The 138,537-nt window shown below is 43.6% G+C and overlaps 1 protein-coding gene across 3 annotated transcripts; it reads left to right on the top strand.

The window, feature by feature from the left end:
- Positions 1-56,073: 56,073 nt before the first annotated feature.
- LOC142733366 (gamma-tubulin complex component 5-like) lies at positions 56,074-94,543 on the top strand. 3 transcript variants are annotated; one of them, XM_075849532.1, is made up of 11 exons: positions 56,081-56,297; positions 59,138-59,191; positions 59,264-59,372; positions 64,819-64,893; positions 65,115-65,247; positions 68,722-68,865; positions 74,935-75,113; positions 75,321-75,446; positions 77,337-77,425; positions 93,450-93,550; positions 94,258-94,543. In XM_075849532.1, exons 1-11 carry the CDS (start codon positions 56,164-56,166, stop codon positions 94,302-94,304), a joined length of 1,191 nt encoding a protein of 396 aa, XP_075705647.1. In that variant the 5' UTR covers positions 56,081-56,163; the 3' UTR covers positions 94,305-94,543. The 3 variants fall into 3 exon arrangements, with proteins under 3 accessions (XP_075705648.1, XP_075705647.1, XP_075705649.1); XM_075849533.1 differs by lacking the exons at positions 93,450-93,550; positions 94,258-94,543 and adding an exon at positions 80,254-80,777 and having other exon boundaries at positions 56,074-56,297; XM_075849534.1 differs by lacking the exon at positions 68,722-68,865 and having other exon boundaries at positions 56,082-56,297.
- The last annotated feature ends 43,994 nt before the right edge of the window (positions 94,544-138,537 follow it).

The following is a 138,537-nucleotide window of genomic DNA, read 5'->3' as shown; positions in this document are numbered from 1 at the left end:
GGTGAAAGATAGGAAAGTGCCTGATGGCCCAGAAAGTACGACGCTCTCGAACGCAATTGGTGTCCATATCTACCTAAATGTGATTCTCCATGATCCGACTGGGGCGTAGCGCGCCACATTCCTCTTCATCCTACGGAGGCGCGTTCTTCTGGTACCAATATTAGTACACTATTCCTCTTCTTCCTACAACAAATTACCCATTCTTTGCCCACAATGTGAGAAAGAATTAGGGGCACAACGCCAATTCGAACTGAAACACATTCGCCGACACAACTTGCGACAAACTTCTATATATTCTGGACTATCAGGCTGAGAAAAATGTATTTAACAACATGTATATAAGCCTTCAGGACATTCACACATGCTGTTAAAAGAAAAAAATCCGGCCTCCTCCTACCCCTTCAGCCGGCCATTCCATCTCCAGAATTGGTGCATTTTTTAGAAGTGTTATCACACCAAAAATTTCTATCATGTAGGTGAAAGATAGGAAAGTGCCTGATGGCCCAGAAAGTACGACGCTCTCGAACGCAATTGGTGTCCATATCTACCTAAATGTGATTCTCCATGATCCGACTGGGGCGTAGCGCGCCACATTCCTCTTCATCCTACGGAGGCGCGTTCTTCTGGTACCAATATTAGTACACTATTCCTCTTCTTCCTACAACAAATTACCCATTCTTTGCCCACAATGTGAGAAAGAATTAGGGGCACAACGCCAATTCGAACTGAAACACATTCGCCGACACAACTTGCGACAAACTTCTATATATTCTGGACTATCAGGCTGAGAAAAATGTATTTAACAACATGTATATAAGCCTTCAGGACATTCACACATGCTGTTAAAAGAAAAAAATCCGGCCTCCTCCTACCCCTTCAGCCGGCCATTCCATCTCCAGAATTGGTGCATTTTTTAGAAGTGTTATCACACCAAAAATTTCTATCATGTAGGTGAAAGATAGGAAAGTGCCTGATGGCCCAGAAAGTACGACGCTCTCGAACGCAATTGGTGTCCATATCTACCTAAATGTGATTCTCCATGATCCGACTGGGGCGTAGCGCGCCACATTCCTCTTCATCCTACGGAGGCGCGTTCTTCTGGTACCAATATTAGTACACTATTCCTCTTCTTCCTACAACAAATTACCCATTCTTTGCCCCCAATGTGAGAAAGAATTAGGGGCACAACGCCAATTCGAACTGAAACACATTCGCCGACTCAACTTGCGACAAACTTCTATATATTCTGGACTATCAGGCTGAGAAAAATGTATTTAACAACATGTATATAAGCCTTCAGGACATTCACACATGCTGTTAAAAGAAAAAAATCCGGCCTCCTCCTACCCCTTCAGCCGGCCATTCCATCTCCAGAATTGGTGCATTTTTTAGAAGTGTTATCACACCAAAAATTCCTATCATGTAGGTGAAAGATAGGAAAGTGCCTGATGGCCCAGAAAGTACGACGCTCTCGAACGCAATTGGTGTCCATATCTACCTAAATGTGATTCTCCATGATCCGACTGGGGCGTAGCGCGCCACATTCCTCTTCATCCTACGGAGGCGCGTTCTTCTGGTACCAATATTAGTACACTATTCCTCTTCTTCCTACAACAAATTACCCATTCTTTGCCCACAATGTGGGAAAGAATTAGGGGCACAACGCCAATTCGAACTGAAACACATTCGCCGACTCAACTTGTGACAAACTTCTATAAATTCTGGACTATCAGGCTGAGAAAAATGTATTTAACAACATGTATATAAGCCTTCAGGACATTCACACATGCTGTTAAAAGAAAAAAATCCGGCCTCCTCCTACCCCTTCAGCCGGCCATTCCATCTCCAGAATTGGTGCATTTTTTAGAAGTGTTATCACACCAAAAATTTCTATCATGTAGGTGAAAGATAGGAAAGTGCCTGATGGCCCAGAAAGTACGACGCTCTCGAACGCAATTGGTGTCCATATCTACCTAAATGTGATTCTCCATGATCCGACTGGGGCGTAGCGCGCCACATTCCTCTTCATCCTACGGAGGCGCGTTCTTCTGGTACCAATATTAGTACACTATTCCTCTTCTTCCTACAACAAATTACCCATTCTTTGCCCACAATGTGAGAAAGAATTAGGGGCACAACGCCAATTCGAACTGAAACACATTCGCCGACTCAACTTGCGACAAACTTCTATATATTCTGGACTATCAGGCTGAGAAAAATGTATTTAACAACATGTATATAAGCCTTCAGGACATTCACACATGCTGTTAAAAGAAAAAAATCCGGCCTCCTCCTACCCCTTCAGCCGGCCATTCCATCTCCAGAATTGGTGCATTTTTTAGAAGTGTTATCACACCAAAAATTTCTATCATGTAGGTGAAAGATAGGAAAGTGCCTGATGGCCCAGAAAGTACGACGCTCTCGAACGCAATTGGTGTCCATATCTACCTAAATGTGATTCTCCATGATCCGACTGGGGCGTAGCGCGCCACATTCCTCTTCATCCTACGGAGGCGCGTTCTTCTGGTACCAATATTAGTACACTATTCCTCTTCTTCCTACAACAAATTACCCATTCTTTGCCCACAATGTGAGAAAGAATTAGGGGCACAACGCCAATTCGAACTGAAACACATTCGCCGACTCAACTTGCGACAAACTTCTATATATTCTGGACTATCAGGCTGAGAAAAATGTATTTAACAACATGTATATAAGCCTTCAGGACATTCACACATGCTGTTAAAAGAAAAAAATCCGGCCTCCTCCTACCCCTTCAGCCGGCCATTCCATCTCCAGAATTGGTGCATTTTTTAGAAGTGTTATCACACCAAAAATTCCTATCATGTAGGTGAAAGATAGGAAAGTGCCTGATGGCCCAGAAAGTACGACGCTCTCGAACGCAATTGGTGTCCATATCTACCTAAATGTGATTCTCCATGATCCGACTGGGGCGTAGCGCGCCACATTCCTCTTCATCCTACGGAGGCGCGTTCTTCTGGTACCAATATTAGTACACTATTCCTCTTCTTCCTACAACAAATTACCCATTCTTTGCCCACAATGTGGGAAAGAATTAGGGGCACAACGCCAATTCGAACTGAAACACATTCGCCGACTCAACTTGTGACAAACTTCTATAAATTCTGGACTATCAGGCTGAGAAAAATGTATTTAACAACATGTATATAAGCCTTCAGGACATTCACACATGCTGTTAAAAGAAAAAAATCCGGCCTCCTCCTACCCCTTCAGCCGGCCATTCCATCTCCAGAATTGGTGCATTTTTTAGAAGTGTTATCACACCAAAAATTTCTATCATGTAGGTGAAAGATAGGAAAGTGCCTGATGGCCCAGAAAGTACGACGCTCTCGAACGCAATTGGTGTCCATATCTACCTAAATGTGATTCTCCATGATCCGACTGGGGCGTAGCGCGCCACATTCCTCTTGATCCTACGGAGGCGCGTTCTTCTGGTACCAATATTAGTACACTATTCCTCTTCTCCCTACAACAAATTACCAATTCTTTGCCCACAATGTGGGAAAGAATTAGGGGCACAACGCCAATTCGAACTGAAACACATTCGCCGACTCAACTTGTGACAAACTTCTATAAATTCTGGACTATCAGGCTGAGAAAAATGTATTTAACAACATGTATATAAGCCTTCAGGACATTCACACATGCTGTTAAAAGAAAAAAATCCGGCCTCCTCCTACCCCTTCAGCCGGCCATTCCATCTCCAGAATTGGTGCATTTTTTAGAAGTGTTATCACACCAAAAATTCCTATCATGTAGGTGAAAGATAGGAAAGTGCCTGATGGCCCAGAAAGTACGACGCTCTCGAACGCAATTGGTGTCCATATCTACCTAAATGTGATTCTCCATGATCCGACTGGGGCGTAGCGCGCCACATTCCTCTTCATCCTACGGAGGCGCGTTCTTCTGGTACCAATATTAGTACACTATTCCTCTTCTTCCTACAACAAATTACCCATTCTTTGCCCACAATGTGGGAAAGAATTAGGGGCACAACGCCAATTCGAACTGAAACACATTCGCCGACTCAACTTGTGACAAACTTCTATAAATTCTGGACTATCAGGCTGAGAAAAATGTATTTAACAACATGTATATAAGCCTTCAGGACATTCACACATGCTGTTAAAAGAAAAAAATCCGGCCTCCTCCTACCCCTTCAGCCGGCCATTCCATCTCCAGAATTGGTGCATTTTTTAGAAGTGTTATCACACCAAAAATTTCTATCATGTAGGTGAAAGATAGGAAAGTGCCTGATGGCCCAGAAAGTACGACGCTCTCGAACGCAATTGGTGTCCATATCTACCTAAATGTGATTCTCCATGATCCGACTGGGGCGTAGCGCGCCACATTCCTCTTCATCCTACGGAGGCGCGTTCTTCTGGTACCAATATTAGTACACTATTCCTCTTCTTCCTACAACAAATTACCCATTCTTTGCCCACAATGTGAGAAAGAATTAGGGGCACAACGCCAATTCGAACTGAAACACATTCGCCGACACAACTTGCGACAAACTTCTATATATTCTGGACTATCAGGCTGAGAAAAATGTATTTAACAACATGTATATAAGCCTTCAGGACATTCACACATGCTGTTAAAAGAAAAAAATCCGGCCTCCTCCTACCCCTTCAGCCGGCCATTCCATCTCCAGAATTGGTGCATTTTTTAGAAGTGTTATCACACCAAAAATTTCTATCATGTAGGTGAAAGATAGGAAAGTGCCTGATGGCCCAGAAAGTACGACGCTCTCGAACGCAATTGGTGTCCATATCTACCTAAATGTGATTCTCCATGATCCGACTGGGGCGTAGCGCGCCACATTCCTCTTCATCCTACGGAGGCGCGTTCTTCTGGTACCAATATTAGTACACTATTCCTCTTCTTCCTACAACAAATTACCCATTCTTTGCCCACAATGTGAGAAAGAATTAGGGGCACAACGCCAATTCGAACTGAAACACATTCGCCGACACAACTTGCGACAAACTTCTATATATTCTGGACTATCAGGCTGAGAAAAATGTATTTAACAACATGTATATAAGCCTTCAGGACATTCACACATGCTGTTAAAAGAAAAAAATCCGGCCTCCTCCTACCCCTTCAGCCGGCCATTCCATCTCCAGAATTGGTGCATTTTTTAGAAGTGTTATCACACCAAAAATTTCTATCATGTAGGTGAAAGATAGGAAAGTGCCTGATGGCCCAGAAAGTACGACGCTCTCGAACGCAATTGGTGTCCATATCTACCTAAATGTGATTCTCCATGATTCGACTGGGGCGTAGCGCGCCACATTCCTCTTCATCCTACGGAGGCGCGTTCTTCTGGTACCAATATTAGTACACTATTCCTCTTCTTCCTACAACAAATTACCCATTCTTTGCCCCCAATGTGAGAAAGAATTAGGGGCACAACGCCAATTCGAACTGAAACACATTCGCCGACTCAACTTGCGACAAACTTCTATATATTCTGGACTATCAGGCTGAGAAAAATGTATTTAACAACATGTATATAAGCCTTCAGGACATTCACACATGCTGTTAAAAGAAAAAAATCCGGCCTCCTCCTACCCCTTCAGCCGGCCATTCCATCTCCAGAATTGGTGCATTTTTTAGAAGTGTTATCACACCAAAAATTCCTATCATGTAGGTGAAAGATAGGAAAGTGCCTGATGGCCCAGAAAGTACGACGCTCTCGAACGCAATTGGTGTCCATATCTACCTAAATGTGATTCTCCATGATCCGACTGGGGCGTAGCGCGCCACATTCCTCTTCATCCTACGGAGGCGCGTTCTTCTGGTACCAATATTAGTACACTATTCCTCTTCTTCCTACAACAAATTACCCATTCTTTGCCCACAATGTGGGAAAGAATTAGGGGCACAACGCCAATTCGAACTGAAACACATTCGCCGACTCAACTTGTGACAAACTTCTATAAATTCTGGACTATCAGGCTGAGAAAAATGTATTTAACAACATGTATATAAGCCTTCAGGACATTCACACATGCTGTTAAAAGAAAAAAATCCGGCCTCCTCCTACCCCTTCAGCCGGCCATTCCATCTCCAGAATTGGTGCATTTTTTAGAAGTGTTATCACACCAAAAATTTCTATCATGTAGGTGAAAGATAGGAAAGTGCCTGATGGCCCAGAAAGTACGACGCTCTCGAACGCAATTGGTGTCCATATCTACCTAAATGTGATTCTCCATGATCCGACTGGGGCGTAGCGCGCCACATTCCTCTTCATCCTACGGAGGCGCGTTCTTCTGGTACCAATATTAGTACACTATTCCTCTTCTTCCTACAACAAATTACCCATTCTTTGCCCACAATGTGAGAAAGAATTAGGGGCACAACGCCAATTCGAACTGAAACACATTCGCCGACTCAACTTGCGACAAACTTCTATATATTCTGGACTATCAGGCTGAGAAAAATGTATTTAACAACATGTATATAAGCCTTCAGGACATTCACACATGCTGTTAAAAGAAAAAAATCCGGCCTCCTCCTACCCCTTCAGCCGGCCATTCCATCTCCAGAATTGGTGCATTTTTTAGAAGTGTTATCACACCAAAAATTTCTATCATGTAGGTGAAAGATAGGAAAGTGCCTGATGGCCCAGAAAGTACGACGCTCTCGAACGCAATTGGTGTCCATATCTACCTAAATGTGATTCTCCATGATCCGACTGGGGCGTAGCGCGCCACATTCCTCTTCATCCTACGGAGGCGCGTTCTTCTGGTACCAATATTAGTACACTATTCCTCTTCTTCCTACAACAAATTACCCATTCTTTGCCCACAATGTGAGAAAGAATTAGGGGCACAACGCCAATTCGAACTGAAACACATTCGCCGACTCAACTTGCGACAAACTTCTATATATTCTGGACTATCAGGCTGAGAAAAATGTATTTAACAACATGTATATAAGCCTTCAGGACATTCACACATGCTGTTAAAAGAAAAAAATCCGGCCTCCTCCTACCCCTTCAGCCGGCCATTCCATCTCCAGAATTGGTGCATTTTTTAGAAGTGTTATCACACCAAAAATTCCTATCATGTAGGTGAAAGATAGGAAAGTGCCTGATGGCCCAGAAAGTACGACGCTCTCGAACGCAATTGGTGTCCATATCTACCTAAATGTGATTCTCCATGATCCGACTGGGGCGTAGCGCGCCACATTCCTCTTCATCCTACGGAGGCGCGTTCTTCTGGTACCAATATTAGTACACTATTCCTCTTCTTCCTACAACAAATTACCCATTCTTTGCCCACAATGTGGGAAAGAATTAGGGGCACAACGCCAATTCGAACTGAAACACATTCGCCGACTCAACTTGTGACAAACTTCTATAAATTCTGGACTATCAGGCTGAGAAAAATGTATTTAACAACATGTATATAAGCCTTCAGGACATTCACACATGCTGTTAAAAGAAAAAAATCCGGCCTCCTCCTACCCCTTCAGCCGGCCATTCCATCTCCAGAATTGGTGCATTTTTTAGAAATGTTATCACACCAAAAATTCCTATCATGTAGGTGAAAGATAGGAAAGTGCCTGATGGCCCAGAAAGTATGACGCTCTCGAACGCAATTGGTGTCCATATCTACCTAAATGTGATTCTCCATGATCCGACTGGGGCGTAGCGCGCCACATTCCTCTTCATCCTACGGAGGCGCGTTCTTCTGGTACCAATATTAGTACACTATTCCTCTTCTTCCTACAACAAATTACCCATTCTTTGCCCACAATGTGGGAAAGAATTAGGGGCACAACGCCAATTCGAACTGAAACACATTCGCCGACTCAACTTGTGACAAACTTCTATAAATTCTGGACTATCAGGCTGAGAAAAATGTATTTAACAACATGTATATAAGCCTTCAGGACATTCACACATGCTGTTAAAAGAAAAAAATCCGGCCTCCTCCTACCCCTTCAGCCGGCCATTCCATCTCCAGAATTGGTGCATTTTTTAGAAGTGTTATCACACCAAAAATTCCTATCATGTAGGTGAAAGATAGGAAAGTGCCTGATGGCCCAGAAAGTACGACGCTCTCGAACGCAATTGGTGTCCATATCTACCTAAATGTGATTCTCCATGATCCGACTGGGGCGTAGCGCGCCACATTCCTCTTCATCCTACGGAGGCGCGTTCTTCTGGTACCAATATTAGTACACTATTCCTCTTCTTCCTACAACAAATTACCCATTCTTTGCCCACAATGTGGGAAAGAATTAGGGGCACAACGCCAATTCGAACTGAAACACATTCGCCGACTCAACTTGTGACAAACTTCTATAAATTCTGGACTATCAGGCTGAGAAAAATGTATTTAACAACATGTATATAAGCCTTCAGGACATTCACACATGCTGTTAAAAGAAAAAATCCGGCCTCCTCCTACCCCTTCAGCCGGCCATTCCATCTCCAGAATTGGTGCATTTTTTAGAAGTGTTATCACACCAAAAATTTCTATCATGTAGGTGAAAGATAGGAAAGTGCCTGATGGCCCAGAAAGTACGACGCTCTCGAACGCAATTGGTGTCCATATCTACCTAAATGTGATTCTCCATGATCCGACTGGGGCATAGCGCGCCACATTCCTCTTCATCCTACGGAGGCGCGTTCTTCTGGTACCAATATTAGTACACTATTCCTCTTCTTCCTACAACAAATTACCCATTCTTTGCCCACAATGTGGGAAAGAATTAGGGGCACAACGCCAATTCGAACTGAAACACATTCGCCGACTCAACTTGTGACAAACTTCTATAAATTCTGGACTATCAGGCTGAGAAAAATGTATTTAACAACATGTATATAAGCCTTCAGGACATTCACACATGCTGTTAAAAGAAAAAAATCCGGCCTCCTCCTACCCCTTCAGCCGGCCATTCCATCTCCAGAATTGGTGCATTTTTTAGAAGTGTTATCACACCAAAAATTTCTATCATGTAGGTGAAAGATAGGAAAGTGCCTGATGGCCCAGAAAGTACGACGCTCTCGAACGCAATTGGTGTCCATATCTACCTAAATGTGATTCTCCATGATCCGACTGGGGCGTAGCGCGCCACATTCCTCTTCATCCTACGGAGGCGCGTTCTTCTGGTACCAATATTAGTACACTATTCCTCTTCTTCTTACAACAAATTACCCATTCTTTGCCCACAATGTGAGAAAGAATTAGGGGCACAACGCCAATTCGAACTGAAACACATTCGCCGACTCAACTTGCGACAAACTTCTATATATTCTGGACTATCAGGCTGAGAAAAATGTATTTAACAACATGTATATAAGCCTTCAGGACATTCACACATGCTGTTAAAAGAAAAAAATCCGGCCTCCTCCTACCCCTTCAGCCGGCCATTCCATCTCCAGAATTGGTGCATTTTTTAGAAGTGTTATCACAACAAAAATTCCTATCATGTAGGTGAAAGATAGGAAAGTGCCTGATGGCCCAGAAAGTACGACGCTCTCGAACGCAATTGGTGTCCATATCTACCTAAATGTGATTCTCCATGATCCGACTGGGGCGTAGCGCGCCACATTCCTCTTCATCCTACGGAGGCACGTTCTTCTGGTACCAATATTAGTACACTATTCCTCTTCTTCCTACAACAAATTACCCATTCTTTGCCCACAATGTGGGAAAGAATTAGGGGCACAACGCCAATTCGAACTGAAACACATTCGCCGACTCAACTTGTGACAAACTTCTATAAATTCTGGACTATCAGGCTGAGAAAAATGTATTTAACAACATGTATATAAGCCTTCAGGACATTCACACATGCTGTTAAAAGAAAAAAATCCGGCCTCCTCCTACCCCTTCAGCCGGCCATTCCATCTCCAGAATTGGTGCATTTTTTAGAAATGTTATCACACCAAAAATTCCTATCATGTAGGTGAAAGATAGGAAAGTGCCTGATGACCCAGAAAGTATGACGCTCTCGAACGCAATTGGTGTCCATATCTACCTAAATGTGATTCTCCATGATCCGACTGGGGCGTAGCGCGCCACATTCCTCTTCATCCTACGGAGGCGCGTTCTTCTGGTACCAATATTAGTACACTATTCCTCTTCTTCCTACAACAAATTACCCATTCTTTGCCCACAATGTGGGAAAGAATTAGGGGCACAACGCCAATTCGAACTGAAACACATTCGCCGACTCAACTTGTGACAAACTTCTATAAATTCTGGACTATCAGGCTGAGAAAAATGTATTTAACAACATGTATATAAGCCTTCAGGACATTCACACATGCTGTTAAAAGAAAAAAATCCGGCCTCCTCCTACCCCTTCAGCCGGCCATTCCATCTCCAGAATTGGTGCATTTTTTAGAAGTGTTATCACACCAAAAATTCCTATCATGTAGGTGAAAGATAGGAAAGTGCCTGATGGCCCAGAAAGTACGACGCTCTCGAACGCAATTGGTGTCCATATCTACCTAAATGTGATTCTCCATGATCCGACTGGGGCGTAGCGCGCCACATTCCTCTTCATCCTACGGAGGCGCGTTCTTCTGGTACCAATATTAGTACACTATTCCTCTTCTTCCTACAACAAATTACCCATTCTTTGCCCACAATGTGGGAAAGAATTAGGGGCACAACGCCAATTCGAACTGAAACACATTCGCCGACTCAACTTGTGACAAACTTCTATAAATTCTGGACTATCAGGCTGAGAAAAATGTATTTAACAACATGTATATAAGCCTTCAGGACATTCACACATGCTGTTAAAAGAAAAAATCCGGCCTCCTCCTACCCCTTCAGCCGGCCATTCCATCTCCAGAATTGGTGCATTTTTTAGAAGTGTTATCACACCAAAAATTTCTATCATGTAGGTGAAAGATAGGAAAGTGCCTGATGGCCCAGAAAGTACGACGCTCTCGAACGCAATTGGTGTCCATATCTACCTAAATGTGATTCTCCATGATCCGACTGGGGCATAGCGCGCCACATTCCTCTTCATCCTACGGAGGCGCGTTCTTCTGGTACCAATATTAGTACACTATTCCTCTTCTTCCTACAACAAATTACCCATTCTTTGCCCACAATGTGGGAAAGAATTAGGGGCACAACGCCAATTCGAACTGAAACACATTCGCCGACTCAACTTGTGACAAACTTCTATAAATTCTGGACTATCAGGCTGAGAAAAATGTATTTAACAACATGTATATAAGCCTTCAGGACATTCACACATGCTGTTAAAAGAAAAAAATCCGGCCTCCTCCTACCCCTTCAGCCGGCCATTCCATCTCCAGAATTGGTGCATTTTTTAGAAGTGTTATCACACCAAAAATTTCTATCATGTAGGTGAAAGATAGGAAAGTGCCTGATGGCCCAGAAAGTACGACGCTCTCGAACGCAATTGGTGTCCATATCTACCTAAATGTGATTCTCCATGATCCGACTGGGGCGTAGCGCGCCACATTCCTCTTCATCCTACGGAGGCGCGTTCTTCTGGTACCAATATTAGTACACTATTCCTCTTCTTCTTACAACAAATTACCCATTCTTTGCCCACAATGTGAGAAAGAATTAGGGGCACAACGCCAATTCGAACTGAAACACATTCGCCGACTCAACTTGCGACAAACTTCTATATATTCTGGACTATCAGGCTGAGAAAAATGTATTTAACAACATGTATATAAGCCTTCAGGACATTCACACATGCTGTTAAAAGAAAAAAATCCGGCCTCCTCCTACCCCTTCAGCCGGCCATTCCATCTCCAGAATTGGTGCATTTTTTAGAAGTGTTATCACACCAAAAATTCCTATCATGTAGGTGAAAGATAGGAAAGTGCCTGATGGCCCAGAAAGTACGACGCTCTCGAACGCAATTGGTGTCCATATCTACCTAAATGTGATTCTCCATGATCCGACTGGGGCGTAGCGCGCCACATTCCTCTTCATCCTACGGAGGCACGTTCTTCTGGTACCAATATTAGTACACTATTCCTCTTCTTCCTACAACAAATTACCCATTCTTTGCCCACAATGTGGGAAAGAATTAGGGGCACAACGCCAATTCGAACTGAAACACATTCGCCGACTCAACTTGTGACAAACTTCTATAAATTCTGGACTATCAGGCTGAGAAAAATGTATTTAACAACATGTATATAAGCCTTCAGGACATTCACACATGCTGTTAAAAGAAAAAAATCCGGCCTCCTCCTACCCCTTCAGCCGGCCATTCCATCTCCAGAATTGGTGCATTTTTTAGAAGTGTTATCACACCAAAAATTTCTATCATGTAGGTGAAAGATAGGAAAGTGCCTGATGGCCCAGAAAGTACGACGCTCTCGAACGCAATTGGTGTCCATATCTACCTAAATGTGATTCTCCATGATCCGACTGGGGCGTAGCGCGCCACATTCCTCTTTATCCTACGGAGGCGCGTTCTTCTGGTACCAATATTAGTACACTATTCCTCTTCTTCCTACAACAAATTACCCATTCTTTGCCCACAATGTGAGAAAGAATTAGGGGCACAACGCCAATTCGAACTGAAACACATTCGCCGACACAACTTGCGACAAACTTCTATATATTCTGGACTATCAGGCTGAGAAAAATGTATTTAACAACATGTATATAAGCCTTCAGGACATTCACACATGCTGTTAAAAGAAAAAAATCCGGCCTCCTCCTACCCCTTCAGCCGGCCATTCCATCTCCAGAATTGGTGCATTTTTTAGAAGTGTTATCACACCAAAAATTTCTATCATGTAGGTGAAAGATAGGAAAGTGCCTGATGGCCCAGAAAGTACGACGCTCTCGAACGCAATTGGTGTCCATATCTACCTAAATGTGATTCTCCATGATCCAACTGGGGCGTAGCGCGCCACATTCCTCTTCATCCTACGGAGGCGCGTTCTTCTGGTACCAATATTAGTACACTATTCCTCTTCTTCCTACAACAAATTACCCATTCTTTGCCCACAATGTGGGAAAGAATTAGGGGCACAACGCCAATTCGAACTGAAACACATTCGCCGACTCAACTTGTGACAAACTTCTATAAATTCTGGACTATCAGGCTGAGAAAAATGTATTTAACAACATGTATATAAGCCTTCAGGACATTCACACATGCTGTTAAAAGAAAAAAATCCGGCCTCCTCCTACCCCTTCAGCCGGCCATTCCATCTCCAGAATTGGTGCATTTTTTAGAAATGTTATCACACCAAAAATTCCTATCATGTAGGTGAAAGATAGGAAAGTGCCTGATGGCCCAGAAAGTATGACGCTCTCGAACGCAATTGGTGTCCATATCTACCTAAATGTGATTCTCCATGATCCGACTGGGGCGTAGCGCGCCACATTCCTCTTCATCCTACGGAGGCGCGTTCTTCTGGTACCAATATTAGTACACTATTCCTCTTCTTCCTACAACAAATTACCCATTCTTTGCCCACAATGTGGGAAAGAATTAGGGGCACAACGCCAATTCGAACTGAAACACATTCGCCGACTCAACTTGTGACAAACTTCTATAAATTCTGGACTATCAGGCTGAGAAAAATGTATTTAACAACATGTATATAAGCCTTCAGGACATTCACACATGCTGTTAAAAGAAAAAAATCCGGCCTCCTCCTACCCCTTCAGCCGGCCATTCCATCTCCAGAATTGGTGCATTTTTTAGAAGTGTTATCACACCAAAAATTCCTATCATGTAGGTGAAAGATAGGAAAGTGCCTGATGGCCCAGAAAGTACGACGCTCTCGAACGCAATTGGTGTCCATATCTACCTAAATGTGATTCTCCATGATCCGACTGGGGCGTAGCGCGCCACATTCCTCTTCATCCTACGGAGGCGCGTTCTTCTGGTACCAATATTAGTACACTATTCCTCTTCTTCCTACAACAAATTACCCATTCTTTGCCCACAATGTGGGAAAGAATTAGGGGCACAACGCCAATTCGAACTGAAACACATTCGCCGACTCAACTTGTGACAAACTTCTATAAATTCTGGACTATCAGGCTGAGAAAAATGTATTTAACAACATGTATATAAGCCTTCAGGACATTCACACATGCTGTTAAAAGAAAAAAATCCGGCCTCCTCCTACCCCTTCAGCCGGCCATTCCATCTCCAGAATTGGTGCATTTTTTAGAAATGTTATCACACCAAAAATTCCTATCATGTAGGTGAAAGATAGGAAAGTGCCTGATGGCCCAGAAAGTATGACGCTCTCGAACGCAATTGGTGTCCATATCTACCTAAATGTGATTCTCCATGATCCGACTGGGGCGTAGCGCGCCACATTCCTCTTCATCCTACGGAGGCGCGTTCTTCTGGTACCAATATTAGTACACTATTCCTCTTCTTCCTACAACAAATTACCCATTCTTTGCCCACAATGTGGGAAAGAATTAGGGGCACAACGCCAATTCGAACTGAAACACATTCGCCGACTCAACTTGTGACAAACTTCTATAAATTCTGGACTATCAGGCTGAGAAAAATGTATTTAACAACATGTATATAAGCCTTCAGGACATTCACACATGCTGTTAAAAGAAAAAAATCCGGCCTCCTCCTACCCCTTCAGCCGGCCATTCCATCTCCAGAATTGGTGCATTTTTTAGAAGTGTTATCACACCAAAAATTCCTATCATGTAGGTGAAAGATAGGAAAGTGCCTGATGGCCCAGAAAGTACGACGCTCTCGAACGCAATTGGTGTCCATATCTACCTAAATGTGATTCTCCATGATCCGACTGGGGCGTAGCGCGCCACATTCCTCTTCATCCTACGGAGGCGCGTTCTTCTGGTACCAATATTAGTACACTATTCCTCTTCTTCCTACAACAAATTACCCATTCTTTGCCCACAATGTGGGAAAGAATTAGGGGCACAACGCCAATTCGAACTGAAACACATTCGCCGACTCAACTTGTGACAAACTTCTATAAATTCTGGACTATCAGGCTGAGAAAAATGTATTTAACAACATGTATATAAGCCTTCAGGACATTCACACATGCTGTTAAAAGAAAAAAATCCGGCCTCCTCCTACCCCTTCAGCCGGCCATTCCATCTCCAGAATTGGTGCATTTTTTAGAAATGTTATCACACCAAAAATTCCTATCATGTAGGTGAAAGATAGGAAAGTGCCTGATGGCCCAGAAAGTATGACGCTCTCGAACGCAATTGGTGTCCATATCTACCTAAATGTGATTCTCCATGATCCGACTGGGGCGTAGCGCGCCACATTCCTCTTCATCCTACGGAGGCGCGTTCTTCTGGTACCAATATTAGTACACTATTCCTCTTCTTCCTACAACAAATTACCCATTCTTTGCCCACAATGTGGGAAAGAATTAGGGGCACAACGCCAATTCGAACTGAAACACATTCGCCGACTCAACTTGTGACAAACTTCTATAAATTCTGGACTATCAGGCTGAGAAAAATGTATTTAACAACATGTATATAAGCCTTCAGGACATTCACACATGCTGTTAAAAGAAAAAAATCCGGCCTCCTCCTACCCCTTCAGCCGGCCATTCCATCTCCAGAATTGGTGCATTTTTTAGAAATGTTATCACACCAAAAATTCCTATCATGTAGGTGAAAGATAGGAAAGTTCCTGATGGCCCAGAAAGTATGACGCTCTCGAACGCAATTGGTGTCCATATCTACCTAAATGTGATTCTCCATGATCCGACTGGGGCGTAGCGCGCCACATTCCTCTTCATCCTACGGAGGCGCGTTCTTCTGGTACCAATATTAGTACACTATTCCTCTTCTTCCTACAACAAATTACCCATTCTTTGCCCACAATGTGGGAAAGAATTAGGGGCACAACGCCAATTCGAACTGAAACACATTCGCCGACTCAACTTGTGACAAACTTCTATAAATTCTGGACTATCAGGCTGAGAAAAATGTATTTAACAACATGTATATAAGCCTTCAGGACATTCACACATGCTGTTAAAAGAAAAAAATCCGGCCTCCTCCTACCCCTTCAGCCGGCCATTCCATCTCCAGAATTGGTGCATTTTTTAGAAATGTTATCACACCAAAAATTCCTATCATGTAGGTGAAAGATAGGAAAGTGCCTGATGGCCCAGAAAGTATGACGCTCTCGAACGCAATTGGTGTCCATATCTACCTAAATGTGATTCTCCATGATCCGACTGGGGCGTAGCGCGCCACATTCCTCTTCATCCTACGGAGGCGCGTTCTTCTGGTACCAATATTAGTACACTATTCCTCTTCTTCCTACAACAAATTACCCATTCTTTGCCCACAATGTGGGAAAGAATTAGGGGCACAACGCCAATTCGAACTGAAACACATTCGCCGACTCAACTTGTGACAAACTTCTATAAATTCTGGACTATCAGGCTGAGAAAAATGTATTTAACAACATGTATATAAGCCTTCAGGACATTCACACATGCTGTTAAAAGAAAAAAATCCGGCCTCCTCCTACCCCTTCAGCCGGCCATTCCATCTCCAGAATTGGTGCATTTTTTAGAAGTGTTATCACACCAAAAATTCCTATCATGTAGGTGAAAGATAGGAAAGTGCCTGATGGCCCAGAAAGTACGACGCTCTCGAACGCAATTGGTGTCCATATCTACCTAAATGTGATTCTCCATGATCCGACTGGGGCGTAGCGCGCCACATTCCTCTTCATCCTACGGAGGCGCGTTCTTCTGGTACCAATATTAGTACACTATTCCTCTTCTTCCTACAACAAATTACCCATTCTTTGCCCACAATGTGGGAAAGAATTAGGGGCACAACGCCAATTCGAACTGAAACACATTCGCCGACTCAACTTGTGACAAACTTCTATAAATTCTGGACTATCAGGCTGAGAAAAATGTATTTAACAACATGTATATAAGCCTTCAGGACATTCACACATGCTGTTAAAAGAAAAAATCCGGCCTCCTCCTACCCCTTCAGCCGGCCATTCCATCTCCAGAATTGGTGCATTTTTTAGAAGTGTTATCACACCAAAAATTTCTATCATGTAGGTGAAAGATAGGAAAGTGCCTGATGGCCCAGAAAGTACGACGCTCTCGAACGCAATTGGTGTCCATATCTACCTAAATGTGATTCTCCATGATCCGACTGGGGCGTAGCGCGCCACATTCCTCTTCATCCTACGGAGGCGCGTTCTTCTGGTACCAATATTAGTACACTATTCCTCTTCTTCCTACAACAAATTACCCATTCTTTGCCCACAATGTGGGAAAGAATTAGGGGCACAACACCAATTCGAACTGAAACACATTCGCCGACTCAACTTGTGACAAACTTCTATAAATTCTGGACTATCAGGCTGAGAAAAATGTATTTAACAACATGTATATAAGCCTTCAGGACATTCACACATGCTGTTAAAAGAAAAAAATCCGGCCTCCTCCTACCCCTTCAGCCGGCCATTCCATCTCCAGAATTGGTGCATTTTTTAGAAGTGTTATCACACCAAAAATTTCTATCATGTAGGTGAAAGATAGGAAAGTGCCTGATGGCCCAGAAAGTACGACGCTCTCGAACGCAATTGGTGTCCATATCTACCTAAATGTGATTCTCCATGATCCGACTGGGGCGTAGCGCGCCACATTCCTCTTCATCCTACGGAGGCGCGTTCTTCTGGTACCAATATTAGTACACTATTCCTCTTCTTCTTACAACAAATTACCCATTCTTTGCCCACAATGTGAGAAAGAATTAGGGGCACAACGCCAATTCGAACTGAAACACATTCGCCGACTCAACTTGCGACAAACTTCTATATATTCTGGACTATCAGGCTGAGAAAAATTTATTTAACAACATGTATATAAGCCTTCAGGACATTCACACATGCTGTTAAAAGAAAAAAATCCGGCCTCCTCCTACCCCTTCAGCCGGCCATTCCATCTCCAGAATTGGTGCATTTTTTAGAAGTGTTATCACACCAAAAATTCCTATCATGTAGGTGAAAGATAGGAAAGTGCCTGATGGCCCAGAAAGTACGACGCTCTCGAACGCAATTGGTGTCCATATCTACCTAAATGTGATTCTCCATGATCCGACTGGGGCGTAGCGCGCCACATTCCTCTTCATCCTACGGAGGCACGTTCTTCTGGTACCAATATTAGTACACTATTCCTCTTCTTCCTACAACAAATTACCCATTCTTTGCCCACAATGTGGGAAAGAATTAGGGGCACAACGCCAATTCGAACTGAAACACATTCGCCGACTCAACTTGTGACAAACTTCTATAAATTCTGGACTATCAGGCTGAGAAAAATGTATTTAACAACATGTATATAAGCCTTCAGGACATTCACACATGCTGTTAAAAGAAAAAAATCCGGCCTCCTCCTACCCCTTCAGCCGGCCATTCCATCTCCAGAATTGGTGCATTTTTTAGAAGTGTTATCACACCAAAAATTTCTATCATGTAGGTGAAAGATAGGAAAGTGCCTGATGGCCCAGAAAGTACGACGCTCTCGAACGCAATTGGTGTCCATATCTACCTAAATGTGATTCTCCATGATCCGACTGGGGCGTAGCGCGCCACATTCCTCTTCATCCTACGGAGGCGCGTTCTTCTGGTACCAATATTAGTACACTATTCCTCTTCTTCCTACAACAAATTACCCATTCTTTGCCCACAATGTGAGAAAGAATTAGGGGCACAACGCCAATTCGAACTGAAACACATTCGCCGACACAACTTGCGACAAACTTCTATATATTCTGGACTATCAGGCTGAGAAAAATGTATTTAACAACATGTATATAAGCCTTCAGGACATTCACACATGCTGTTAAAAGAAAAAAATCCGGCCTCCTCCTACCCCTTCAGCCGGCCATTCCATCTCCAGAATTGGTGCATTTTTTAGAAGTGTTATCACACCAAAAATTTCTATCATGTAGGTGAAAGATAGGAAAGTGCCTGATGGCCCAGAAAGTACGACGCTCTCGAACGCAATTGGTGTCCATATCTACCTAAATGTGATTCTCCATGATCCGACTGGGGCGTAGCGCGCCACATTCCTCTTCATCCTACGGAGGCGCGTTCTTCTGGTACCAATATTAGTACACTATTCCTCTTCTTCCTACAACAAATTACCCATTCTTTGCCCACAATGTGAGAAAGAATTAGGGGCACAACGCCAATTCGAACTGAAACACATTCGCCGACTCAACTTGCGACAAACTTCTATATATTCTGGACTATCAGGCTGAGAAAAATGTATTTAACAACATGTATATAAGCCTTCAGGACATTCACACATGCTGTTAAAAGAAAAAAATCCGGCCTCCTCCTACCCCTTCAGCCGGCCATTCCATCTCCAGAATTGGTGCATTTTTTAGAAGTGTTATCACACCAAAAATTCCTATCATGTAGGTGAAAGATAGGAAAGTGCCTGATGGCCCAGAAAGTACGACGCTCTCGAACGCAATTGGTGTCCATATCTACCTAAATGTGATTCTCCATGATCCGACTGGGGCGTAGCGCGCCACATTCCTCTTCATCCTACGGAGGCGCGTTCTTCTGGTACCAATATTAGTACACTATTCCTCTTCTTCCTACAACAAATTACCCATTCTTTGCCCACAATGTGGGAAAGAATTAGGGGCACAACGCCAATTCGAACTGAAACACATTCGCCGACTCAACTTGTGACAAACTTCTATAAATTCTGGACTATCAGGCTGAGAAAAATGTATTTAACAACATGTATATAAGCCTTCAGGACATTCACACATGCTGTTAAAAGAAAAAAATCCGGCCTCCTCCTACCCCTTCAGCCGGCCATTCCATCTCCAGAATTGGTGCATTTTTTAGAAATGTTATCACACCAAAAATTCCTATCATGTAGGTGAAAGATAGGAAAGTGCCTGATGGCCCAGAAAGTATGACGCTCTCGAACGCAATTGGTGTCCATATCTACCTAAATGTGATTCTCCATGATCCGACTGGGGCGTAGCGCGCCACATTCCTCTTCATCCTACGGAGGCGCGTTCTTCTGGTACCAATATTAGTACACTATTCCTCTTCTTCCTACAACAAATTACCCATTCTTTGCCCACAATGTGGGAAAGAATTAGGGGCACAACGCCAATTCGAACTGAAACACATTCGCCGACTCAACTTGTGACAAACTTCTATAAATTCTGGACTATCAGGCTGAGAAAAATGTATTTAACAACATGTATATAAGCCTTCAGGACATTCACACATGCTGTTAAAAGAAAAAAATCCGGCCTCCTCCTACCCCTTCAGCCGGCCATTCCATCTCCAGAATTGGTGCATTTTTTAGAAATGTTATCACACCAAAAATTCCTATCATGTAGGTGAAAGATAGGAAAGTTCCTGATGGCCCAGAAAGTATGACGCTCTCGAACGCAATTGGTGTCCATATCTACCTAAATGTGATTCTCCATGATCCGACTGGGGCGTAGCGCGCCACATTCCTCTTCATCCTACGGAGGCGCGTTCTTCTGGTACCAATATTAGTACACTATTCCTCTTCTTCCTACAACAAATTACCCATTCTTTGCCCACAATGTGGGAAAGAATTAGGGGCACAACGCCAATTCGAACTGAAACACATTCGCCGACTCAACTTGTGACAAACTTCTATAAATTCTGGACTATCAGGCTGAGAAAAATGTATTTAACAACATGTATATAAGCCTTCAGGACATTCACACATGCTGTTAAAAGAAAAAAATCCGGCCTCCTCCTACCCCTTCAGCCGGCCATTCCATCTCCAGAATTGGTGCATTTTTTAGAAATGTTATCACACCAAAAATTCCTATCATGTAGGTGAAAGATAGGAAAGTGCCTGATGGCCCAGAAAGTATGACGCTCTCGAACGCAATTGGTGTCCATATCTACCTAAATGTGATTCTCCATGATCCGACTGGGGCGTAGCGCGCCACATTCCTCTTCATCCTACGGAGGCGCGTTCTTCTGGTACCAATATTAGTACACTATTCCTCTTCTTCCTACAACAAATTACCCATTCTTTGCCCACAATGTGGGAAAGAATTAGGGGCACAACGCCAATTCGAACTGAAACACATTCGCCGACTCAACTAGTGACAAACTTCTATAAATTCTGGACTATCAGGCTGAGAAAAATGTATTTAACAACATGTATATAAGCCTTCAGGACATTCACACATGCTGTTAAAAGAAAAAAATCCGGCCTCCTCCTACCCCTTCAGCCGGCCATTCCATCTCCAGAATTGGTGCATTTTTTAGAAGTGTTATCACACCAAAAATTCCTATCATGTAGGTGAAAGATAGGAAAGTGCCTGATGGCCCAGAAAGTACGACGCTCTCGAACGCAATTGGTGTCCATATCTACCTAAATGTGATTCTCCATGATCCGACTGGGGCGTAGCGCGCCACATTCCTCTTCATCCTACGGAGGCGCGTTCTTCTGGTACCAATATTAGTACACTATTCCTCTTCTTCCTACAACAAATTACCCATTCTTTGCCCACAATGTGGGAAAGAATTAGGGGCACAACACCAATTCGAACTGAAACACATTCGCCGACTCAACTTGTGACAAACTTCTATAAATTCTGGACTATCAGGCTGAGAAAAATGTATTTAACAACATGTATATAAGCCTTCAGGACATTCACACATGCTGTTAAAAGAAAAAAATCCGGCCTCCTCCTACCCCTTCAGCCGGCCATTCCATCTCCAGAATTGGTGCATTTTTTAGAAGTGTTATCACACCAAAAATTTCTATCATGTAGGTGAAAGATAGGAAAGTGCCTGATGGCCCAGAAAGTACGACGCTCTCGAACGCAATTGGTGTCCATATCTACCTAAATGTGATTCTCCATGATCCGACTGGGGCGTAGCGCGCCACATTCCTCTTCATCCTACGGAGGCGCGTTCTTCTGGTACCAATATTAGTACACTATTCCTCTTCTTCTTACAACAAATTACCCATTCTTTGCCCACAATGTGAGAAAGAATTAGGGGCACAACGCCAATTCGAACTGAAACACATTCGCCGACTCAACTTGCGACAAACTTCTATATATTCTGGACTATCAGGCTGAGAAAAATTTATTTAACAACATGTATATAAGCCTTCAGGACATTCACACATGCTGTTAAAAGAAAAAAATCCGGCCTCCTCCTACCCCTTCAGCCGGCCATTCCATCTCCAGAATTGGTGCATTTTTTAGAAGTGTTATCACACCAAAAATTCCTATCATGTAGGTGAAAGATAGGAAAGTGCCTGATGGCCCAGAAAGTACGACGCTCTCGAACGCAATTGGTGTCCATATCTACCTAAATGTGATTCTCCATGATCCGACTGGGGCGTAGCGCGCCACATTCCTCTTCATCCTACGGAGGCACGTTCTTCTGGTACCAATATTAGTACACTATTCCTCTTCTTCCTACAACAAATTACCCATTCTTTGCCCACAATGTGGGAAAGAATTAGGGGCACAACGCCAATTCGAACTGAAACACATTCGCCGACTCAACTTGTGACAAACTTCTATAAATTCTGGACTATCAGGCTGAGAAAAATGTATTTAACAACATGTATATAAGCCTTCAGGACATTCACACATGCTGTTAAAAGAAAAAAATCCGGCCTCCTCCTACCCCTTCAGCCGGCCATTCCATCTCCAGAATTGGTGCATTTTTTAGAAGTGTTATCACACCAAAAATTTCTATCATGTAGGTGAAAGATAGGAAAGTGCCTGATGGCCCAGAAAGTACGACGCTCTCGAACGCAATTGGTGTCCATATCTACCTAAATGTGATTCTCCATGATCCGACTGGGGCGTAGCGCGCCACATTCCTCTTCATCCTACGGAGGCGCGTTCTTCTGGTACCAATATTAGTACACTATTCCTCTTCTTCCTACAACAAATTACCCATTCTTTGCCCACAATGTGAGAAAGAATTAGGGGCACAACGCCAATTCGAACTGAAACACATTCGCCGACACAACTTGCGACAAACTTCTATATATTCTGGACTATCAGGCTGAGAAAAATGTATTTAACAACATGTATATAAGCCTTCAGGACATTCACACATGCTGTTAAAAGAAAAAAATCCGGCCTCCTCCTACCCCTTCAGCCGGCCATTCCATCTCCAGAATTGGTGCATTTTTTAGAAGTGTTATCACACCAAAAATTTCTATCATGTAGGTGAAAGATAGGAAAGTGCCTGATGGCCCAGAAAGTACGACGCTCTCGAACGCAATTGGTGTCCATATCTACCTAAATGTGATTCTCCATGATCCGACTGGGGCGTAGCGCGCCACATTCCTCTTCATCCTACGGAGGCGCGTTCTTCTGGTACCAATATTAGTACACTATTCCTCTTCTTCCTACAACAAATTACCCATTCTTTGCCCACAATGTGAGAAAGAATTAGGGGCACAACGCCAATTCGAACTGAAACACATTCGCCGACTCAACTTGCGACAAACTTCTATATATTCTGGACTATCAGGCTGAGAAAAATGTATTTAACAACATGTATATAAGCCTTCAGGACATTCACACATGCTGTTAAAAGAAAAAAATCCGGCCTCCTCCTACCCCTTCAGCCGGCCATTCCATCTCCAGAATTGGTGCATTTTTTAGAAGTGTTATCACACCAAAAATTCCTATCATGTAGGTGAAAGATAGGAAAGTGCCTGATGGCCCAGAAAGTACGACGCTCTCGAACGCAATTGGTGTCCATATCTACCTAAATGTGATTCTCCATGATCCGACTGGGGCGTAGCGCGCCACATTCCTCTTCATCCTACGGAGGCGCGTTCTTCTGGTACCAATATTAGTACACTATTCCTCTTCTTCCTACAACAAATTACCCATTCTTTGCCCACAATGTGGGAAAGAATTAGGGGCACAACGCCAATTCGAACTGAAACACATTCGCCGACTCAACTTGTGACAAACTTCTATAAATTCTGGACTATCAGGCTGAGAAAAATGTATTTAACAACATGTATATAAGCCTTCAGGACATTCACACATGCTGTTAAAAGAAAAAAATCCGGCCTCCTCCTACCCCTTCAGCCGGCCATTCCATCTCCAGAATTGGTGCATTTTTTAGAAATGTTATCACACCAAAAATTCCTATCATGTAGGTGAAAGATAGGAAAGTGCCTGATGGCCCAGAAAGTATGACGCTCTCGAACGCAATTGGTGTCCATATCTACCTAAATGTGATTCTCCATGATCCGACTGGGGCGTAGCGCGCCACATTCCTCTTCATCCTACGGAGGCGCGTTCTTCTGGTACCAATATTAGTACACTATTCCTCTTCTTCCTACAACAAATTACCCATTCTTTGCCCACAATGTGGGAAAGAATTAGGGGCACAACGCCAATTCGAACTGAAACACATTCGCCGACTCAACTTGTGACAAACTTCTATAAATTCTGGACTATCAGGCTGAGAAAAATGTATTTAACAACATGTATATAAGCCTTCAGGACATTCACACATGCTGTTAAAAGAAAAAAATCCGGCCTCCTCCTACCCCTTCAGCCGGCCATTCCATCTCCAGAATTGGTGCATTTTTTAGAAGTGTTATCACACCAAAAATTCCTATCATGTAGGTGAAAGATAGGAAAGTGCCTGATGGCCCAGAAAGTACGACGCTCTCGAACGCAATTGGTGTCCATATCTACCTAAATGTGATTCTCCATGATCCGACTGGGGCGTAGCGCGCCACATTCCTCTTCATCCTACGGAGGCGCGTTCTTCTGGTACCAATATTAGTACACTATTCCTCTTCTTCCTACAACAAATTACCCATTCTTTGCCCACAATGTGGGAAAGAATTAGGGGCACAACGCCAATTCGAACTGAAACACATTCGCCGACTCAACTTGTGACAAACTTCTATAAATTCTGGACTATCAGGCTGAGAAAAATGTATTTAACAACATGTATATAAGCCTTCAGGACATTCACACATGCTGTTAAAAGAAAAAAATCCGGCCTCCTCCTACCCCTTCAGCCGGCCATTCCATCTCCAGAATTGGTGCATTTTTTAGAAATGTTATCACACCAAAAATTCCTATCATGTAGGTGAAAGATAGGAAAGTGCCTGATGGCCCAGAAAGTATGACGCTCTCGAACGCAATTGGTGTCCATATCTACCTAAATGTGATTCTCCATGATCCGACTGGGGCGTAGCGCGCCACATTCCTCTTCATCCTACGGAGGCGCGTTCTTCTGGTACCAATATTAGTACACTATTCCTCTTCTTCCTACAACAAATTACCCATTCTTTGCCCACAATGTGGGAAAGAATTAGGGGCACAACGCCAATTCGAACTGAAACACATTCGCCGACTCAACTTGTGACAAACTTCTATAAATTCTGGACTATCAGGCTGAGAAAAATGTATTTAACAACATGTATATAAGCCTTCAGGACATTCACACATGCTGTTAAAAGAAAAAAATCCGGCCTCCTCCTACCCCTTCAGCCGGCCATTCCATCTCCAGAATTGGTGCATTTTTTAGAAGTGTTATCACACCAAAAATTCCTATCATGTAGGTGAAAGATAGGAAAGTGCCTGATGGCCCAGAAAGTACGACGCTCTCGAACGCAATTGGTGTCCATATCTACCTAAATGTGATTCTCCATGATCCGACTGGGGCGTAGCGCGCCACATTCCTCTTCATCCTACGGAGGCGCGTTCTTCTGGTACCAATATTAGTACACTATTCCTCTTCTTCCTACAACAAATTACCCATTCTTTGCCCACAATGTGGGAAAGAATTAGGGGCACAACGCCAATTCGAACTGAAACACATTCGCCGACTCAACTTGTGACAAACTTCTATAAATTCTGGACTATCAGGCTGAGAAAAATGTATTTAACAACATGTATATAAGCCTTCAGGACATTCACACATGCTGTTAAAAGAAAAAAATCCGGCCTCCTCCTACCCCTTCAGCCGGCCATTCCATCTCCAGAATTGGTGCATTTTTTAGAAATGTTATCACACCAAAAATTCCTATCATGTAGGTGAAAGATAGGAAAGTGCCTGATGGCCCAGAAAGTATGACGCTCTCGAACGCAATTGGTGTCCATATCTACCTAAATGTGATTCTCCATGATCCGACTGGGGCGTAGCGCGCCACATTCCTCTTCATCCTACGGAGGCGCGTTCTTCTGGTACCAATATTAGTACACTATTCCTCTTCTTCCTACAACAAATTACCCATTCTTTGCCCACAATGTGGGAAAGAATTAGGGGCACAACGCCAATTCGAACTGAAACACATTCGCCGACTCAACTTGTGACAAACTTCTATAAATTCTGGACTATCAGGCTGAGAAAAATGTATTTAACAACATGTATATAAGCCTTCAGGACATTCACACATGCTGTTAAAAGAAAAAAATCCGGCCTCCTCCTACCCCTTCAGCCGGCCATTCCATCTCCAGAATTGGTGCATTTTTTAGAAATGTTATCACACCAAAAATTCCTATCATGTAGGTGAAAGATAGGAAAGTGCCTGATGGCCCAGAAAGTATGACGCTCTCGAACGCAATTGGTGTCCATATCTACCTAAATGTGATTCTCCATGATCCGACTGGGGCGTAGCGCGCCACATTCCTCTTCATCCTACGGAGGCGCGTTCTTCTGGTACCAATATTAGTACACTATTCCTCTTCTTCCTACAACAAATTACCCATTCTTTGCCCACAATGTGGGAAAGAATTAGGGGCACAACGCCAATTCGAACTGAAACACATTCGCCGACTCAACTTGTGACAAACTTCTATAAATTCTGGACTATCAGGCTGAGAAAAATGTATTTAACAACATGTATATAAGCCTTCAGGACATTCACACATGCTGTTAAAAGAAAAAAATCCGGCCTCCTCCTACCCCTTCAGCCGGCCATTCCATCTCCAGAATTGGTGCATTTTTTAGAAATGTTATCACACCAAAAATTCCTATCATGTAGGTGAAAGATAGGAAAGTGCCTGATGGCCCAGAAAGTATGACGCTCTCGAACGCAATTGGTGTCCATATCTACCTAAATGTGATTCTCCATGATCCGACTGGGGCGTAGCGCGCCACATTCCTCTTCATCCTACGGAGGCGCGTTCTTCTGGTACCAATATTAGTACACTATTCCTCTTCTTCCTACAACAAATTACCCATTCTTTGCCCACAATGTGGGAAAGAATTAGGGGCACAACGCCAATTCGAACTGAAACACATTCGCCGACTCAACTTGTGACAAACTTCTATAAATTCTGGACTATCAGGCTGAGAAAAATGTATTTAACAACATGTATATAAGCCTTCAGGACATTCACACATGCTGTTAAAAGAAAAAATCCGGCCTCCTCCTACCCCTTCAGCCGGCCATTCCATCTCCAGAATTGGTGCATTTTTTAGAAGTGTTATCACACCAAAAATTTCTATCATGTAGGTGAAAGATAGGAAAGTGCCTGATGGCCCAGAAAGTACGACGCTCTCGAACGCAATTGGTGTCCATATCTACCTAAATGTGATTCTCCATGATCCGACTGGGGCGTAGCGCGCCACATTCCTCTTCATCCTACGGAGGCGCGTTCTTCTGGTACCAATATTAGTACACTATTCCTCTTCTTCTTACAACAAATTACCCATTCTTTGCCCACAATGTGAGAAAGAATTAGGGGCACAACGCCAATTCGAACTGAAACACATTCGCCGACTCAACTTGCGACAAACTTCTATATATTCTGGACTATCAGGCTGAGAAAAATTTATTTAACAACATGTATATAAGCCTTCAGGACATTCACACATGCTGTTAAAAGAAAAAAATCCGGCCTCCTCCTACCCCTTCAGCCGGCCATTCCATCTCCAGAATTGGTGCATTTTTTAGAAGTGTTATCACACCAAAAATTCCTATCATGTAGGTGAAAGATAGGAAAGTGCCTGATGGCCCAGAAAGTACGACGCTCTCGAACGCAATTGGTGTCCATATCTACCTAAATGTGATTCTCCATGATCCGACTGGGGCGTAGCGCGCCACATTCCTCTTCATCCTACGGAGGCACGTTCTTCTGGTACCAATATTAGTACACTATTCCTCTTCTTCCTACAACAAATTACCCATTCTTTGCCCACAATGTGGGAAAGAATTAGGGGCACAACACCAATTCGAACTGAAACACATTCGCCGACTCAACTTGTGACAAACTTCTATAAATTCTGGACTATCAGGCTGAGAAAAATGTATTTAACAACATGTATATAAGCCTTCAGGACATTCACAAATGCTGTTAAAAGAAAAAAATCCGGCCTCCTCCTACCCCTTCAGCCGGCCATTCCATCTCCAGAATTGGTGCATTTTTTAGAAGTGTTATCACACCAAAAATTCCTATCATGTAGGTGAAAGATAGGAAAGTGCCTGATGGCCCAGAAAGTACGACGCTCTCAAACGCAATTGGTGTCCATATCTACCTAAATGTGATTCTCCATGATCCGACTGGGGCGTAGCGCGCCACATTCCTCTTCATCCTACGGAGGCGCGTTCTTCTGGTACCAATATTAGTACACTATTCCTCTTCTTCCTACAACAAATTACCCATTCTTTGCCCACAATGTGGGAAAGAATTAGGGGCACAACGCCAATTCGAACTGAAACACATTCGCCGACTCAACTTGTGACAAACTTCTATAAATTCTGGACTATCAGGCTGAGAAAAATGTATTTAACAACATATATATAAGCCTTCAGGACATTCACACATGCTGTTAAAAGAAAAAAATCCGGCCTCCTCCTACCCCTTCAGCCGGCCATTCCATCTCCAGAATTGGTGCATTTTTTAGAAGTGTTATCACACCAAAAATTTCTATCATGTAGGTGAAAGATAGGAAAGTGCCTGATGGCCCAGAAAGTACGACGCTCTCGAACGCAATTGGTGTCCATATCTACCTAAATGTGATTCTCCATGATCCGACTGGGGCGTAGCGCGCCACATTCCTCTTCATCCTACGGAGGCGCGTTCTTCTGGTACCAATATTAGTACACTATTCCTCTTCTTCCTACAACAAATTACCCATTCTTTGCCCACAATGTGAGAAAGAATTAGGGGCACAACGCCAATTCGAACTGAAACACATTCGCCGACACAACTTGCGACAAACTTCTATATATTCTGGACTATCAGGCTGAGAAAAATGTATTTAACAACATGTATATAAGCCTTCAGGACATTCACACATGCTGTTAAAAGAAAAAAATCCGGCCTCCTCCTACCCCTTCAGCCGGCCATTCCATCTCCAGAATTGGTGCATTTTTTAGAAGTGTTATCACACCAAAAATTTCTATCATGTAGGTGAAAGATAGGAAAGTGCCTGATGGCCCAGAAAGTACGACGCTCTCGAACGCAATTGGTGTCCATATCTACCTAAATGTGATTCTCCATGATCCGACTGGGGCGTAGCGCGCCACATTCCTCTTCATCCTACGGAGGCGCGTTCTTCTGGTACCAATATTAGTACACTATTCCTCTTCTTCCTACAACAAATTACCCATTCTTTGCCCACAATGTGAGAAAGAATTAGGGGCACAACGCCAATTCGAACTGAAACACATTCGCCGACTCAACTTGCGACAAACTTCTATATATTCTGGACTATCAGGCAGAGAAAAATGTATTTAACAACATGTATATAAGCCTTCAGGACATTCACACATGCTGTTAAAAGAAAAAAATCCGGCCTCCTCCTACCCCTTCAGCCGGCCATTCCATCTCCAGAATTGGTGCATTTTTTAGAAGTGTTATCACACCAAAAATTTCTATCATGTAGGTGAAAGATAGGAAAGTGCCTGATGGCCCAGAAAGTACGACGCTCTCGAACGCAATTGGTGTCCATATCTACCTAAATGTGATTCTCCATGATCCGACTGGGGCGTAGCGCGCCACATTCCTCTTCATCCTACGGAGGCGCGTTCTTCTGGTACCAATATTAGTACACTATTCCTCTTCTTCCTACAACAAATTACCCATTCTTTGCCCACAATGTGGGAAAGAATTAGGGGCACAACGCCAATTCGAACTGAAACACATTCGCCGACTCAACTTGTGACAAACTTCTATAAATTCTGGACTATCAGGCTGAGAAAAATGTATTTAACAACATGTATATAAGCCTTCAGGACATTCACACATGCTGTTAAAAGAAAAAAATCCGGCCTCCTCCTACCCCTTCAGCCGGCCATTCCATCTCCAGAATTGGTGCATTTTTTAGAAGTGTTATCACACCAAAAATTCCTATCATGTAGGTGAAAGATAGGAAAGTGCCTGATGGCCCAGAAAGTACGACGCTCTCGAACGCAATTGGTGTCCATATCTACCTAAATGTGATTCTCCATGATCCGACTGGGGCGTAGCGCGCCACATTCCTCTTCATCCTACGGAGGCGCGTTCTTCTGGTACCAATATTAGTACACTATTCCTCTTCTTCCTACAACAAATTACCCATTCTTTGCCCACAATGTGGGAAAGAATTAGGGGCACAACGCCAATTCGAACTGAAACACATTCGCCGACTCAACTTGTGACAAACTTCTATAAATTCTGGACTATCAGGCTGAGAAAAATGTATTTAACAACATGTATATAAGCCTTCAGGACATTCACACATGCTGTTAAAAGAAAAAATCCGGCCTCCTCCTACCCCTTCAGCCGGCCATTCCATCTCCAGAATTGGTGCATTTTTTAGAAGTGTTATCACACCAAAAATTTCTATCATGTAGGTGAAAGATAGGAAAGTGCCTGATGGCCCAGAAAGTACGACGCTCTCGAACGCAATTGGTGTCCATATCTACCTAAATGTGATTCTCCATGATCCGACTGGGGCGTAGCGCGCCACATTCCTCTTCATCCTACGGAGGCGCGTTCTTCTGGTACCAATATTAGTACACTATTCCTCTTCTTCCTACAACAAATTACCCATTCTTTGCCCACAATGTGGGAAAGAATTAGGGGCACAACGCCAATTCGAACTGAAACACATTCGCCGACTCAACTTGTGACAAACTTCTATAAATTCTGGACTATCAGGCTGAGAAAAATGTATTTAACAACATGTATATAAGCCTTCAGGACATTCACACATGCTGTTAAAAGAAAAAATCCGGCCTCCTCCTACCCCTTCAGCCGGCCATTCCATCTCCAGAATTGGTGCATTTTTTAGAAGTGTTATCACACCAAAAATTTCTATCATGTAGGTGAAAGATAGGAAAGTGCCTGATGGCCCAGAAAGTACGACGCTCTCGAACGCAATTGGTGTCCATATCTACCTAAATGTGATTCTCCATGATCCGACTGGGGCGTAGCGCGCCACATTCCTCTTCATCCTACGGAGGCGCGTTCTTCTGGTACCAATATTAGTACACTATTCCTCTTCTTCCTACAACAAATTACCCATTCTTTGCCCACAATGTGGGAAAGAATTAGGGGCACAACGCCAATTCGAACTGAAACACATTCGTCGACTCAACTTGTGACAAACTTCTATAAATTCTGTACTATCAGGCTGAGAAAAATGTATTTAACAACATGTATATAAGCCTTCAGGACATTCACACATGCTGTTAAAAGAAAAAAATCCGGCCTCCTCCTACCCCTTCAGCCGGCCATTCCATCTCCAGAATTGGTGCATTTTTTAGAAGTGTTATCACACCAAAAATTTCTATCATGTAGGTGAAAGATAGGAAAGTGCCTGATGGCCCAGAAAGTACGACGCTCTCGAACGCAATTGGTGTCCATATCTACCTAAATGTGATTCTCCATGATCCGACTGGGGCGTAGCGCGCCACATTCCTCTTCATCCTACGGAGGCGCGTTCTTCTGGTATCAATATTAGTACACTATTCCTCTTCTTCTTACAACAAATTACCCATTATTTGCCCACAATGTGAGAAAGAATTAGGGGCACAACGCCAATTCGAACTGAAACACATTCGCCGACTCAACTTGCGACAAACTTCTATATATTCTGGACTATCAGGCTGAGAAAAATTTATTTAACAACATGTATATAAGCCTTCAGGACATTCACACATGCTGTTAAAAGAAAAAAATCCGGCCTCCTCCTACCCCTTCAGCCGGCCATTCCATCTCCAGAATTGGTGCATTTTTTAGAAGTGTTATCACACCAAAAATTCCTATCATGTAGGTGAAAGATAGGAAAGTGCCTGATGGCCCAGAAAGTACGACGCTCTCGAACGCAATTGGTGTCCATATCTACCTAAATGTGATTCTCCATGATCCGACTGGGGCGTAGCGCGCCACATTCCTCTTCATCCTACGGAGGCACGTTCTTCTGGTACCAATATTAGTACACTATTCCTCTTCTTCCTACAACAAATTACCCATTCTTTGCCCACAATGTGGGAAAGAATTAGGGGCACAACACCAATTCGAACTGAAACACATTCGCCGACTCAACTTGTGACAAACTTCTATAAATTCTGGACTATCAGGCTGAGAAAAATGTATTTAACAACATGTATATAAGCCTTCAGGACATTCACAAATGCTGTTAAAAGAAAAAAATCCGGCCTCCTCCTACCCCTTCAGCCGGCCATTCCATCTCCAGAATTGGTGCATTTTTTAGAAGTGTTATCACACCAAAAATTCCTATCATGTAGGTGAAAGATAGGAAAGTGCCTGATGGCCCAGAAAGTACGACGCTCTCAAACGCAATTGGTGTCCATATCTACCTAAATGTGATTCTCCATGATCCGACTGGGGCGTAGCGCGCCACATTCCTCTTCATCCTACGGAGGCGCGTTCTTCTGGTACCAATATTAGTACACTATTCCTCTTCTTCCTACAACAAATTACCCATTCTTTGCCCACAATGTGGGAAAGAATTAGGGGCACAACGCCAATTCGAACTGAAACACATTCGCCGACTCAACTTGTGACAAACTTCTATAAATTCTGGACTATCAGGCTGAGAAAAATGTATTTAACAACATGTATATAAGCCTTCAGGACATTCACACATGCTGTTAAAAGAAAAAAATCCGGCCTCCTCCTACCCCTTCAGCCGGCCATTCCATCTCCAGAATTGGTGCATTTTTTAGAAGTGTTATCACACCAAAAATTTCTATCATGTAGGTGAAAGATAGGAAAGTGCCTGATGGCCCAGAAAGTACGACGCTCTCGAACGCAATTGGTGTCCATATCTACCTAAATGTGATTCTCCATGATCCGACTGGGGCGTAGCGCGCCACATTCCTCTTCATCCTACGGAGGCGCGTTCTTCTGGTACCAATATTAGTACACTATTCCTCTTCTTCTTACAACAAATTACCCATTATTTGCCCACAATGTGAGAAAGAATTAGGGGCACAACGCCAATTCGAACTGAAACACATTCGCCGACTCAACTTGCGACAAACTTCTATATATTCTGGACTATCAGGCTGAGAAAAATTTATTTAACAACATGTATATAAGCCTTCAGGACATTCACACATGCTGTTAAAAGAAAAAAATCCGGCCTCCTCCTACCCCTTCAGCCGGCCATTCCATCTCCAGAATTGGTGCATTTTTTAGAAGTGTTATCACACCAAAAATTCCTATCATGTAGGTGAAAGATAGGAAAGTGCCTGATGGCCCAGAAAGTACGACGCTCTCGAACGCAATTGGTGTCCATATCTACCTAAATGTGATTCTCCATGATCCGACTGGGGCGTAGCGCGCCACATTCCTCTTCATCCTACGGAGGCACGTTCTTCTGGTACCAATATTAGTACACTATTCCTCTTCTTCCTACAACAAATTACCCATTCTTTGCCCACAATGTGGGAAAGAATTAGGGGCACAACACCAATTCGAACTGAAACACATTCGCCGACTCAACTTGTGACAAACTTCTATAAATTCTGGACTATCAGGCTGAGAAAAATGTATTTAACAACATGTATATAAGCCTTCAGGACATTCACACATGCTGTTAAAAGAAAAAAATCCGGCCTCCTCCTACCCCTTCAGCCGGCCATTCCATCTCCAGAATTGGTGCATTTTTTAGAAGTGTTATCACACCAAAAATTTCTATCATGTAGGTGAAAGATAGGAAAGTGCCTGATGGCCCAGAAAGTACGACGCTCTCGAACGCAATTGGTGTCCATATCTACCTAAATGTGATTCTCCATGATCCGACTGGGGCGTAGCGCGCCACATTCCTCTTCATCCTACGGAGGCGCGTTCTTCTGGTACCAATATTAGTACACTATTCCTCTTCTTCCTACAACAAATTACCCATTCTTTGCCCACAATGTGAGAAAGAATTAGGGGCACAACGCCAATTCGAACTGAAACACATTCGCCGACACAACTTGCGACAAACTTCTATATATTCTGGACTATCAGGCTGAGAAAAATGTATTTAACAACATGTATATAAGCCTTCAGGACATTCACACATGCTGTTAAAAGAAAAAAATCCGGCCTCCTCCTACCCCTTCAGCCGGCCATTCCATCTCCAGAATTGGTGCATTTTTTAGAAGTGTTATCACACCAAAAATTTCTATCATGTAGGTGAAAGATAGGAAAGTGCCTGATGGCCCAGAAAGTACGACGCTCTCGAACGCAATTGGTGTCCATATCTACCTAAATGTGATTCTCCATGATCCGACTGGGGCGTAGCGCGCCACATTCCTCTTCATCCTACGGAGGCGCGTTCTTCTGGTACCAATATTAGTACACTATTCCTCTTCTTCCTACAACAAATTACCCATTCTTTGCCCACAATGTGAGAAAGAATTAGGGGCACAACGCCAATTCGAACTGAAACACATTCGCCGACTCAACTTGCGACAAACTTCTATATATTCTGGACTATCAGGCAGAGAAAAATGTATTTAACAACATGTATATAAGCCTTCAGGACATTCACACATGCTGTTAAAAGAAAAAAATCCGGCCTCCTCCTACCCCTTCAGCCGGCCATTCCATCTCCAGAATTGGTGCATTTTTTAGAAGTGTTATCACACCAAAAATTTCTATCATGTAGGTGAAAGATAGGAAAGTGCCTGATGGCCCAGAAAGTACGACGCTCTCGAACGCAATTGGTGTCCATATCTACCTAAATGTGATTCTCCATGATCCGACTGGGGCGTAGCGCGCCACATTCCTCTTCATCCTACGGAGGCGCGTTCTTCTGGTACCAATATTAGTACACTATTCCTCTTCTTCCTACAACAAATTACCCATTCTTTGCCCACAATGTGAGAAAGAATTAGGGGCACAACGCCAATTCGAACTGAAACACATTCGCCGACTCAACTTGCGACAAACTTCTATATATTCTGGACTATCAGGCAGAGAAAAATGTATTTAACAACATGTATATAAGCCTTCAGGACATTCACACATGCTGTTAAAAGAAAAAAATCCGGCCTCCTCCTACCCCTTCAGCCGGCCATTCCATCTCCAGAATTGGTGCATTTTTTAGAAGTGTTATCACACCAAAAATTTCTATCATGTAGGTGAAAGATAGGAAAGTGCCTGATGGCCCAGAAAGTACGACGCTCTCGAACGCAATTGGTGTCCATATCTACCTAAATGTGATTCTCCATGATCCGACTGGGGCGTAGCGCGCCACATTCCTCTTCATCCTACGGAGGCGCGTTCTTCTGGTACCAATATTAGTACACTATTCCTCTTCTTCCTACAACAAATTACCCATTCTTTGCCCACAATGTGAGAAAGAATTAGGGGCACAACGCCAATTCGAACTGAAACACATTCGCCGACTCAACTTGCGACAAACTTCTATATATTCTGGACTATCAGGCAGAGAAAAATGTATTTAACAACATGTATATAAGCCTTCAGGACATTCACACATGCTGTTAAAAGAAAAAAATCCGGCCTCCTCCTACCCCTTCAGCCGGCCATTCCATCTCCAGAATTGGTGCATTTTTTAGAAGTGTTATCACACCAAAAATTTCTATCATGTAGGTGAAAGATAGGAAAGTGCCTGATGGCCCAGAAAGTACGACGCTCTCGAACGCAATTGGTGTCCATATCTACCTAAATGTGATTCTCCATGATCCGACTGGGGCGTAGCGCGCCACATTCCTCTTCATCCTACGGAGGCGCGTTCTTCTGGTACCAATATTAGTACACTATTCCTCTTCTTCCTACAACAAATTACCCATTCTTTGCCCACAATGTGGGAAAGAATTAGGGGCACAACGCCAATTCGAACTGAAACACATTCGCCGACTCAACTTGTGACAAACTTCTATAAATTCTGGACTATCAGGCTGAGAAAAATGTATTTAACAACATGTATATAAGCCTTCAGGACATTCACACATGCTGTTAAAAGAAAAAAATCCGGCCTCCTCCTACCCCTTCAGCCGGCCATTCCATCTCCAGAATTGGTGCATTTTTTAGAAATGTTATCACACCAAAAATTCCTATCATGTAGGTGAAAGATAGGAAAGTGCCTGATGGCCCAGAAAGTATGACGCTCTCGAACGCAATTGGTGTCCATATCTACCTAAATGTGATTCTCCATGATCCGACTGGGGCGTAGCGCGCCACATTCCTCTTCATCCTACGGAGGCGCGTTCTTCTGGTACCAATATTAGTACACTATTCCTCTTCTTCCTACAACAAATTACCCATTCTTTGCCCACAATGTGGGAAAGAATTAGGGGCACAACGCCAATTCGAACTGAAACACATTCGCCGACTCAACTTGTGACAAACTTCTATAAATTCTGGACTATCAGGCTGAGAAAAATGTATTTAACAACATGTATATAAGCCTTCAGGACATTCACACATGCTGTTAAAAGAAAAAAATCCGGCCTCCTCCTACCCCTTCAGCCGGCCATTCCATCTCCAGAATTGGTGCATTTTTTAGAAGTGTTATCACACCAAAAATTCCTATCATGTAGGTGAAAGATAGGAAAGTGCCTGATGGCCCAGAAAGTACGACGCTCTCGAACGCAATTGGTGTCCATATCTACCTAAATGTGATTCTCCATGATCCGACTGGGGCGTAGCGCGCCACATTCCTCTTCATCCTACGGAGGCGCGTTCTTCTGGTACCAATATTAGTACACTATTCCTCTTCTTCCTACAACAAATTACCCATTCTTTGCCCACAATGTGGGAAAGAATTAGGGGCACAACGCCAATTCGAACTGAAACACATTCGCCGACTCAACTTGTGACAAACTTCTATAAATTCTGGACTATCAGGCTGAGAAAAATGTATTTAACAACATGTATATAAGCCTTCAGGACATTCACACATGCTGTTAAAAGAAAAAATCCGGCCTCCTCCTACCCCTTCAGCCGGCCATTCCATCTCCAGAATTGGTGCATTTTTTAGAAGTGTTATCACACCAAAAATTTCTATCATGTAGGTGAAAGATAGGAAAGTGCCTGATGGCCCAGAAAGTACGACGCTCTCGAACGCAATTGGTGTCCATATCTACCTAAATGTGATTCTCCATGATCCGACTGGGGCGTAGCGCGCCACATTCCTCTTCATCCTACGGAGGCGCGTTCTTCTGGTACCAATATTAGTACACTATTCCTCTTCTTCCTACAACAAATTACCCATTCTTTGCCCACAATGTGGGAAAGAATTAGGGGCACAACGCCAATTCGAACTGAAACACATTCGCCGACTCAACTTGTGACAAACTTCTATAAATTCTGGACTATCAGGCTGAGAAAAATGTATTTAACAACATGTATATAAGCCTTCAGGACATTCACACATGCTGTTAAAAGAAAAAATCCGGCCTCCTCCTACCCCTTCAGCCGGCCATTCCATCTCCAGAATTGGTGCATTTTTTAGAAGTGTTATCACACCAAAAATTTCTATCATGTAGGTGAAAGATAGGAAAGTGCCTGATGGCCCAGAAAGTACGACGCTCTCGAACGCAATTGGTGTCCATATCTACCTAAATGTGATTCTCCATGATCCGACTGGGGCGTAGCGCGCCACATTCCTCTTCATCCTACGGAGGCGCGTTCTTCTGGTACCAATATTAGTACACTATTCCTCTTCTTCCTACAACAAATTACCCATTCTTTGCCCACAATGTGGGAAAGAATTAGGGGCACAACGCCAATTCGAACTGAAACACATTCGTCGACTCAACTTGTGACAAACTTCTATAAATTCTGGACTATCAGGCTGAGAAAAATGTATTTAACAACATGTATATAAGCCTTCAGGACATTCACACATGCTGTTAAAAGAAAAAAATCCGGCCTCCTCCTACCCCTTCAGCCGGCCATTCCATCTCCAGAATTGGTGCATTTTTTAGAAGTGTTATCACACCAAAAATTTCTATCATGTAGGTGAAAGATAGGAAAGTGCCTGATGGCCCAGAAAGTACGACGCTCTCGAACGCAATTGGTGTCCATATCTACCTAAATGTGATTCTCCATGATCCGACTGGGGCGTAGCGCGCCACATTCCTCTTCATCCTACGGAGGCGCGTTCTTCTGGTACCAATATTAGTACACTATTCCTCTTCTTCTTACAACAAATTACCCATTATTTGCCCACAATGTGAGAAAGAATTAGGGGCACAACGCCAATTCGAACTGAAACACATTCGCCGACTCAACTTGCGACAAACTTCTATATATTCTGGACTATCAGGCTGAGAAAAATTTATTTAACAACATGTATATAAGCCTTCAGGACATTCACACATGCTGTTAAAAGAAAAAAATCCGGCCTCCTCCTACCCCTTCAGCCGGCCATTCCATCTCCAGAATTGGTGCATTTTTTAGAAGTGTTATCACACCAAAAATTCCTATCATGTAGGTGAAAGATAGGAAAGTGCCTGATGGCCCAGAAAGTACGACGCTCTCGAACGCAATTGGTGTCCATATCTACCTAAATGTGATTCTCCATGATCCGACTGGGGCGTAGCGCGCCACATTCCTCTTCATCCTACGGAGGCGCGTTCTTCTGGTACCAATATTAGTACACTATTCCTCTTCTTCCTACAACAAATTACCCATTCTTTGCCCACAATGTGGGAAAGAATTAGGGGCACAACGCCAATTCGAACTGAAACACATTCGCCGACTCAACTTGTGACAAACTTCTATAAATTCTGGACTATCAGGCTGAGAAAAATGTATTTAACAACATGTATATAAGCCTTCAGGACATTCACAAATGCTGTTAAAAGAAAAAAATCCGGCCTCCTCCTACCCCTTCAGCCGGCCATTCCATCTCCAGAATTGGTGCATTTTTTAGAAGTGTTATCACACCAAAAATTCCTATCATGTAGGTGAAAGATAGGAAAGTGCCTGATGGCCCAGAAAGTACGACGCTCTCGAACGCAATTGGTGTCCATATCTACCTAAATGTGATTCTCCATGATCCGACTGGGGCGTAGCGCGCCACATTCCTCTTCATCCTACGGAGGCGCGTTCTTCTGGTACCAATATTAGTACACTATTCCTCTTCTTCCTACAACAAATTACCCATTCTTTGCCCACAATGTGGGAAAGAATTAGGGGCACAACGCCAATTCGAACTGAAACACATTCGCCGACTCAACTTGTGACAAACTTCTATAAATTCTGGACTATCAGGCTGAGAAAAATGTATTTAACAACATGTATATAAGCCTTCAGGACATTCACACATGCTGTTAAAAGAAAAAAATCCGGCCTCCTCCTACCCCTTCAGCCGGCCATTCCATCTCCTGAATTGGTGCATTTTTTAGAAGTGTTATCACACCAAAAATTTCTATCATGTAGGTGAAAGATAGGAAAGTGCCTGATGGCCCAGAAAGTACGACGCTCTCGAACGCAATTGGTGTCCATATCTACCTAAATGTGATTCTCCATGATCCGACTGGGACGTAGCGCGCCACATTCCTCTTCATCCTACGGAGGCGCGTTCTTCTGGTACCAATATTAGTACACTATTCCTCTTCTTCCTACAACAAATTACCCATTCTTTGCCCACAATGTGGGAAAGAATTAGGGGCACAACGCCAATTCGAACTGAAACACATTCGCCGACTCAACTTGTGACAAACTTCTATAAATTCTGGACTATCAGGCTGAGAAAAATGTATTTAACAACATGTATATAAGCCTTCAGGACATTCACACATGCTGTTAAAAGAAAAAAATCCGGCCTCCTCCTACCCCTTCAGCCGGCCATTCCATCTCCAGAATTGGTGCATTTTTTAGAAGTGTTATCACACCAAAAATTTCTATCATGTAGGTGAAAGATAGGAAAGTGCCTGATGGCCCAGAAAGTACGACGCTCTCGAACGCAATTGGTGTCCATATCTACCTAAATGTGATTCTCCATGATCCGACTGGGGCGTAGCGCGCCACATTCCTCTTCATCCTACGGAGGCGCGTTCTTCTGGTACCAATATTAGTACACTATTCCTCTTCTTCCTACAACAAATTACCCATTCTTTGCCCACAATGTGAGAAAGAATTAGGGGCACAACGCCAATTCGAACTGAAACACATTCGCCGACTCAACTTGCGACAAACTTCTATATATTCTGGACTATCAGGCTGAGAAAAATTTATTTAACAACATGTATATAAGCCTTCAGGACATTCACACATGCTGTTAAAAGAAAAAAATCCGGCCTCCTCCTACCCCTTCAGCCGGCCATTCCATCTCCAGAATTGGTGCATTTTTTAGAAGTGTTATCACACCAAAAATTCCTATCATGTAGGTGAAAGATAGGAAAGTGCCTGATGGCCCAGAAAGTACGACGCTCTCGAACGCAATTGGTGTCCATATCTACCTAAATGTGATTCTCCATGATCCGACTGGGGCGTAGCGCGCCACATTCCTCTTCATCCTACGGAGGCGCGTTCTTCTGGTACCAATATTAGTACACTATTCCTCTTCTTCCTACAACAAATTACCCATTCTTTGCCCACAATGTGGGAAAGAATTAGGGGCACAACGCCAATTCGAACTGAAACACATTCGCCGACTCAACTTGTGACAAACTTCTATAAATTCTGGACTATCAGGCTGAGAAAAATGTATTTAACAACATGTATATAAGCCTTCAGGACATTCACACATGCTGTTAAAAGAAAAAAATCCGGCCTCCTCCTACCCCTTCAGCCGGCCATTCCATCTCCAGAATTGGTGCATTTTTTAGAAGTGTTATCACACCAAAAATTTCTATCATGTAGGTGAAAGATAGGAAAGTGCCTGATGGCCCAGAAAGTACGACGCTCTCGAACGCAATTGGTGTCCATATCTACCTAAATGTGATTCTCCATGATCCGACTGGGGCGTAGCGCGCCACATTCCTCTTCATCCTACGGAGGCGCGTTCTTCTGGTACCAATATTAGTACACTATTCCTCTTCTTCCTACAACAAATTACCCATTCTTTGCCCACAATGTGAGAAAGAATTAGGGGCACAACGCCAATTCGAACTGAAACACATTCGCCGACTCAACTTGCGACAAACTTCTATATATTCTGGACTATCAGGCTGAGAAAAATGTATTTAACAACATGTATATAAGCCTTCAGGACATTCACACATGCTGTTAAAAGAAAAAAATCCGGCCTCCTCCTACCCCTTCAGCCGGCCATTCCATCTCCAGAATTGGTGCATTTTTTAGAAGTGTTATCACACCAAAAATTCCTATCATGTAGGTGAAAGATAGGAAAGTGCCTGATGGCCCAGAAAGTACGACGCTCTCGAACGCAATTGGTGTCCATATCTACCTAAATGTGATTTTCCATGATCCGACGGGGGCGTAGCGCACCAAGTTCCTCTTCATCCTTTGGAGGAGCGTTCTTCTGGTACCAATATTAGTACACTATTCCTCTTCTTCCTACAACAAATTACCCATTCTTTGGCCACAATGTGAGAAAGAATTAGGGGCACAACGCCAATTCGAACTAAAACACATTCGCCGACTCAACGTGCGACAAACTTCTATATATTCTGGACTATCAGGCTGAGAAAAATGTATTTAACAACATGTATGTAAGCCTTCAGGACATGCACACATGGTGTTAAAAGAAAAAAAAAACGGCCTTCTCCTACGCTTTAAGCCGGCCATTCTATCTCCAGAATTGGTGCATTTTTTTTAGAAGTGTTTATCACACCAAGAATTCCTATCCTGTAGGTAAAAGATAGGATAGAGCCTGATGGCCCAGAATGTCCGTTGCTCCCGATCGCAATTTGTGTCCATATCTACCTAAATGTGATTTTCCATGATCCGACGGGGGCGTAGCGCACCAAGTTCCTCTTCATCCTTTGGAGGCGCGTTCTTCTGGTACCAATATTAGTACACTATTCCTCTTCTTCCTAAAACAAATTACCCATTCTTTGCCCACAATGTGAAAGAATTAGGGGCACAATGCCAATTAGAACTAAAACACATTCGCCGACTCAACGTGCAACAAACTTGTATATATTCTGGACTATCAGGCTGAGAAAAATTAATTTAACAACATGTATTTGTAAGCCTTCAGGACATGCACACATGGTGTTAGTTCACATAGGGAATTTTGGCTGAAAAACCGCACCAAATTGTGGTGCAGTTTTTAGTATGTAAGGTCCACTGCAGAAAACAGCGGTAACAAATAAAAAAAGCCTGCCATTGGCTGCAGCAGTCACATGGGATGAAACGCCATTCCAGCAGGCCGGGCTACAGGATGTCAGAGGGACTCATTTCCCTGACTACAGGTAAGTATAACCTTTTTTTCTGAGTTTTTGCGGCGGAATCACAGCTTTTCCATTGAAAAAAATGGCAAACTCTGCTATTTGTCGCAGGTTTTTGCTCCCCATTAAATTCAATGGGGAAAACCAGCGATTCACTGTCTTAAATTGAAATGCTGCAGAATAAAAAATCGCATCGCAGGTCTATATATTTTTTTATGCACCATGTCTTATCCACTCTTCTGCTACTGTATTGCGCTGCTGATTTTCCTCAATGAAATACGTTGCGCAAAGTCCGCAGTATTTACTCTAGGTGTGGGCCTACCCTTACACTAAAAGAAACATGTAAAAATGGCCTAGATAATGTCTGAATATCCCCCCCTGCTCTACAGAAAGGCAAACAAAACTGGAATGGTCCTTACCTGCTTCCCTGCGGTGAACTTTCCTGCAGAACCCCGCAATTATTACATAACGATCTTATGAAGAAAACGCTGGTCTTGTCTGAGAACTACAAGAACATATCTGATGGGATGAGGACTGCTCTACATCAATGAGCTTGCTGCTTGTCTATAACTAAGACACGTCAAAATGCCTTAGTATTCCATCAGCTGTGATGTCATTAACTGAAGCGAGAAGCTTCAGAATTTATAGAGCACTGAAAGCAGATCATTATGTTTTATCATCTAGAAGAAATTATATTTTCAGGCAACTTTGTTAGACAATAAATACATAGTATGCCGCTTTACAAGTTGGTGATAGAATTCAGAATTTATAGAGCACTGAAAGCAGATCATTGTTTTATTATCTGGAAGAAATTAAATTTTCAGGCAACACTGTTAGACAATAAACACATAGTACGCCGCTTTACATGTTGGCGATAGAATTCAGAATAGCTCCTGTTGTAGGTCAATAAATATAAAGGGCTTATGCTGGAACAACTATGAACCTATTGAGGTTGCAGCATATTTGGACTTTTTTTTGTTTTTGCCTCCCAGCCATAACTTATTTTAAATTAATGTCTACTTTTCTATTTGAGGCCTTGTTTTATTTCTGCAGGACAAGGTGTAGCTTTTTGTAGGCATCACGTCCCCGCTAGAAAACGTTCACTTTCCATTAGTACTGTTAGGCCCTGTTCACACAGAGTTTTTTTTGCAGGCATAAAAAAATTTTTTTGCTCGCGAAAAAAAAACTTCTCCACCTCCCATTCAAATCAATAGGGGGCAAACACTGTGGTAAAAACTGTGTGAACAGGGCCTTAAGCTATAATTTATTGGAATACATGCGTATTATTGTTAGAATATTTTTTGTGCTTTTTTAACCTAATAGTTCATCAGATCTGTACCTATAATATGTTGCCCTTCAGGAGTTTTCTCATGAACAATCATCACTTCCACATGTCTCCTGTTAAAGGGACACTAAATCTTAAAAGGGCACAATCAATTAAATAAATCCATATATAAAATTATCACCTATAGATAAACCTGCAAGACTTCCAGCAAACTGCAATAACAAGCGGTTGAAATTTTGCAGGAAAGAAGGAGCCTATTCCTACCGCCCCCTCCATCCATCCATCCATCTGCAATGGAAATGCTAAGAAAATGAAACTTGTGAACACACTCCCTGTTCACACAGAGTTTTCTGCAGGCAGTGATCTGCCTGCACACTGTTTACCGCGTTTTTTGCTCGTGCCCATTGAACGCCACGGGCAAAAACGCCATTAAATACGCTTTCTCTGCTTCCCATTGATGTAAAAAAAAAACTCTGTGTGAACAGGGCCTAAGCCCTTATTCACACTACAGGGTTTCCCGGCCGGGTGACGGCCGTTCATAAATCGGCTGTCACACGTCTGCATTAGGAACAATAGACCCCTAATGGGGCTATTCACACGACCGATTTTTTTGACGGCCCGGGAAACCTGGCCGTCAAAAAATGGGACATGCCCTATTTTCGTCCGTTTACCCGGCCGCCCGGCTCCCATAGAAGTCTATGGGGCTGGGTAATACACGGCCATCACCCGAATGTGTCCCGAGTGATGGCCATGTATTCCGTCGCTCGCACTCTCTCTCCTCCCCCTTCTCACAGTGCAGAGTGCATGTGAGGAGGAGGAGGGTCTTTTTTTGCTCCCTGTAGGAGTCGGAATCCCCAATCCTACTGTCCATATATGGACACAGCGACGTCACTTACTTCTGAAGCGGAATCCCCGACCCCGTGGCCGGGGATTCCGCTACAGGAGAAGTGAGTGACTACACTGTCCATATATGGACACAGCGACGTCACTCACTTCTGAAGCGGAATCCCCGACCCCGTGGCTGGGGATTCCGCTACAGGAGAAGTGAGCGACTACACTGTCCATATATGGACACAGCGACGTCACTCACTTCTGAAGCGGAATCCCCTACCCCATGGCCGGGGACTCCGCTACAGGAGAAGTGAGTGACTACACTGTCCATATATGGACACAGCGACGTCACTCACTTCTGAAGCGGAATCCCCGACCCTATGGTCGGGGATTCCGATACAGGAGAAGTGAGTAACTACGCTGTCCATATATGGACACAGCGACGTCTCTCACTTCTGAAGCGGAAACCCAGAGCCTCTGGCAGGGAATTCCGCTACAGGAGAAGTGAGTGACTACACTGTCCATATATGGACACAGCGACGTCACTCACTTCTGAAGCGGAATCCCCGACCCTGTGGCAGGGAATTCCGCTACAGGAGAAGTGAGTGACTACACTGTCCATAAATGGACACAGTGACGTCACTCACTTCTGAAGCGGAATCCACAACCCTGTGGTGGGAGATTCCGCTACAGAAGAAGTGAGTGACCACACTGTCCATATATGGACACAGTGACGTCACTCACTTCTGAAGCGGAATCCCTGGGTCGGGGATTCCTCTCCAGGAGAAGTCAGTGACTGCACTGTCCATATATGGACATTCAAGTCAGTGACTTCTCCTGGAAGGGGGGGGAGGATGGGTGAAACAGGGGGCTGTGTGGCATTACCTACAAGGGGCTGTGTGGCATTACCTACAGGGGACTTGGTGGCATTACATACAGGGGGCTGGGTAGCATTACCTGCCGGGGGCTGCGTGGCATTACCTGCTGGGGGCTTGGTGGCATTACCTGCAGAGGGCTGGGTGGATTTACCTACAGGGGGCTGGGTGGCATTACCTGCTGGGGGCTGGGTGACATTACCTGCAGAGGGCTGGGTGGCATTACCTGCAGGGGGCTGGGTGGCATTACCTACAGAGGACTTGGTGACATTACCTGCCGGGGGCTGTGTAGCATTACATACAGGGGGCTGGGTGGCATTACCTGCCGGGGGCTGGGTGGCATTACCTGCAGAGGGCTGGGTGGCATTACCTGCAGGGGGCTGGGTGGCCTTACCTGCAGGGGACAGGGTGGCATTACCTGCAGGGGGCTGCGTGGCATTACCTGCCAGGGGATGGGTGGCATTACCTACAGGGGACTTGGTGGCATTACATACAGGGAGCTGTGTGGCATTACCTACAAGGGGCTGTGTGGCATTACCTACAGGGGACTTGGTGGCATTACATACAGGGAGCTGGGTGGCATTACCTACAGGGGGCTGGGTGGCATTACCTGCCGGGGGCTGCGTGGCATTACCTGCCGGGGGCTTGGTGGCATTACCTGCAGAGAGCTGGGTGGCATTAACTACAGGGGGCTGGGTGGCATTAAATGCCGGGGGCTGGGTGGCATTACCTGCAGGGGGCTGGGTGGCATTAACAACAGGGGGCTGGGTGGCATTACCTGCAGGGGGCTGGGTGGCATTACCTGCCAGGGGCTGCATGGCATTACATACAGGGGCTGGGTGGCATTACCTGCAGGGGGCTGCGTGGCTTTACCTGCCAGGGGCTGGGTGGCATTACCTGCCGAGGGCTTGGGTGGCAATACCTGCAGAGGGCTGGGTGGTATTACCTGCAGAGGGCAGGGTGGCATTACCTGCAGGGGCTGCGTGGCATTACCTGCCGAGGGCTTGGGTGGCAATACCTGCAGAGGGCTGGGTGGTATTACCTGCAGAGGGCAGGGTGGCATTACCTGCAGGGGCTGGGTGGCATTACCTGCAAAGGCTGGGTGGCATTACCTACAGGGGACTTGGTGGCATTACATACAGGGAGCTGGGTGGCATTACCTACAGGGGGCTGGGTGGCATTACCTGCAGGGGGCTGGGTGGCATTACCTACAGGGGGCTGTGTGGCATTACCTACAGGGGACATGGTGGCATTACCTACAGGGGGCTGGGTGGGATTACCTGCAGGGGGCTGGGTGGCATTACCTGCCAAGGGCTGCGTGGCATTACATACAGGGGGCTGGGTGGCATTACCTGCCGGGGGCAGGGTGGCATTACCTGCAGAGGGCTGGGTGGCATTACCTGCAAAGGGCTGGGTGGCATTACCTGCAGGGGGCAGGGTGGCATTACATACAGGGAGCTGGGTGGCATTACCTGCCGGGGGCTGGGTGGCATTACCTGAAGCGGGCTGCGTGGCATTACCTACAAGGGGCTGTGTGGCATTAACTACAGGGGACTTGGTGGCATTACATACAGGGAGCTGGGTGGCATTACCTACAGGGGGCTGGGTGGCATTACCTGCCGGGGCTGCGTGGCATTACCTGCCGGGGGCTTGGTGGCATTACCTGCAGAGGGCTGGGTGGATTTACCTACAGGGGGCTGGGTGACATTACCTGCAGAGGGCTGGGTGGCATTACCTGCAGGGGGCTGGGTGGCATTACCTACAGAGGACTTGGTGACATTACCTGCCGGGGGCTGTGTAGCATTACATACAAGGGGCTGGGTGGCATTACCTTCCGGGGGCTGGGTGGCATTACCTGCAGAGGGCTGGGTGGCATTACCTGCAGGGGGCTGGGTGGCCGTACCTGCAGGGGACAGGGTGGCATTACCTGCAGGGGGTTGCGTGGCATTACCTGCCAGGGGCTGGGTGGCATTACCTACAGGGGACTTGGTGGCATTACATCCAGGGAGCTGCGTGGCATTACCTACAAGGGGCTGTGTGGCATTACATACAGGGGACTTGTGGCATTACATACAGGGAGCTGGGTGGCATTACCTACAGGGGGCTGGGTGGCATTACCTGCCAGGGGCTGCGTGGCATTACCTGCCGGGGGCTTGGTGGCATTACCTGCAGAGGGCTGGGTGGCATTCACTACAGGGGGCTGGGTGGCATTAAATGCCGGGGGCTGGGTGGCATTACCTGCAGGGGGCTGGGTGGCATTACCTACAGGGGACTGGGTGGCATTACCTACAGGGGGCTGGGTGGCATTACCTGCAGGGGGCTGGGTGGCATTACCTGCCAGGGGCTGCGTGGCATTACATACAGGGGCTGGGTGGCATTACCTGCAGGGGGCTGCGTGGCATTACCTGCCAGGGGCTGGGTGGCATTACCTGCCGAGGGCTTGGGTGGCAATACCTGCAGAGGGCTGGGTGGTATTACCTGCAGAGGGCAGAGTGGCATTACCTGCCAGGGACTGGGTGGCATTACCTGCCAGGGACTGGGTGGCATTACCTGCAGAGGGCTGGGTGGCATTACCTGCAGAGGGCTGGGTGGCATTACCTGCAAAGGCTGGGTGGCATTACCTGCAAAGGCTGGGTGGCATTACCTACAAGGGGCTGTGTGGTATTACCTACAGGGGACATGGTGGCATTACATACAGGGAGCTGGGTGGCATTACCTACAGGGGGCTGGGTGGCATTACCTACAGGGGACTTGGTGGCATTACCTACAGGGGGCTGGGTGGCATTACCTGCAGGGGGCTGGGTGGCATTACCTGCCAAGGGCTGCGTGGCATTACATACAGGGGGCTGGGTGGCATTACCTGCCGGGGGCTGGGTGGCATTACCTGCAGAGGGCTGGGTGGCATTACCTGCAGAGGGCTGGGTGGCATTACCTGCCGGGGACAGGGTGGCATTACATACAGGGAGCTGGGTGGCATTACCTGCCAGGGGCTGGGTGGCATTACCTGCAGCGGGCTGGGTGGCATTACCTGCAGGGGGCTTAGTGGCATTACCTGCAGGGGCTGGGTGGCATTACCTGCAGGGGGCTGGGTGGCATTACCTGCAGAGGGCTGGGTGGCATTACATACAGGGAGCTGGGTGGCATTACCTGCCGGGGGCTGGGTGGCATTACCTGCAGAGGGCTGGGTGGCATTACCTGCAGGGGGCTGGGTGGCATTACCTGCAGGGTACTGGGTGGCATTACCTACAGGGGGCTGGGTGGCATTACCTACCCGGGGGGGCTGTGGCATTATCTACAGAGGGCTGTGTGTGGCAACAAATTTAAATGAAATTCATCCGATTTTAAAACAGACAGGGAAAAAAATGGATGCAGAACGGGTCAAAATCGGCCGTTAAAAATGGCAACACGGCCCGGAACGGAATCGGAACGGATGCAAAACGGATGCAAACCGGCCGGGAAAAACGGCCGACACTCGGACCCTGTCGTGTGAATGAGGCCTTAGGGTTCATTCAGACGAGTGTGTATCACGTCCATGTGATGGGCGTTAAAACAACGGCTGTAACACAGACTCATGTATTTCAATAGGGCGTGTGAAGGGTCCGTGAAAAAATAAGACATGTCCTATTTTCCTGCGTGTCAGACATCCCTCCCTAGACTCTAGTCTATGGGGGATCTGTGATAACGCGTCCCTCACAGGTGAACCTCGGACGTGAAAAACTGCACGTTCGTGTGAAGGTCGTTTAAGGCTGAGTCCAGATGCGGCGGTTTTGCGGTGGATTTGCCATGCGGGTTCTGCATCACAAATCCGCAGCAATTTACAGTACAATACAAGTTGATGGGGCAAGCTGCGTATTTTTAAATCCGCAGCATGCTCATTCTGTTGTGCCGAAGCCTCGGATTTTCACTGTGGATTTCAGCCTTTGCATTGCATAGGCTGAAACCAGCAACAAATCTGGTGCTAAATCCGAAACAAAATCTGCATGTAACATATGCAGATTTTCCAAGAATTCATATCAAAATCTGCCGCGTAAATTGTCCGCCAGGTCTGAACGTGCCCTTACGGACTGCAAGTTCCCCAGCCTTCTGGAAGATAAATCTGCCTAGATATAGTGCAATTTGGTAGTGAGGAGGGGCATTTATTTAGTGGGATTTAGTATTCAGCAGATCTCTATTATAGCTCCACATGGGTTGTTACCCAGCTTTCCTGGGATCCTGAAAGGCAAACTTTCTAGCTATGGCACGATTTGTTAGTAAGGAGAGGGATTTATCTAGGTAGATTTAGTATTCAGCAGATCTCTATTATAGCTCCACATGGTTTGTTACCCAGCTTTCCTGGGTTCCTGAAAGGCAAACTTTCTAGCTATGGCACGATTTGTTAGTAAGGAGAGGGATTTATCTAGGTAGATTTAGTATTCAGCAGATCTCTATTATAGCTCCACATAGTTTGTTACCCAGCTTTACTGGGATTCTGAAAGGCAAATCTTCCTAGCTTTGGCACAATTTGGTAGCAAAGAGGGGGATTTATCTAGGTAGGTTTAATATTCAGATGTCTCTATTACACCTTCACATGGTTCGTTACCCAGCTTTCCTGGAATCCTGAAAGGCAAATCTTAATAGAAGCCTGTCAGAAACACTATTTACAGCAATACATTAGTATTAAAGTATACACTGCTAGCGATCCAACGATCACTGGTTCAAGTCCCCTAGAGAAACTAATAAAAAAAGTCAAAATCAGTTACGTTTTTTTTATGTACAAAGAAATATTAAAATATTAAAAATTTTCCAATATTACCCTAAAGCATTGTCAAAAAATAAAATAAACATAATTGGCATAGCCGCGTCCGTAAAAATCTGAACTATTACAATCTAACATTATTTAACAGTGAACGCTGTAAAAAATAAATAAATAAAATGCTAGAACCGCTGTTTTTTGGTCACCTCCTCTCCCACAAAAAATGGAATAAAAAGTAATCTAAAAACTTGCTTGTACACCGAAATGGTACCATTAATAACTAAAGCTCGTCCCACAAAAAATATGCCCTCATATTGCTCAATGGACGGAAAAAGAAATAAGTTATGGCTCTCAGAATTTGGCGACACAAAATACATTTTATTTTTTAGTCAGTTTTTTCTTTGTAAAAGTACTATAACATAAAAAAAGTTATATAAATTGGTATGTTTTTTTTTATTTTCCATCCCACAAATATTTTTTTTCCCGTTTTCTAGTACATTATATGGTACAATAAATGATGCCATGAAAAACGACAACTCGTCCCGCAAAAATGAAGCCCTCATAGGACTATATCGTTGGAAAAATAAAAAAGTTATGGCCAGGGGCGTAACTACGAAAGACTGGGCCCCATAGTAAACTCTTGACCGGGGCCCCCCAACGGCGTGCCATAAGCAGCCCCCCTTATAAATAGTGCCCTCTGTAGAATGTGCCATACAGCCCCCTGTAGACAGTGCTGTATAGCCCCGCCTATGGACAGTGTCACACCCCATTTGTAGATAGCGCCCCCACCTCCCCTTGTCGATAGTGCCATACAGCCCCCCTGCAGATATCGCCATAAAGCCCCCACTGTATATAGCGCTATACAGCTCCCACTGTATATAGTGCCACACAGCCCCCCTCTCTTCTATATAGTGCCACACAGCCCCCCTTTAGTAGATAGTGCCACGCACAGACTCCTGTGGATTGTGCCACACTCAGCCCCCTGTAGATAGAGCCACAGCCCTCCCCCTCTTAAATAGTGCCATACAGTTCCCCCATCTGTATAGTGCCACACAGCTCCCCCTTGTGTATAGTGCTACACAAAAAGAGAAATGTATTACAGAAAGTTCGCTCACCGCGTTTTCAATGCGTTTTCAATGCGTTCATTGATTCAAGTGAATATAGTCCAAATGCTGCCGATGCTTGAAAATATCCTCCAACGAGGTCCTGTTTTGACAGCAGGTATGCAAGGTAATAGAAGTAGACGATGAAGGTATATCCAGCACTCAAAATAAAAGTTAAATGGTATATTCGGTCATAGGTCACAAGGCAATGGCGCATCCGAGAAAGTTGTATCAGCCAGGGAGATGTCACTCAAACATGGAAAGATGGGTTTGGAGGCAGGACTATGTGACTCTTCTGGATAGCGGCAACGCCCCATGGCCCTTAATGAGTAATTAGCATATAGTGTGTGCCGTTTTAAAAGTGGATTTTAAAGATTTTGCTGCATCTGAAAAAAACATACAAGGGAATATTGTCAGGTCATGTATTACTGCATGGTGGAGGTTCAACGGGTTAAAACTACCAGACAAGTTCCCATGAAATATACAATGAATTGAGAACAATTCCATCTGCCCTGCTTATTATAAATATATCCTATATTATTACAGATCCATAACCAAGCTCTGACATATACACCGTGTTCCAAATTATTATGCACATTGGATTTAAGTGTCATAAACATTTAATTATTAGTTTTTCAATTAAACTCATGGATGGTATTGTGTCTTAGGCTGGGTTCACACAACCTATTTTCAGACGTAAACGAGGGGTATTATGCCTCGTTTTACGTCTGAAAATAAGACTACAATAAGTCGGCAAACATCTGCCCATTCATTTGAATGGGTTTGCCGACGTACTGTGCAGACAACAGCTGTCAAACGACGACGCGTAAAAATACAGCCTCGTCAAAAGAAGTGCAGGACACTTCTTTCAGACGTAATTTGAGCCGTTCATCATTGAACTCAATGAAGCACAGCTCAAAATTTACGGCTGTCAGAGAAGCCTCGCAAAATGCGAGGAGGAGCAATTACGTCTGAAACGAGGCAGCTGTTTTCTCCTGAAAACAGTCTGTAATTTCAGACGTAAAAGCCTGCTACCGTGTGCACATACCCTTAGGGCTCTTTGGATCATTGTAATCAATCTCAGACACCTGTGATAATTAGTTTGCCAGGTGTGCCCAATCAAAGGAAAACTACTTAAGAAGGACGTTCCACATTATTAAGCAGGCCACAGGTTTCAAGCAATATGGGAAAGAAAAAGGATCTCTCTGCTGCCGAAAAGCATGAAATAGTGCAATACCTTGGACAAGGTATGAAAACATTGGATGTTTCAAGAAAACTTAAGCGTGATCATCGTACTGTGAAAAGATTTGTGGCTGATTCAGAGCACAGACTGGGTTCGTTCAGATAAAGGCATAATGAGGAAGGTTTCTGCTAGACAAATTAATAGGTTTAGGAGAGCAGCTGATAAAATGCCATTGCAAAGCAGCAAACAGGTATTTGAAGCCGCTGGTGCCTCTGGAGTTCCGCAAACCTCAAGGTGTAGGATCATCCAGAGGTTTACAAGTGTGCATAAAGTTTTTATTCGGCCACCCCTAAACAAGCAGAAACGGTTGCAGTGGGCTCAGAAATACATGAAGACTAATTTTCAAACCCTGTTGTTTACTGATGAGTGCCGTGCAACCCTGGATGGTCCAAATGGATGGAGTAGTGGATGGTTGGTGAATGGCCACCATGTCTCAACAAGGCTGCGACGTCAGCAAGGAGGTGGCGGAGTCATGTTTTGGGCTGGAATCATGGGGAGAGAGCTGGTAGGCCCCTTTAGGGTCCCTGACGGTGTGAAAATGAACATAGAGTTTATGACTGACCACTTTCTTCCGTGGTACAAAAAGAAGAACCGTGCCTTCCGTAGCAAAATTATCTTCATGCATGACAATGCATCATCTCATGCTGCAAAGAATACCTCTGTGTCATTGGCTGCTATGGGCACAAAAGGAGAGAAACTCATGGTGTGGCCCCCATGTTCCACTGACCTCAACCCTATTGAGAACCTTTGGAGCATCGTCAAGCAAAATATCTATGAGGGTGGGAGGCAGTTCACATCAGAACAGAAGCTCTGCAAGGTTTTTCTGACATCCTGCAAAGATATTCAAGCAGAAACTGTCCAAATACTCACAAATTCAATGAATGCAAGAATTGTGAAGGTGATATCAAAGAAGGGGTCCTATGTTAACATGTAACTTGGCCTGCTAAGTTTTTTCGATTGAAAGAGGTTTTGATTTCTGTAAATATGACCTCCTGATGCTGCAAATTCAACAAATTACCATTTTAGTTCTCTTTACAACCTTTAAAATGTTTTGATCTCTGTTGTGCATAATAATTTGAAACAGTGCATTTTGAGTTTTTTAATTCTAAAAAAAATCTGTTATCATTAGGAGATTTGTTCAATAAAATTAGCATTATACTCCAACGGTTGATGGCTTGAAGATTATACTGACTGTCTTTTGCATCGACTATTTAGGAAAATCAGCGAAAAATAACATTTGCATAATAATTTGGAACGCGGTGTATACAGTACCACAACCAAGCTCAGTACATAAATACAGCAGTAGAACCAAGCTCTGACATATATACAGCACCACAACCAAGCTCAGTACATAAATACAGTACTAGAACCAAGCTCAGTACATAAATACTGCACTAGAACAAAGCTCTGACATATATACAGTACCAGAACCAAGCACATATAGCTCCCCCTGTATATAGTGCCCCACATAAAGACCCCCCTGTAGATAGTGCCCCACATAGACGCCCCTGTATATAATTGCCCCCATCCCCACATATAGACTCCCCCTTGTAGATAGAGGCCCACATCCCCACATATAGACCCCCTGTATATAGTGGCCCACATATAGACCACACCTGTATATAGTGGCCGACATATAGACCCCCCTGTATATAGTGGCCCACATCCCCACATATAGACGACCCCCCTGTATATAGAGCCACCACTATAGATAATGCCACTCACAGTTTTATTAGAGAAAAACAAAAAAAACGTTACATACTCACATGATCCCGTTCCCGCACTGTCCAATGGCAATGCAGACCTGCTCTATTCTGAGAAGGTCTGCTGGAGCTGAGCGACGCGTCGTTCAATAACGCTGATTGGCAGGGCAGAATGATTTTCCCCGTCAATCAGCGCCTTAAAAGCACGGAAGCGGCACGATGATGTAATTGCGCTGCTAGCGTCGTTGAAAGGCGCTGATTGACAGGGCAAGTAATTTTGCCCCACCAATCAACGTCATTGCAAGGCGCTGAATGGTCGGGCACAAAACATGCCCGTCCATTCAGCGCTAATGCATGTATTTTCTGTCGCTAGCACCTGGGCCCCCTCCGGTGCTAGCAACGCCTACGGGCATGAGAGGGCCTGTGTCGTCCCGGCCCATACTTGTTGGAGCCTTGGCGGCGCGGGCCTCGTAGTAGCGGTTCCATCCGCTGTAGCAGCCATAACGGCTGCGAGCGGCGCCACTTGGCATATGGGGGGGCGTGTCGGCTGGCGGTACAGACCCCCTCAACCAGCGGGCCCCGTAGCGGCCGATACCGCAGTAGTTGCGCCACTGGTTATGGCTTTTGGAAAGTGGGGAGAAAAAAATTAAAATCTGAAAAATGGCTGTGGTAGGAAGGGGTTAAAAATGTGGCAAGCCTGGATTTCATATGTTTTTTTCGTCAGTGCAGTAATTTACACTTCTATAGACTAAGTTTTGAATTTACATAGGTGCACATTTTAAGTATTTTACACTGATTTTATTGTACTAGTTTAAAGAGGCTGTCACCAGTTTAAAACTGCCCTATCTTCGACCTGATCTAATAGATAACTTATGGTCCGTGTCATACACTTCTCTTTACTACGCCCACTTGGTGAAAAGTAAAAAAAACGCCCACTTGTTCATTAAGAACGAATTTGCATAACACTTAAAATGCTCCTCTTTGTAAAAAATAAACGTTTTTTTTAAAAAAAACAACACAAAAAACGTTACTTATCTACATTAAAGCGCCTATTAGATTAGGTAGAAGACAGGGCAGTTATAAAGTGGTGATTGATAAAATTATTATATTGACTTCTTCCTTCATAGGGGAGCAGGTTGGCGATAAGCTAGAATCGGTCCTGTATATAACTGTTTAACAAACAGCATGGCTGAAAACTTCTGGAGTCTTAAAACTCTAGAGAAGATGAAAAGTTACGTAAAATATACTGTACATAGAGACACGCTTGTTAATATGAAAAGATCAGGACTAGAACTTGTGTATTTACTGTCTGAGGAGCTGGTGTACGAGCTTGGATTACTTCAAACGCATCATACATTGTCTCACCATGGCGACAGTCTGCTTGGTTTAAACACGTTGAGCATATTTAGACCCAATCAAATCTGTCCGTTTACAGTCGCTCCACCCCCTCACGCAAACGTGCCGTTCTCTACAGACGATTGGCTGCTGTCGGCTAACGTACTGAAGATTGGTGATTGGTGTATGGCTGTCCAATCCGTGGTCAGGTGACATTTGCCGGGCTGCCTGCTAATGTACGGGACATGGCGCACTGGACCCGCTATGAAAGAGAGCAGGAGAAGGATGTCAGGAAGCTGATCTCCAGTCTGACCGGCCTGGACGATGAGAGCGGCAATAACTACCAGCTAGCGCTGCAGTACGCCGGGTCCAACTTCAGGTCTGTGCTTATTGGTAGCACACTATCCGCTGCTGTTGTGGAACTACAAGTCCCAGCGTTCACGTCATTAATAATGGGAGGGGAGACGGTGACTTGCTCCTAGTTCTGTATCACCTCCTTCTGTCTGTTAAATGAAGTGTTATTGTTGTAAACAGCTCTACAGCTTTATAATACCATTTGTATTTCAATTCCGAAATATTTTCAAGTTCTCTGTTTGCTGTTCGTAAAGTGGAACGATATTGTTGCTGTGTTGCTCTCTGATGGCCTGAATGGTGTAGTTTTCTACACTATTCATAAAATTGGCCACCCGATGGACCCATGAAGTCAATAAGATCCATTAGGATCCATTCCGCAGTGAATCTATCATTGAAATACCGAACAGAACCTGATAATTCCCACAGCTGAAGGTTTGCTGCAACGCATCAGCAGCACAAATCACCTTCCTAGTCTTGTGTTTTGCTACAATGTATACTTATAGAATATCGCCAAGACTTGATGTATTGGGTCTGTATGCGGTTTCTTCGCATGAATGTATGGCCCCATTCACAAGACCGTACCGTAACCACCCACATTTGCGGGGCCACACTCCCATATAAAGTATGGGAGCACGGTCCGTAAAAACCAAAAAAATACGACATGTCCTATCTTTTGCGGAGCCTTTCTATTGCATGAACGCCTTCCCGTAAATATATGGGAAGGTGTCCGTCAGCCATAGAATTGAATGGGTCAAAATTTACTGCTATGTGCATGGAGCCTAAGACTATGTTCACAAGACGTTTTTGCCTATGTTTGATGTACGTCAGGAAAAATTACCAACGTATACGTTAAACGTGGGCTTTGACGAATGCCTAACAATGGCATCCATTACCATAGAGTATAATGGTATTAGTTAAACGTATACGTCAAGAACTGGGGTCCTGATGTATCCATTATACGGGTATTGTTCTAGTCTATGAGTGATGCATGCCACTATTAGGCTATTATGGTATCCATTTAATATATTGAAAAGCACATGACATATATGTTAAATGTATACCTGTGACATGTCATCCAGTGGCATACGTCACCCATAGGCTCCTATTTTTTAAAAAAAACTTATTTAGTATACATATGTAGTATCAACCCGTGTGCATGGGGCGTACAAAAATAAAGCAAAAAGTTACTTAATAATTATATGCACCCCAAAATGGAGAAAATAAAAACTACAACTTTTCCTGCCAAAAATAAGTCATTCTACAGCTGGGCCAACAGGTAAACCAAAAAGTTATGGCTCTCGGAATGTGGCAATGATAAGGTCCCAAAATAGGCTGGACCTTAAGGGGTTAAGGAAGACCTAGACACAAAGATTTGGCCACAATCAGATGAACGTTTGGATATCGGAAGGTCAGACCCTTTTAATATGTCCATATATTTTGCCAGCTGGACAAACCCAGAGATCTAGGTTGTGCCTAGAAATTTACTTTTTTTGTTTATATGTTAATATTCCTATGGGGCAGATTTCCAATGCATTAATGCCAGCTGTCTGACAAAATTACATTACAAAGAATGGAAGACAAATGCTAGATGTTTCAGGGTCTGCTGACCTTTCCTCAATGCAAACCCCAATTGTATATCCTGGTGATGTTCAGCATCATACAGCTCCTTGGGTTATATGACGCATGGCACACTGTAAAATTAGGTGGGTGAACCCAAGAGTAGGTCTGCAGCATTTCTAGAAATCTGACCGTATTATAGATATTGATGACTAATGTGCCACGATGTCCTCCTGTGATCCTACTCTTTAAGGCCTCATGCACACGACCGTAAAAACTCCCGTTATTACGGGTCGTAATTACGACCCGTAATAACGGGCTCATAGACTTCTATTGGCCACGGGTACCTTCCCGTTTTCTTACGGGAAGGTGCCCGTGCCGTTGAAAAAGATAGAACATGTCCTATTTCAGGCCGTAATAACGGCACGGGCAGCCCATAGAAGTCTATGGAGCTCCCATAATGACGGGTGGCTGCATGTGTGCACCCGTCATTACGGCAGTGTTGCTAGGCGACGTCAGTAAATAGTCACTGTCCAGGGTGCTGAAAGAGTTAACTGATCGGCAGTAACTCTTTCAGCACCCTGGACAGTGAATTCCGATCAGAATATAGAGCAACCTGTAAAAAAAAGACGTTCATACTTACCGAGAACTTCCTGCTTCCTCCAGTCCGGTCTCCCGCCGTTGCCTTGGTGACGCGTCCTTCTCGACATCCGACCCGACATCCCTGGATGACGTTTCAGCCCATGTGACCGCTGCAGCCAATCACAGGCGAATCACATGCTGAAGCGGTCACATGGACTGCCGCGTCATCCAGGGATGTTGGGCTGGATGTCAAGTGAGGGACGCGTCACCAAGGCAACGGCCGGGTAAGTATGAATGTCTTTTACTTTTACCTCGGAAAGGGCTGCCCCTTCTCTCTATCCTGCACTGATGGAGAGAAGGGGCTGCCGATTAGTGCAGTGCAATTTTGCATAGAAAACGTGCCCGTAAATACGGGTGGAATACTGGTGATTCCGGAACCCGTATTTACGCCAGTATTTACGGGTGGGAAAAAATATACGGTCGTGTGCATGAGGCCTTAGGTATAGAAGAAAGGTCCATAGACAGATGTCTCGTTCAGTGCTGGTGGGACATCTCCTGTGCAGATCTTTCTCTAGGAAGCTACTTCCACTGGTCCTATTCGTTTGGGTTCATCACAGGTCTTGCAAAAGGGTGATCATATGGATGTTACCCATAAATATTGTACACCTCTGCATTGTGACTGACATGTAAATCGTTTCTCATCTGTATGTCTTCATTTCTTTGTAGATTCCATCATTATCTTGATGTAAGCAGCCACAACATACACAGGACCCTAGACGGGTAACTTTTTATTTGTTATAGCGTGCATATACACTGCTATGAAGGAGCATAAAAAATGAGCTTTGTTTACAGGATCTATGAAAAGTTTGTGATCCATTCAGATCTGAGTAAAGCTAAGAGCTGGAAGCGACTGACAGGGGAGTTCTTGAATCTTCCTCTTCCCAGCATAGAGGGGACACAGGTAACTCCCATTGTGTTGTCTTCTGTTTATTTCCTGAATTTCAATGACACAGACAGACAGATGTTTAGGAAAAAAATGAAATGTGTTATTTTGTGGAGCTAATGTGATTTGTTCTTCAAAAAGACATTAACGATAATATATAATAATAATATAAAGCAGTGTAGGGCAACAAATATAGACATAAACGGTAATCTGCCACCCATTGATCCTGAAAATCCAGCCCTGGGAAAACATTGTCCTAGTACCTGGTTAGTGGGAATTGACCTGATATTTTATCACTGTGGTGTTCCTCCCTCTCTTTGTATTTTTTGTATATTTCATCTGTTCTTTTTTTTATTTTATTTTTCTCAGACAGATGCTCATTATGCCATACTGTCTCTTCTACTTTGTTTTACTTACTCACCCAAAAATGGCTTTATTGAATTAAAAAGCAGATAATTGGAAACCACTTTTACCCTTTCACCTATGACAGCACCCCTGGAGAGACGTCCCATCCGCTGGACAGGAAACCTGAGGATATAAAAAGGACACACCTCTCCACACACACCAGTCAGGTTTCCTGTCCTCTGGCTACCTCTAGCCGGATAGTTCCCGATTCCTCAGCTGAGGAGGATCCTCAACTAGGAGAAGGGGAGTACAGCTCCTTAGATTCCTCAGGTGAGGATGAGGGAGAAAGAAATTTGTTCCCAACAGAGGACGTAGACTTACTCCTTAAGACGGTAAGGGCTACTATGAACATAGATGATCCTAAGGAACCTCGGTCCGTCCAGGACATAATGTTTCAAGGCATAGGACCTAAGAAGAATTAAACCTTTCCCATTCATAGGAACATAACTAACCTCATTAAAAGAGCATGAAAAAATCCTGATAGGAAAGCAGGTATTCCCAAATTCCTCAAAAGGAAGTATCCCTTTGAGGACGAGGTATGTAAGGACTGGGATAACACCCCTAGACTCGATGCTCCAGTAGCTAAGATTTCAAGGAAACACTCCCTTCCCTTTGAAGATCTAGGCTCCTTGTCTGACCCTATGGATAGGAAGGCCGACTTCTTTCTAAAAAAAGACCTGGGAAGCTTCTACGGGGGCCTTTAAACCAGCCATTGCAGCCACCTGTGTGGCAGATCTCTGAAAATTTGGCTCGCACAATTAAAGCTTCATCTAGAAGACCAGACCCCTCGGGATCAAATCTTATCCTCCCTTCCAACACTTTCCAAGGCCACAGATTTCTTGGCAGATGCCTCAGTAGACTCTGTACGCCTTTCCGCCAGATCAGCAGCCCTGTCAAATTCGGCTAGACGAGCTATCTGGCTGAAAACCTGCAAAGGGGACACCGGATCCAAAGGGAACTGTGCGCTATTCCCTGCTCGGGAGATTATCTCTTTGGGCCCCGCTTGATGACCTTCTGGAATAAGCATCAGATAGCAAGAAGGGGTTCACTGCACAAGCAAGGCCAACAAGAGATTCCTTTCGTCCCAAAGGGCTAATAACAAAAGACCTAACCCTAGGGGACAGGACTTTAGATCCTCAAGATTTACGAGGAATAATAAGTCCTTTCTCTTTAGGCCCCAAAAGGACCCTAAAAATAGGGACCAACAATGACGCCATAGAATCCATGGTGGGGGGGGGGGGTCATCTTTCCCGGTTTTTCAGGGATTGGCAGAAGATTTCAGCGAATCCTTGGATTCTAGGAATCATAAAAATGGGGTACGTGACGCTTACTACGACGTACCCATATGTCTTCATCATCAAAGATATCTGAGGGTAGCAGCGACAATCAACGGGTCCTTAATTCACCTACAATACAGAGCCCTCCCCTTTGGCATCTCACAAGCCCCAAGGGTATTTTCAAAACTAATAGCGGAAATTACCTCTTACATCAGGACGAACGACTTCCTCCTGATCCCATACCTGGACGACTTTTTGTTGGTTGCAGAAACATCTCAAAACTTGACCCTCCAAATACAAATAGTTTGCGCTATACTAGCAAAATTAGGATGGAACATAAATTTAAAAAAATCAAATCTAAACCCATCAAAAAGATGTGTATTCCTAGGAACTCTGCTGGACTCCTCCAAGCAGATGTCCTTCCTTCCAGAAGACAAAATCAGTCCCCTGATAGGATATCAGAGATCTACCTAGTCCATATGACCTCTTTCAGGAAAGATGTCTGTCCTGGGCCTCATGACATCATGCATCCCAGCTGTACTATGGGCTCACTTCAGATCCAGGGCCCTTCAGTGGGACATTTTAAATCAGTGGGACAGGAGCAGTCTCTCCCTAGATCAACCCCTACACATCTCATCCGCAGCAAGGCTGTCTCTCAGATGGTGGTTGAACAGAGAGAACCTCATGCTGGGTATTCCATGGAAGCTAACCCCTACTCTCAACATTACCACAGATGCGAGTCCTTGGGGATGGGGAGCTCATTACGACTCCTCTTTTCTTCAGGGTCAGTGGGATCAACAGACCATTCAGGGATCCTCCAACTTCAGGGAACTGGCGGCAGTTCTTCAGGCCTTCAAGAGATCCATGCCAGCAATTTTAGGTAGACACTTAAAGATCTATTCCGACAACACGCCCACAGTGTCTTATATAAATCGGCCTCGCTGATGGACCTATCCTCACAGATCTTTTTTTCCTGGCAGAACACCACCTATTGACCCTATCGGCTGTCCACCTGAAGGGAAAAGACAACCAGGTGGCAGACTTCCTAACCTTAGAAAGGCTTCGCCAATCAGAATGGTGCCGAATACAACCGTATTTCAGAAAATTATCCTCATATCGGGGACCCCATCAATAGATCTACTCACATCCAAGGAAAACCGAAAGACCCAAAGATTCTTCTCCCTAAACCCTTTAGACCACCCAACAGAAATAGACGCATTCTCACAGTTTTGGAGTCAAGAGAGGGGTTACGCCGAACCTCCTCCCTAGAGTAATAAAAAAGGTCAGGGAAGACAAGGCCAGTGTGATATTAATAGCCCCCTTCTGGCCAAAGAGACCATGGTTCACGTGGTTGAGGAAAATTTCTTCAGACCAACCATGGGTTCTCCCAAACATGTCAGATCTCCTATATCAAGGCCCAGTAATACACCCTGACATTCAGAAACTCCATCTGACAGCCTGGAAACTGAAAGGCTAATCCTTAGGCAAAGAGGATTCTCCGAATCCGTCATTTCCACCCTACTAGCCAGTAGGAAACCGGTTACCTCAAAAATATATCTGAGGTTCTGGAAAGCATTCTTGAATTTTGCAGGCAAGGATATTAATCCTTTAACCAAACCAGATATCCCTTTTAATATTGGATTTCCTCCAGGCAGGGTTAAATAAAAATCTTAGGCCTACTACTTTAAAGGTTCAGATTTCTGCTTTAAGTTCCTTCTTTAATTCTAAATGAGCAGAACACCCCTGGATCAAAAGATTCCTAACCGCAGCCTGCAGACTCAAAAACCAGATGAGATCCCCAGTTCCTCCCTGGGACTTAAATCCGGTTTTCCAGGCTATGATAAATCCACCATTTGATCCAATGGACTCCATCTCCATGAAACTGCTGACACTCAAAATGACGTTCTTGTTAGCCACTACATCAACCTATAGAGTGAATGAGATTCAGGCCCTCTCTGCCTTCCCTCCACATACCCTACTGTTAGACGATAGTCATCTTAAAAACCTTACCAGGATTTCTTCCTAAAGTGGTCTCTCCCTTTCATTTAGACCAAGATATTATTCTTCCCTCCCTCTGTGATTCCCCAAAAAATCAGAGGGAACAACAGTTTAACTGCCTAGACGTAAGAAAATGCCTAGTCCAGTACCTAGAGATTACCCAGGGTCATAACAAGGGTTCGGCAGCCAGTAAAGCCACTATAGCGAGGTGGATTAAGCAGGCCATACAATTAGCTTACATAAATCAGAAGCTCAAGCCCCCAGAGTTTTTCAGAGCTCACTCCACCAGGGCTGTGTTCACTTTGTGGGCAGAGAAAGCAGAGGCATCTCTAGACCAGATATGCAAGGCTGCCACATGGAGTTCTCCTCACACCTTTTTCAAGCACTACCGATTACAACTGCATACAGCCTCTGACTTGGCCTTTGGTAGAAAGGTGCTATAAGCTGTGGTCCCACCCTAAATACTGATTTCTATTTTACATCTCCAGGGGTGCTGTCATAGGTGAAAGGGTGTAAAAGATTGATTACTTACCGGTAATCGGTTTTTCAAGAGCCTATGACAGCACCCCGCTGTTACCCTCCCTATGGTATGGTTTGTGGCAAATGAGCCATCATTAGGTAGATCACATTGAGTTAGGAGGTGGCTGGGATTATGTAAACGACGTAGCTTGCTGTGCTATGCTGTTTCTGCAACTCCCATTCACTTCTATGGGAGTTACGGAACAGCATAGCTTGGCTATTTCCGTACTCTGGCCACCTCCTAACTCATTGGCCGGAGAGCAGCGACAGTGGGAGACGGTATTACGGGGTATTTACATTGTAAAGATAAATGCAGGTAGAAGAGGTGGGACCTGGTTCTATCTTTCGTGTCTATTCCATAAATGTCAGAGATGGGAATACCCCCTTAAAAGGTTTGACCCCAAAATACCCTACAATTATAGTTAAAATTCTCAATTCCCATGCTGTCACTCGACTCTGGTTCACCTCGAGGGCTGGATATGAACGTACTACGTTGCTTCCGTCCATTTGCTACTGCAGGAGTTTGTCACTTTGCTAAATGTCACTGTAGCATGTTGTGATATAAAAGGGTAACTAAACTTTTGAAAAACCTTTGACTAATGACGTGTCAGAAGTTTTGATCGGTGTGGGTCCGAACACTAAGACACCCACCAATCGCTAAAACGAAGCGGCAAAGTTCTTGGGTGAGTGCTGTGCCGTTTTTGTTTCTGATCGCCTTTCCTTGGAGCGGTGTACGGGCTCAGTAGAAAGTCTGAATCTGTACACCGCTTACTCGTCTTTCCGAGGAAAGCCGATCAGAAACGCAACGGTACAGCGCTCACCCAAGTACTTCTGCTGCTTAGTTTTAACTATCAGTGGGGGTCTCAGTGCTCGGACCCACGCCGATCAAACCTGACCTGTGACATGTTAAAAGTTTAGTTACCCTTTAAGAATTTTAACTACAAGTATGCAATGCCAAATACTTTTGTGTGTATCTACAATATTTTTTGTCTTTTTTGACAAAAAAGTATTTAACATTGCATATAGTTTCTGGCTAACACGGTACTACACTATTTTTACCTATGAGTAGATTACAAAAAAAAAACCTTTTCTTCTCTTATAGGTATGGATAAATGTCAGACAAACCCTTTTAATATCTGTGTAATGAATGTTTTGTTTTAATGTTATTTAAAACCTAAAAAACAAGACCGATACTTGAGAATATACAGTCAAATCGATGTAAATCGTTACATTTTCCTGACCTGTTGTGTGGATTAATCATAGAGGAAGAGGAGCCATTTGATTGGGGAAAATACTTGATGGAAGGGGAAGACATTGGTCTCAGTGCAGACGACACACCGGTAAGTTTTATCTCCTCTTATGTCCATGTAGACTTCGTATTGCGACAATATTAGTATGTGCACTCCATTGTTCCATAAAGGTCAATGATAAAAATGTATCACTACACATTCTGCCAACCCCACAAAAAAAATCAGCCGTGCGCTTTGCATGTACTAAAACATTTTGTATCCTATGGTAAAGTGGAATTTGTGGACTGACTGCTAGTTAAATATGATTTCAGGAGTGGTCTGATATTAGTGAGGAGGAAGATGATCAAGAGACCCTTAGTAGGGAGGACTCAGGAATTCAGGTTGATAGGACCCCACTAGATGATGGGGAAAAGAAGAGTGCTGCTCCTGTAGTATCATGGAAAGGTAACTATGTGCTATCATTTGGTCTGTCTGTCTGCGCAAACTCCTGTGCCCCTGTCTGCTATTCATCTCATGATATTTTGGATGGTCATCTTATAATTCAAGCGGTTATCCTACCACCTGTTCCGCTAATTAAACCTCCTAAACGCGTTTATAAAGTGAATTTAATGAGCTGTATTGGCTCCCAAAATAAATTTTCCATCTCCTTTTTTTTAGTTTTGGTATTTCCCTGGTGATATGCACCACACAATAATCCCATAGTAGCACAGACCCCACTAAAACTTACCAACTAGAATAAATCCGACAACAATTTCTTTGGATAAAAAATGGCCACGAAGTTTATTAAGGGTAACATAAAATAATAATTAAAAACAGAATAACCATATATTGAAATCTTGAAAACGAAATATCAATCTTAAAAACCAATAAAATAAAAAGTTCGCCCAGCATTAGCAGGGTGACAAACCCCTCTAAAAATAACGACAAGAAGGAAATCAAAGACCTGAAGGAGGGAGGGTGGGCGTCGGTCCAAATCTTCAAAATGAACTGCTTGATCACGACGGAACAGCTTTTTTTTATGGCCCATTTTCCAGCCTTTGAAATTCAAATGTCCCATCAGCTGGTGCCAGCAGAAATTCTTCCTGGAGATAGAAAGTTCTGGAACCTGCTCATGCAAATGCATAGCTGACTCAGGTCCAATCACCTGGTGTAAAGGATCTGCCAGGCACAGCTTCGGGGTTAACGCCCATAGATAATCAGTCTGCACCTGCTTCTATGTCTGTGAGACTGACTCCATCTTCCACCACTCGGGGTGGCAGGCTTAGGAGTAGGAGAACCTATCACAGCCTGGCCAGACGGAGCTAGCTCCCGCCCTCTGTCTATTTATACCTGCCTTTCCTGTTCCTCCTTTGCTTGTGATTCTTCTCGTGTGGTTTCCTGGCCCTGCTGCAGCTTCTTGTACCATTGTCCTTGCTTCATATTGACCCCGGCTTGCTGACTACTCTTCTGCTCTGCGTTTGGCACCTCGTACTCTCCTGGTTTGACTCTGCTTGTTCACTTCTCTTGTTGATCACGGTGTTGCCGTGGGCAACTGCCCCTTTCTCCCCCTAGCTCTGTGTACCCTTGTCTGTTTGTCTGATGTACACTTATTGAGCGTAGGGATCGTCGCCCAGTTGTACCCCGTCACCTAGGGCGGGTCGTTGCAAGTAGGCAGGGACTGAGTGGTGGGTAGATTAGGGCTCACTTGTCTGTCTCCCCACCCCCGTCATTACACCTGGAACCAAAGAATAATCTGCCCGGAGACAGAAACATCTGGAACCGCCTCGTGCCACCACCACAGCTTACACAGGGGATGCCAAGACGGTATGTATCATTCTAAAAATATAGACATGAAGGGAGAAAAGAGGGAAGGGTAAGAGAAAACATACACAAAAACACATCTTTCCACTATAAAACCTTAGGAGGTTCGTGCCACCACGTGTCCCCCAAGCGATAGCTTGTGGGGCCCCTAACAGGATGGATCTTCTGGAGGCACACGTGACGGATCTTGCGAGGCACTTTCCTACAAGCCCTATAATTCCGTTAGTCTGCCTCTGCATCATAGTCCCTTCCCCTGCCGCCATATCGCTGCCGGAGTATGATTCTCCCTCCCTGCTCTGCTCACTACAAACCATTATAAATAATCTCATGACGTCCTGAATATCGGCATAGCAGGGATCCACTACTGCACACAGGATGCTATACTGTGAGAAAGCTCAATCAAAGACACTAGGCAAAGAGCATCTAGTGAATTCATCCGCCGCTAGGTGCTCTCTAGATCCGGACGCACGCTGAAACAGACTTCACATATGTATCCAGCTATAGCATTACTGGACGGAAGTGCACAGCGGCGTACTCGCAAAACCGCAAGGGGAGCCATCTACGAAACTAGGTCATGTCTATGGATTAATACAGATTTTGTAATGCGTTTAAATTGATACATAACTAACTTTTTGATATGGGATCGTTTTATTAGCACTTGCTGTGGTGGGACAACCTCTTAACCCCTACCCGCACGAGTCAGTAACTATACATCATCGCGGGAGGTTACTTCCCGCACGAGGACGTATAGTTACTGAGTCGGTCGGGATTCGGGAGGTCTGCTGTCACCGACAGCTGATACTCCACTCTTGCCGGCCAGGGGTCCTTTGCTGCTGATTTAGGCAATTAACCCCTTAAATGCGGCGATCGTTTTAGGGGTTTCTAGCATATCGGCAGACCCCGCTCTGAAATCGCGTGGTTTGCCGATCGTTAGCATGGCAAACACGGAGGCCAAACAATGGCCTCCGTGTCTGCCATTCACAGAAGCCTATCAGGACCAACCTTCTGGCTGGTCCTTATAGGCTTCCTCTTAGAGTGACAGGAAGTCACTGTCTCGTTCCTAATGCACACCGTCCCCGACAGCTGATACTCTAGTGTTGCATCGCCGCTGATTTCGGCAATTAACCCCTTAAATGCGTCAATCGCCGCATTTAGGGGGTTTGTAGCACATCGGCAGCCCCCATGCAATCGTGGGGTTTGAAATGTCAACCGGAGGCCCGACAACGGTCTCCGGGTCTGCCATGCATGGAAGCCTATGAGGACCAGCCTCAGGCTTGCTGTCAGAGTGACTATGATGTCAGCTCATTAACATTAGCCCATGTTTTTATGGTATAGAATGAGAGTTTGTCACAGCACTGAGTAGTAATACAACCTTCAGCACTCCAGCTGTTGCGAAACTACAACTGACAATCAAAGGACTTATTATTCCAGCCAAAGACTGTCAGGGCATTCTGGGAATTGTAGTTTCACAACAGGCTGGAGTTCCGAAGGTTGCTGACCGCTGTTATACTGTTTTAAGTCTTAACCCACATCGATATTACAGAAAAATGTGGGACATATAATAAGATTAAAAACACAAAAAATGGCCATGCTCACAAATTGGGCCGGTATAATCCCAACAGGACGCAGCCAGGTCAAAAATGCTGCTGAAGGAAAGTGCTCAGGTGTGTTAAATAATAGCCACTCCCACTAGAATTGAGGGGAGTGGCGTGTGGTGCATGGGATATGTAGTAAAAAGTAAATGAATAGTGTATCATGTGCAAGTAGTAATAATATGTGTGAAATATAGGGGGCAGTACTGAAAGGGTCAGGAACGTGAGTGATGCATGAAGTGTCGGTGCAGTGTGTAAAACATGGAGGGCTAATGCGTAAATCATGAGGCACAGCCTATATAGCCTGGTAGCAACCTATTTTTTGTGTTTTTAATCTTCTTATATGTCCCACTTTTTTTCTGTGTTTAGCTTCAAGTTTGGAACGAAAAGTTCCAGTTAGGGACTCGCAAGTGTGGGGATCCGTGACGAGGATTGCAAGCTTGCGTTCTTTTTGCCAAAATTACAACCAATACCCCATGTATTTTCCATGTTTACTTGTATTATATTTACTACTTTTTGGACGCAGCCAGGTCTTCAATGCTGGGAGAGCATGGTGTGTTGCGGTCTGGCATAGCAAGCAGGGCAGCCCGCTCTATGTACGACGAAGGCATCCCGCCGAAACGCGCGTCGGGTCTGACGGTCTCTCATTACAGGGTTATCATTACTATGGGTATGTCATTGTATTTACTTCCCCCATGCTGCTTGTTTCCATGAAATACTCACTTGGAGCATTATTTATTTATATGTCCTTATCTGCATAACAGTCTCATGGTAGATTGGTGTTTGGCAACAGACTTGCTATATACCTGTCATTATCATATATCCGTATCCATGCATGCTACTTGATCACAATATATCACCATTGCTGTATCTTTGTTCTGACTATGTTACTTACTAGTCTGGTTGCCTCACCTTAGTTCATGTTACCAAATTTTGGTCCCACTTCTCTGTATTTACATTCCCTGTAATCTTTGAACTTTTTTATCCATGCTTTGCATGACTAATTTTTTATCATTGTTATATATGTCAATAAAGTTTGTGATTATTCTGCTCTATTTTTTGTGTTAATTGTACCCCATTCTTTGTAGGTGTTATATCAGTTGTTGAGGGTCAATGCACAAGTTACACTTGGTTTTACGTAAGATCTTGTGTTTAGCACTGATGCTATGATTTTTTACATTCATTAAACAAGATCATTTCCTGTCTGTACGAATAGGTTTTCGTTGCATAAATACAACAGCAGAACCAAGCTCAGTACATAAATACAGCTCCAGTACCAAGCTCTGTCCATCTATACAGCACCAGAACAAAGCTCATTGCATATATACAGTACCAGAACCAAGCTCGGTACATAAATACAGCTCCAGCACCAAGATCATTATATATATATACAGCACCAGAACAAAGCTCAGTACATAAATACAGCCCCAGAACCAAGCTCAGTACATATATACAACACCAGCACAAAAACAGCTCAATTTAGTGCAACCCCTGCCGTATAGGTTTGCACTAAATTTGTTTCCAGCTCCCAGCATGACCCGAACAATGGTAAGGATATGCTGGGAGTTGCTGTTTCACAAAAAAAAAAAAATCATATCATACAACCCATCATCTCGCTACAGATCATACAGTGACTAGAGTACTGATTAGAGGCAAAATAAATATTTACATTAAGTTACTCACCGGTGACGTCTCAGATTCTAGTTATTTTTCTCCATCCGGTCCAGACCTCCATGATGACTTCTCCCGCTCACAGCCCATTTCTGCAGTTTGCCGCTCAGATGTCTTCAGCTTCTCACTTTTCAAACATTTCTACACCTATAAACAAAGATAAAGATCTCATAGCCCACCCCTGTATATAGTTCTCCGCATACAGCCCACCCCTGTATATAGTGCGCCACAGATAGCCCACCCCTGTATATAGACCCCCTTTAGATATAGCCCACCTTTGTATAGAATTAAAAACACAAAAAATGGCCATACTCACAAATTGGGCAGGTATAATCCCAACAGGACGCAGCCAGGTCAAAAATGCTGCTGAAGGAAAGTGCTCAGGTGTTAAATAATAATAGCCACTCCCACTAGCCTTGAGGGGAGTTGCGTGTGGTGCATGGGATATGTAGTAAAAAGTAAATGAATAGTGTATAATGTACAAGTAGTAATGATATGTGTGAAATATAGGGGGCAGTACTGAGTATAGTGAGTGGTGAATAACGTGTAAAATATAGGGGGCAGTACTGAAAGGGTCAGGAACGTGAGTGATGCATGAAGTGTGGGTGCAGTGTGTAAAACATGGAGGGCTAATGCGTAAATCATGAGGCACAGTCTATATAGCCTGGTAGCAGCCTATTTGTAACGCCATAATAATACATAGAGCGGGCTGCCCTGCTTGCTATGCCAGACCGAGGTCTGGTCTTCAATGCTGGGAGAGCATGGTGGGTTGTGGTCTGGCATAGCAAGCAGGGCAGCCCGCTCTATGTATTATCATGGCGTTACAAATAGGCTGCTACCAGGCTATATAGGCTGTGCCTCATGATTTACGCATTAGCCCTCCATGTTTTACACACTGCACCCACACTTCACGCATCACTCACGTTCCTGACCCTTTCAGTACTGCCCCCTATATTTTACACGTTATTCACCACTCAATATACTCAGTACTGCCGCCTATATTTCACAAATATTATTACTACTTGCACATTATACACTATTCATTTACGTTTTACTACATATCCCATGCACCACACGCCACTCCCCTCAAGGCTAGTGGGAGTGGCTATTATTATTTAACACACCTGAGCACTTTCATTAGCAGCATTTTTGACCTGGCCGCGTCCTGTTGGGATTATACCTGCCCAATTTGTGAGTATGGCCATTTTTTGTGTTTTTAATCTTATTATATGTCCCACTTTATTCTGTGGTTTACCCCTGTATATAGTTCTCCACATATAGCCCCCCCCCCTGTAGATAAAGCCACCCCCAGCAGATAATGGCACGTACTTTTTTTTTTATTAGGATAAAAAAACAAACTATGCAAACTCCCCTTAATCCCGTTCCCGCGCCGCCCGACAGCAATGGAGAACTGCTCTCTTCTGCGCATGTCTCCTGGGGTTAAAACGACGCTAGCAGCGCGATGACATGATCGCGCCGCTTACGTCTATGAAAGGTGCTGATTGGCAGGGCAGAATGACTTTCCCTGTCAATTAGCGCCTTTCAACGACGCAAGCGGCGCAAAGTATCTCGCTGCTTCACTCGTAGAAAGGCGCTGAATGGCCGGACATGGAACGTACCCGGCCGTTCATTGCTTCTAATTGTACCTGTGTGCTATAAAAGCAGGTACAATTATAGTGCAGGAGGGGGTGGTGGCGGCTTGTTTCAGTGGCGCCACCAACCCCTCAGAGAGGCAGCAGGCCGCCGTCATGGACGGTGTGGCCCTGGCGCCCCCGTCTAATTTGCGCCCTGGGCACATGCCCCGCCTGCTCCCCCCCCCTAGCTGTGCCCCTGTATAAGGTAACACATACTGTATATGACCTTGTACTGAGGTATAAGGTAATACTATATTGTATCCAGCACATACTGTATATGACCTTGTACTGAGGTATAAGTTAATATTATATTGTATCCAACACATACTATATATGACCCTGTACTGTTACAAGAAAAATTATATTGTTTCCAGCACATACAAAGCCTTATACTGAGTTATGAGGTCATATATATTGTATGTAGTGTATACGCAACCTTGTACTGAGTTATAAGGTTATACTACTGTATATTGTATGCAATATATACACAGACTTGTACTGAGTTATGAGGTTGAAAAAGGACTCAGTATATATAACTATATATATAATGAATACTCACTACACACTCACCCACGTGTGTAAAAGTGCTGGTATAATAGCTGGGTTTCACCTACTTTGGTCGCCCATTATTACTACCCCCTTTATAATCGGGGTCACACGGGTTATGACTAGTTCCCCTACCTTTTTCTTATACTAACGTCTACTTGCTTTGCTTCTACTCAACGGAATAAGACCGTACAATAAATACAATTGTATAGTAAATAAAGGGTACTATTTATTACTAACAATAATCACACTCACATATAAAATACACCAAACTGAACACAGTAACTGATCACCGTATAGTATCCGTATACCCCAATACATATAACACGTTAATATATACTGAGTATACTCCCACTATACGTAGTACAGTATAACCACGATATCACAATCCTAATTATACCGCCACCCACTTATCTAAACATACATATGAATACAGTTACGTTAAAATACAATACACGCTACCTAATATCACTTTCCCTATATTCTAAGGGTTCAGCAATGGGTTAACAAGGGGAATGGGTTGCTGTGTAAATGGTAGGAAAGGGTTAAACAGGTAAAGCGGGGCTAGCAAGTTACTCAGGGCAGCAAGGGTAAACAGGAACTCAGGGCTACAAGGGTTGAAGTAAGGAGGGGGGAGAGCATAACGTGTAGCTGCTGCTACACGTGGATACTTAGCAGTCCATGTGGTACAAGTTGGTGAGGTCTCTCAGGAAGGGCCATGAGGCAAGAGCAGGCCAGGAGGGAAGAGGAGACCCTTAGTGGAGCCAGGTAGCAGGAACAAGAGAGAGAACTTTGGGACCGTATGTCCTTTTAAACCTCCCCGTGCACACCTGTGTGACATCACCGGCTCATGTACGAAAAAGGGGGGGCCTGGGCCTCATGGAATACCATTATCTAGTAGGGGGATGGGTATACACCTTTCTGGAGGGACAAATCTATATATATCTACACTCGCATGTATATAGATATAAATATATAAAACGCTTCCCTTTACAGAGGTCATACCATATTCTATGCAGTATATACACTTCCCTGTACTGAGTTATAAGGTTATACTACTGTATGAAGTATATACAGACTTGTACTGAGTTATGAGGTCATGCTATATTGTATGCAGTATATACACGGTCTTGTACAGAGTTACAAAGTAAAGTTTATTGTATCCAGTACATACACAGATTTATGCTTCCTTTTTATAACTTTCCTCTCCCTATTTAATTGTGCATTTTTTAGAGGGAGTAAGGCTGTGTTCACATCAGTCTGTGTTCCGCTGAGGGGTTCCGTCAGAGGTTTCCATTGGGTTAACCCCTCACCCCATTGATATTAATGGTGAGGGAAACGGAAGCTTAGGTTTCTATTTGCCTTTCTGTTGAGGGGTTAAACCGACGGAAACCTCAGTCGAAACCCCAAAACGGAAGGGCAACTGTGATGTGAACAGGCCCTAAGGGGGACATTACTGAGCATTTGGCCAATGACAATCATGTGTATAGCTGCCTTAAATATTCTGTCATTTACACATGCTGTGTGTCTTCTCAACTGCTCCTCTTGTTTTGTTGGTCTAGGTGCCTTGGCCTGTTGATATCGTTATCAGCTCAGAGTGCCAAAAGATTTATAATTAGATCTTTCTACTTTTGTTACTAATAAAATGGGCGAAATACAGTTTGGATGTCGTGCAATTTAATGGTAAGTACACTCTCATTCTGTTAAGAGTAAAGGCTATGAAAACCTTTTGATATCGGTTCTTTTTTTTTTTTTATGCAATGTATCTGTTTTTGCATACTAATCATTTTTCTAATATAGTTTTATTAAAATGTTTCATTTTAGCAATGCAGCGTCTATGTACCCACTATACATAGAAGCTGCATAACGCCGCAGTAAGCCAAGTTTTTCAGTCAGCTGCACTGTTTGCTTGTCTGACAGCGGCTTCTGTGTGGCTCTAACACAAAATCTTACCCTAAGGGTATGTGCACACACACTAATTACGTCCGTAATTGACGGACGTATTTCGGCCGCAAGTACCGGACCGAACACAGTGCAGGGAGCCGGGCTCCTAGCATCATACTTATGTACGATGCTAGGAGTCCCTGCCTCGCTGCAGGACAACTGTCCCGTAGTGAAAACATGATTACAGTACGGGACAGTTGTCCTGCAGCGAGGCAGGGACTCCTAGCATCGTACATAAGTATGATGTTAGGAGCCCGGCTCCCTGCACGGTGTTCAGTCCGGTACTTGCGACCGAAATACGTCTGTCAATTACGGACGTAATTAGTGTGTGTGCACATACCCTCATACCGATCACATCTAAGTTGTTCAACGTAGAGCTGATTGTTATTCGGGTTAGATTGTGTTTCAGAGGTGCACAGGAGATGTTGTCAGTCCAAAAAGAAATCCAATAACTACCACCAATTTGATATTTATTTATTTTTCTGTTGGAAATGCCTTGTTTTGTTTAAAAACTTTTAGGATTTAATAAATTAAAGTATAAAGAATTAAAGGATTTTACGATGATGGCCTGTCCTGAGGAATAGGTAATCAGCGGGGGTTATAACACATGGGACTCCACTGATCATCAGAACGAAGGGGTTATGGCGCTCGCTGGAGCACAATGTCCCTTTCACTGTAGTACTCAGCACATTTAAGCAATGGCATTAATGTAAAATCCTGGAAATCCCAGTGAAGACTGAAAATTTCCGGTGGAGCCAGAAAAAATAATAATTTTCCAGTTTTGACCATTTACTATTCCTGGAGCCTTTATTTGTAACTTCAGCAGGGAGGGAGCACAGTATTTGACTGTATTGGCAGCTATGTTTGCTGTGCCCATAACTTTGTTGCTTTTTGTCTTATTTTTGGTATGCTTGTAATGTTTTTAATTACCAATATTTTCATAGAACTTGTAAGCACAGCTGAGAAGGAATCTCTAAAAGCGGAGTCTGGATCTGAACCACAACTTCTTCCTCATCTAGTAACTCCAACAGAGCCTAAGGAACAACAAATCCATTGCATGTTTCTCCTCCGAGTCAAGCTTATGCATTTTGTCAACAGCTTGCACAATTACATGATGACCAGGGTTGGCAGTTTTATTTTTTTATTAATTCAATTAAAATGAAAATGATGTGAAGACCCCCATTTTTCTGTGGATATGTCATAAATGCTTAAGATGGGAATACCGCCTTAATATTAATAACTGTATTTGATCATTTTTATATTTAAGAAGAGGAGATAGTAAATCACAATATATCTAAACTTATTTAATAACATTATTTTTTTTTCATAGAGTCTTCATAGCACAGGACTGGAGTTTCAACATCAAGTAGAGGAAGCAAAAGATCTGGACCAACTGATTAAAATTCACTATAGATATCTGTCTACCATTCATGATCGCTGTCTTTTAAGGGAAAAGGTAAAGAAAGATTTTATTGAACTTTGACTATCCATTCATACCCTATTATTAAAAGGTCATATAATACCCTAAAACTCATTATAGATATTAAAGAGGCTCTGTCACCACATTATAAGTGGCCTATATTGTACATGATGTGATCGGTGCTGTAATGTAGATTACAGCAGTGTTTTTTATTTAGAAAAACGAGAGAAGTGTATGACGCTGACCAATCAGCGTCATACACTTCTCTCCATTCATTTACACAGCACATAGCGATATAGCTATATCGCTATGTGCAGCCACATAAACACACTATAACGTTACTGCAGTGTCATGACAATGAATATTCATTACCTCCGGCCAGAACGTTATGTCTATTCCGAATCCTGACACTTCGCTAACACAATCCTGACACTAAAGCACAGCAAGCGTAATCTCGTTTGAAATGACCGTTTACAGCGTAATCTCGCGAGATTACGCTTCCTGTGCTGTAGTGTCGGGATTGTATTAGCGAAGTGTCAGGATTCTGAATAGACATCACGTCCCGGCTGGAGGTAATGTATATTCATTGTCAGGACACTGCAGTAACGTGTTAGTGTGTTTATGTGGCTGCACATAGCGATATAGCTATATCGCTATGTCCTGTATAAATGAATGGAGAGATGGGTATGACGCTGATTGGTCAGCGTCATACACTTCTCTCCACAACGCCCACTTGGCCATATAGTAAAACATGCCCAGTTGTCCATTGAGAAACTCATTAGCATAAAGCTAATGTAGGTCATAACTCCGTCAAAAATGATCGTTTTTCTAAATAAAAAAACACTGCCGTAATCTACATTACAGCGCCGATCACATCATGTACAATATAGGCCACTTATAATGTGGTGACAGAGCCTCTTTAAATATGCATCTGATGCCTGATCTCTCATTCATAAAAATGCATACTATTTCTGGAGATGCAGAAAGGGTAATGCCAGCAGTTGTCTGCAGTTATATTTCGTGACTCACACATAAACCTGTGGCTGATCCCTTTCAAAATGGAGAGGGAGCAAATTGAAATTCAGAAGGCATATGACTTGAATGGTTGGGCTGCCCCTATACCTATTAGATGGTCCGTCAATCCCACTGTAATAGTCAGGTAATGCTGACATCTAAGGTACAGCTCAACCCTGTTGAAAACAAGACGATCAGTCATATTTATCAAAATGGCGCAAAATGTGATATATTTGGTGTAGCTCAATAGACATGTTAGACACTTTTTTTTTTTTTCTTTTTTATACCAGCTCATGTCTGGTGTCCATAAATACTAATAGTTTACACCCCAAAATTTGTCAGTTTAAAACTGTTAGTGTAGGTGTTAAAGGGGCTCCATACATACTTTTCTGATAGAATTCTGTGTCTGTTGTGTATGGACGCTTCTCACATGCCACTTTGGTCATAAGAAAGCTCCAAAGAAATATGTTTGCTATGTGTTTTAAAAGATGGCATTGCGACTGGTAAGAGACTAAGTATTATACAATAGAAAATAGACTGGATTCTTAAAGCATCTGTCATGGCGACAGACCTTTTATATTAGGGCACTCTCGATCATGTGTTCTGCGAGTGCAGTATCAGGTGTCTTCCCATGACAGATCCTCTTTAACCAATTATAACAATTCCTTTTTTCCAATGAAAATCTCAACAGAAAAATAATGTGATATGCACTGCTCAATAAAAGTCTAATATTTAAAAAAGTCCAATGCCGGTCTCTCGTCTCATTCTGCAGTGAACAATACATATGCCGCTCCTCTCGATGTATACTGATCCATTGATATCTGTAAGGAGGGAAGTAGACTCATGATTTTAATGTTTGAGTCTATTATAACTAAAGTATTTCTTAAGTGTAATATTAATTTTTTCTTTCAGGTGAGCTCTGTAAAAGAAGCAATAATGAAAGTGATGAATGTTGTGCTGATGTTTGCAGACCGCTGGCATGCTGGTTTTGGAGCATGGAAGTAAGTAAGGCAATGTAAACTTGAACCGAACTCCAAAGTTAACCCCTTCGTGACCATCCTATTTTTTTGGGGTTTTTCCATCGTCTCATATAATGAAAGACCTATAACTTTTTTTTATTTTTCTGTCGACATAGCAGAGGGCTTTTTTTTTTATTTTTTTTTTGCGAGATTAGTTGTATTTGTAATGACACCTATTTGGGGTACATACACTACCGTTCAAAAGTTTGGGGTCACCCAGACAATTTTGTGTTTTCCATGAAAACTCACACTTATATTTATCAAATGAGTTGCAAAATGACTAGAAAATATAGTCAAGACATTGACAAGGTTAGAAAAAATGATTTTTATTTGAAATAATAATTTTCTCCTTCAAACTTTGCTCTCGTCAAAGAATGCTCCATTTGCAGCAATTACAGCATTGCAGACCTTTGGCATTCTAGCTGTTAATTTGCTGAGGTAATCGGGAGAAATTTCACCCCATGCTTCCAGAAGCCCCTCCCACAAGTTGGATTGGCTTGATGGGCACTTCTTGCGTACCATACGGTCAAGCTGCTCCCACAACAGCTCTATGGGGTTGAGATCTGGTGACTGCGCTGGTCACCCCATTACAGATAGAATACCAGCTGCCTGCTTCTTCCCTAAATAGTTCTTGCATAATTTGGAGGTGTGCTTTGGGTCATTGTCCTGTTGTAGGATGAAATTGGCTCCAATCAAGCGCTGTCCACAGGGTATAGCATGGCGTTGCAAAATGGAGTGATAGCCTTCCTTATTCAAAATCCCTTTTACCTTGTACAAATCTCCCACTTTACCAGCACCAAAGCAACCCCAGACCATCACATTATCTCCACCATGCTTGACAGATGGCGTCAGGCACTCTTCCAGCATCTTTTCAGTTGTTCTGCGTCTCACAAATGTTCTTCTATGTGATTCAAACACCTCAAACTTCGATTCGTCTGTCCATAACACTTTTTTCCAATCTTCCTCTGTCCAATGTCTGTGTGCTTTTGCCCATATTAATTTTTTCCTTTTATTAGCCAGTCTCAGATATGGCTTTTTCTTTGCCACTCTGCCCTGAGGGTCAGCATCCCAGAGTCGCCTCTTCACTGTAGATGTTGACACTGGCGTTTTGTGAGTACTATTTAATGAAGCTGCCAGTTGAGGACATGTGAGGCGTCTATTTCTCAAACTAGAGACTCTAATGTACTTGTCTTGTTGCTCAGTTGTGCAGCCACTTCTCTTTCTACTCTGGTTAGAGCCTGTTTGTGCTGTCCTCTGAAGGGAGTAGTACACACCGTTGTAGGAAATCTTCAGTTTCTTGGCAATTTCTTTCATGGAATGGCCTTCATTTCTAAGAACAAGAATAGACTGTCGAATTTCACATGAAAGCTCTCTTTTTCTAGCCATTTTAAGAGTTTAATCGAACCCACAAATGTAATGCTCTAGATTCTCAACTAGCTCAAAGGAAGGTCAGTTTTATAGCTCCTTTAAACATCAAAACTGTTTACAGCGGTTCTAACATAATTGCGCAAGGGTTTTCAAGTGTTTTCTAATCATCCATTAGCCTTCTAACACAGTTAGCAAACACAATGTACCATTAGAACACTGGAGTGATGGTTGCTGGAAATGGGCCTCTATTCACCTATGTAGATATTGCATTAAAAACCAGACGTTTGCAGCTAGAATAGTCATTTAGCACATTAACAATGTATAGAGTGTATTTCTGATTAATTTAATGTTATCTTCATTGAAAAAAACTGTGCTTTTCTTGCAAAAATAAGGAAATTTCTAAGTGACCCTAAACTTTTGAACGGTAGTGTATAATCTTTTGATTACATTTTATGAACTTATTTTTGGGGGGAATAGAAAAAACAAACCAGCAATTCCGCCATTGCTCTATGCATTTTTAATTTACGCCGTTCACCGTGCGGGATAAATAACATGTTACCTTTATTCTATGGGTCGGTACGATTATGTTTTACTACTTTTGCACAATAAAAACACTTTTGAACTAAAATTATTTGTTTTTGGCATTGTCACGTTCCAAGAGCCATAACTTTTTTTATTTTTCCATCGATTTAGCGCTATGCGGGCTTGTTTTTTGCGGGACGAGACGTAGTTTTCATTGGTACTTGTTTGGGGTACATGGGACTTATTGATTAACTTTTATTACTTTTTTTTTGGGGGGGAATGGGAACAAAATAGCAATTCCGTCATATTTTACCTATTCACCTATGACGGCACCCCTGGAGGGACGTCCCAGGAGAGACGTCCCATCCGCTGGACAGGAAACCTGAGGATATAAAATGGACACACCTCTCCACACACCCAGTCAGGTTTCCTGTCCTCCGGATGGAAGATTCTCCTGAGGAAAAAAGCACTTCTCCGGGATTGCAGACCCCCTAGCAAGGTTTACCTTATTCCACTAGGGGTGCTCTGGAAAGGTATAAGTCTCCCCCCTGGGAGCAACCTTAGTCTGGGATAGGTACTCCCGCCTCTCCCGGTCCATCGTCCCCCTCCTGCTGCAAAACAGGATGGTGGTTTAAGGTCCACAGTGTGGGCCTTCCTCTGGCGGAGAGCGGATCCCCGGGGCTCGTTCGGCTTGGGGAAGGGCCGGACCAGACCCAGCGTTGGCGGCTTCCCGGTGCTCTCACTGGCAAGTCCGGTCGCCGCGACACGTCACTTCCGGGCGCGTGCAACACTCCAGGGGGAGGTGTTCTGGTGGCCCACGTGGGGAGGTGGTGCTCCAGCGTCCGGAGTGAGGGCCTCCCAGCCAATCCTTGGCCTATTTTAGCCCAGTAACAGCAGGACTCGCTCTCCTGCTTCCACAGTCATGGAGTCGCCAGGAGAAGCTCCAGGACGCACTGAACGCTCGGATGCCAAGTCCTCCAGCCCGGTACTTGAGGACGCCAGAGCGGGGTAAGAGAAGACACCTCCCTTACTTAATGCTGTTCCCCTTTCTCTTGTACATATGTTTAGGCCAGGGATTGTCCTAGGAAAAAGCAGGATAAGGCCCATAACAAGGAATGTGCGATATGTAAAAAGAAACTCGCTTCTTTCCTGTCAGAAATGTCTAGATAATATTATATCAGAAGAGTCCACAAATTTAGCCACAAGCATTAAAGATATTGTAAAGGCTGAAGTGAGGAGCTCACTAAAGTCCCTTAGAAAGAGAAGAGATCCTCCGGTCGCCTCTTCTAGCAGTACACCGATGAAATACCAACAGACAGAATACAATAAAAAATAATGCTCAAGAGGGACACCAATGAACTGTTAAGCACCGTTGCTAACTGTATTAAATGCACTATATTGATTCCTGAATATTTGACCAAGAAATACTTGGTGCATCGATCAACAATTGACTTGAGATTAAACCAAGAAAATATGATCGACTGAAGCACATGAGATTAGAGAAAATATACAAATTTTATTGAATAAAAACATGAAACAATTAAAAAATGGAATAGGGGATGAGTCACACAATAAAAAGACGTTGAATCAATCAAAAACCAGGTATGATTGTTAAGTCGACATGTAAGCAATGTACATGTTGTAGCAGCAAAAGAGGATATATATAATCACATACAGAACTGTGTCCAGTGGAACCAAAGCAAATTGTAACAAAGTACATCCAATGAAATCCGACAGAGATATGGCAAATGTAGAGATGTGTTAATTATGGGGGTGGCGATTTCTAAGTAAGTATACAGAATTAGTATAAACCGCAACCAATTATATGAACAATATAGGGCAGTGCTGAATGCCAATTGCACTTTGGATCAAAGGACGACCGAGAATGACAAGTGAGGCTTAATCACAGCTGCTGAGCAAGAAAAAAATGTGAAACATACCGGTAGACATAATGGAGGCGTGGATGGGACGTTTAAACGCTGATTCCAGATTGGTATCTTTGTAGTACACCCAGTCATAGAGGGTTCGCAACCGAATCAGGACTTGGAGTAATTGTTTAATACACACGGTGGGGCTTTTCACAGTGGTGATTGTACCCCTGTTTTTAGAGAGTTATGAAATAAAGATATATATTTTACTCATATATCACTTCAGTGAATTTACAATTTTTTCATATTTTGTGGGAGCGCAAATCATATGTATCGTTCAATACAGTGAATTAATACGAATTTATACAGTTCATTATATAGTATATTATATCTGGGTATGGCAGTCTTTGCACTCTCTGATTTAAGTACAGAAGGATGGATGAGTGAGGCCAAAAGCGTCTTCTCTGAGTGTGAACTTGTGCATACAACGCAGGGTGCGTCCCTTAAATCCACCTTTAAAAACCTCACTAGATTACATAAGGACTATACAAGGAGTTGGTGGGAAATTCAGAGCCTGGAGAACTATCTCAAGAATAAAATAGTACCGAGAGGACAGAGTTCCTATTGCTCCAGCCTCCAGATTAAAGACACCTAATATAAAAGAGAGGTGAGAGCAGGAGATCACAGGGAGTTCACTGAGACTAATGCAAATTTTGGTTGAGGAAGAAATAATCCAATTTGATCATATCAGTGTTGAATTGAAAAAAGAAATTGAGACGGTCAAGACTCTGGTAGATACCCCAGGTTTTGATAAAAAAGACAAAATCTTACAACAATCCTTGGAGAGGTTTACTAATCATCTAAAAGAGCGTAAGCACTTCCAGTTCCAGAGAGATCTGCAGGAGTTTAGGGAGAAAAAAGCTTACGATTTTGTTAATCAACAACAACCGCAGCACCAGCAGTTAAATAGGGGTTTAAGAGAATCTGACCCCTCTACATCTGAGAGTGAAACAACAGACTCTGAAAGAGTGGGCCCTTTCTTTGGGACTGGTGGTGGTAGACAGAAATATAGGGGAGGTGCCAGAGGTAGGAATAGAGGCCGGGCTAGAGCTTCTTCCAACAGTGGCAGTAATTTTTTATCCAACAATCCCCCCATTTCCCGCTACATGCTGAGGGGACAAAAGGATTAAGAAAGGGAAGAGGAACGGATAAGTTACAAATTATTAATTTATCTGAATATAATCGGAGTGCATCTGAGATCATGCTTTTAGAGAAGGGGCTTTCATTTGTCCCCACAGTGAAGTTTGATTCATTTACCTGGATCAAGGATTTAAATTTATTTGCTCGGAAATTAAAATGGATTAAGTTTTTCAAACATCACAACCGCAAAAAATGTATGGAAATGGGTTTAGAAGTATCTGATTTGGAAGGCCTAGAAGCCTTGGAAGGGTTGCTTGAGGAAGCAAGTAGAGCCCCAGGACTAGGCCCTTTTACCAATCTAAAAACTAAAAGTAGGAAGTTGCCACCATTGGGAGATTTTACAAATGTGGATTTGTTTGTTGACATGGTGGGAGATGAGATTAACCCCTTAATGACCAGCCTATTTTGGACCTTAATGACCAAGCAATTTTTTACGTTTTTCAATCATCGCATTCCAAGAGCTATAACCTTCTTATTTTTGCGTCGACATAGCTATATAAGGTCTTGTTTTTTGCGGGACAAGTTGTATTTTTTAATAGCACCATTTTTAGGTACATATTATTTATTGATTAACTTTTATTAACTTTTTTTTTTGGGGGGGAATAGAAAAAAATCTGAAATTTCGCCACACTTTTTTGCGTCCTAAATCTACGCCGTTTACCGTGTGGTATAAATAACACAATAACTTTATTCAGCGGGTTGTTACGATTGCAACGATACCAAATTTGTATAGTTTTTGTATGTTTTACTACTTTTACACAGTAAAAACGCTTTTTTTTCAAAATTATTTGTTTTTGTGTCTCCATATATGAAGAGCCGTAACGTTTTTATTTTTTCGCCGATGCAGTTGTATGAGGGCTTTTTTTTTGCGGGACGACTTGTAGTTTTTATTGGTACCATTTTGGAGTAGATGCGACTTTTTGATCACTTTTTATTACATTTTTTTAAAGTCAGGATTCACAGAAAACAGCAATTTTTCCATAGTTTTTTATTAAATTTTTTTAAGGCGTTCACCGTGCGGGTTAAATAATGTCATAGATTTATAGTCGGGGTCGTTACGGACGCGGCGATACCAAATATGTGTAACTTTTTTACTTTTTGTTTTTTTAATAGTAAAGCAGTTTGTAAGGGGAAAAGCTGTTTTTTTTTTATTTTTTTCACATTTTTTTTTTTAATTAACTTTGTTAAACTTTTTTTTCACTTTTTTACTAGTCCCATTAGGGGACTATAATATGCGATTCTCCGATCGCTATTATAATACACTGCAATACTTCTGTATTGCAGTGTATTACTGCCTGTCCGTTTAACACGGACAGGCATCTGCTAGGTCATGCCTGCGGCATGATCTAGCAGGCATTCACTTCGGGCAGCCTGGGGGCCTTTATTAGACCCCTGGCTGCCATTCGAGACACAGACACTCGGTGATCGTATCGCCGGGTGTCGGTGGGGGAGAGAGGGAGCTCCCTCCCTCTCTCCAAAACCACTCAGATGCGGTGCACGCTATTGAGCACCGCATCTGAGGGGTTAAACGGGTGAGATCGATACTGATCTTGATCTCACACGGCAGAGCAGGGACGCTCCCAGCCCTCAGCTGCCTCTGGCAGCTGAGAGCAGGGAGATCTGACAGTTCCCTGCTCTGTAAACTTATTCCGATGCCGCAACGTAAAAAGTCTATGGCATTGGAATAAGGCCCGTTAGTGACCGACGTAGAAACACGATGGGCGGGTCACTAACGGGTTAAGGCTTTGAGTCCGGATATGAGGGGCATTGACAACAATCTGTCTTGGTCTGAACGAGTAGCTCTTACCACTTTGGAAAAAAGACAAAATATCGTTTTAAAAGCATCCGATAAGGGTGGGAACATCGTGGTTATGAGCAGAGAAGACTATAAGAATGTGTGAGGACATTTTACTCAATCCTTACTGTTATACCATTTTAAAAGTCAATCCCACAGCACTGTTCAAAAAGGAGCTTTTGGGTATTTTGCGCGATGCAAAGAGCAGGTCTCTGATCAGTGCCAGTGAATTTGACTTTTTGTTTCCACAATTTCCCATCATGGCATGTTTTTATAGCCTGCCCAAAATCCACAAAGGGTATCCTCCCTTACGTGGCAGACCTATTGTGTCAGGCATCAACAATCTAACCCAGAATGTGAGCACATATATAGACCAAGTGTTGCGTCCATTTGTATTGGGCCTTACATCATATGTACGTGATACGATGGATGTTTTAAAACAAATTGAGGGTATCACACTGGAACATAATATATTTTTGGCCAGCCTGGACGTAGAGGCATTGTATTCTTCTATTCCACATAGACTTGGTTGTGAAGCAGTGGAATATTTCCTAAAATCTAGAGGTACTCAATATGTGGCTCATAACCAGCTTGTTTTGCAATTGCTACATTTTGTGTTAGAAAGAAATGTATTTATCTTTGAAGACCGCATTTTTCACCAGCAACGTGGTACAGCAATGGGGAGTCCGACTGCTCCCACCTATGAAAATTTATTTCTTGGTTGGTGGGAAGAGACAGTAGTATTCGGGGACAGATTTGCTAAATGGACTTCATCAATAGGGATCTGGATTAGATATATTGATGACGTGTTGCTGTTTTGGAATTCAACAGTGGAGGAATTCAATACCTTTGTGGCAGCCCTCAATGTAAACGATCTAGGGCTAAGGTTTACTTGTGAAATCAGTGATCGGGAATTATCTTTTTTAGATCTCAAGATCATCAAAACTAAGGAAGGCACAATACGTACTAAAGTACATCGTAAGGAAACAGCGACCAACAGCTTCCTTCAATGGAATAGTTGCCACCCTTATCCCCTCAAACGAGGGATCCCTAGAGGCCAGTTTATGAGAGTACGCCGGAACTGTAGCTCGATGGATGATTTTGAGATACAGGCGCAGGACCTCACAAATAGATTGAAGGATAGAGGCTTCCCTAAGGGGTTAATCAGAAAGGCCTATGAGGGAGCGAGGGATGCAGATAGGCAGAGTCTTCTTGTCCCTAGACAACGAAAAGAGGAAAGAGTCACGAGACTCATAGGTACTTATGACTCCAAACAATCTGAAATCATGCAAATTTTAAAAAGGTACTGGCGTATCCTAAGTGCTGATGTGGACTTGGCGGATCAGATTACACAATGGCCCTCAGTAACGTTCCGTAGAGGTAAAAACATTAGGGATAGGGTGATGCAGAGTTGCTTTGACCCCATTACACAAAAAAGAACTTGGCTAGACAGGCAGGTACCGGGCACACATAGATGTGGCAGTTGCAAAGCTTGTGATTTTATCCAGAGTGGGAAAAAATTCAAAAGTGTTACTACAAAGGTGGAGTATGATATTCGAGACTTCGTGAATTGTAAAACAGCAGGAGTGGTCTACTTAATAACCTGTCCATGCCCCCTGAATTATGTGGGTAAAACGGTGCGGCAGTTTCGGCGCCGAATTAGAGAACATGTTGGTGATGTTGTTAACTCGAGAGATACTCCTATATCCAAACATGTACATGCTAAACATCAGGGCAGAGCAGAATGTTTAAAATTTCAGGCAATTGAACTAATACGTCGTCCTAAGCGGGGAAAGGATTGGTACAACCTTATTCTGCGTAAAGAAGCCCAATGGATTTATAGATTGGAATGTGTACAGCCTGAAGGGTTAAACGAGCAGACAAATTATGCCTGTTTTATCTAAATATGCATCCTTATCGTTTGTATATCATGAGGGTTTTCTAGGCAGATTTATGGCCGTTGTGCCAAGTCCTTGTACAGCAGCTTGCATTGTCATTTAATGTTAAGAGGCATGGTTCTTCGTTTCAGTAGGTGATTCAAAATTCCAAAGCGTGGTAGAGATTGTATCGCTCAATCATTCATACAATATGTATCTACAGGGATGGTGCTTTATCGATGGTAGTCCAGTTGCGGTTTTGAGCTGATCCGCAATATTTATCCAAACTTATTATTATTGTTATACTCTATCCTCGATTACAATGAGCTCCTGTGCGGCAATGAGGTGTTCCTACAGCCTCCACTGCGCCTGCGCGGTCGTTCTGATGTTGTCTGTTGCTTCCGGGTATGTCAGATGACAGCCGGGAGTCACATGGTCAGGCGTCACGAATCTGGTGGGTGAGTGTGATTGGCTGGTTCGGAGTGCGCCGCCGAGGCCTGGGGGAGGAGTTATGTGTTATAGTAACTCAGAGTCCCGTAGTGAAGCATGCCGCTGATATCTATGCGAGCATGCATCCGTGGTGTACAGCAGAATATCTGCTGTTGAAGTAATATCGCTGGCATCCTGGCCAGAGTGACCAAGCTACAGACCCCTGATGATAAGTATAGAAACGCGTAGGGTTGGTTTCAAGTGAGGAATTTTAGCGTAGGGAACAGTGGCATTGTTGTGTACCTGAGCATTAGGAGTTTTTGGTGCGGTTATCGCGGGCTCCGGTGTGTTTGAGGGTCTAAACCACTGTTACACCAATGTTTAAACGCTGATTCCAGATTGGTATCTTTGTAGTACACCCAGTCATAGAGGGTTCGCAACTGAATCGGGACTTGGAGTAATTGTTTAATACATTTTTAATACACACGGTGGGGCTTTTCACAGTGGTGATTGTACCCCTGTTTTTAGAGAGTTATGAAATAAAGATATATATTTTACTCATATATCACTTCAGTGAATTTACAATTTTTTCATATTTTGTGGGAGCGCAAATCATATGTATCGTTCAATACAGTGAATTAATTTTTTCATGTTTTTATTCAATAAAATTTGTATATTTTCTCTAATCTCATGTGCATCAGTCGATCATATTTTCTTGGTTTAGCCTCTTCTAGCAGGTTTGATTCGGATTCCTCAGCTGAAGGGGACCCCCAGCTAGGTGAAGAAGGGGAGTACAGCTCCTACAATTCCTCAGGTGAGGAGGAGGGAGAGAGAAATCTATTCCCAACGGAGGATGTTGACCTACTCCTAAAAACGGTCAAGGCGACTATGAATATAGACAACCCCAAAGAACCACGGTCCATCCAGGACATTATGTTTCAAGGGCTAGGACCTAAAAAGAATAGAACCATCCCCATCCATAGGAACATATCTAACCTTATTAAAAAGGAATGCGAAACTCCTGATAAAAAGACAAGCATTCCCAAGTTTCTCAAAAGGAAGTATCCCTTTGAGAAAGACTCATGCAGGGACTGGGATAACATCCCCAGGCTCGACGCTCCAGTAGCCAAGATCTCAAGGAAACACTCCCTTCCTTTTGAAGACCTAGGCTCCTTGTCTGACCCTATGGATAGAAAGGCCGAATTCTACCTTAAGAGAACCTGGGAAGCCTCTACGGGGGGTTTCAAACCAGCCATTGCAGCCACCTGCGTGGCCAGATCCCTGAAAGTGTGGCTCGCACAACTGGAGGTACATCTGAAAGGCAAGACTCCTCGGGATCAAATCTTAGCCTCCCTCCCAACACTTTCTAAAGCATCAGACTTCTTGGCAGATGCCTCAGTAGACACAGTACGCCTTTCCGCCAGATCAGCGGCCCTGGCGAATTCAGCTAGACGAGCTATCTGGCTAAAGACCTGGAAAGAGGACACCGGATCCAAAGGGAAGCTGTGCGCTATCCCCTGTTCAGGAGATTACGTTTTCGGGCCCCCACTTGTTGACATGCTAGAAAAGGCATCAGACAGTAAAAAGGGGTTCCCGGCACAAACAAGGCCAACAAGAGTCGTTTCGTCCCAGAGGGCCAAGTAACAAAAGAGGGGGGTACGCTAACCCTAGAGCACAGGAATTTAGACCCTCGAGATTTCCAAGAAAAAACAAGTCCTTTCTTTTCAGGCCCCAGAAGGACCCAAAAAATAGGGACCAACAATGACACCAAGGGGGCAATGGAGGGGTCGCCTTTCCCTGTTCCTCAAACATTGGCGGAAGATTTCATCGAATCCTTGGATTCTGGGAATCATAAAAACAGGATACATACTAGAGTTCACAACCCTCCCCCCAGATAGATTCCTTCCCACAGCCCACAGGGGTCCTAAGGAACCCAGTCCAACAAAAGATCCTAGAAGTAGAAGTTATGTCACTTATAAAAAAAAAAAAAAAGAGGTCCTAATACAGGTTCCAGACACAGAGATAGGTCAGGGCTTTTATTCCCCCCTCTTCCTAGTGAACAAACCAGGAGGAAAACACAGGGTCATTCTAAACCTAAAAAAACTGAACTGCTATCTGACCTACAAAAAATTCTGCATGGAGAGTATCACGTCAACTATAAACCTCCTCTCCAAAGACTGCGTGATGGCCTCAATAGACCTAGAGAATGCCTATTATCACGTACCCATATGTCACCATCATCAAAAGTATCTAAGGGTAGCAGTAACACTCAACGGGTCTGTATGCCACCTACAATACAGAGCCCTTCCCTTCGGCATCTCTCAAGCCCCAAGGGTATTTTCCAAACTGATAGCGGAAGTGACCTCATACATCAGGATGAACGACATTCTCCTGATTCCATATCTAGACGACTTCCTGGTGGTAGCAGAAATGGTTCCAACTCTGACCCTACACATACAGATAGTCCGGGATATACTGACAAGATTAGGATGGAACATAAATTTAAAGAAATCTAATTTAAATCCATCGAAAAGATGTATATTCTTAGGAACCCTGCTGGATTCCTCCAAACAGATGACCTTCCTCCCAGAAGAAAGAATCGGGCCCCTGATGAACAGGATATCAGAGATCTACCTGAACCATTCGACATCTTTCAGGGAAGCTATGTCAGTCTTAGGCCTCATGACATCATGCATCCCAGCCGTACTATGGGCTCACTTCAAGTCCAGACCACTGCAGTGGGACATCCTAGACCAATGGGACAGGAGCAGTTTCTCCCTGGACCAACCCTTTCACATCTCTTCCACAGCAAGGCTGTCCCTCAGATGGTGGTTAAACAGGGCAAATCTCACAAGGGGTATTCCATGGAGGTTAACCCCTACTCTCAATATGACCACAGATGCGAGTCCCTGGGGGTGGGGAGCCCATTACGACTCCTCTTTTCTTCAGGGTCAGTGGGACCAGCAGACCACTCTCAGATCCTCCAACTTCAGGGAACTAGCAGCAGTTCTTCAGGCCCTGAAGGGATCCATGCAGGCAATCTCAGGTCAGCACCTAAAGATCTATTCGGACAACATAACTACAGTATCCTATATAAACCGACAAGGGGGTACGAGATCGGCCTCACTGATGGGCCTAGCCACACAGATATTTTCTCTGGCAGAACACCACCTGTTGACTCGATCAGCTGTTCATCTCAGAGGGAAGGACAACCTGGTGGCAGATTTCCTAAGCCGGGAAAGGCTTCACCAATCAGAATGGTGCCTGAACACCACAGTATTTCAGGAGGTCATTCTCAGATGGGGAACCCCATCCATAGATCTGTTCGCATCCAAAAGAAACAGAAAAACCCAGAGGTTCTTCTCCCTAAATCCCTCAGATCACCCAACAGCAATAGACACACTCTCCCAGTGCTGGAGTCTAGAGAGAGGCTACGCTTCCCCCCCCCCCCTGGACCTACTCCCAAGAGTCCTAAAAAAGATCAGAGAAGACAGAGACAGGGCCAGCGTGATACTGATAGACCCCTTCTGGCCAAAGAGACCATGGTTCACGTAGCTAAGAAAAATGTCATCACACCAACCATGGGTTCTTCCAGACAGGCCAGATCTTCTATATCAGGGCCCAGTATTACACCCAGATATTCAGAGGCTGCACTTGACAGCATGGAAACTGAAAGGATAATCCTTAGGCAGAGAGGATTTTCAGAATCAGTCATCTCCACCCTACTAGCTAGTAGGAAACCGATTACCTCAAAAATATATATGAGGTCATGGAACGCATTCTTAAACTTCGCAGGCAGGGAGGTTAATCCTTTAACCAATCCAGATATTCCCCTAATATTGGATTTTCTCCAGGCGGGACTAAAAAAGAACCTTAGGCCTACTACATTAAAGGTTCAGATTTCGGCTTTAAGTTCCTTTTTCAATTTTAAATTAGCAGAACACCCCTGGATCAAAAGATTCCTAGCGGCCGCCTGCAGACTTAAACCCCAGATAAGGTCCCCTGTTCCTCCCTGGGACTTAAACCTCGTTCTCCAGGCTTTGATAAAACCACCCTTTGAACCCATAGACTCTATTTCCTGGAAGATGCTAACACTCAAAATGACCTTTCTATTAGCCATTACATCAGCCCGTAGAGTGAGCGAGATCCAGGCCCTCTCTGCCTTTCCTCCACATACCCTACTACTAGATGATAGTCATCTTAAAAACCCTACCAGAATTCCTTCCTAAAGTGGTTTCACCCTTTTCACCTAAACCAAGACATTGTCCTTCCCTCCTTTTGTGACTCTCCAAAGAATCAGAGGGAACAACAGTTTAACTGCCTAGACGTAAGAAGATGTCTAGTCCAGTACCTAAAGGTTACCCAAGATCTGAGATCATCACAAAATTTGTTTATCCAGTTTCATGGTCACAATAAGGGTTCAGCAGCCAGCAAAGCTACCATAGCAAGGTGGATCAAGCAGGCCATACGGCTAGCCTACATAAACCAAAAACTCAAACCCCCAGAATTCTTCGGGGCACACTCCACTAGGGCCGTATCCACTTCATGGGCAGAAAGAGCAGATGCATCCCTAGACCAAATATGTAAGGCTGCCACATGGAGTTCTCCTCACACCTTCTTTAAACACTACAGATTTTGTTTTTTTACTGTAATTTTTATTTAACATTTATTATGTTTTTTAGGCACACTAGAGGACTTCACTATACAATGTTTAGAACGCAGATATAATGCTTTGGTATACTTCGTATACAAAATTATTATTGCCTGTCAGTGTAAAACTGACAGGAAATCTATTCGGACGTGCCTTTGGCACGGCCTAGTTGGCATATAGCCAGGGCAGACCTGGTGGCCTTTGTTAGGCCCCTGGCTGCCAAGACACCCCATCGGAGGCCGCGATTGCATTTGCAAGCCGCTGATGGGATAGAGTGGGAGCTCCCTCCCTCTGTAAACAAGTTTAAATGCTGCGGTCGCTATTGACCGCAGCATTTAACGGCTTAAACGGGCGCGTTCTAAGTAAACTTCGATTGCTACCATTGGAGCAGGAGCCCGGCTGTCGTCAGAAAATCGGCAGTGAAGCCAAAGGCCCCTTAGTGACCGCCGTGAAAAGGCGCATTGGTGGTAACTAAGGGGTTAATTGTGAAACAAGACATTTTAACAAAAATTATTGTCCCTTAGCATAGAATTGACAATGAATAGCTTCACAACTCTTTTAAACTAGTAGTGTAATCTTCAGCTTATTGATTTATCAGTTGGACGTTTTAAAGCAATGGACAAATAAATCCGACTCGTCAGATGTACAGTCTGTGCTAGAAACATGCTGGGGGGAATACATTAAAAGGTTTACGCCATAGTTGCACTACAATTTGTGACTTTTTACTTCTCTCGCTACTTTCCGGAAGGGGCACAACGGCTTTACCGTAACTTACGCCAGAACTGGCATAAGTTATGGCGCAAGTTTTACACCTGCTCATAGTAGGTGTAGGTTTGCATTTCTGTCACACGAACTGCCGAAGATGTGCACCGCTCAGTAAATTTGGTGTTTCCTACCAACCTACAATGCATTCGGAAAGTCTTCAGACCCTTTCACTTTTTTCATATTTTGTTATGTTGAGGCCTCGTGCTAAAATGGGGGAAAAAACAGATTTTTTTTTTTATCATCCTCCGCTCAATGCCCGATAATGACAAATTAAAAACAGAATGTTAGTGATCTTTGCTAATTTATTGAAAAGGAAAAACATTGCATTGACATAAGTATTCAGACCCTTTACTCAGCACTTCGTTGAAGTACCTTTGGCAGTGATAACATTTTGAGATCTCTCTAGAAATGTTCAGTTGGGTTTAAGTTAGGGCTCTGGCTGAGCCATGCAAGGACATTCACAGAGTTGTCCCTAAGACACTCCTGTGTCGTCTTGGCTTAGGGTCATTGTTGAGTGGAAGGTGAACCTTCAGCCCAGTCTGAGGTCCAGAGCACTCTGGATCAGGTTTTCATGAAGAATATCTCCATTCGTCTTTCCCTCAACTCTGACCAGTCTCCTTGTCCCAGGTGCTGAAAAACACCCCCACAGCATGATGCTGCCACCACTGTAGGGTTGGTATTGTGCAGGTGATGAGCAGTGATGGTTGACCTTCTGGAAGTTTCTCCCATATGCACACATGATCTTTGGAGCTCCGCCATAGTGACCATTGGGTTCTTGGTCACCTCTCTTACCAAGGCTCTACTCCCCCGATTACTTAGTTTGGTGGGGCGGCCAGCTCTAGGAAGAGGTTGTTCCAAACTTCTTCCTTTTAAGAATTATGGATGCCAATGTGCTCTTGGGAACTTTTGAGTGCAGCATAATTTTTTTTGTACCCTTCTCCAGATTTGTGCATCCACACAATTATGTCTCGGAGCTCTACAGGCAGTTCTTTCCTCCTCACGGCTTGGTTTTTCCTCTAATATGCATTGTCAGCTGTGAGACATTCTATAAACGGGTGTATTTCCAAATCATGTCCAATCAAGCGAATCTACCCGAGGTGGATTCCAATCAAAGTGTAGAAACATTTCAAAGATGATCTAGAGGAAAGGAAAGTGCCCAAAGGAAATTTACAAGTGTCATAGCAAAGGGTCTGAATACTTATGTCCATGCTAAATTTTAGTTTTTTTTATTTGTAATAAATGTGCAAAAATTTCTAAAATTCTGTTTCCACTTTGTCATTATGGGGTATTGAGTGCAGAATGATGGGAAAGATATAGATTTTTTTTTTTTTAATTTTTTTTTAGCACAGGGCCTCTACGTCACAATATGTGAAAAAAGTGAAAGGGTCTGAAGACTTTCCGAATGCACTGTAAATTTTATTTAAGACTTGGCCCAGTCTTAATATACTCCCCACGGTGTGCATGTAAAATTAGTAAACCTCTTGTGCTAATATATTTAATGCCGTTTTTTTTTTAATTTTTTTTTATCAAGGGCAGAATCTATCCTAAAGATGGAATCTGATTTTACAAATTGTCACAAGTTTCTTGTGAAAGTATTAAATAAAGCAGTCTGCAGAGGGTCGTTTCCACACTGTAAGTATAGAGCATATATTTTGTACTTTATTAAATATTTGCTAGAAAAGTCTGATTTGGTGCCTTATGTCTACATAAGCAGACCTACTTATGGAGACTATTCATCTCTGTATTGACATTTCACTATATCTGTCAAGGTTATGCCTTAATGAGAGACCTATTGTATATATGCTCCAATATAAGTCAATCACCAGCCAAAAATCTGATCACTTCTCTTTGGCTAGAGATTGAACCTCTTCCTCCCATTTTTCTTTTGAGAGTCCTTCCAATTCTAAAGCTTGCCATAGACCTTTAGAATCTTTTCTTTCAGGGTTCAAAAAATGTCTGTCACTCTCCTGGGGGAAAGAAGGGTTCAACAGGTTGGATTTTTCATAGTTAGTGGAAATGCTTTTCTCTGTAAACTGGGATAGGATCCGCAGCGGGTGGATTATTTAATGACAGATGACAGGGTTATTATAATTCTGGGGCCTAAATAAGGCAGAATAGCAACACTATACACACCCTTATCTCCCTCTATAACATACAAGCTCAGCTGAGTCAAACTTGCCTGTTTATGGGTAGTCCTGTCTACAGCTATCACATACCTGTGGGTGGAGTTGGTTTGGTCTCTTATGGCAGGTATCCCACTTTAAACCACTTTAAATATTGTAAAACAACCTTTTAGATGCTACAACTGAGTTGTTTTTTTTGTTTTGTTTTTGTCACAGTGGAATCGTTGGCTTTATCTCTTATGGCTGGCATGGAGCAAAGTTAGTCCTGGTTGACTATGAATACGATTTAGTCATGAATGCAAATTAAATTGTGTTTATAGTGTTGTGTGTATAAATTTGCTGTATATAAAACAGTGGGGAGGCTTATAAAATCTAGCCCTAGTGCAAAGGAAAAGTGGTGATGCTTATAGCAACCAGTCACGTCCCAGTTTTTATTTCCAACCTACCTAGTCACTATGGATGACACCACCGTTCTTGTTTGTACTAGTTTTTAGAAATGTCCCCCTTTGTTATATTGAGCTATCACTGCATAGATGGAATTTGGCACTGTAAATATTATGATTTACAATAATATTTCTGGTTTCATCTATAAAGATTGATGTGTTTTATAAAGCTCTGCTGTATAAACTGTAATGATATACAGATACCAGCTGCTGTAAATTTGAGTTTTATTCATGCCTGTACACGATAAAATTTGTGTTTGCTCTAAATAATGTTTCCTTTTTTTTTTCTGATCTAAATTGTCCATTCAGTATCTCTCACAAAGAATAAATAAAGCTCTTGATAGATTTGTCTTTAGTCCAGAAATGGGCAGTATTGGTTTTCCTGGTCTTGGAAAATTCCAGAGGCTGAATAGTCATTGCTTGAGTTTAGGCTTGCGTCAGGGCTCTGTAGTCGATCCTGTCAAAACTACGGAACCCTTGCACAACCGAGACATACGGAAACCATTGGCACCGATCCGTCACCATTGAAATCAATAGTGATGGAAACGGAAACCTGTGGTTTCTGTTTGTCCGTCAGGTCTCCGTTCCGACGGAAAGCTCCGTCGAAACGGAGCCTTGACAAGGATGTGATCGAAGCCTTAGCTGTTAATAGTGAGCAGCTATTTGCTTCCCAGTAAAAAGAGAAAAAAATAAATCTCTACAGATTCGAAGTTTTGAGTATTAAAATCCAGGTTTATATGCAGGCTTTTTAGAAATAGCGACACACTTTTGCACCAAAAAAACACTATGGCCAGATGTTAGCTCGAGGTCCATAGGGAATTTTTAGGTCATGTTCACACAACATATTTTCAGGCGTATTTTGGAGTGTAGAATGCTTATATTTCACGCTGAAATACGCCTTCAAACAGCTTCCCGTTGACTTTAATGGGAAATACGCTGTGTAGTTCATATGAAGCGTATTTTTACATTGCTAAATTACAAAAAACACCTAGTAAAAATAAGCTTTGTAAACCAGATGTTTTACAAGCTGATTTTTCCCGTTGACACTTAAAAAAAAATAATAAAAAAAAGCGCTTAGAAAATACGCTTCAAAAACGCTTTTAAAGATAGAAATGCTTTGAAAACTAGCTCCAAAAAATGCTGGGAATCAAAGGCTGATTACATGAGTCTTTTGGGGCCAAAAAAAAGCCGCACAAAAAAGGAAGCCATCACACATAGCGTTTTTTTGTTGTTGTTTTTTAAAAAAAATGCTTTGCAGTGCAGTGCTGGCCTTTGTTGTTTTTTTTTAATTTTTTTTAAGAAAAACAAACAAACAGGCCAATTGCTTGCTGAAAGTCAATAGTGAAATATAAAACACACTACAAACAATGCTTTTTTGTTTGTGCCATTTTCCTTCACTTTTGGTGCATTCTTTGGCTATGTTCACACAGAATTTATTTGCAAGCGGAATTTCTGGCTCAAAATTCAGTTTGGAAGTTTGAGGCAGATTTTCCTCTCCCTGCACGACGATTTTTGGCAATTGAGCGCCGCGGGCATAAAACGCTGTGAAATACGCTGTCTCTGCCTCCCATTGATGTCAATGGGAGGTCAGAGGCGTAAACGCCCAACGATAGTGAGACGGTTTTACCGCTCTTGGGGAAAAAAGACGCCTCCGCCTCCCATTGAAATCAATGGGAGGCATTTTTGGGCCGTTTTTGACGAGTTTTGCAGCGCGGTTTCCACGTAAAAAAACTCTGTGTGAACATAGCCTTTAGGTCTTTGTGGATTTTTAAAACGCAGAGCGCTCTAGGTATGGAGTTAAAGAGGCTCTGTCACCAGATTTTCAAACCCCTATCTCCTATTGCAGCTGATCGGCGCTGCAATGTAGATAACAGTAACGTTTTTCTTTGTAAAAAAAACCTAGCATTTTTGGCCAAGTTATGAGCATTTTTATATTTATGCAAATGAGCCTTTCTTATGGACAATTGGCCACTTCTCTTCGTTACCACCCAGCTTCTGGCAGTGCACAGACACACAGCGTGTCCTCGCGAGATCACGCTGTGACGTCACTCACTTCCTCCCACAGGAACTTCATCGAGTCGGACGAGCGAGGACACGTTGTGTGTCTGTGAACTGCCAGAAGCTGGGTGGTAACGAAGAGAAGTGGATGATGCTGATTCGTCAGCATCATACACTTCCATTCACAACGCCCAGCTAGTAAAACAAGTAAACACGCCCAGATGTAACAAACACAATACACGCCCCGTTGTCCATAAGAAAGGCTCATTTGCATAAATATAAAAATGCTCATAACTTGGCCAAAAATTATCGTTTTTGAAAAAGAAAAACGTTACTGTTATCTACATTGCAGCGCCAATCAACTGCAATAGGAGATAGGGGTTTGAAAATCTGGTGACAGAGCCTCTTTAACCCCTTAGTGACCAGCCCATTTTAGACCCTAATGACCAAGCTATTTTAGTCGCATTCAAAGAGCTATAACTTTTTTTTTTTTTTTTTCGTCTACATAGCTGTATGAGGACTTGTTTTTTGCGGGATTAGTTGTACTTTTTAATAGCACCATTTTAGGGTACATATAATTTTTTTATTAACTTTTTTTGGGGGGGATTATAAAAAAAACGATTACGGCGATACCACATATGTAGAGTAATTTTTATGTTTTACAACTTTTGCACAATAACACTTTTGAACTAAAATTATTTGTTTTTGCATCGTTGCTTTCCAAGAGCCGTAACTTTTTTTTTATTTTTCCATCAATGTAGTGATTTTTTCGACTTGTTTTTTGCGGGATGAAACGTAGTTTTGATTGGTACTGTTTTGGGGTGCATGGGACTTATTGATTCATTTTTATTATGACTTTTTTGGGGGGCAATGGAAAAAAATTGCAATTTCGTCATTGTTTTTTGCGTTTTTTTTTTACGGTGTTCACCTTGCGGTTTAATTTACATATTAACTTTATTAATGGAGTCATTACGGTCACGGCGATGCCATATATGTGTACTTTTATTTATTGTTTTACACTTTTACTAAATAAAACCACTTTTTATGGAAAAAAATTTTTTTATTTATTTTTTTACTGTACTTTTTATTAATAATCTTTATTTCACATTAGTGACTTATTTTATTAGTCCCACTAGGGGACTTTACTGTGCGATCTTCCGATCCCTGCTCTAATGCTCTGGTATACTTCGTATACCAGAGCATTATTGCCTATCAGTGTAAATCTGACAGGCAATCTATTAGGACGTGCCTCTGTCGCGTCCTAACAGGCATATGTTCAAGGCAGACCTGGGGGCTTTTATCAAGGCCCCGGCTGCCATGACACCCCATCGGAGACCCGCGATTGCATTTGCGGGCCGCCGATGGGTGACAGAGGGAGCTCACTCCCTCTGTAAACAAAGTTAAATGCCGCGGTCGCTATTGGCGGCATTTAACGGGTTAAACGGCCGCGATCGAAGTAAACTTCGATCGCGGGCGTTGGAGCAGGAGCTCAGCTGTCATCAGACAGCTGAGCCCCGGCTCCAGCCTGCACTGAAGACCCGTGCAGGACTTAGACTAGACAAACGTGAAAAGGCGTCAGCCTAGCCTAAGGCCCCTTAGTGAGGAACGTTAAAAGGCGTATTGGTGGTCACTAAGGGGTTAACACGTTACAAATGTATAAATAAAAACAAAACAAATGCTTGAAGGTGACGCATGAAATTCATCCCATTTTTTTACCAGCCTCAAAAACTTTAAGGGTAATGGAAAAAAAACTTTCATTCTGTTCTGCGTCCTAAATTCATGCTGTTTACTGTGTGACATAAATAACCAAATTGGTATAGTTGTTGTTTTTTTTTTTTTTTTTTAAAAAAAAAACCCTTTCAAACATCCGCCGTATATACTGTATACATTTAAGATGCCGGAATCCCTGGCAAGAACGGAGCCCCTGACATCACTGTCCATATATGAACAGTGATATTTGGGGCCTTGAGGTGCCGGAATTCCCAACAGAGCGCCGGCAATGCTCTGGCCGGCGGAATCTGCTCCCGGAGGAGCCACTGACAGGGATGTCAAGGACTTTCCCTGCTTGTATTGCTCTGGCCGGGCACTCCGCAGTTGAAATCCCGACATCACTGTCCATATATGGACAGTGACGTCAATGGCTTTCCCGGGCTTAACGCTTAAAGTAGCGCTGTGCCCGAGCAGTCCTCGATGACAGACAGGCGTGATGACGTCAATGCATCGCACCTGTCTGTGCCGAGTGGCTCACGCCGCTTCGCACCGTAAATGCTAAAGCAGGGAGCTGACTGTTCCTTGCTTCAGCATTGGATTCAACTTTATTTATTTCCTGATCTCGCTCGTTGATCAGTGCACGTTTGCTCCTTTCACAAGGAGCTATGTATCATTACTAGGATCGCTCATCCCCATACATCTCTATCATGTCAGCAGCACATATTTACACAGGGAGATGTGCTGCCGACAACTATATTTATTTTCGGCTGCATAAACGATACAATCAGCCGATGAATGAGTGCCTGCTCGTTCATCAGCTGATCGTTGCTACGTTTACACAGGGCAATGATCGGGAACGAACGTACTGTGAACTCTCGTTTGCCCGATTATTGGCCTGTGTAAAAGGTCTTTTAAAAGCAGGAGTGTATCGTAAAGGGAGATAAAGTATAAAAGGCAAGATACTACTTCTCTTACTTAAAGAGGCTCTGTCACCAGATTTTGCAACCCCTATCTGCTATTGCAGCAGATAGGCGCTGCAATGTAGATTACAGTAACGTTTTTATTTTTAAAAAACGAGCATTTTTGGCCAAGTTATGACCATTTTTGTAGTTATGCAAATGAGGCTTGCAAAAGTCCAAGTGGGCGTGTATTATGTGCGTACATCGGGGCGTTTTTTAATACTTTTACTAGCTGGGCGTTCTGATGAGAAGTATCATCCACTTCTCTTCAGAACGCCCAGCTTCTGGCAGTGCAGATCTGTGACGTCACTCACAGGTCCTGCATCGTGTCGGCCACATCGGCACCAGAGGCTACAGTTGATTCTGCAGCAGCATCAGCGTTTGCAGGTAAGTAGCTACATCGACTTACCTGCTAACGCCGATGCTGCTGCAGAATCAACTGAAGCCTCTGGTGCCGATGTGTCCTCGCTCGTCTGACACGATGCAGGACCTGTGAGTGACGACACAGCGTGATCTCTCGAGAACACGGCTGTGTCTGCACTGTCAGAAGCTGGGCGTTCTGAAGAGAAGTTGATGATACTTCTCATCAGAACGCCCAGCTAGTTAAAGTATTAAAAACGCCCCGATGTACGCACATAATACACTCCCACTTGGACTTTTGCAAGCCTCATATGCATAACAACAAAAATGGTCATAACTTGGCCAAAAATGCTCGTTTTTTTAAAAATAAAAACGTTACTGTAATCTACATTGCAGCGCCTATCTGCTGCAATAGCAGATAGGGGTTGCAAAATCTGGTGACAGAGCCTCTTTAAATCAACTCCTGGTTTTGGCTCTGAAAACGGCATAAAAAAACCTGAACAAAACCTGCGCATGTGAATACATCCTAAAACTGCGCAAATCTAGAAGGCATTGTATCTGAGCTGTACTCTATTATAGTGATTGTGGGGTACAAACTGATTTTCAGGGTGCACTCTGATACAGATACTGTTGTGTTGTAGTACAAATCCATCACTCACTTTTCTTTTCCCAGGGCTCTAGTTCTTTAGGGGGACAATTCCTGATGCTGCTCAGGAACTCTAGGGGCAGGGGCGCATCCTGTCATCCAGCCACTGAGATTAACTGCTCTCCTGCACATAGGCTGCTATCTTAAAGGGGTTGTCCACTTCTGGACAACTGATTACCTATCCACCGGATAGGAAATCGGTATATGATCAGTGGGGGTCCGGATGTACATGCCGGAAGCAGATAGCTTGGGCCATGGAATAGTGGCCGAGCTTGAAGTACTGCAGCTCTACTCCTATTCAAGTGAATAAGAGCAGAGCTGCAGTTCGGCAGCACGTCCACTATGCAATGTACGGAGCAAACTTCTTCCGACTCCGTACATAGCATACTGTGCAATGACATCTGGTGCCCGGAGAAGCAGCTGATCGGTCCGGTTTATCGGACCCGCAACGATGATATACTGATGACCTATGTAATGATGGGGTAGGGAGACAGACCGGTGAGCCCTAATCTACCCGCCACTCAGTCCCTGCCTACTTGCAACGACCCGCCCTCGGCGACGGGGTACAACTGGGCGACGGTCCCTACACTCAATAGGTGCACGACAGACAAGGGTACAAAGAAGCCTGGGAAATGGGGAAGTTGCCCACGGGAACACCGTGAGCAACAAGCGAGGTGAACGAGCCGAGTCAAATCAGGAGATGAGCGAGGTACAAAACGCAGAGCCAAAGAGTGGGCCAGGAAACCAGCAGAGAAGAATCACAAGCAAAGGAGGAACAGGAAAGGCAGGTATAAATAGACAGAGGGCGGGAGCTAGCTCCGTCTGGCCAGGCTGTGATAGGCTCTCCCACTCCTAAGCCTGCCATCCTGAGTGGTGGAAGATGGAGTCAGTCTCACAGACATAGAAGCAGGTGCAGACTGATTACCTATGGGCGTTGACACAGAAGCTGTGTCTGGCAGATCCTTTACAGTACCCCCCCTTTTATGAGGGGCCACCGGACCCTTTCTAGGTGGATCTGGTTTATTGGGGAAACGAAGGTGGAACCTCCTGACCAATACCCCAGCGCGAACATCCCGGGCGGTTAGCCAAGTCCTCTCCTCAGGCCCGTATCCTCTCCAATGGACCAGGTACTGGAGGGAGCCTTGGACCATCCTGCTGTCCACAATCTTGGCCACCTCGAATTCTACCCACTCAAGGGTGAGAACAGGGACCGGAGGTTTCCTCGAGGGAGCCAAGGACGGGGAGCAGCGTTTAAGGAGGGAGGCATGAAACACGTAGTGTACTCGAAAAGACAGGGGCAACTCCAGTCGGAAGGAGACAGGGCTTCAATGACCTTGTACGGCCCTATAAACCGGGGAGCAAACTTCTTGGACGGGACTTTAAGGGTATGTGCACACACACTAATTACGTCCGTAATTGACGGACGTATTTCGGCCGCAAGTACCGGACCGAACACAGTGCAGGGAGCCGGGCTCCTAGCATCATACTTATGTACGACGCTAGGAGTCCCTGCCTCGCTGCAGGACAACTGTCCCGTACTGTAATCATGTTTTCAGTACGGGACAGCAGTTCCACGGAGAGGCAAGGACTCCTAGCATCGTACATAAGTATGATGCTAGGAGCCCGGCTCCCTGCACTGTGTTCGGTCCGGGACTTGCGGCCGAAATACGTCCGTCAATTACGGACGTAAATAGTGTGTGTGCACATACCCTAAGGCGCAAATTTTTTGACGATAGCCACACCAGATCCCCGACCACAAACAAGGGGTTAGCAGAACGTCTTCTATCTGCCTGAATCTTTTGTATGCTCTGGGACGCCTCTAGGTTCTTCTGAACCTGGGCCCAGACTGTGCACAGTTCCCGATGAACGACCTCTACCTCGGGATTGTTGGAACTACCAGGTGAAACGGAGGAGAACCGTGGATTAAACCCAAAATTACAGAAAAAGGGGGAGACCCCTGACGAGTTACTGACCCGGTTATTAAGGGAAAATTCGGCGAGTGGAATGAATGAGACTCAATCATAATGACTGTCAGAGATAAAACACCTTAAATATTGTTCTAGAGACTGATTAGTCCTCTCAGTTTGGCCATTAGTTTCAGGATGGAAGGCAGAGGAGAAGGACAGATCAATCTCCAACTTTTTACAGAAAGCTCTCCAAAACAATGAAACAAATTGTACCCCTCTGTCAGAAACAATATTGACAGGGACCCCATGGAGACGCAGGATGTGTTTGACAAACAAGGTAGCTAACGTCTTAGCATTGGGTAGTTTCTTGAGGGGCACAAAGTGGCACATCTTACTGAAGCGGTCTACTACAACCCACACCACCGACTTGCCTTGAGATGGAGGCAAATCGGAGATAAAATCCATGGAGATATGGGTCCAAGGTCTCTGGGGAATGGGCAAAGAACATAGTAAGCCCGCTGGTCGGGACCTGGGAGTCTTGGACCTAGCACAAACTTCACAAGCGGCGACGTAGGCCTTAACGTCTTTAGGCAACCCAGGCCACCAATAGTTTCTGGCAATGAGGTGCTTGGTACCAAGGATGCCTGGATGACCAGATAGTGTGGAGTCATGATTTTCCCTAAGTACCCTTAGCCGGAATTGCAGGGGAACAAACAACTTGTTCTCAGGAAGGTTCCCGGGAGCTGAACCTTGATCAGCCGCAATTTCAGAGACTAAATCAGAATCAATAGAGGAAATGATTATACCTGGAGGCAAAACACAAGCAGGATCTTCCTCCAAAGGAGGGCTGGCCATGAAGCTACGCGACAGTGCATCAGCCTTAATATTTTTAGACCCAGCCCTACCCTTAGGGAGCTGAGCTCCTGGTACCAAATCAATTGCGCAATCGTATTCTCTATGAGGAGGTAACACTTCGGAGGCCTCTTTAGAGAAAACATCAGCGAAGTCCTGAACAAACTCAGATAGAGTGTTCACCTCCTCGGGGGGAGAAATAGAATTAACAGAAAAACATGATGTCATGCATTCATTACCCCATTTGGTAAGATCCCCAGTATTCCAGTCAAACGTGGGATTATGCAACTGCAACCAGGGAAGGCCTAAAACCAAATCGGACGATAATCCCTGCCTCACCAGTACAGAGCACTGCTCCAAATGCATGGAGCCAACAAGGAGTTCAAAAACAGGGGTATGCTGTGTAAAATAACCATTAGCAAGAGGAGTGGAGTCGATACCCACTACTGGGACAGGTTTAGGCAAATCAATCAATGGCATAGATAGAGACATAGCAAATTCCACAGACATAATATTAGCAGAAGACCCTGAATCCACGAAGGCACTGCCGGTAGCAGACCTACCACCAAAAGAGACCTGAAAGGGGAGCAAGATTTTATTACGTTTTTATATTTACGGGAAATACCTGTGCGCCCAAGTGACCTCCCCGATGGTCACTTAGGCGCGGAAGTTCCTCCAACTGGTTATTCTTACGCCTTGGACATTTGTTCACTTGATGCTTGTCATCCCCACAGTAGAAGCAGAGACCATTCTTCCTGCGGAACTCTCTACGTTGTTGGGGGGACACGGAGGCCCCGAGTTGCATAGGTACCTCCGAGTCTTCCGTGGAAGAACGAAGCAACGGAACCTCGGGAGGCATCATGGGGGAGTCAGAGGAGAAAACACAAAAACGTTCAAGTCGTCGTTCCCTGAGACGTCGGTCAAGTCGTACCGCTAAAGCCATAACCTGATCTAGGGAGTCAGAAGAGGGATAGCTAACTAGCAGGTCTTTCAGGGCGTTCGACAGACCCAATCTAAACTGGCACCTTAAGGCAGGGTCATTCCACCGAGAAGCTACACTCCACTTCCTAAAGTCAGAACAATACTCCTCAACAGGTCTCTCACCCTGACGTAAGGTCACCAGCTGACTCTCGGCAAAGGCAGTCTTGAACATCCTTTTATTTTTATAGGATGGGACCAGGCTTAGAACTTTAGCAGCAATTTCGCACATTTTCAAGAAAATGTCAAAAGGCTATTTTGACAGGGGCCATTTCAGTTGTGAAGTGGCTTTGAGGGCCTTATATTTTAGAAACCCCCAATAAGTCACTTTAATTTAAAAAACTGCACCCCTCAAAGTATTCAAAACAGCATTTAGAAAGTTTCTTATCCCTTTGTAAATTTCACCTCTACTTTTCTCTAATTCCTATGAAACTTCTGAATTTCTGTTTTTTTTGTTTTTTTTTTTGCAGAAATTCAGTTTTAATCCTTTTTTTTTCGAACACAGAAGGTTTAACCAGAGACGTGCAACTCAATATTTATTGCACAGATTCTGCAGTTTTTATAAATAGCCTACATGTGGCCCTAGTGTGCTTATGGACTGAAGCTCAGGCCGCAGAAGCAAAGGAGCACCTAGTGAATTTTGAATTCTTATTAGAATATATTTTAGGCACCATGTCCAGGTTTGAAGAGCTCTTGAAGTGCCAAAACAGTGGAAATCCCCCAAAAGTAACCCCATTTGGGAAACTACACCCCTCAAGGAATTTATGGGTATGGTGAGCATTTTGACCCCACGTTTTTTTTGCAGAAATGATTGGAAGTAGGCCATGAAAATTAAAATCTACATTTTTTTCAAAGAAAATGTAGGTTTAGCAAAAATTTTTTTATTTCCACAAGGACTAAAAGAGAAAAATCACCAATTTTGGACACGCGGTAGGGCTCAGAAGGGAAGGAGTGCCATTTGGATTTTGGAATGGTTTTTGGGTGCCATGTCACATTTGCTGAGCCTCTGTAGTACTAGTTTAGTGGAAACATCCCAAAAGTGACTCCATTTGGGAAACTACACCCCTTTAGGAATCATCTACGGGTAAAGTGAAAATTTTGACCACCAAAGGTTTTTTTGCTGAATTAATTAGAATTAAGCCGTGAAAATGAGAAATGTAATTATTTTTCCCCAATAAGATGTCGTTTTAGATTAACATTTTTCGTTTTCACAAGGAATGAAGAAAAAGCCCCCGAACATTTGTTAAGTAATATCTCCCGAGTATGGTAATACCCCATATGTGTTTATAAACTGCTGTTTACATATATGGGAGGGTTCAGACAAAATGGTGTGGTATTTGACTTTTGCAGCGTAGATTTTGCTGGAATGGTTTGCAAACCATTCGCAAAACACCTGATGTAACAATAAAAAAGGAACCCCGTTTTAGAAACGACACCCCCAAAAACATTTATCAAGGGGTGTAGTGAGAATTTAGACCCCACAGGTGTTTTTCAGAAATTAATACGCAGTGGATGATGCAAAGTAAAAATGTTAATTTTTTTCCACTGATATGCCTATTCACTGCACAATATACACAGCACAAAGAAAATAGACTGCACGGCACTCACCACTTTCCAAAGGTGCTTTTAATTCAGTGAACCGAGGTAGGCATAACACGGGAAACATTGACAAAACAGTTGGCCTATAGCCGTTTCATGTACTCCAGACGCTTTCTCAAGTCATAACACGGGGCTTTCCCGTGTCATGCCTGCCTCTGTTCATTGAATTAAAAGCACCTTTTGAAAGCAGTGAGTGCCTTGCAGTCTATTTTCTTTGTGCTGTGTATCTGCTATACCTCTCTTCTACGAGCACTGACCACCATCGACTAAAGGTTATTGGACCACAAATCCCAGCAAGCACATAATCTTGTGATGCCACAAGTGACGGTAGTGCCAATCATTCATTCTCTTATTTTCTGAGTTCACCGCACAATATGTTGTGCCCAGCTTGTGCCACTGGAGAATCTTAGCCCATAAATTGTTAAGCGGGTTCTCCAAGGTATGGTATTGCTTTACTTGTGGACATAAACTGCTGTTTGTGCACACTGTTAGGGCTTATTTAGATGAACGTATAATACGTCCGTGCAACGCGCGTGATTTTCACGCGCGTCGCACGGACCTATGTTAGTCAATGTGGCCGTTCAGACTGTCAGTGATTTTCACGCAGCGTATGTCCGCTGCGTGAAACGCACGACATGTCCTATATTTGGCCGTTTTTCGTGCATCACACACCCGGGTGCCTGAAAACCGCACACGGACGCACTTCCGTGTGCTGCGCGTGATGCGTGCAACCGTGGTCAAAACTATGAATGAAAACCGAAAAGCACCACGTGCTTTTCTGTTTACAAACATAAAAACAGTGTGTCATAATCACGCAGCCACGCATCATATGCTGCTGACACATGGAGCTTTTATGGAACTCGTGTGAACTCGTGTGAATCCGGCCTAAGGCTAACAAGGGAAGGAGCGCTATTTGGAGCATGGATTTTGCTTGGTATTAGTTTTGTTTGTGTATTACTGGTATTTCAGTTTATAATTTTGGGGCATATGTAATCTGTGCGGAGTACATCAGTGCATAAGAGGGTATAATATTGGGGTAAATAATACAATTATCCATAGGTGTGTGTTAGGCTGTGAATCAATCCGTTATTCACAGGCCCGTGTCGCACTGATAAATAATGTCCTTTCTTATCCCCCTTTTGTAGCACTCTGCACCTTTTGGGGACATTTCCTCCTTTGTAGTTTGGGAAATTTTTGCTGGGAAAGTGTTGCGCTGGTATATTACGGGCGCCCTCGCTTCCAGCGGATGTGTTATGTCCCTTCCTAGTTCCTAAATTCTAGGGCCCTGAAACTGAAGGAATGTTCCCCTCCAGTCTGCACATCAGGATGTTTTTTCATCACCGCGTTACTTGTGCCATAACTTTATTATTTATTTTTCAGTTGATGGAGCGGAGTGCGGGCTTGTTTTTTGTGAGACAAGCTGTAGATTTTATTGGTACAATTTTTGGACACATACGACTTTTTGATCACTTTTTATTTCATTTTTTGGTAGAGGGAATTACCAAAAACAAGCAATTTTGGAATAGTTTTTTTTTTTTCCCGCCATTCACCGTGCACCATAAATTACATGTTAACTTTATTCAGTGGCGGATTAAGAAGACCATGGGCCCTGGGCTGTTACCCAAACTTGGGCCCCCCTTCTCCACCACCACCCTGCCGCGCCGTAACTATTGCTAACACTACCTAAACACTAGTACACAAAGTAGGCACATTATGCACAAAGTACACACAGTACACAAAGTACGCACATTATGCACAAAGTACGCACATTATGCACAAAGTACGCACATTATGCACAAAGTACGCACATTATGCACAAAGTACGCACATTATGCACAAAGTACGCACATTATGCACAAAGTACGCACATTATGCACAAAGTACACACAGTACACAAAGTACGCACATTATGCACAAAGTACGCACATTATGCACAAAGTACGCACATTATGCACAAAGTACGCACATTATGCACAAAGTACGCACATTATGCACAAAGTACGCACATTATGCACAAAGTACGCACAGTACACAAAGTAGGCACATTATGCACAAAGTACGCACATTATGCACAAAGTAGGCACATTATGCACAAAGTAGGCACATTATGCACAAAGTAGGCACATTATGCACAAAGTACGCACAAAGTACACACAGTACACAAAGTAGGCACATTATGCACAAAGTACGCACATTATGCACAAAGTACGCACATTATGCACAAAGTACACAAAGTAGGCACATTATGCACAAAGTACGCACAGTACACAAAGTACCACATTATGCACAAAGTACGCACATTATGCACAAAGTACGCACATTATGCACAAAGTACGCACGTTATGCACAAAGTACTCACATTATGCACAAAGTACGCACATTATGCACATTATGCACAAAGTACGCACAGTACACAAAGTACCACATTATGCACAAAGTACGCACATTATGCACAAAGTACGCACATTATGCACATTATGCACAAAGTACGCACAGTACACAAAGTACCACATTATGCACAAAGTACGCACATTATGCACAAAGTACGCACATTATGCACAAAGTACACAAAGTAGGCACATTATGCACAAAGTATGCACAGTACACAAAGTACCACATTATGCACAAAGTACGCACATTATGCACAAAGTAAGGACATTATGCACAAAGTACGCACATTATGCACAAAGTAAGGACATTATGCACAAAGTAGGCACATTATGCACAAAGTACGCACATTATGCACAAAGTAAGGACATTATGCACAAAGTAGGAACATTATGCACAAAGTACGCACATTATGCACAAAGTACGCACATTATGCACAAAGTAGGCACATTATGCACAGTATGCACAGTACACAAAGTACCACATTATGCACAAAGTACGCACATTATGCACAAAGTACGCACATTATGCGCAAAGTACGCACATTATGCGCAAAGTACGCACATTATGCGCAAAGTACGCACATTATGCGCAAAGTACGCACATTATGCGCAAAGTACGCACATTATGCGCAAAGTACGCACATTATGCGCAAAGTACGCACATTATGCACAAAGTACGCACAGTACACACATTATGCACAAAGTACGCACAGAACAAAGTACGCACATTATGCACAAAGTAGGCACATTATACACAAAGTATGCATAGTACACAAAGTACACACGAGTATGCACATTATACACAAAGTAGGCACATTATACACGAGTATGCACATTATACACAAAGTACACCTTGTAAACACATGAATATGGACATTAAACATACACGAATATGGACATTAAACATACATTAATATGGACATTAAACACACATGAATATGGATATTAAACATACATGAATATGGACATTAAACACACATGCACTTACCTTTTATGTCTTCACTGCAGCTCTTCTCCTGCTCACAGCACAGAGCCCGCCGACAGTCTCCCCTCCCCCATGTCCCGACAGCTAGCAGCAGAGGAGAGATGTTTAGAGCAGGGAAGGGGGGCTGGAGGGGGAGCTTCTAAAGCAGCACAGACCACGGCTGCTAAGTAGAAGCAAAGCTCGCCTGACAGGTGCGGTCCTGGCACCGGGGCTCCCTCCGGTGCTAGCGACGCCACTGGGCATGAGGGGGTTCGGGCGGTCATAGGCCCCCTGGGAGCCTTGGGCCCCCTGGCAGCCTTGGGCACCGGGCGACCGCCCGAAGCGCCCTAATGATAATCCGCCACTGACTTTATTCTGCGTGTTGATTCGATTACAGCAATACCAAATATTTTTCATGTATTGCAGCTTTTGCACAATAAAATCACTTTTTAAAAAAAAAAATTTGTTTTCTGTGTCGCCATATTCTAAGACCCATTTTTTATTTTCGTGTAGACAATGCTGTGTCAGGGATCTTGTTTTTACGGGACGGGTTGTTATTTATTGGTACTATTTTGGAGTAAATGTGACTTTTTGATTACTTTTTATTCCATTTTATGGGAGGAGATGTGACCTAAAAACAGATTCTGGCTTTGTTCTTCATTTTTTTGTTTTCTTTTTACGGCGTTCACCGTGTGGGATAAATTACATAGTCGTTTTATAGCTTGGGTCGTTACAGATGCGGCAATACCAATTATGTATAGTTTTATTTGTATTTTTTACGTTTTTGTCCAATAATACTTTTAATGGGGAAAAAGGCACTCTTTTTTTTATTTTTTATTTTTATTTTTTTGCTTTTATTTGAAACTTGATTTTTCTACAACATTTTTAGTAACAGTTTTTTTTCTGATCGCTATTTTAATACACAGTGTAGTGTAATAGAGCTGTCAGGTTCTCACTGACAGCAAGCGTATGTGGACCCGCCGGAGGCTTCCATACAAGGCAGACACGGGGGACCATTATATGGCTTCCTTGTCATACCAACCCAGCGGTTGTGTCGCTGAGGTGGCAGTCGGGTAAAAACCCCTCAGATGCTGCACTCTCTATTGAGTGCAGCATCTGCTGTGGTTTGCGGGAGTGCATTCCCAACAGTGCCATATATATATACGGCGGATGTAGTGAAGGAGGTTAAATAAGGGCCCTGGGGGGTGGAAGCCCAAAAGCAGTGAACAAATCCTGTATTTCCAGGAAGCAGGAAGTTCCCACTGCTAGCCTCCCCCCTCGCCAGATTACATGGGGGGAGCCATAAACCCATGTTCCCCCTTGCACGTGATGTCACACAGATGTGCACGGGAGGGTTTAATAGGACAAACTGTCCCACACTCTTCCCTCTTTTCCTGCCTCTCTCAACAGAGACCAACTCACCAACTTTGGACCACATGAGCATGTGTAACAGCAGCTACACGTAACCCTCTCCCCCTCCTTACTTCAACCCTTTATCTGCATATCCCCTGGTACCTGTTTAACCCTTTCCCACCATTTACCTGCTATCCCCTGGTACACAACAATCCATTCCCCTTGTTAACCCTTTATCCTCCTTATTCCATGTTAACCCTTTAGTTCACAGGGGCAGTTATTGCTAGGAGGGCGCGGGACAGAAACAGTGCGCATGTGTATTGTATTGTAACGTAACTTCTATGTATGATTAGGTAAGTGGGTGGCGGTATAGATTAGGATTGTGATACCATGTTTATACTGTACTACATATAGTGTGAGTATACTCCGTATATATTAACTTGTTATATGTATTGGGGTATACTGATACTATACTGTGATCAGTTACTGTGTTCTGTGTTTGGTGTATTTTATATGTTAGTGTGATTATTGTTAGTAATAAATATTACCCTTTTATTTACTACACAATTGTATTACTTAGCAGCAAAGCGAGTAGACTAACGTTCGTACAAGAGAAAGGTAGGCGAACTAGGCAGAACCCCAGTGACCCTAATGATAAAGGAGGTAGTAATAGTGGGTGACACGGTTGAGTGAACCCTGCTATTATACCAGCACTTTAACAATTATCAAGCTGAGAAAAATAAATGTAATGACCTATCTACCTAAATGTTATTTTCCATGATCCGACAGGGGCGTAGCGCGCAGTGTTCCTCTTCATCCTTTGAAGGCGCGTTCTTCTGGTACCAATATTAGTACACTATTCCTCTTCTTCCTACAACAAATTACCCATTCTTTGCCCACAATGTGAGAGGGAATTAGGGGCACAACACTAATTTGAACTGAAACACATTCGCCGACTCAATGTTCGACAACCGTGTATATATTCTGGACTATCAGGCTGAGAAAAATGTATTTAACAACATGTATGTAAACCTTCAGGATATTTACACATGCTGTTAAAAGAAAAAAATCCGGCCTCCTCCTACCCCTTCAGCCGGCCATTCCATCTCCAGAATTCGTGCATTTTTAAGAAGTATTATCACATTAAAAATTCCCATCATGTAGGTGAAAGATATGATAGTGCCTGATGGCCCAGAAAGTACGACGCTCTCGAACGCAATTGGTGTCCATATCTACCTAAATGTGATTCTCCATGATCCGACTGGGGCGTAGCGCGCCACATTCCTCTTCATCCTACGGAGGCGCGTTCTTCTGGTACCAATATTAGTACACTATTCCTCTTCTTCCTACAACAAATTACCCATTCTTTGCCCACAATGTGGGAAAGAATTAGGGGCACAACGCGAATTCGAACTGAAACACATTCGCCGACTCAACTTGTGACAAACTTCTATAAATTCTGGACTATCAGGCTGAGAAAAATGTATTTAACAACATGTATATAAGCCTTCAGGACATTCACACATGCTGTTAAAAGAAAAAAATCCGGCCTCCTCCTACCCCTTCAGCCGGCCATTCCATCTCCTGAATTGGTGCATTTTTTAGAAGTGTTATCACACCAAAAATTTCTATCATGTAGGTGAAAGATAGGAAAGTGCCTGATGGCCCAGAAAGTACGACGCTCTCGAACGCAATTGGTGTCCATATCTACCTAAATGTGATTCTCCATGATCCGACTGGGGCGTAGCGCGCCACATTCCTCTTCATCCTACGGAGGCGCGTTCTTCTGGTACCAATATTAGTACACTATTCCTCTTCTTCCTACAACAAATTACCCATTCTTTGCCCCCAATGTGAGAAAGAATTAGGGGCACAACGCCAATTCGAACTGAAACACATTCGCCGACTCAACTTGCGACAAACTTCTATATATTCTGGACTATCAGGCTGAGAAAAATGTATTTAACAACATGTATATAAGCCTTCAGGACATTCACACATGCTGTTAAAAGAAAAAAATCCGGCCTCCTCCTACCCCTTCAGCCGGCCATTCCATCTCCAGAATTGGTGCATTTTTTAGAAGTGTTATCACACCAAAAATTCCTATCATGTAGGTGAAAGATAGGAAAGTGCCTGATGGCCCAGAAAGTACGACGCTCTCGAACGCAATTGGTGTCCATATCTACCTAAATGTGATTCTCCATGATCCGACTGGGGCGTAGCGCGCCACATTCCTCTTCATCCTACGGAGGCGCGTTCTTCTGGTACCAATATTAGTACACTATTCCTCTTCTTCCTACAACAAATTACCAATTCTTTGCCCACAATGTGGGAAAGAATTAGGGGCACAACGCCAATTCGAACTGAAACACATTCGCCGACTCAACTTTCGACAAACTTCTATAAATTCTGGACTATCAGGCTGAGAAAAATGTATTTAACAACATGTATATAAGCCTTCAGGACATTCACACATGCTGTTAAAAGAAAAAAATCCGGCCTCCTCCTACCCCTTCAGCCGGCCATTCCATCTCCAGAATTGGTGCAGTTTTTAGAAGTGTTATCACACCAAAAATTCCTATCATGTAGGTGAAAGATAGGAAAGTGCCTGATGGCCCAGAAAGTACGACGCTCTCGAACGCAATTGGTGTCCACATCTACCTAAATCTGATTCTCCATGATCCGACTGGGGCATAGCGCGCCACATTCCTCTTCATCCTATGGAGGCGCGTTCTTCTGGTACCAATATTAGTACACTATTCCTCTTTTTCCTACAACAAATTACCCATTCTTTGCCCACAATGTGAGAAAGAATTAGGGGTACAACGCCAATTCGAACTGAAACACATTCGCCGACTCAACTTGCGACAAACTTCTATATATTCTGGACTATCAGGCTGAGAAAAATGTATTTAACAACATGTATATAAGCCTTCAGGACATTCACACATGCTGTTAAAAGAAAAAAATCCGGCCTCCTCCTACCCCTTCAGCCGGCCATTCCATCTCCAGAATTGGTGCATTTTTTAGAATTGTTATCACACCAAAAATTCCTATCATGTAGGTGAAAGATAGGAAAGTGCCTGATGGCCCAGAAAGTACGACGCTCTCGAACGCAATTGGTGCCAATATCTACCTAAATGTGATTATCCATGATCCGACTGGGGCGTAGCGCGCCACATTCCTCTTCATCCTAGGGAGGCGCGTTCTTCTGGTACCAATATTAGTACACTATTCCTCTTCTTCCTACAAGAAATTACCCATTCTTTGCCCACAATGTGGGAAAGAATTAGGGGCACAACGCCAATTCGAACTGAAACACATTCGCCGACTCAACTTGTGACAAACTTCTATAAATTCTGGACTATCAGGCTGAGAAAAATGTATTTAACAACATGTATATAAGCCTTCAGGACATTCACACATGCTGTTAAAAGAAAAAAATCCGGCCTCCTCCTACCCCTTCAGCCGGCCATTCCATCTCCAGAATTGGTGCATTTTTTAGAAGTGTTATCACATCAAAAATTCCTATCATGTAGATGAAAGATAGGATAGTGCCTGATGGCCCAGAAAGTACGACGCTCTCGAACGCAATTGGTGTCTATATCTACCTAAATGTGATTCTCCATGATCCGACTGGAGCGTAGCGCGCCCCATTCCTCTTCATCCTACGGAGGCGCGTTCTTCTGGTACCAATAGAGGTACACTATTCCTCTTCTTCCTACAACCAATTACCCATTCTTTGCCCACAATGTGAGAAAGAATTAGGGGCACAACGCCAATTCGAACTAAAACACATTCGCCGACTCAACTTGCAACAAACTTCTATATATTCTGGACTAACAGGCTGAGAAAAATTTATTTAACAACATGTATGTAAGCCTTCAGGACATTCACACATGCTGTTAAAAGAAAAAAATCCGGCCTCCTCCTACCCATTCAGCCGGCCATTCCATCTCCAGAATTGGTGCATTTTTTAGAAGTGTTATCACACCAAAAATTCCTATCATGTAGGTGAAAGATAGGAAAGTGCCTGATGGCCCAGAAAGTACGACGCTCTCGAACGCAATTGGTGTCCATATCTACCTAAATGTGATTCTCCATGATCCGACTGGGGCGTAGCGCGCCACATTCCTCTTCATCCTACGGAGGCGCGTTCTTCTGGTACCAATATTAGTATACTATTCCTCTTCTTCCTACAAGAAATTACCCATTCTTTGCCCACAATGTGTGAGAGAATTAGGGGCACGACGCCAATTCGAACTAAAACACATTTGCCGACTCAATGTGCGACAATCTTCTATATATTCTGGACTATTAGGCTGAGAAAAATGTATTTAACAACATGTATGTAAGCCTTTCGGGAATTCACACATGCTGTTAAAAGAAAAAAATCCGGCCTCCTCCTACCCCTTCAGCCGGCCATTCCATCTCCAGAATTGGTGCATTTTTTAGAAGTGTTATCACATCAAAAATTCCTATCTTGTAGGTGAAAGATAGGATAGTGCGTGATGGCCCAGAAAGTACGACGCTCTCGAACGCAATTGGTGTCCACATCTACCTAAATGTGATTCTCCATGATCCGACTGGGGCATAGCGCGCCACATTCCTCTTCATCCTATGGAGGCGCGTTCTTCTGGTACCAATATTAGTACACTATTCCTCTTTTTCCTACAACAAATTACCCATTCTTTGCCCACAATGTGAGAAAGAATTAGGGGTACAACGCCAATTCGAACTGAAACACATTCGCCGACTCAACTTGCGACAAACTTCTATATATTCTGGACTATCAGGCTGAGAAAAATGTATTTAACAACATGTATATAAGCCTTCAGGACATTCACACATGCTGTTAAAAGAAAAAAATCCGGCCTCCTCCTACCCCTTCAGCCGGCCATTCCATCTCCTGAATTGGTGCATTTTTTAGAATTGTTATCACACCAAAAATTCCTATCATGTAGGTGAAAGATAGGAAAGTGCCTGATGGCCCAGAAAGTACGACGCTCTCGAACGCAATTGGTGCCAATATCTACCTAAATGTGATTATCCATGATCCGACTGGGGCGTAGCGCGCCACATTCCTCTTCATCCTAGGGAGGCGCGTTATTCTGGTACCAATATTAGTACATTATTCCTCTTCTTCCTACAAGAAATTACCCATTCTTTGCCCACAATGTGGGAAAGAATTAGGGGCACAACGCCAATTCGAACTGAAACACATTCGCCGACTCAACTTGTGACAAACTTCTATAAATTCTGGACTATCAGGCTGAGAAAAATGTATTTAACAACATGTATATAAGCCTTCAGGACATTCACACATGCTGTTAAAAGAAAAAAATCCGGCCTCCTCCTACCCCTTCAGCCGGCCATTCCATCTCCAGAATTGGTGCATTTTTTAGAAGTGTTATCACATCAAAAATTCCTATCATGTAGATGAAAGATAGGATAGTGCCTGATGGCCCAGAAAGTACGACGCTCTCGAACGCAATTGGTGTCTATATCTACCTAAATGTGATTCTCCATGATCCGACTGGGGCGTAGCGCGCCCCATTCCTCTTCATCCTACGGAGGCGCGTTCTTCTGGTACCAATAGAGGTACACTATTCCTCTTCTTCCTACAACCAATTACCCATTCTTTGCCCACAATGTGAGAAAGAATTAGGGGCACAACGCCAATTCGAACTAAAACACATTCGCCGACTCAACGTGCAACAAACTTCTATATATTCTGGACTAACAGGCTGAGAAAAATTTATTTAACAACATGTATGTAAGCCTTCAGGACATTCACACATGCTGTTAAAAGAAAAAAATCCGGCCTCCTCCTACCCCTTCAGCCGGCCATTCCATCTCCAGAATTGGTGCATTTTTTAGAAGTGTTATCACACCAAAAATTCCTATCATGTAGGTGAAAGATAGGAAAGTGCCTGATGGCCCAGAAAGTACGACGCTCTCGAACGCAATTGGTGTCCATATCTACCTAAATGTGATTCTCCATGATCCGACTGGGGCGTAGCACGCCACATTCCTCTTCATCCTACGGAGGCGCGTTCTTCTGGTACCAATATTAGTACACTATTCCTCTTCTTCCTACAACAAATTACCCATTCTTTGCCCACAATGTGGGAAAGAATTAGGGGCACAACGCCAATTCGAACTGAAACACATTCGCCGACTCAACTTGTGACAAACTTCTATAAATTCTGGACTATCAGGCTGAGAAAAATGTATTTAACAACATGTATATAAGCCTTCAGGACATTCACACATGCTGTTAAAAGAAAAAAATCCGGCCTCCTCCTACCCCTTCAGCCGGCCATTCCATCTCCAGAATTGGTGCAGTTTTTAGAAGTGTTATCACACCAAAAATTCCTATCATGTAGGTGAAAGATAGGAAAGTGCCTGATGGCCCAGAAAGTACGACGCTCTCGAACGCAATTGGTGTCCACATCTACCTAAATGTGATTCTCCATGATCCGACTGGGGCATAGCGCGCCACATTCCTCTTCATCCTATGGAGGCGCGTTCTTCTGGTACCAATATTAGTACACTATTCCTCTTCTTCCTTCAACAAATTACACATTCTTTGCCCACAATGTGTGAAAGAATTAGGGGCACAACGCCAATTCGAACTGAAACACATTCGCCGACTCAACTTGCGACAAACTTCTATATATTCTGGACTATCAGGCTGAGAAAAATGTATTTAACAACATGTATATAAGCCTTCAGGACATTCAGACATGCTGTTAAAAGAAAAAAATCCGGCCTCCTCCTACCCCTTCAGCCGGCCATTCCATCTCCAAAATTGGTGCATTTTTTAGAAGTGTTATCACACCAAAAATTCCTATCATGTAGGTGAAAGATAGGAAAGTGCCTGATGGCCCAGAAAGTACGACGCTCTCGAACGCAATTGGTGCCCATATCTACCTAAATGTGATTCTCCATGATCCGACTGGGGCGTAGCGCGCCCCATTCCTCTTCATCCTACGGAGGCGCGTTCTTCTGGTACCAATAGAGGTACACTATTCCTCTTCTTCCTACAACAAATTACCCATTCTTTGCCCACAATGTGAGAAAGAATTAGGGGCACAACGCCAATTCGAACTAAAACACATTTGCCGACTCAACGTGCGACAAACTCCTATATATTCTGGACTATCAGGCTGAGAAAAATGTATTTAACAACATGTATGTAAGCCTTCAGGGCATTCACACATGCTGTTAAAAGAAAAAAATCCGGCCTCCTCCTACCCCTTCAGCCGGCCATTCCATCTCCAGAATTGGTGCATTTTTTAGAAGTGTTATCACACCAAAAATTCCTATCATGTAGGTGAAAGATAGGAAAGTGCCTGATGGCCCAGAAAGTACGACGCTCTCGAACGCAATTGGTGTCCATATCTACCTAAATGTGATTCTCCATGATCCGACTGGGGCGTAGCACGCCACATTCCTCTTCATCCTACGGAGGCGCGTTCTTCTGGTACCAATATTACTACACTATTCCTCTTCTTCCTACAACAAATTACCCATTCTTTGCCCACAATGTGGGAAAGAATTAGGGGCACAACGCCAACTCGAACTGAAACACATTCGCCGACTCAACTTGTGACAAACTTCTATAAATTCTGGACTATCAGGCTGAGAAAAATGTATTTAACAACATGTATATAAGCCTTCAGGACATTCACACATGCTGTTAAAAGAAAAAAATCCGGCCTCCTCCTACCCCTTCAGCCGGCCATTCCATCTCCAGAATTGGTGCATTTTTTAGAAGTGTTATCACACCAAAAATTCCTATCATGTAGGTGAAAGATAGGAAAGTGCCTGATGGCCCAGAAAGTACGACGCTCTCGAACGCAATTGGTGTCCATATCTACCTAAATGTGATTCTCCATGATCCGACTGGGGCGTAGCGCGCCACATTCCTCTTCATCCTACGGAGGCGCGTTCTTCTGGTACCAATATTAGTACACTATTCCTCTTCTTCCTACAACAAATTACCCATTCTTTGCCCACAATGTGGGAAAGAATTAGGGGCACAACGCCAATTCGAACTGAAACACATTCGCCGACTCAACTTGTGACAAACTTCTATAAATTCTGGACTATCAGGCTGAGAAAAATGTATTTAACAACATGTATATAAGCCTTCAGGACATTCAGACATGCTGTTAAAAGAAAAACATCCGGCCTCCTCCTACCCCTTCAGCCGGCCATTCCATCTCCAGAATTGGTGCATTTTTTAGAAGTGTTATCACACCAAAAATTTCTATCATGTAGGTGAAAGATAGGAAAGTGCCTGATGGCCCAGAAAGTACGACGCTCTCGAACGCAATTGGTGTCCATATCTACCTAAATGTGATTCTCCATGATCCGACTGGGGCGTAGCGCGCCACATTCCTCTTCATCCTACGGAGGCGCGTTCTTCTGGTACCAATATTAGTACACTATTCCTCTTCTTCCTACAACAAATTACCCATTCTTTGCCCACAATGTGAGAAAGAATTAGGGGCACAACGCCAATTCGAACTGAAACACATTCGCCGACTCAACTTGCGACAAACTTCTATATATTCTGGACTATCAGGCTGAGAAAAATGTATTTAACAACATGTATATAAGCCTTCAGGACATTCACACATGCTGTTAAAAGAAAAAAATCCGGCCTCCTCCTACCCCTTCAGCCGGCCATTCCATCTCCAGAATTGGTGCATTTTTTAGAAGTGTTATCACACCAAAAATTCCTATCATGTAGGTGAAAGATAGGAAAGTGCCTGATGGCCCAGAAAGTACGACGCTCTCGAACGCAATTGGCGTCCATATCTACCTAAATGTGATTCTCCATGATCCGACTGGGGCGTAGCGCGCCACATTCCTCTTCATCCTACGGAGGCGCGTTCTTCTGGTACCAATATTAGTACACTATTCCTCTTCTTCCTACAACAAATTACCCATTCTTTGCCCACAATGTGGGAAAGAATTAGGGGCACAACGCCAATTCGAACTGAAACACATTCGCCAACTCAACTTGTGACAAACTTCTATAAATTCTGGACTATCAGGCTGAGAAAAATGTATTTAACAACATGTATATAAGCCTTCAGGACATTCACACATGCTGTTAAAAGAAAAAATCCGGCCTCCTCCTACCCCTTCAGCCGGCCATTCCATCTCCAGAATTGGTGCATTTTTTAGAAGTGTTATCACACCAAAAATTTCTATCATGTAGGTGAAAGATAGGAAAGTGCCTGATGGCCCAGAAAGTACGACGCTCTCGAACGCAATTGGTGTCCATATCTACCTAAATGTGATTCTCCATGATCCGACTGGGGCGTAGCGCGCCACATTCCTCTTCATCCTACGGAGGCGCGTTCTTCTGGTACCAATATTAGTACACTATTCCTCTTCTTCCTGCAACAAATTACCCATTCTTTGCCCACAATGTGGGAAAGAATTAGGGGCACAACGCCAATTCGAACTGAAACACATTCGCCGACTCAACTTGTGACAAACTTCTATAAATTCTGGACTATCAGGCTGAGAAAAATGTATTTAACAACATGTATATAAGCCTTCAGGACATTCACACATGCTGTTAAAAGAAAAAAATCCGGCCTCCTCCTACCCCTTCAGCCGGCCATTCCATCTCCAGAATTGGTGCATTTTTTAGAAGTGTTATCACACCAAAAATTTCTATCATGTAGGTGAAAGATAGGAAAGTGCCTGATGGCCCAGAAAGTACGACGCTCTCGAACGCAATTGGTGTCCATATCTACCTAAATGTGATTCTCCATGATCCGACTGGGGCGTAGCGCGCCACATTCCTCTTCATCCTACGGAGGCGCGTTCTTCTGGTACCAATATTAGTACACTATTCCTCTTCTTCCTACAACAAATTACCCATTCTTTGCCCACAATGTGAGAAAGAATTAGGGGCACAACGCCAATTCGAACTGAAACACATTCGCCGACTCAACTTGCGACAAACTTCTATATATTCTGGACTATCAGGCTGAGAAAAATGTATTTAACAACATGTATATAAGCCTTCAGGACATTCACACATGCTGTTAAAAGAAAAAAATCCGGCCTCCTCCTACCCCTTCAGCCGGCCATTCCATCTCCAGAATTGGTGCATTTTTTAGAAGTGTTATCACACCAAAAATTCCTATCATGTAGGTGAAAGATAGGAAAGTGCCTGATGGCCCAGAAAGTACGACGCTCTCGAACGCAATTGGTGTCCATATCTACCTAAATGTGATTCTCCATGATCCGACTGGGGCGTAGCGCGCCACATTCCTCTTGATCCTACGGAGGCGCGTTCTTCTGGTACCAATATTAGTACACTATTCCTCTTCTTCCTACAACAAATTACCCATTCTTTGCCCACAATGTGGGAAAGAATTAGGGGCACAACGCCAATTCGAACTGAAACACATTCGCCGACTCAACTTGTGACAAACTTCTATAAATTCTGGACTATCAGGCTGAGAAAAATGTATTTAACAACATGTATATAAGCCTTCAGGACATTCACACATGCTGTTAAAAGAAAAAAAATCCGGCCTCCTCCTACCCCTTCAGCCGGCCATTCCATCTCCAGAATTGGTGCATTTTTTAGAAGTGTTATCACACCAAAAATTCCTATCATGTAGGTGAAAGATAGGAAAGTGCCTGATGGCCCAGAAAGTACGACGCTCTCGAACGCAATTGGTGTCCATATCTACCTAAATGTGATTCTCCATGATCCGACTGGGGCGTAGCGCGCCACATTCCTCTTCATCCTACGGAGGCGCGTTCTTCTGGTACCAATATTAGTACACTATTCCTCTTCTTCCTACAACAAATTACCCATTCTTTGCCCACAATGTGAGAAAGAATTAGGGGCACAACGCCAATTCGAACTGAAACACATTCGCCGACTCAACTTGCGACAAACTTCTATATATTCTGGACTATCAGGCTGAGAAAAATGTATTTAACATGTATATAAGCCTTCAGGACATTCACACATGCTGTTAAAAGAAAAAAATCCGGCCTCCTCCTACCCCTTCAGCCGGCCATTCCATCTCCAGAATTGGTGCATTTTTTAGAAGTGTTATCACACCAAAAATTCCTATCGTGTAGGTGAAAGATAGGAAAGTGCCTGATGGCCCAGAAAGTACGACGCTCTCGAACGCAAATGGTGTCCATATCTACCTAAATGTGATTCTCCATGATCCGACTGGGGCGTAGCGCGCCACATTCCTCTTCATCCTACGGAGGCGCGTTCTTCTGGTACCAATATTAGTACACTATTCCTCTTCTTCCTACAACAAATTACCCATTCTTTGCCCACAATGTGGGAAAGAATTAGGGGCACAACGCGAATTCGAACTGAAACACATTCGCCGACTCAACTTGTGACAAACTTCTATAAATTCTGGACTATCAGGCTGAGAAAAATGTATTTAACAACATGTATATAAGCCTTCAGGACATTCACACATGCTGTTAAAAGAAAAAAATCCGGCCTCCTCCTACCCCTTCAGCCGGCCATTCCATCTCCTGAATTGGTGCATTTTTTAGAAGTGTTATCACACCAAAAATTTCTATCATGTAGGTGAAAGATAGGAAAGTGCCTGATGGCCCAGAAAGTACGACGCTCTCGAACGCAATTGGTGTCCATATCTACCTAAATGTGATTCTCCATGATCCGACTGGGGCGTAGCGCGCCACATTCCTCTTCATCCTACGGAGGCGCGTTCTTCTGGTACCAATATTAGTACACTATTCCTCTTCTTCCTACAACAAATTACCCATTCTTTGCCCCCAATGTGAGAAAGAATTAGGGGCACAACGCCAATTCGAACTGAAACACATTCGCCGACTCAACTTGCGACAAACTTCTATATATTCTGGACTATCAGGCTGAGAAAAATGTATTTAACAACATGTATATAAGCCTTCAGGACATTCACACATGCTGTTAAAAGAAAAAAATCCGGCCTCCTCCTACCCCTTCAGCCGGCCATTCCATCTCCAGAATTGGTGCATTTTTTAGAAGTGTTATCACACCAAAAATTCCTATCATGTAGGTGAAAGATAGGAAAGTGCCTGATGGCCCAGAAAGTACGACGCTCTCGAACGCAATTGGTGTCCATATCTACCTAAATGTGATTCTCCATGATCCGACTGGGGCGTAGCGCGCCACATTCCTCTTCATCCTACGGAGGCGCGTTCTTCTGGTACCAATATTAGTACACTATTCCTCTTCTTCCTACAACAAATTACCAATTCTTTGCCCACAATGTGGGAAAGAATTAGGGGCACAACGCCAATTCGAACTGAAACACATACGCCGACTCAACTTGTGACAAACTTCTATAAATTCTGGACTATCAGGCTGAGAAAAATGTATTTAACAACATGTATATAAGCCTTCAGGACATTCACACATGCTGTTAAAAGAAAAAAATCCGGCCTCCTCCTACCCCTTCAGCCGGCCATTCCATCTCCAGAATTGGTGCATTTTTTAGAAGTGTTATCACACCAAAAATTCCTATCATGTAGGTGAAAGATAGGAAAGTGCCTGATGGCCCAGAAAGTACGACGCTCTCGAACGCAATTGGTGTCCACATCTACCTAAATGTGATTCTCCATGATCCGACTGGGGCGTAGCGCGCCCCATTCCTCTTCATCCTACGGAGGCGCGTTCTTCTGGTACCAATAGAGGTACACTATTCCTCTTCTTCCTACAACAAATTACCCATTCTTTGCCCACAATGTGAGAAAGAATTAGGGGCACAACGCCAATTCGAACTAAAACACATTCGCCGACTCAACGTGCGACAAACTTCTATATATTCTGGACTAATAGGCTGAGAAAAATGTATTTAACAACATGTATGTAAGCCTTCAGGACATTCACACATGCTGTTAAAAGAAAAAAATCCGGCTTCCTCCTACCCCTTCAGCCGGCCATTCCATCTCCAGAATTGGTGCATTTTTTAGAAGTGTTATCACACCAAAAATTCCTATCATGTAGGTGAAAGATAGGAAAGTGCCTGATGGCCCAGAAAGTACGACGCTCTCGAACGCAATTGGTGTCCATATCTACCTAAATGTGATTCTCCATGATCCGACTGGGGCGTAGCGCGCCACATTCCTCTTCATCCTACGGAGGCGCGTTCTTCTGGTACCAATATTAGTACACTATTCCTCTTCTTCCTACAACAAATTACCCATTCTTTGCCCACAATGTGAGAAAGAATTAGGGGCACAACGCCAATTCGAACTGAAACACATTCGCCGACTCAACTTGCGACAAACTTCTATATATTCTGGACTATCAGGCTGAGAAAAATGTATTTAACAACATGTATGTAAGCCTTCAGGGCATTCACACATGCTGTTAAAAGAAAAAAATCCGGCCTCCTCCTACCCCTTCAGCCGGCCATTCCATCTCCAGAATTGGTGCATTTTTTAGAAGTGTTATCACACCAAAAATTCCTATCATGTAGGTGAAAGATAGGAAAGTGCCTGATGGCCCAGAAAGTACGACGCTCTCGAACGCAATTGGTGTCCATATCTACCTAAATGTGATTCTCCATGATCCGACTGGGGCGTAGCACGCCACATTCCTCTTCATCCTACGGAGGCGCGTTCTTCTGGTACCAATATTACTACACTATTCCTCTTCTTCCTACAACAAATTACCCATTCTTTGCCCACAATGTGGGAAAGAATTAGGGGCACAACGCCAATTCGAACTGAAACACATTCGCCGACTCAACTTGTGACAAACTTCTATAAATTCTGGACTATCAGGCTGAGAAAAATGTATTTAACAACATGTATATAAGCCTTCAGGACATTCACACATGCTGTTAAAAGAAAAAAATCCGGCCTCCTCCTACCCCTTCAGCCGGCCATTCCATCTCCAGAATTGGTGCATTTTTTAGAAGTGTTATCACACCAAAAATTCCTATCATGTAGGTGAAAGATAGGAAAGTGCCTGATGGCCCAGAAAGTACGACGCTCTCGAACGCAATTGGTGTCCATATCTACCTAAATGTGATTCTCCATGATCCGACTGGGGCGTAGCGCGCCACATTCCTCTTCATCCTACGGAGGCGCGTTCTTCTGGTACCAATATTAGTACACTATTCCTCTTCTTCCTACAACAAATTACCCATTCTTTGCCCACAATGTGGGAAAGAATTAGGGGCACAACGCCAATTCGAACTGAAACACATTCGCCGACTCAACTTGTGACAAACTTCTATAAATTCTGGACTATCAGGCTGAGAAAAATGTATTTAACAACATGTATATAAGCCTTCAGGACATTCAGACATGCTGTTAAAAGAAAAAATCCGGCCTCCTCCTACCCCTTCAGCCGGCCATTCCATCTCCAGAATTGGTGCATTTTTTAGAAGTGTTATCACACCAAAAATTTCTATCATGTAGGTGAAAGATAGGAAAGTGCCTGATGGCCCAGAAAGTACGACGCTCTCGAACGCAATTGGTGTCCATATCTACCTAAATGTGATTCTCCATGATCCGACTGGGGCGTAGCGCGCCACATTCCTCTTCATCCTACGGAGGCGCGTTCTTCTGGTACCAATATTAGTACACTATTCCTCTTCTTCCTACAACAAATTACCCATTCTTTGCCCACAATGTGGGAAAGAATTAGGGGCACAACGCCAATTTGAACTGAAACACATTCGCCGACTCAACTTGTGACAAACTTCTATAAATTCTGGACTATCAGGCTGAGAAAAATGTATTTAACAACATGTATATAAGCCTTCAGGACATTCACACATGCTGTTAAAAGAAAAAAATCCGGCCTCCTCCTACCCCTTCAGCCGGCCATTCCATCTCCAGAATTGGTGCATTTTTTAGAAGTGTTATCACACCAAAAATTTCTATCATGTAGGTGAAAGATAGGAAAGTGCCTGATGGCCCAGAAAGTACGACGCTCTCGAACGCAATTGGTGTCCATATCTACCTAAATGTGATTCTCCATGATCCGACTGGGGCGTAGCGCGCCACATTCCTCTTCATCCTACGGAGGCGCGTTCTTCTGGTACCAATATTAGTACACTATTCCTCTTCTTCCTACAACAAATTACCCATTCTTTGCCCACAATGTGAGAAAGAATTAGGGGCACAACGCCAATTCGAACTGAAACACATTCGCCGACTCAACTTGCGACAAACTTCTATATATTCTGGACTATCAGGCTGAGAAAAATGTATTTAACAACATGTATATAAGCCTTCAGGACATTCACACATGCTGTTAAAAGAAAAAAATCCGGCCTCCTCCTACCCCTTCAGCCGGCCATTCCATCTCCAGAATTGGTGCATTTTTTAGAAGTGTTATCACACCAAAAATTCCTATCATGTAGGTGAAAGATAGGAAAGTGCCTGATGGCCCAGAAAGTACGACGCTCTCGAACGCAATTGGTGTCCATATCTACCTAAATGTGATTCTCCATGATCCGACTGGGGCGTAGCGCGCCACATTCCTCTTGATCCTACGGAGGCGCGTTCTTCTGGTACCAATATTAGTACACTATTCCTCTTCTTCCTACAACAAATTACCCATTCTTTGCCCACAATGTGGGAAAGAATTAGGGGCACAACGCCAATTCGAACTGAAACACATTCGCCGACTCAACTTGTGACAAACTTCTATAAATTCTGGACTATCAGGCTGAGAAAAATGTATTTAACAACATGTATATAAGCCTTCAGGACATTCACACATGCTGTTAAAAGAAAAAAAATCCGGCCTCCTCCTACCCCTTCAGCCGGCCATTCCATCTCCAGAATTGGTGCATTTTTTAGAAATGTTATCACACCAAAAATTCCTATCATGTAGGTGAAAGATAGGAAAGTGCCTGATGGCCCAGAAAGTACGACGCTCTCGAACGCAATTGGTGTCCATATCTACCTAAATGTGATTCTCCATGATCCGACTGGGGCGTAGCGCGCCACATTCCTCTTCATCCTACGGAGGCGCGTTCTTCTGGTACCAATATTAGTACACTATTCCTCTTCTTCCTACAACAAATTACCCATTCTTTGCCCACAATGTGAGAAAGAATTAGGGGCACAACGCCAATTCGAACTGAAACACATTCGCCGACTCAACTTGCGACAAACTTCTATATATTCTGGACTATCAGGCTGAGAAAAATGTATTTAACATGTATATAAGCCTTCAGGACATTCACACATGCTGTTAAAAGAAAAAAATCCGGCCTCCTCCTACCCCTTCAGCCGGCCATTCCATCTCCAGAATTGGTGCATTTTTTAGAAGTGTTATCACACCAAAAATTCCTATCATGTAGGTGAAAGATAGGAAAGTGCCTGATGGCCCAGAAAGTACGACGCTCTCGAACGCAAATGGTGTCCATATCTACCTAAATGTGATTCTCCATGATCCGACTGGGGCGTAGCGCGCCACATTCCTCTTCATCCTACGGAGGCGCGTTCTTCTGGTACCAATATTAGTACACTATTCCTCTTCTTCCTACAACAAATTACCCATTCTTTGCCCACAATGTGGGAAAGAATTAGGGGCACAACGCGAATTCGAACTGAAACACATTCGCCGACTCAACTTGTGACAAACTTCTATAAATTCTGGACTATCAGGCTGAGAAAAATGTATTTAACAACATGTATATAAGCCTTCAGGACATTCACACATGCTGTTAAAAGAAAAAAATCCGGCCTCCTCCTACCCCTTCAGCCGGCCATTCCATCTCCTGAATTGGTGCATTTTTTAGAAGTGTTATCACACCAAAAATTTCTATCATGTAGGTGAAAGATAGGAAAGTGCCTGATGGCCCAGAAAGTACGACGCTCTCGAACGCAATTGGTGTCCATATCTACCTAAATGTGATTCTCCATGATCCGACTGGGGCGTAGCGCGCCACATTCCTCTTCATCCTACGGAGGCGCGTTCTTCTGGTACCAATATTAGTACACTATTCCTCTTCTTCCTACAACAAATTACCCATTCTTTGCCCACAATGTGGGAAAGAATTAGGGGCACAACGCCAATTTGAACTGAAACACATTCGCCGACTCAACTTGTGACAAACTTCTATAAATTCTGGACTATCAGGCTGAGAAAAATGTATTTAACAACATGTATATAAGCCTTCAGGACATTCACACATGCTGTTAAAAGAAAAAAATCCGGCCTCCTCCTACCCCTTCAGCCGGCCATTCCATCTCCAGAATTGGTGCATTTTTTAGAAGTGTTATCACACCAAAAATTTCTATCATGTAGGTGAAAGATAGGAAAGTGCCTGATGGCCCAGAAAGTACGACGCTCTCGAACGCAATTGGTGTCCATATCTACCTAAATGTGATTCTCCATGATCCGACTGGGGCGTAGCGCGCCACATTCCTCTTCATCCTACGGAGGCGCGTTCTTCTGGTACCAATATTAGTACACTATTCCTCTTCTTCCTACAACAAATTACCCATTCTTTGCCCACAATGTGAGAAAGAATTAGGGGCACAACGCCAATTCGAACTGAAACACATTCGCCGACTCAACTTGCGACAAACTTCTATATATTCTGGACTATCAGGCTGAGAAAAATGTATTTAACAACATGTATATAAGCCTTCAGGACATTCACACATGCTGTTAAAAGAAAAAAATCCGGCCTCCTCCTACCCCTTCAGCCGGCCATTCCATCTCCAGAATTGGTGCATTTTTTAGAAGTGTTATCACACCAAAAATTCCTATCATGTAGGTGAAAGATAGGAAAGTGCCTGATGGCCCAGAAAGTACGACGCTCTCGAACGCAATTGGTGTCCATATCTACCTAAATGTGATTCTCCATGATCCGACTGGGGCGTAGCGCGCCACATTCCTCTTCATCCTACGGAGGCGCGTTCTTCTGGTACCAATATTAGTACACTATTCCTCTTCTTCCTACAACAAATTACCCATTCTTTGCCCCCAATGTGAGAAAGAATTAGGGGCACAACGCCAATTCGAACTGAAACACATTCGCCGACTCAACTTGCGACAAACTTCTATATATTCTGGACTATCAGGCTGAGAAAAATGTATTTAACAACATGTATATAAGCCTTCAGGACATTCACACATGCTGTTAAAAGAAAAAAATCCGGCCTCCTCCTACCCCTTCAGCCGGCCATTCCATCTCCAGAATTGGTGCATTTTTTAGAAGTGTTATCACACCAAAAATTCCTATCATGTAGGTGAAAGATAGGAAAGTGCCTGATGGCCCAGAAAGTACGACGCTCTCGAACGCAATTGGTGTCCATATCTACCTAAATGTGATTCTCCATGATCCGACTGGGGCGTAGCGCGCCACATTCCTCTTCATCCTACGGAGGCGCGTTCTTCTGGTACCAATATTAGTACACTATTCCTCTTCTTCCTACAACAAATTACCAATTCTTTGCCCACAATGTGGGAAAGAATTAGGGGCACAACGCCAATTCGAACTGAAACACATACGCCGACTCAACTTGTGACAAACTTCTATAAATTCTGGACTATCAGGCTGAGAAAAATGTATTTAACAACATGTATATAAGCCTTCAGGACATTCACACATGCTGTTAAAAGAAAAAAATCCGGCCTCCTCCTACCCCTTCAGCCGGCCATTCCATCTCCAGAATTGGTGCATTTTTTAGAAGTGTTATCACACCAAAAATTCCTATCATGTAGGTGAAAGATAGGAAAGTGCCTGATGGCCCAGAAAGTACGACGCTCTCGAACGCAATTGGTGTCCACATCTACCTAAATGTGATTCTCCATGATCCGACTGGGGCGTAGCGCGCCCCATTCCTCTTCATCCTACGGAGGCGCGTTCTTCTGGTACCAATAGAGGTACACTATTCCTCTTCTTCCTACAACAAATTACCCATTCTTTGCCCACAATGTGAGAAAGAATTAGGGGCACAACGCCAATTCGAACTAAAACACATTCGCCGACTCAACGTGCGACAAACTTCTATATATTCTGGACTAATAGGCTGAGAAAAATGTATTTAACAACATGTATGTAAGCCTTCAGGACATTCACACATGCTGTTAAAAGAAAAAAATCCGGCTTCCTCCTACCCCTTCAGCCGGCCATTCCATCTCCAGAATTGGTGCATTTTTTAGAAGTGTTATCACACCAAAAATTCCTATCATGTAGGTGAAAGATAGGAAAGTGCCTGATGGCCCAGAAAGTACGACGCTCTCGAACGCAATTGGTGTCCATATCTACCTAAATGTGATTCTCCATGATCCGACTGGGGCGTAGCGCGCCACATTCCTCTTCATCCTACGGAGGCGCGTTCTTCTGGTACCAATATTAGTACACTATTCCTCTTCTTCCTACAACAAATTACCCATTCTTTGCCCACAATGTGAGAAAGAATTAGGGGCACAACGCCAATTCGAACTGAAACACATTCGCCGACTCAACTTGCGACAAACTTCTATATATTCTGGACTATCAGGCTGAGAAAAATGTATTTAACAACATGTATGTAAGCCTTCAGGGCATTCACACATGCTGTTAAAAGAAAAAAATCCGGCCTCCTCCTACCCCTTCAGCCGGCCATTCCATCTCCAGAATTGGTGCATTTTTTAGAAGTGTTATCACACCAAAAATTCCTATCATGTAGGTGAAAGATAGGAAAGTGCCTGATGGCCCAGAAAGTACGACGCTCTCGAACGCAATTGGTGTCCATATCTACCTAAATGTGATTCTCCATGATCCGACTGGGGCGTAGCACGCCACATTCCTCTTCATCCTACGGAGGCGCGTTCTTCTGGTACCAATATTACTACACTATTCCTCTTCTTCCTACAACAAATTACCCATTCTTTGCCCACAATGTGGGAAAGAATTAGGGGCACAACGCCAATTCGAACTGAAACACATTCGCCGACTCAACTTGTGACAAACTTCTATAAATTCTGGACTATCAGGCTGAGAAAAATGTATTTAACAACATGTATATAAGCCTTCAGGACATTCACACATGCTGTTAAAAGAAAAAAATCCGGCCTCCTCCTACCCCTTCAGCCGGCCATTCCATCTCCAGAATTGGTGCATTTTTTAGAAGTGTTATCACACCAAAAATTCCTATCATGTAGGTGAAAGATAGGAAAGTGCCTGATGGCCCAGAAAGTACGACGCTCTCGAACGCAATTGGTGTCCATATCTACCTAAATGTGATTCTCCATGATCCGACTGGGGCGTAGCGCGCCACATTCCTCTTCATCCTACGGAGGCGCGTTCTTCTGGTACCAATATTAGTACACTATTCCTCTTCTTCCTACAACAAATTACCCATTCTTTGCCCACAATGTGGGAAAGAATTAGGGGCACAACGCCAATTCGAACTGAAACACATTCGCCGACTCAACTTGTGACAAACTTCTATAAATTCTGGACTATCAGGCTGAGAAAAATGTATTTAACAACATGTATATAAGCCTTCAGGACATTCAGACATGCTGTTAAAAGAAAAAATCCGGCCTCCTCCTACCCCTTCAGCCGGCCATTCCATCTCCAGAATTGGTGCATTTTTTAGAAGTGTTATCACACCAAAAATTTCTATCATGTAGGTGAAAGATAGGAAAGTGCCTGATGGCCCAGAAAGTACGACGCTCTCGAACGCAATTGGTGTCCATATCTACCTAAATGTGATTCTCCATGATCCGACTGGGGCGTAGCGCGCCACATTCCTCTTCATCCTACGGAGGCGCGTTCTTCTGGTACCAATATTAGTACACTATTCCTCTTCTTCCTACAACAAATTACCCATTCTTTGCCCACAATGTGGGAAAGAATTAGGGGCACAACGCCAATTTGAACTGAAACACATTCGCCGACTCAACTTGTGACAAACTTCTATAAATTCTGGACTATCAGGCTGAGAAAAATGTATTTAACAACATGTATATAAGCCTTCAGGACATTCACACATGCTGTTAAAAGAAAAAAATCCGGCCTCCTCCTACCCCTTCAGCCGGCCATTCCATCTCCAGAATTGGTGCATTTTTTAGAAGTGTTATCACACCAAAAATTTCTATCATGTAGGTGAAAGATAGGAAAGTGCCTGATGGCCCAGAAAGTACGACGCTCTCGAACGCAATTGGTGTCCATATCTACCTAAATGTGATTCTCCATGATCCGACTGGGGCGTAGCGCGCCACATTCCTCTTCATCCTACGGAGGCGCGTTCTTCTGGTACCAATATTAGTACACTATTCCTCTTCTTCCTACAACAAATTACCCATTCTTTGCCCACAATGTGAGAAAGAATTAGGGGCACAACGCCAATTCGAACTGAAACACATTCGCCGACTCAACTTGCGACAAACTTCTATATATTCTGGACTATCAGGCTGAGAAAAATGTATTTAACAACATGTATATAAGCCTTCAGGACATTCACACATGCTGTTAAAAGAAAAAAATCCGGCCTCCTCCTACCCCTTCAGCCGGCCATTCCATCTCCAGAATTGGTGCATTTTTTAGAAGTGTTATCACACCAAAAATTCCTATCATGTAGGTGAAAGATAGGAAAGTGCCTGATGGCCCAGAAAGTACGACGCTCTCGAACGCAATTGGTGTCCATATCTACCTAAATGTGATTCTCCATGATCCGACTGGGGCGTAGCGCGCCACATTCCTCTTGATCCTACGGAGGCGCGTTCTTCTGGTACCAATATTAGTACACTATTCCTCTTCTTCCTACAACAAATTACCCATTCTTTGCCCACAATGTGGGAAAGAATTAGGGGCACAACGCCAATTCGAACTGAAACACATTCGCCGACTCAACTTGTGACAAACTTCTATAAATTCTGGACTATCAGGCTGAGAAAAATGTATTTAACAACATGTATATAAGCCTTCAGGACATTCACACATGCTGTTAAAAGAAAAAAAATCCGGCCTCCTCCTACCCCTTCAGCCGGCCATTCCATCTCCAGAATTGGTGCATTTTTTAGAAATGTTATCACACCAAAAATTCCTATCATGTAGGTGAAAGATAGGAAAGTGCCTGATGGCCCAGAAAGTACGACGCTCTCGAACGCAATTGGTGTCCATATCTACCTAAATGTGATTCTCCATGATCCGACTGGGGCGTAGCGCGCCACATTCCTCTTCATCCTACGGAGGCGCGTTCTTCTGGTACCAATATTAGTACACTATTCCTCTTCTTCCTACAACAAATTACCCATTCTTTGCCCACAATGTGAGAAAGAATTAGGGGCACAACGCCAATTCGAACTGAAACACATTCGCCGACTCAACTTGCGACAAACTTCTATATATTCTGGACTATCAGGCTGAGAAAAATGTATTTAACATGTATATAAGCCTTCAGGACATTCACACATGCTGTTAAAAGAAAAAAATCCGGCCTCCTCCTACCCCTTCAGCCGGCCATTCCATCTCCAGAATTGGTGCATTTTTTAGAAGTGTTATCACACCAAAAATTCCTATCATGTAGGTGAAAGATAGGAAAGTGCCTGATGGCCCAGAAAGTACGACGCTCTCGAACGCAAATGGTGTCCATATCTACCTAAATGTGATTCTCCATGATCCGACTGGGGCGTAGCGCGCCACATTCCTCTTCATCCTACGGAGGCGCGTTCTTCTGGTACCAATATTAGTACACTATTCCTCTTCTTCCTACAACAAATTACCCATTCTTTGCCCACAATGTGGGAAAGAATTAGGGGCACAACGCGAATTCGAACTGAAACACATTCGCCGACTCAACTTGTGACAAACTTCTATAAATTCTGGACTATCAGGCTGAGAAAAATGTATTTAACAACATGTATATAAGCCTTCAGGACATTCACACATGCTGTTAAAAGAAAAAAATCCGGCCTCCTCCTACCCCTTCAGCCGGCCATTCCATCTCCTGAATTGGTGCATTTTTTAGAAGTGTTATCACACCAAAAATTTCTATCATGTAGGTGAAAGATAGGAAAGTGCCTGATGGCCCAGAAAGTACGACGCTCTCGAACGCAATTGGTGTCCATATCTACCTAAATGTGATTCTCCATGATCCGACTGGGGCGTAGCGCGCCACATTCCTCTTCATCCTACGGAGGCGCGTTCTTCTGGTACCAATATTAGTACACTATTCCTCTTCTTCCTACAACAAATTACCCATTCTTTGCCCACAATGTGGGAAAGAATTAGGGGCACAACGCCAATTTGAACTGAAACACATTCGCCGACTCAACTTGTGACAAACTTCTATAAATTCTGGACTATCAGGCTGAGAAAAATGTATTTAACAACATGTATATAAGCCTTCAGGACATTCACACATGCTGTTAAAAGAAAAAAATCCGGCCTCCTCCTACCCCTTCAGCCGGCCATTCCATCTCCAGAATTGGTGCATTTTTTAGAAGTGTTATCACACCAAAAATTTCTATCATGTAGGTGAAAGATAGGAAAGTGCCTGATGGCCCAGAAAGTACGACGCTCTCGAACGCAATTGGTGTCCATATCTACCTAAATGTGATTCTCCATGATCCGACTGGGGCGTAGCGCGCCACATTCCTCTTCATCCTACGGAGGCGCGTTCTTCTGGTACCAATATTAGTACACTATTCCTCTTCTTCCTACAACAAATTACCCATTCTTTGCCCACAATGTGAGAAAGAATTAGGGGCACAACGCCAATTCGAACTGAAACACATTCGCCGACTCAACTTGCGACAAACTTCTATATATTCTGGACTATCAGGCTGAGAAAAATGTATTTAACAACATGTATATAAGCCTTCAGGACATTCACACATGCTGTTAAAAGAAAAAAATCCGGCCTCCTCCTACCCCTTCAGCCGGCCATTCCATCTCCAGAATTGGTGCATTTTTTAGAAGTGTTATCACACCAAAAATTCCTATCATGTAGGTGAAAGATAGGAAAGTGCCTGATGGCCCAGAAAGTACGACGCTCTCGAACGCAATTGGTGTCCATATCTACCTAAATGTGATTCTCCATGATCCGACTGGGGCGTAGCGCGCCACATTCCTCTTGATCCTACGGAGGCGCGTTCTTCTGGTACCAATATTAGTACACTATTCCTCTTCTTCCTACAACAAATTACCCATTCTTTGCCCACAATGTGGGAAAGAATTAGGGGCACAACGCCAATTCGAACTGAAACACATTCGCCGACTCAACTTGTGACAAACTTCTATAAATTCTGGACTATCAGGCTGAGAAAAATGTATTTAACAACATGTATATAAGCCTTCAGGACATTCACACATGCTGTTAAAAGAAAAAAATCCGGCCTCCTCCTACCCCTTCAGCCGGCCATTCCATCTCCTGAATTGGTGCATTTTTTAGAAGTGTTATCACACCAAAAATTTCTATCATGTAGGTGAAAGATAGGAAAGTGCCTGATGGCCCAGAAAGTACGACGCTCTCGAACGCAATTGGTGTCCATATCTACCTAAATGTGATTCTCCATGATCCGACTGGGGCGTAGCGCGCCACATTCCTCTTCATCCTACGGAGGCGCGTTCTTCTGGTACCAATATTAGTACACTATTCCTCTTCTTCCTACAACAAATTACCCATTCTTTGCCCACAATGTGGGAAAGAATTAGGGGCACAACGCCAATTTGAACTGAAACACATTCGCCGACTCAACTTGTGACAAACTTCTATAAATTCTGGACTATCAGGCTGAGAAAAATGTATTTAACAACATGTATATAAGCCTTCAGGACATTCACACATGCTGTTAAAAGAAAAAAATCCGGCCTCCTCCTACCCCTTCAGCCGGCCATTCCATCTCCAGAATTGGTGCATTTTTTAGAAGTGTTATCACACCAAAAATTTCTATCATGTAGGTGAAAGATAGGAAAGTGCCTGATGGCCCAGAAAGTACGACGCTCTCGAACGCAATTGGTGTCCATATCTACCTAAATGTGATTCTCCATGATCCGACTGGGGCGTAGCGCGCCACATTCCTCTTCATCCTACGGAGGCGCGTTCTTCTGGTACCAATATTAGTACACTATTCCTCTTCTTCCTACAACAAATTACCCATTCTTTGCCCACAATGTGAGAAAGAATTAGGGGCACAACGCCAATTCGAACTGAAACACATTCGCCGACTCAACTTGCGACAAACTTCTATATATTCTGGACTATCAGGCTGAGAAAAATGTATTTAACAACATGTATATAAGCCTTCAGGACATTCACACATGCTGTTAAAAGAAAAAAATCCGGCCTCCTCCTACCCCTTCAGCCGGCCATTCCATCTCCAGAATTGGTGCATTTTTTAGAAGTGTTATCACACCAAAAATTCCTATCATGTAGGTGAAAGATAGGAAAGTGCCTGATGGCCCAGAAAGTACGACGCTCTCGAACGCAATTGGTGTCCATATCTACCTAAATGTGATTCTCCATGATCCGACTGGGGCGTAGCGCGCCACATTCCTCTTGATCCTACGGAGGCGCGTTCTTCTGGTACCAATATTAGTACACTATTCCTCTTCTTCCTACAACAAATTACCCATTCTTTGCCCACAATGTGGGAAAGAATTAGGGGCACAACGCCAATTCGAACTGAAACACATTCGCCGACTCAACTTGTGACAAACTTCTATAAATTCTGGACTATCAGGCTGAGAAAAATGTATTTAACAACATGTATATAAGCCTTCAGGACATTCACACATGCTGTTAAAAGAAAAAAAATCCGGCCTCCTCCTACCCCTTCAGCCGGCCATTCCATCTCCAGAATTGGTGCATTTTTTAGAAGTGTTATCACACCAAAAATTCCTATCATGTAGGTGAAAGATAGGAAAGTGCCTGATGGCCCAGAAAGTACGACGCTCTCGAACGCAATTGGTGTCCATATCTACCTAAATGTGATTCTCCATGATCCGACTGGGGCGTAGCGCGCCACATTCCTCTTCATCCTACGGAGGCGCGTTCTTCTGGTACCAATATTAGTACACTATTCCTCTTCTTCCTACAACAAATTACCCATTCTTTGCCCACAATGTGAGAAAGAATTAGGGGCACAACGCCAATTCGAACTGAAACACATTCGCCGACTCAACTTGCGACAAACTTCTATATATTCTGGACTATCAGGCTGAGAAAAATGTATTTAACATGTATATAAGCCTTCAGGACATTCACACATGCTGTTAAAAGAAAAAAATCCGGCCTCCTCCTACCCCTTCAGCCGGCCATTCCATCTCCAGAATTGGTGCATTTTTTAGAAGTGTTATCACACCAAAAATTCCTATCATGTAGGTGAAAGATAGGAAAGTGCCTGATGGCCCAGAAAGTACGACGCTCTCGAACGCAAATGGTGTCCATATCTACCTAAATGTGATTCTCCATGATCCGACTGGGGCGTAGCGCGCCACATTCCTCTTCATCCTACGGAGGCGCGTTCTTCTGGTACCAATATTAGTACACTATTCCTCTTCTTCCTACAACAAATTACCCATTCTTTGCCCACAATGTGGGAAAGAATTAGGGGCACAACGCGAATTCGAACTGAAACACATTCGCCGACTCAACTTGTGACAAACTTCTATAAATTCTGGACTATCAGGCTGAGAAAAATGTATTTAACAACATGTATATAAGCCTTCAGGACATTCACACATGCTGTTAAAAGAAAAAAATCCGGCCTCCTCCTACCCCTTCAGCCGGCCATTCCATCTCCTGAATTGGTGCATTTTTTAGAAGTGTTATCACACCAAAAATTTCTATCATGTAGGTGAAAGATAGGAAAGTGCCTGATGGCCCAGAAAGTACGACGCTCTCGAACGCAATTGGTGTCCATATCTACCTAAATGTGATTCTCCATGATCCGACTGGGGCGTAGCGCGCCACATTCCTCTTCATCCTACGGAGGCGCGTTCTTCTGGTACCAATATTAGTACACTATTCCTCTTCTTCCTACAACAAATTACCCATTCTTTGCCCCCAATGTGAGAAAGAATTAGGGGCACAACGCCAATTCGAACTGAAACACATTCGCCGACTCAACTTGCGACAAACTTCTATATATTCTGGACTATCAGGCTGAGAAAAATGTATTTAACAACATGTATATAAGCCTTCAGGACATTCACACATGCTGTTAAAAGAAAAAAATCCGGCCTCCTCCTACCCCTTCAGCCGGCCATTCCATCTCCAGAATTGGTGCATTTTTTAGAAGTGTTATCACACCAAAAATTCCTATCATGTAGGTGAAAGATAGGAAAGTGCCTGATGGCCCAGAAAGTACGACGCTCTCGAACGCAATTGGTGTCCATATCTACCTAAATGTGATTCTCCATGATCCGACTGGGGCGTAGCGCGCCACATTCCTCTTCATCCTACGGAGGCGCGTTCTTCTGGTACCAATATTAGTACACTATTCCTCTTCTTCCTACAACAAATTACCAATTCTTTGCCCACAATGTGGGAAAGAATTAGGGGCACAACGCCAATTCGAACTGAAACACATTCGCCGACTCAACTTTCGACAAACTTCTATAAATTCTGGACTATCAGGCTGAGAAAAATGTATTTAACAACATGTATATAAGCCTTCAGGACATTCACACATGCTGTTAAAAGAAAAAAATCCGGCCTCCTCCTACCCCTTCAGCCGGCCATTCCATCTCCAGAATTGGTGCAGTTTTTAGAAGTGTTATCACACCAAAAATTCCTATCATGTAGGTGAAAGATAGGAAAGTGCCTGATGGCCCAGAAAGTACGACGCTCTCGAACGCAATTGGTGTCCACATCTACCTAAATCTGATTCTCCATGATCCGACTGGGGCATAGCGCGCCACATTCCTCTTCATCCTATGGAGGCGCGTTCTTCTGGTACCAATATTAGTACACTATTCCTCTTTTTCCTACAACAAATTACCCATTCTTTGCCCACAATGTGAGAAAGAATTAGGGGTACAACGCCAATTCGAACTGAAACACATTCGCCGACTCAACTTGCGACAAACTTCTATATATTCTGGACTATCAGGCTGAGAAAAATGTATTTAACAACATGTATATAAGCCTTCAGGACATTCACACATGCTGTTAAAAGAAAAAAATCCGGCCTCCTCCTACCCCTTCAGCCGGCCATTCCATCTCCAGAATTGGTGCATTTTTTAGAATTGTTATCACACCAAAAATTCCTATCATGTAGGTGAAAGATAGGAAAGTGCCTGATGGCCCAGAAAGTACGACGCTCTCGAACGCAATTGGTGCCAATATCTACCTAAATGTGATTATCCATGATCCGACTGGGGCGTAGC

The sequence above is a fragment of the Rhinoderma darwinii genome, unplaced genomic scaffold (assembly GCF_050947455.1).
Source record: "Rhinoderma darwinii isolate aRhiDar2 unplaced genomic scaffold, aRhiDar2.hap1 Scaffold_942, whole genome shotgun sequence".
NCBI classification, from domain to species: domain Eukaryota; kingdom Metazoa; phylum Chordata; class Amphibia; order Anura; family Rhinodermatidae; genus Rhinoderma; species Rhinoderma darwinii.
The sequence above is the reverse complement of the archived record's forward strand: the minus strand, read 5'-3'. Positions and strand labels throughout refer to the sequence as shown.

Coding starts and splice junctions, on each gene's coding strand:
- LOC142733366 (XM_075849532.1), top strand. CDS start 56,164: ATGGCGCACTGGACCCGCTATGAAAGAGAGCAGGAGAAGGATGTCAGG. Junction 59,192..59,263: donor ATACACAGGACCCTAGACGG/GTAACTTTTTAT, acceptor CTTTGTTTACAG/GATCTATGAAAAGTTTGTGA. Junction 68,866..74,934: donor CAGGGTTATCATTACTATGG/GTATGTCATTGT, acceptor ATATTTTCATAG/AACTTGTAAGCACAGCTGAG.